Genomic DNA, 122342 nt, shown 5'->3' with positions numbered 1-122342 from the left:
ATGATAACCCTCCTTAGGAAACCTGAAGACCCTCAGCTGCCTCATTTCCAGGCTTTACTAGCATCGGTGAGGAAGACAATATGGTCCACACTGTCTTATGACAAATCCAAGAAGTTTGGAAGATCAGAGGGCTTCTTGCTATTTGAGGTTTTTCCTCCTCCTCCTGTTCCTCCTTGTCCTCTTCCTCCTCCTCCTCCTCCTTTTTTTAGAGATTCATCCTGCTTTCTTCATCTGTCTCTGGAGCATTCTGAGAAGTCTGAGAAGTTAGTATCTGTGGTGCTCATGGGGAGGGAGCTTCTATCTTCTGAAACACCTCACTCTAGAAGCTTTGTTTGCATAATGTCCTTTCAGCTCTGAATGCATAACTCCATCATTGCCCTGAGTTACACCATAAACACCACCTCTCTGTTTCTAATACACAACATATTTCAAAGCAGAAAGGACTTGATAGCACCACTGTTATTTTTCCATGTACAATTCCAGCTTGGAATGTCCAGCAGCACTCAAATTGCCTTTCCTGATAAAGACCAGATTCTGCCTGTGGGTTTCTGGGAAGGCTCAGTTGGTCTTTGGATGGAATCTGTGCTCTCCAGAGCCCTCCATGTCCCAGAGAGGGTCCCAGTTGCACAAATGCTTTTGTTCTGAGCACTCCAGAGATTTGAAACCAACCAAAAAAAATGGCAAAAAAAATAGGTCAAGCATCCTCAAACCAACCGAGGGTCAGAAGAGTGAGTTGAGGGTCATGGAGCCTGGTGAAGATAAACCCCATGGGATGCCAGCAGTCCCTGGAAGCACAAAACAAGGTCTACAATCCCTCATTACTTGTTCAGCCCATGGGGAGCCCCAGTTCCTTCAATGGGATAAAAATTAGTGATAGAATTCTTTATTTTTTCTTTTCACTATAAATCTGAAATACACTTGAGAGATCTGGAAAGAGTGATTGGAGAGATAGGTGCTGAGTCTACATCCCTCCCACTCCCTGCATTGGAGTTCCTTGGAGCCTCACCTGCAGGTCCAGTGTCATCTCCAAGCTGAGCCTAAGTTTGGAGGGCCTGTGCACTTACATCTAAACCAGCTGGGATTATAGACCCACAGCTGATCTGGTCCCCATTCCAAGTTACATTGACATGATTGAGTCCCAGCACGATAGGTGCTTGTAGGTCTGCTCAGTCCACAGTAGCCTTGGTTCTGTCCCTCCTCCATAGGGTGAACAACTAGATGCCATGTCTGTATTATCTAACCTCCACTTCTTTGGCTATAGGTGAAGGAATAAAGAATAGATATCTGACCCAAGCTTTTCTTTTTTAATTATGTTTCATATTCTGCAAGATATTTGGTTTCGTATACCTTGAAAAAGGAGCAAGATGTTACAAGTCCAATCTAGACTAGTTTCTTGGAAAGGGGGATTATCAATCCTGAAACCAGAGGGGATAATTTTCTCTGCATCACGTGGACTGTGGAAGCAAACAAAGTTAGAGAAAGGATGAAATCAAGGCTCAGGAAAACGAAAGGGCAACCGAGAGCACGATAGTTTTCTAGTTCCCAGCTCCAATCTCTTCCCAAAGCCAAGGTGATCTTCTTGCTCTTGGATTCCGTACAACGTTCTGTGTGCTTATCATAAGTTCCCACCTGTTGCTTAAACTTCACCAAGGGGGTGCTTCTGCAACTTGAAATCAGACTCTTTTCAGGTTTCTATACAAGTGTCTCTTCTGGAAATTAATTAAAATTTCAGCAAGGGCCGGCGCCACGGCTCACTTGGTTAATCCCCCGCCTGCGGCGCCAGCACCCCAGGTTCTAGTCCCAGTTGGGGCACTGGATTCTGTCCCGGTTGCTCCTCCTCTTCCAGTCCAGCTCTCTGCTGTGGCCCGGGAAGGCAGTGGAGGATGGTCCAAATGCTTGGGCCCCTGCACCCACATGGGAGACCAGGAGGAAGCACCTGGCTCCTGGCTTCGGATCAGTGCGGCGCAGCGCACCGGCCGTAGCAGCCATTTGGGGGATGAACCAACGGAAGGAAGACCTTTCTCTCTGTCTCTCTCTCTCTCTCTCACTGTCTAACTCTGCCTTTCAAAAAAAAAAAAACCAGCAATAATAGAAGGTAGGTGCCATTATGCCAATGATGACAGACAAAGAAACTAGTTGAGGCTCACTTTGGCTTTCCCAGTAACTTTTTGGCTACCTGTTGACTATTTACGTGCCTGGATTCATGGACACCACCTTCCTCTTGGGTTCTGTGTTCTGAGCACTATTCTTATACTAGTCAAGATCCAACCAGGAAAACAAACACCACACTAGATTTTTCATGAGAATTGATTTAATATAAAGCACTGGCCTCCCAGAGGTTAGGGACATGACTAAACAAAAATAACTACAGAAAACAGTTACCATCCTGACTTGGGGAAGCAGAAGAGGACGGGTTGAAGCAGTGAGAACTTGGGAGCTTGGAGGAGAGCTCAGAACTTTGAGGGAGCTCAGATGTGGTTTCTGCTGGTACCATGGAGGAGATGAGCTGAGGTTGGTTGTAGAAATGTGGAGAGAAGCTGGAAGCTAAAACAAGCTGCCACGGAGGTCTGAAATGCCACCCCTGGGGCACAGTGCCACATCTGGAGTAAGGATGCTGGGATCAAGAGACAGGAAATGGCTCTCCTCCCTTTCTCTTCTTTCAACCTCCATCTCCTCTCTCCTATTGGCAGAAGCTAAGAAAAGGGCTAATTTTACAAAAGACTCTCTAAGTCGAGTTCACAGATGCACAGCACAGCTCTGACATCACAGAACAGAGCATAGGAAGATGGGTTTGGAGTCGAGAGGCAATAGGCAAGTCACCTGTTCCACCAGGAGCAAGGAGAACCCAAGAAATTCATGGCAGTAGGAAAACGAAATCAGAATTACAGGTTCGTAGCCAGGAGAATTTAGGCAAGACTTCCCCAGAATTCTTAAAATCAGAAGAACAAGTTCCCTCCCCTGGGTCTGATAACTAAGAAAGAAGCCTTTCCACCTAACTTTTCTGTGTCTCCGTTTTCTCATCTATTAAACAGAGACGTTGTTTAACCTGTGGAAATGTTGAAAGGTATAAGTGACCTTGTATGCTTGGAAAGTTACAAACAGAATCACCACTGGCCTTATTACCATTATAATTGTTCTCAAATACAACTTGACTAACTCCCATAATGGTCTTCCTACTGTCTCCAGTCTTCCATCCACCATTTCTTTCCATCTTACCCAGACCTAAGTTAGTTGGCGTATCTTAAAACCCTCTCACCTGTTAGCTGCCCTCACCCAGAATTGATTACAGTTAATTTTCTAAATGATTGAAACATACCTCAAGTGCCTCTTCCAGAAATTCTCTTAAAGAAAAAAAAAGGGTTCTCAGTACAGTTGCAGACAGGGGTGACTGCTGGGATCCCAACAGCTGCTCCAGCGACCCCCCAGCAGGGATGCATTCACAGTGGTCCCACAGTGTCAGGACGCCTTTCTAATTTCTCCTCCTCCTCCCTCCTCCCCATGTTGAAGATGCAAACACAAGGACACTTCAAAAAGTTTGTGGAAAAATGAAATTAAAAGGTGAGTTTATTTGGTACAAAAATTTTTGAAATCCATGCAGAGTTTTTTCTTACCAGCTATTTTCCATGGAAGTTTGGAAGAGCCCTCATAGGTCTCTCCTCCACCACTCTCAAAACTTCTTTTCTGAAGTTTTCTTCTGTTTTTAATTGACACATGATAATTGTACATATTTAGGGGGTACAATGTGATGTTTCTGTGCATGTATACATTGTGTAATTATCAAATCAGGGTGATTGGCATATCCATGACCTCAAACGTTTATCATTTCTTTGTGGTGAAAACATTCAGAATCTCTCTTTTAGTTATTTTGAAATATAATCTACAATATCATGAACTATAATCATCCTACTGTGCTATAGAACAACAGAACCTCTTTCCTCTAACTGCAATTTTGTACCCATTGACCAATGTCTCCACATCATTCCTTCACCCTTACCCTCCCCAGCCTCTGGTAACCACTGTTCTACTCTGTTCTTCTTTGAGATCAGCTTTCTTTGTTTCCCACAAATGAGGGAGATCACGTGATATTTGTCTTTTTATGCTTGGTTTAACTTAACCCAACATCCTCCAGGTTCACCCAAGTTGCTGCAAATTACAGGATTTCATTGTTTTGTATGGCTGAGTAGTATTCCATGCATACATATACTAAAATTTCTTGGAAGTTGAAATTGCGCTTTATTCATTTTGTATAAACTGTATTACCTGCTCATAGTAGGACTTCAATCTATGCCAGAAAATTATAATGTAGAGCAGAAAATAGATGTTATCAAAGAGATGTGCATCATGTTATAGGATTTCAGAGGAAGAAGAGAGGGTTTCTTGTTAGATGGATAACAGAGCCTTCATGGATAAATTCACATTTTTTTTTTTTCAGATTTGGAGAACAAGTTCAACTTGGAATTCCAGGCAGAGAGAACCAAACAGCAAAGAGATCAAGGTCAAAAAGTGCAGATCCCCAATATAACAGCAAAATAGAGGATGATGAGGTCTTCAAAAGGTCAAACAAAAGGATGTGACTCTCAGAGAGATACTGAACCATGTGCTACAGTCCTGCGGAGGATGGGGGTGGCAGCCAGCTTGCAAGGTCGAGGGTGAGTATGTGGAGGAAAGGGTGAAAAATATTACATAGAATTTTACAGCAAAAGGCAATGAATAAAACACAATTGAAGGGGCCAGCGCTGTGGTGCAGTGGGTTTAAGCCTTGGCCTGAAGCGCCGGCATCCCATATAGGCGCTGGTTCTAGTCCTGGCTGCTCCACTTCCAATCCAGCTCTCTGCTATGGGTGGGAAAGCCATGGAAGATGGCTGAAGTCCTTGGGCCCCTACACACACATGGGAGACCCAGAAGAAGCTCCTGGCTCCTGGCTTTGGATCAGCACAGCTCCGGCCGTTGCAGCCATCTGAGGAGTAAACCAGTGGATGGACTCTCTCTCTCTCTGTCTCTACCTCTCTCTGCAACTCTTTCAAATAAATAAAATAAATCTTTTTAAAAAAAGACAATTGAAGCTATATTAAGGTGGAACAGAGGATTCTTACATAAAAAATAGTGCAGTGCAGTGGTTTAAGAACAGGACTCTAGCACCTGGCTGCTTGGGTTTGAATGTTATTTCATCTACTTGTTTCTGGCTGTACCTCATTTCCCTAATACACCACTGTCAGCAATTGTTGTAAAGATGAAGTGAGCTTGGTACCAGCATTGTGGCACAGCAGGTAAAGCTGCCACCTGCAAACAGTGGCACCAGTTCATGTCCCAGATGATCCACTTCCCGTCCAGCTCTCTGCTAATCATCTGGGAAAGCAACGGAAGATGGCCCAAGTGTTTGGGCCCCTTCCACCCATCTGGGAGACCCAGATGAAGCTCCTGGCTCCTGGAAGTTGTGACCATCTGTGGAGTGAACCAGTGGATGGAAGATTCTCTCTCTCTCTCTCTCTCTCTCGCTCTCGCTCTCTAACTCTGATTTTCAAGTAATAAATAAATCTTTTTGGCCGGCGCCGTGGCTCAACAGGCTAATCCTCCGCCTTGCGGCACCGGCACACCGGGTTCTAGTCCCGGTTGGGGCGCCGGATTCTGTCCTGGTTGCCACTCTTCCAGGTCAGCTCTCTGCTGTGGCCCAGGAGTGCAGTAGAGGATGGCCCAAGTGCTTGGGTCCTGCACCCCATGGGAGACCAGGAGAAGCACCTGGCTCCTGCCTTCGGAAGAGCACGGTGCGCCGGCTGCAGCGCGCCAGCCGCGGCGGCCATTAGAAGGTGAACCAATGTCAAAAGGAAGACCTTTCTTTCTGCCTCTCTCTCTCACTAGCCACTCTGCCTGTCAAAAAAAGGTAAAATAAATAAATAAATAAATAAATCTTTTTTTAAAAAGATTAAATGAACTTATAGATATAAAATAGTTACAATAGGATATGCCTCATACTAACCACTAAATAACTGCTAACCAGATAGAATATAGAAGAGAGACTACACACACACACACACACACATTTCAAAATGCTTATGGAAACTTAATGAATAGGTATATTTATTTTAGTGTAAATTTGTTTGAAATCCATGCATACAAGGGATCTTCAAAAAGTACACATAAATGTTTATTATGAAAAATCCATACATGGATTTCAAAATTTTTGCACCGAAATAAATTTATCTTTTAATTCCATTTTTCCATGAACCTTTTGAAATGTCATCATATATATATGTACATATATATTTAATATATATTTTATATGCAAACAACTCAGGAAATCAGGAAAATTCAAAAGCACTAGATAATTAAGGCTTATGCTGCATAACCAGAAAGATTTCTGCTTTGAGTTATGGAAAAATATAAAGAGCCTGAGGAGAGCTTGAAGTTCATTGAGTCTAAACCCCACACACACACTCATTCTCTCTCTCTCTCTCTTTCTCCTCCACACTATACAGACAAAAAGAGTAAGTGAGGGGTGGGCATTGCAGCCCAACGAGTTAAATGCTAGTTTGTGAATGACCACACACCATGCCTGAGATCAATTCCTGCCTCTGCTTCCTATCCAGCTTCCTGCTAATGTGCATTCTGGGAGGCTCCCGATCATTGCTCACATGCTGAGTACCTGCCACCCTTGTGGGAGACCTGGATGGAGCTCATGGCCCCTGGCCTTGGCCTGGTTCAGCTCTAGCTGTTGCAGCCATTTGGAAAGTGAACCAGCTGATGGACGATCTCTCCCTCTCTCTTTCTGTAACTCTACCTTGCAAAGAAATAAAAATAGATAAGTACTACAGCACACGCGTGTGCACACACACACAGACACACACCCCAGCAACTAACAGGTCTTAGGTTACTCTGGTTCACAGCTAAGAAGGCTAAGGACCCAGATCTCTTGATTACCAATCCATGTAGAGCAACCACTTCACAGGAAGCGTTGTAAATAGAACCCATCTCCATGATCAAACTCCGAAGCCATTCACCATGGGATTAAAAAAAATTAGAGAGAGAACCAGAGAAATTCAGGGGTCAAGTTTTCTGAGAACAACTGCATTGAGTAGGCGCCTATCTCTTCATCTCAATTTTCCAGATTTTTATTTTACTTTGGAATTCGTTTAAAATCAATGTGACTAGAAACAACCCACAAAGTATTCGGTTCTGAAACACAACATTATATAATCACAATCCTCTCCACAATGTAGATTTAAGAATAATGAAGAATTCTGTGTTTCCAAGAAAATGAAAAAAAATAAAGAGAGAGAGAAAGCAACCACACTAAAACTCTTCTGTGGGATGATAAAAATAAAATATTGGTTAAACTTTCAATTTTCCACTTATAAATTTCATCAAATGATGTAATTTTGGTGTGCCCTGTTTTATACTAAAAAGAAGTCTATTGTGTGCAGGAAACTATATGACAATGTTTCAGTAAAGATGAAGATATGTTATTCTCAGATATAATAAACAAAAGTTGGTTACCCAATAGATCAGGTTATGTTTCTGATTAAACAGCTTGCTGGTTAAATATAGGACTTAAACCAACAGCAGATTACCAGTGGTTTGCTATTGTTCACTTCTTCACAAAGGAGCAATTATTTGAAGAAACCAGGGATGGGGGGGAAGAAAGGAAGCCTGCTTTTTGGAATAAAAATAAAAGGATTTAATTTGCAGTTTGCAGAAGAAAACAGGAATCAAATTAAAATAAAATTGGTGTTCTGTGTTTGTGGACCTAAACAGGACGAATATAAAAAAAAAAAAAAAAAACAAGAAAGATGTAGATTAAAGAAATGTGAAACCATCATCACAACTTCAGTTGTACATTTGAAAAAAAAGAGAACTTGCATCTGGCCTGCCAGCTGAAAATTGATATTTTCATTATGCTTTCAGTCAAGAGTTGATTTGTAAATATTCAGTAGAGTTTTACTCTGTAAGTTAAACAACTTTTTCCTGTGCAGCATCTTCTGAAGAGTATGTGAAATGACAGACTATATTAGGATATTTTTGAAATGCAGCAGAGACTGGAGCACCGCTCTCATCTGTTGTACTCCATAAGGGTAGCAAAATTCGGTGTCCAATTTTGTCTCTCGTTAAATCCTTTCTGGTTCATCTACCTCAATCAAGTGGAATGGACAAAGGCTTAAAGAATCATGATTCTCATAACCACTGGCTATAAATTATTCTTGCCTGAACCATGAAATTTAATGCTTCAGTTTGTCCACCAATAAAAATAAAATGCTGTAGTGACAATATCTGCGTATGTTTAAGGAAATTTTCCAAGAAGAAAAATATTTTTAGTATCTTTTAAATGGCATCTTTTGCAAACAAGGCAATTAAGGTTCATAGCCATCCACTAGCTCTGGTTCCCCTCAGAAATCAAAGTCACATGGTCAGTCATAAGATGTGTTCTTTTTTAAGCTAAAACTCATGTTCACAAACCTTGAAACATGATTGTAAAATAATCTGTGTGAGATGTGTTATGGCCAGCATCTCACAAGAAGAAAAATTATATAGAAATCCATTTTCTAAAAATCAATTTACCTACTGCGAGATGATTTTTGCACATGTGTTTGCACTTCTTTCCACCTGAAATTGCATTCAAACATCAACAAAAGGAGGATCACTGACAGGTTGGTAGGGCAATCAGCACTTCTAAATACAACATAATACAATAGAAACACCAGAGAAATTGTCACAATCAACTTTTTCAGAACTCTGAAAGCTAACCAAAGGCTTGCAACAATGGGAGGAGCAGTTTGAAGAAAAACAACTGAAACTAGGTAAGAATAATTAGCTTTGTGAACTTTTAACCTTCTCTCTTCTCATCCCCTTCTCAGCTCTGCAGTTGCCTTTAACACGAACAGCTACAGGGAATGGGTCATCAACCTAGCAGTTAAGATGCTCATGTCCCACACTGGAGTAATTGGGTTTGCCTCCCAGCTCCGGCTCCTGACTCCAATTTCCTGCCAGTGCAGACCCAGGAAGGCAGCGGGGATGGCTTAAATGACCGAGTTCCTGCCACACTTCTGAGAGACCTGGATAGCATCCTCAGTCCCTGATGGCAGCTCCAACCCAGCCCCAGCCCTAGAGGACATTTGGGGAGTGAACCTATGTCTGTCTCTCTGCCTCTCAAAGAAACGTCTTAAAATTCTAGCAGCCTCAAAACCATGACAACTGTTACAAACAGTGGTCACAGTAGGGTTTGGAACTTAACAAAAAGCACTACCCCAGAAAATTGTCACTACTTTTTATTTGAACAGTAGCTCCCTGGAAGAGCTCTATTCTTGTGGTTGGTCGTTCTTTGATCTGACTCATACCTCACACAATTAGAAATCTTTTCCTCAGAATGTCTCTCAGAAACAGTCAATAGCAATGATTTAACATTGCAGTGGCCTAAGGTAGCAATACTAGCTAGAGAAAATAAGAGGCTGGCAAAGCCTTAAAAGTAAACACCAGATAATTATATATCTATAGGGATTCAGAAAAAAAAAAGGGGGGGGGGTATCTGTGAGAATCTCAAAAGTCACAAATATGTATGTTTGTAGGCATGGCCAAAAAGATCTGAAAAAGACCAATGTTCTTGGTTCTGGCTGACCTTTGAGCTCTGTGCAAGCCTGAAAAGAAGAATAAGTGGAAGTTGTAAACTTCTAGCCAATTCATTGAAGATGCACACCAACAAACACAGAGAACCCCTCAGCAAAGGGTGGAGAAGTTTTGATCCAAAGTATTTAAAAAGATCTCTGTCCAATCATTAGCTGACCCACTAAATTAACACAGAAGAGACTTCAGTAGCCATACATGAAAGGATCACAGACACCAAAATTATTAGAAAAATCACCAAACAGCAGCAACAATAAACCCTGAGGGCCAGTGCCATGGCTTAACAGGCTAATCCTCCGCCTTGTGGTGCCAGCACACCGGGTTCTAGTCCCGGTTGGGGCGCCGGATTCTATCCCGGTTGCCCCTCTTCCAGGCCAGCTCTCTGCTATGGCCCGGGAAGGCAGTGGAGGATGGCCCAAGTGCTTGGGCCCTGCACCCGCATGGGAGACCAGGAGAAGCACCTGGCTCCTGGCTTCGGATCAGCGAGATGCGCCGGCTGCAGCGGCCATTGGAGGGTGAACCAACGGCAAAAAGGAAGACCTTCCTATCTGCCTCTCTCTCACTATCCACTCTGCCTGTCATAATAAATAAATAAATAAACCCTGAGGAGAGATTAAATGTGATTTTTGCAGCTGCCATATTATATTATTTGAACTGTCCATCTTTTTAAATAAATATATATATATATACACAAATATATAGGAAAATTTGGCTCATTAAAGAAAAACTATACATGAGAAAGTCTCATAAGTCTAATAAGAGATGTTGGGCTTATTAATCAGAGGGCTCAAATAAGTTAGTATAAATATAAAGGAAACCAGGTACAAAGAATTTAAATGAAAGCATAATGACAATATCTCACCAAATAGATGACACAAATGAAGAGGCAGAAGTTGTAAAAAGGAACTAGATAGAAAGTCTGGAGTTGAAAAGTCCAATACCAAAATAAAAAATTCACTAAGGGCTGAAGATTAGGGCTGCAAAAAGTAAGATTCAATGGACTTAAGGGTACATAAGTTGTCAGCCAGTATGATAAATATAAATAAAAATAATAAAGAAACTGTGCCTCAGAGACTTGTGGAACACCATCAAGTATACCAACATATGTATAAAGGGAGCCCTGGAAGAAGAGGAAAGTGAAAAGGACAGAAGAAAATATATAAACAAATAATGCCCAAGAACATTCCACATTTGATGGAAAATATTAATCTACAGATTCAAGAAGCTCAATTAACTCCAAGTAGAATAATTTGTAAAGTTCTTCACACAGCAGTTAAACTACCACTTGGGATGACGGCATCCTATATTGGAGTGCCTACCTGGGTTGGAGTCCCAACTGTACTCCCAGTTCCAGCTTCCTGCTAATGTGCACCCTGAGAGACAGCAGATGATGACTCAAGTACTTGAGTCCCTGCCACTTATTTGGGAGACTCAGATCAAGTTCCAGTTTCCTGGCTTCAACCTAGCACTGCCCTGGCTATTGTGGGCATTTAGGGAGTTGAACCAGCGGATGGAAGATCTCTCCTATCTCTCTTTCTCTCTCTCTCATTCTCTCTTCTCTCTCTCTCTCTCCCCCTCCCTTTTTCTGTGTAACTCTATCTTTCAAATAAATAAATAAATCTTTTTTCAAAAAGAGATGTTTATGATTATAATACCTGGTGAGATTAATAGTTGGGGAAAAACAATGTCAAATTATTAGTGTAGTAGACAGAATATTAACCCCAAAAAAGATCAATGCCATAATCCCTGAAACCTATGGCTATATTTACCTTACATGGCAACAGGAACTTTTCAGTGTGATTAGGGGAAAGGCCTTGATGGAGGAATATCCTTAGTGATCATGGTGGGTCCATTACAATCACATGGGTCTTAAAAGTGAAGATTTTCGGCCGGCGCCGCGGCTCAATAGGCTAATTCTCCACCTGTGGCGCCGGCACACCTGGTTCTAGTCCTGGTCGGGGTGCTGGATTCTGTCCCGGTTGCCCCTCTTCCAAGCCAGCTCTCTGCTCTGGCCCGGGAGTGCAGTGAAGGATGGCCCAAGTCCTTGGGCCCTGCATCTGCATGGGAGACCAGGAGAAGCACCTGGCTCCTGGCTTCAGATCAGCACAGTGCTTCGGCCGCGGCGGCCATTGGAGGGTGAACCAACGGCAAAAGGAAGACCTGTCTCTCTGTCTCTCTCTCTCACTGTCCACTCTGCCTGTCAAAAAAGTAAATAAATAAAAATTGAAAAAAGTGAAGATTTTCCCAGCTTTGTCAGAGAGATACAGCAACTGAAGGTTGAAGAAGTCTGAAAATGGAAGCATTAGGATTCAACACCCCGTAGCTGATTCTCAGAAGTGAGGACCATGTGGAAAGACCAGAAAGAATCCTCTGGAGTTAAAGGCAGCCTCAAGTGAAAGCCAGCCAAGAAATAAGACCTCAGGGGCTGGTGTTGTGGGGCAGAGGGTGAAGCCCCCAACTGCAGTGCCAGATCCCGTTTCAGAGGGCTGGTTCGAGTCTCTGCTGTTCTGCTTCCAATCCAGTTTCCTGATAAAGTGCCTGGGGAAGCAGTGGATGATGGCTCAAGTGTTTGGGTCCCTGCCACCCAAGTGAGAGATCCGGATAGAGCTCCTGGCTCCTCACTTCAGCCTAGTCCAGTCTCAGCAGTTGCAGACTTTTGGGGGAGCGAACCAACGGAAACTCTCTCACTCTCTCTCCCTCTCTATCTGTGTGTGTGTGTGTGTGTGTCTTTCACTCTGTCATTCTGCTTTTCAAATAAATAAATCTTTAAAAAAGAAAAGAGGTGGGGACCTCTGTTGTACAACCACGTGGTGCTCAATCTCTACCACCTGAATGAGCAGGGATAGGGACTGCACCCTGGAACCTGCAGGAAGGAACACAGCCTTCCAGCAACCTGACTTCAGGCCAGCAAATTGCATCCAACTTCTGACCTACAACAGTATAACAATACATTTTTATGGGCCAGTAAAGCCACCGCCTGCAGTGCCAGCATCCCATATGGGTGCCGGTTCGAGTCCCGGCTGCTCTACTTCTGATCCAGCTCTTTGCCATGGCCTGGGAAAGCAGTGGAGGATGGCCCAAGTCCTTGGGCCCCTGCACCCACGTGGGAGACCCAGAAGAAGCTCCTGGCTCCTGCCTTTGGATCAGTGCAGCTCCAGCCGTTGCGGCCATTTGGGGAGTGAACCAGCGGATGGAAGACCTCTGTCTCTCTCTCTCTCTCTCTCTCTGCCTCTCATTCTCTCTCTGTGCAACTCTGACTCAAATAAATAAATAAAATTATTATTTATTATTATTTAAAATTTATAATTTAAGCCATCTGATGTGCGGTAATTTCTTATGATAGCAATAGAAAACTAGCATAATTGTTAAAAATAGAAATTAGTAAAATCTTCTAGAAAAGCAACATAAAAATATGTAATCAGAGCTGTAAGAATTAAGTTATTCTCATAGAAGTTGCGAGCCGGGCCAGCGCCACAGCTCACTAGGCTAATCCTCCACCTTGCGGTGCCGGCACACCGGGTTCTAGTCCCGGTCGGGGCACCGGATTCTGTCCCCGTTGCCCCTCTTCCAGGCCAGCTCTCTGCTGTGGCCCAGGAGTGCAGTGGAGGATGGCCCAAGTGCTTGGGCCCTGCACCCGCATGGGAGACCAGGAGAAACACCTGGCTCCTGCCATCGGATCAGCGCGGTGCGCCGTTCGCAGTGTGCCAGCCGCAGCGGCCATTGGAAGGTGAACCAACGGCAAAAAGGAAGACCTTTCTCTCTGTCTCTCTCTCTCTCTCACTATCCACTCTGCCTGTCAAAAAAAAAGAAAGTTGCGAGCCAATAGTGGTTTGCAGAGGGTGGGGAATGGAGGGATGGGAAAGGTTGATAAATGACCGTTTGGTTACAGTTAGAAGTGAGTTCTGCGTTATTGATAATGATAATGTTCTGCATATTTCAAGAAGCTGGAAGAAAGAATGTTGAATATCCACACCACAAAAATTGGTGTTTGAGGAGATAGATTTTCTTACACTGATCTGAACATTATATAATGCCTACTTGTATCAAAATATCATATGGTACCCCATAGAAATGTATAATTATAATATGTTGATTAGAAAATGAAAATAAGGATGCTTATACTCTGACCAAATAATTCTGTTTCTGGAAATCTGTACTCAGGAAATAATCATAAATATGGAAAACCTCTTGTTAAAAAATAGTTATCCTAAATTATTTATAGTAGCAAAAAGCTGAAGGAAAAATATGAATTCAAACCAGGAAAATGTTCAACTGACTGATACATTTGAAGAGAAATTTGTGAAACAAAATATAAATTTATGAATGTTGAATAATAATATGGGAAAATGTTTATGCTACAGTGTTAATTATCTATTTGTTAAAGTACATACAGCTGTGGCGCACTAGGTTAATCCTCTGCCTGCAGCACCAGCATCCCATATGGGCGCCAGGTTCTAGTCCCAGTTGCTCCTCTTCCAGGCCAGCTCTCTGCTGTGGCCAGGGAGTGCAGTGGAGGATGGCCCAAGTGCTTGGGCCCTGCACCCGCATGGGAGACCAGGAGAAGCACCTGGCTCCTGGCTTCGGATCAGCACAGCTCTGACCATTGCGGCCATTTGGAAAGTGAACCAACGGAAGGAAGACCCTTCTCTCTCTCTCTCTCTCTCTCTCTCTCTCTCTCTCTCTCTCTCTCTCATTGTCTATAACTCTACCTGTCAAATAAAAAATAAAAATCTTTAAATTAAAAAAAATACATACAAAAATGCCTATGAGAAAAATATACAAAGACATTAGTAGTAGCTGCCTTCAGGAAGAGAAGACTTTAAATATACTTTCTATTTCTCTACCTTTCAAAGTTTTTCCTTTTTGTTTACAATTTATTTATTTATTTAAAAGTCAAGAGAGAGAAGGAGAGACAGAGAGAGAGAGGTCTTCCATCCATAGTTCACTCCCCAATTGGCCATAACGGCCATAGCTGCACTGATCCAAAGCCAGGAGCCAGGAGCTTCTTCTGGTCTCCCTCGTGGGTGCAGGGATCCAAGGACTTGAGCCATCTTCCACTGCTTCCCCAGGCCACAGCAAACAGCTGGATTGGAAGTGGAACAGCCGGAAATAGAACTGGCGCAGCTGGTACTAGAACTGGAGTCCATATGGGATGCTGGCACTGCAGGCAGAGGCTTTACCTGCTATTTCACAGAGCTGGCCCCCTCCAAGTTTTTCTTAATGAGCCTGGATGCCTGTTATCTTCTGGGATGGCATGGAGGGGCACAAGTGTGGATGATGTCAGCCTCTCTCAAATAGCCTGGCAAGTGGACTTCTACTCAACCCTGTGTAATTTGGACCATGGGAGATGAACTAGGCAGCTCCTTCTATAGTGTAAACTTAGGAAAAGCCAGGAGGGCTTCTGGGTAGTTCACGAAACTAAGATAGGTAGGTAAGGCATCTTAGCTTAGCAAGTCCTAAGGAAATGGATCAACTTCTTTGATTCAGTTAAAACAGAGATCATTTGTATTTTCTTCTCCACTTTATTACCTTCGGTGAGCACAGTACACGGCACAGAGTGTGCTTCACGAACATTTGTTAGTGGTTACAGTACTATACTTTTTGCAGATGCCAACAGTAGAATGGCCCAAGGGTTTAGCTTTCCTTGGATGTCAATGTTTAAGGAGCACAGGAAGATCAAGACTTGTTCATGTGCACACTTTGAACCAATACAAAAATTTACTTTATGGATTTGAAACAATAGAATATGGGATAAAAAGATAGACAAACTACCTCACTACACATTACAGAAGTACTTCTTGGACGCAGGCATTGTGACATAGCAGGTTAAGCCTGCAGTGCCAGCATCCCATATGGGCACCACTTCAAGTCCTGGCTGCTCCATTTATGATCCAGCTCCCTGCTAATGCACCTAGGAAAGCAGTGGAGGATGGCCCAAATCCTTAAGTTCCTGCAGCATCTGGGATGAAGTTCCAGGCCCTTGACTTTGGTCTAGCCCAGTCCCAGCAGTTGCAGCCATTTGGGAAGTGAACCAGTGGATGGGAGATCGATATCTCTCTCTCTCTCTCTCTCTCTCTCTGCACTCTGCCTTTTAAATAAATTAAAAAAAAAAAACTTTAAAAAATAAAGATTCCTGGGGCAGGTGCTGTGGCACACTAGGTTAATCCTCCACCTGCAGCACTGGCATCCCATACGGGCGCCGGTTCTAGTCCCGGTTGCTCCTCTTCCAGTCCAGCTCTCTGCTGTGGCCTGGGAAGGCAGTGGAGGATGGCCCAAGTGCTTGGGCCCTACACCTGCATGGGAGACCAGGAGAAGCACCTGGCTCCTGGCTTCGGATCTGCGCAGCCCTGGCTGTTGCAGCCATTTGAGGAGTGAACCAATGGAAGGAAGATCTTTCTCTCTCTCTCTCTCTCTCTCTCTCTCTCTCTCTCTCACTGTCTGTAATTCTACCTGTCAATTAAATAAATAAAAATCTTTAAAAAAAATAAAGATTCCAGTTCTGAGCATTATGAGAGCTCTCTAGTTGATTCTGTGGCCCTTTGATCTTCTCCCACCTTTGTTGTGCACGTGTGTGTATGTGTGTGTGCACACACACTCTTCTACAACATACTCCACACTTATTCATATTTTTCCCATCTACAGAATCAGCTGCTTCTCCAAAGAACCTGAAAGAATGGTATTTAGAAAGCAAGATCAGGGCATTGGGTGTGCTTGTAGTTACTGTATCTATCATACTTGTATAAGATTCATATATCTACATTTTTTTTCATGATTTTTTTTAACTTTTATTTAATGAATATAAATTTCCAGTGCACAGCTTATGGATTACAATGGCTTCCCCATCCCATAACTTCCCTCCCACCCACAACCCTCCCCTCTCCCGCTCCCTCTCCCTTTCCATTCACATCAAGATTCATTTTCAATTCTCTTTATATACAGAAGATTTCAACAGTTTGCACCCACATAGAAACACAAAGTGAAACATACTGTTTGAGTACTAGTTATAGCATTAAATCAAAATGTACAGCACATTAAGGACAGAGATCCCACATGAGGAGCAAGTGCACAGTGGCTCTTGTTGTTGACCCAACAAACTGACACTCTAGTTTATGGCGCCAGTAACCACCCTAGGCTCTCATCATGAGTTGCCAAGGCTATGGAAGCCTTCCAAGTTTGCCGACTCTGATCATATTTAGACAAGGTCATAAAAGACAGAGTGAGGATAGTAACCAATGATCCTAAGAGTGGCATTTACCAGGTTTGAACAATTATACAGCATTAAGTGGGGAAGAGGACCATCAGTACACACAGGTTGGGAGTAGAGCCATTGGTGGTAGAGTAGAGGTTATGATTACAAAGGAATGAGGCCCAAGTACGCTAGACAGGGTCTAGAACAAAGGACAGAGTCATTATTAGATGTGCTAAGAAAGGTGCTGTCTAAGCTACAATTAAGTTTTCTGATTGAGAGGCAAATAGAACCTGATAGAAGGGGCTTGATAATAATCTGGTGGGCTTTAGGCCTTGTAAGTTAAGAGGCCCAGACCTATCTATCTCTTCACATGGGGTATATCCTAAGGGAGGTGTGAACCTCCTAGGGGAAGGCACTCTGTTGACTTTCATTACTTGGCTGGCCTGGGAGGAGAGCTGGCCAGGTGAAGGCAGGGGGCATCTCCAACAAGAAATTTACAGTTCTGCCTGCAATGTTGCTAACCCTACTTGACCATCCCCTCAGCTGCAGTGGTCACTTTGGAAGTTGGGCTGAGTGAAGGGCTTTTCAGCTTAGAGCCAATAAGATCTGTGGCTCTGACCTGGGCATCCTTCGACTCCAGGGCAGGTCCATTTCCAGTGATCCAACTCTTGGCAGAGCTGCCAGGGCTCTTCACAAGCTGACTTCTGCTGAAGCCCAGGCTTACCACATTGAAAGCCACTGCAGTGGACTGGCCTGTTGGGTCTCCTTGAGGGCAGATCACTGTACAGATCAGCCATTAATAGGCCTGCCACCCATTGCTTCTGATGCCTAGCTTTCTTTTCCTCCTGGTTTGTGTTAAAGCAGACCAGAGGATGCAAGTCAAGGGAGTGCCCATATCCCATCTCTAATCTTCAGTGGCCTGAACTACAAGTCTATAGTCACAGGCATGTTCTGTAGTAGTTTTTCTAAGGTAGACAATGCCCATGAGGAAAATTATATTCTCACTTTAAAACTTTCTTTCCCTTTGGTCTGAAAGGGAGGTTTTTTCTACTTACTGTATACTTCGCTGATGGCGAAGTGAATCTAGCTATGAGATTATTATTTAAGTTCTTATTTTGGCTATGCTATTACAGAAAAATGTTAGCCATCTCTTTTATAAGGTCTAAAGATTAAATTGTACGTCCTACAGATTCCTTCATAATAGAATTAGTTTCCTACCTTGAAGAGAATAGAGAAATGAAAGAATAAGTTGGGCTTAGAATAGAGAAATGAGGGAGCAAGTCCTAGATCGCTTGCTGACAATAGCAATATCACATGGCATGGAGAGGAAGAAAGGATTAGAAGGCATTTTCAGTGAGATACTAGCAGAAAATTTCCCAGGTTTGGAGAAGGACAGAGGCATCTTAGTACAGGAAGCTTATAGAACCCCTAATAAACATGACCAAAAGAGATCCTCACCACGACACATTGTAATCAAACTCACCACAGTGAAACATAAAGAAAAGATTCTAAAAGGTGCAAGAGAGAAACGTCAGATTACTCTCAGAGGATCTCCAATTAGACTCACAGCAGACTTCTCATCAGAAACCCTACAAGCTAGAAGGGAATGGCGAGACATAGCCCAGGTACTAAGAGAGAAAAACTGCCAGCCCAGAATACTATATCCTGCAAAGCTCTCATTTGTGAATGAAGGTGAAATTAAGACTTTTCATAGCAAACAGAAACTGAAAGAATTTGTTGCCACTCATCCTGCCCTGCAAAAGATGCTTAAAGATGTGTTACACACAGAAACACAGAAACATGGTCACCAATATGAAAGAAGGTAAAGGAAGGAAACCTCACAGCAAAAGATCACAGGAAGCTCAATTTCTCTTTGACATAGAATTAAACTCTGATGCTCTGTTAAAGCAATGTGTTAAAGTAATCTAAAAACAAAAAGCAATTCAAATCAATTGGCAATCTACAAAAAGAGTTAAAGATTTTAAAAGCTATTATTAAAATTGCTATATCGGTCTATTATGCTATGTTATATGTGTGTACATATTGTATGTCCACATAGGAAATTTTATTAAGAGTTTTATTTTAAATGGCTTATAGATAAGATTGTCCATAAATTTAAGCTGCTAAAATCAATCAAAGATACATTTTAATTTGTGTGACCTGAATCTGTGTATCATATGTTTTAAACGTGTTGGTAGAAAGAAACTAAAAACATTTTAGATGGTTGTGCTTAAGTTTACTGGCTAAACAAACTACACCATGTTAGATATTTAAGAAGTGTTTTCAAATACATGATTCTTAAAATTTATAGAAGGCATTGGACCTTCTGGTAAATGTTTTCTTAAGTTGTTATCTAATGGTTGAAACGGTTTGCTAAGTATTCATGTGATATTGCTATATCTACATTTTTTATACTTATAGAGAAACTTTGATCTTTGTCTAAATTTTGAGACTCTTATAGAGCAACTCTATTCTTTTTTAAATGAACTAATGGATTAATTTTATTTATTTAAGAGAGGGAGCATCCATCTGCTGGTTCATTCCTCAAATGCCAACAATGGCATGGGCTGGGCCAGGACAAAGCTGGGAATCAGAAACCAAGTAGAAGTCTCCAATGAGAGTGGAGGGACACAGACACTGGAGCCATCACCTGCTGCAGAAGTAGAATCAGGAGTGAATCACGCCTGGACATGAACCCAAGCACGTAGAACATGAGTATTACCAGGTCTCTTAACCACTGCACCAAACGCTTACTCAACCTCACTGTTTGCAGTTTCTATTCAGAAGGTATTTTCTTTTTCTTTTGAAGAGTTACAGAGAGAGAGAGAGAGAGAGAGAGAGAGAGAGAATCTTCTATTCTCTGGGTCACTCCCCAAATGGCTGCAATGGTGGAGCTGGGCCAGGCCAAAGTCAGGAGCTAGGAGCTTCTTCTGGGTCTCCCACATGGATGCAGGGGTCCAAGGACTTGGGCTGTCTTCTGCTACTTTCCCAAGAGCATTAGCAGGGAGCTGGATCAGAAGAGGAACAGCCTGAACTAGAACCAGTACAAATATGGGATGCTGGTGTCAGGTGGCTTTACCCACTGTGCCACAGTGCTGGCCCCAAGAAGGTATTTTCTTAATACTCCTGTTTTGCAGTGACTATAAACATTCCTAACTTTTTTCCAAATGTCATCACCGTTGTGCTGCCACTTTATATTTTTCTACAAAGTAATTTTGTTGTGTTTTGAATTTTTCTTCTTAAAAACTGATATTCCTTAGTTATAATTCATCTATTTTTTTTTTTTTTTGACAGGCAGAGTGGACAGTGAGAGAGAGAGAGACAGAGAGAAAGGTCTTCCTTTTCCATCAGTTCATCCTCCAATGGCCACTGCGGCTGGCATATCTCACTGATTCGAAGCCAGGAGCCAGGTGCTTTTCCAGGTCTCCCATGCGGGTGCAGGGCCCAAGCACTTGGGCTATCCTCCACTGCACTCCCAGGCCACAGCAGAGAGCTGGACAGGAAGAGGAGTGACTGGGACAGAATCCGGCGCCCCGACCAGGACTAGAACCCGGTATGCCAGCGCCGCAGGCAGAGGATTAGCCTAGTGAGCCGCGGCATCGGCCTATAATTCATCTCTAACATCTCTCTGAGTCAAACTGCCCTTACGCATTCATATGGCTTCTGGACAGGCTCTTCTTTTCTTCTGAACAATTAAAAGTCAGCAAAAAGAAAAGGTTTTTTTTGTCTTGTTTGCTTTAATGAAAATTTCCTTTGAGTCCCCTAACACATACCTCCTTCTAGCCCCCCTACACACATACACAAACAAGGAAAAATACTTTTAAAAATCCTCCCACTCTCTTCTAGCCTGCAGTGGTCCTGCTGAGAAGTCTGCTGCCTAATGGGCTTTCCTTTATACGTAACTTGACAGCCTTCACTCACTGTCTTTAGGATGCTTTCCTTGTCCTTAACCTTTGACAATTTCACTGTAATATACCTCAAACAAGGTCTTTCTTGGTTGAGTCTGGTGGGGGCCCTTTGAGCTTCCTGTATCCATACATCCACATCTCTTTAAAGACTTGGAAAGTCTTCAACTATTATTTTATTCAATAGAACCTCAATTCCTTGTTCTTCCTCTTCTCCTATGGATATCCCTGTAATACATTCAGTTAATATGTCACAGGCTTTCTTCATTCTTTTCACTTTGTCCAACAAGATTATTTCAGAAGTCTTCTTGGGGCTGGCATTGTGGCACAGGGAATTAAGCTACTGCCTATGATGCTGACGCTCCACGTTGGAGCACCAGTTTGAGTCTGGCCAATCTGCTTTACACCCAGTTCCCTGCTAAGGTGCCTGAGAAAGCATCAGCTGATAGTTCAGGTACTTGGGCTCCTGCTGCCTATGTGGGAGACCAGATGGAGTTCCAGGTTCCTGGCTTCAGCCTGGCTCAGCCCTGGCTGTTGCAGCTATCTGGGGAGTGAACTAGTGGATGGAAGATCTCTTTGTCTGTCTCTTCCTCTCTCTCTATTACCCTGTTTTTCAAATAAATGAAGCAAATCTTTGAATAAAGTCACCTCCTCAAGATGAGAAATTCCTTTTTTCTGTTTATTCTAGTCTGTTATTTGAAGTTCTCAGTTACATTTTTCATTTCATTGATTTTCATGTTATTTCCTTGATTTGGAAATTTTCATTTTGTTTCATTGATTTGGAAATTTTCAGTTCCAAACTTTCCAATTCATTATTTTTAATAATGTCTATCACTGTTTAATTTTTCATTTACATCATGTTTTATTTATCTCATTTCTTTGGATTGCCTGTTTTCTTGCATCCGTGTTTTCTTAGGATGATTATTTTGAATTCTTTTTTAAGCATTACTGGCTTTCCTTCAAATCAGGATCTATTTTTGGAGAATAGTCATGTTCTTTGGGAGGTGTCCTGCTTCCTGTCCCCTTCATGTTTTATGTTTCCCTTCATTGTGTCTGTGCATCTGGTGTAACAGTTCCTTCTTCTTTAATAGAGTAGTTTTCATTTGAAAAGGTTTCTCTGTTCAGATGAAGTGGTTGTCACTTGAGTAGCTGCTTTGGCTCTAGGTATAGGTGACCCCCAATATGGAAACTTCATCTATAACCAATGTCAGCATTGTCTATGAATGTCACAGTGTCTAGACTGCAGCAATTCATGGAAGTAGTAGAATGCCTTTGAATTGGATGTGAGTTTTCAAAGGTGTGTGTCTTCAGGCCCCTGAGGGTAGGCATTAATCACACTAACACTTTTGATAGCAGTTGTCAAATTCCTTGTGCTGTGGTGCTTTGAAACAGGAAACTGTCCCCCTGTCCCATCGGGCAAGCCTGAGTGAGGCTAGAGCTTGTGGCACCAAGAGCTGTGGCCCCTGGAATTGTGATGTGGATAGGACCTGTCCTGGGCCTTGCTGTGTGGGCGTGACTGATGATGGGGTGTACAGCACCAAAAGCACCAGGAGATGTTAAGCAGACCCTGCACAGGTCCCATGGGGTGCACACAGGTTACGCTGCTTGGCACTGTGCAATGGCAGGTGTGGGCCTGCAGAGTGAAATGGAGGTAGGACCTTTCGTAGGTCCTGCAGTATGGGTTCCAGTGAGTCTGAGGAATAGAGTACCAATAAACACAGTCCTGGGACAGCAGGACAGGAAAGGTATCTTGTCCAGGTCCCACAGGAAAAGCATAAGTTACGCTGGGGATTCTGTGCAGGCAACCAAGAACCAGCAGCAGTGTAATAGAGACAAAGCCTTCTTCAGGTTCCACGGGGCAAGTTCAGGTGTTCCCAGGACTTACAGAGTCCACAGTCACATTCCCAGAGCTCCAAGATGGAGTAGAGACCACACACGGGTCTCATGTTTCATGCGCAGTTTATGCTAGGATTGTGCATTGGCAGACAGGGTCTGGACCAGTGGAATACACATAGCTCTTCCCCAGGTGATTCTTTGGAATATAGCTTCCAATAGTCCCAGGCTCAGAGATGCTCTCTGTCTCTCCCTCTCACTGTCTATAACTCTACCTCTCAAATAAATAAATCAAATCTCTTTTAAAAAAATAGATAAAGTTCAGATTCTCAGAGGCAGGGAAAAGTGAAAGCTTATTGATTCTCCCTATATAAGCACTTAGGCCTAAAAAAAAATAGGGGCCAGCATTGTAGCACAGGGTGTTAAGCCACTGCTCATGACACAAGCATGTGATAACAGAGCACCCGTTCAATTCCCAGCCACTTTGCTTCCAATCCTGCTCCCTATTAATGGCCTGAGATGACAGAGGATAATGATCCAAGTGCTTGGGCCCCTGCCACCCACATGGGAGACCAGGATGGAGTTCTGGCTTAGGCCTGCCCCTGTAATGAAAACTGTGCCCATTTGGAGAGTGAACCAGTGAATGGAAGATCTCTCTCTCTCTCTCTCCCTCCCTCCCTCCCTCTCTCTCTCTCTCTCTCTCTCTCTCTGGGTCTAACAGACCCATGAAAAAATGCTCAGGATCACTAGCCATCAGGGCAATGCAAATCAAAACCACAATGTGGTTTCAGCTCAACCCTGTTAGAATGGCTTTCATACAGAAATCAACAAACAGCAAGTGCTGAAAAGGATATGGGAAAAAGGTACCTTAAAATCCGCTGTCGGTGGGAATGTAAACTGGTAAAGCCACTATGGAAGACAGAACGGAGATACCTCAGAAAGCTGAATATAGACCTACCATATGATCCAGCCATCCCACTTTGGGAATTTACCTAAGGGAAATGAAATCAGCATATGAAAGAGTTATCTGTGCCTCCATGTTTATTGGAGCTCAATTTAGAATAGCTAAGATATAGAATCAACCCAGATATCTGTTAACTAAATAAAGAAATTATGGGATATGTACACCATGGAATACTACACAGTGGTAAAATAAAATGAAACCCTGTCATTTGCAAAAAAAAAAAAAAAAGGATGCAACTGGAAAACGGTATACTTAGTGAAATAAGCCAGTCCCAAAAAGACAGATACCATATGTTCTCCCTGATCTGTGAGAACTAATAGAGCACCTGAAAGGTAATCTATAGAAGTGAAATTGACACTTTGAAATGCGATGAGTTTGAACAACCCTGTCTAGACTGTTGAGAAACAGGGTTTTTTTTATACTATTTATGTAGGGTTAATCTTATGCATATAAATTTAATTGATAATAGTAAAAAAATAAGGATGGGGATAGGAGAGGGAGGAGGAAAAAGAGTGGGAGTGCTGGCGGGAGGGAGGGTAGGGTGGGAAGAATCTCTGGGTTCCTAACTTCATGTATATGAAATGCATGAAGGTTGCATACCTGAAATAAAGGGTTTCTAGGTAGAAATAAAGAAATAAATATAGTTTTATTGAGATATCATTGACAGGATTCCATGAACTTTTAGAAGTGCCCTCATAGCTGGGGGAATTTTGAATGTTTCCAACACAAAGACATGATAAATGTTTGAAGTAAGGGATATGCAATTACCCTGACTTCATCATTAAACATCGTCTGAGGGAACTGCAAAAGACTCGTGGAGGCCGGCACCATGGCTTAACAGGCTAATCCTCCGCCTTGCGGCGCCGGCACACCGGGTTCTAGTCCCAGTTGGGGCACCAAATTCTATCCCGGTTGCCCCTCTTCCAGGCCAGCTCTCTGCTATGGCCCGGGAAGGCAGTGGAGGATGGCCCAAGTGCTTGGGCCCTGCACCCGCATGGGAGACCAGGAGAAGCACCTGGCTCCTGGCTTCGGATCAGCACGATGCACCAGCCGCAGCAGCCATTGGAAAGTGAACCAACAGCAAAAAGGAAGACCTTTCTCTCTGTCTCTCTCTCACTATCCACTCTGCCTGTCAAAAAAAAAAAAAGACTCGTGGAAAAATTGAACAAGAAGATAAATTGAGGTGGCCACTGCGGTGAAAGGGTTAAGAAGTTGTTTGTTGGGACTGGCGTTGTGGTGTAGTAGATTGAGCCACCACCTGCAACACCAGCATCCCATATGAACACTTATTCAAATTCTAGCTGCTCTGCTTTCATTCCAGCTGCCTACTAACATGCCTGGGAAAGCAGAGAAAAATGGCCCAAGAGCTTGGGGTACACTACCCATGTGAGAGACTTAGAGTAAACTCCTGGCTCCTGGCTTCAGCCTGGTCCAACTCTGGCCATTGTAGCCATCTGGGGAGTGGACAAGCAGATGAAAGATCTCTTTTCCTCTGTCTCTCCCTTTCTCCCTATAATGCTGCCTTTCAAATAAATAAATAAATCTTTTTAAAAAAAATAAGAAAAAAGCTGCTTGGTCATGGCTGCTTCAGACATCTGGAGAGTGAACCAGCAGATGGAAAGTTTCTGTCTCCATCCATCCATCCCATCCCCCCTTCTTCTTTTTTTTTTTTAAGATTTATTTTATTTATTTGAAAGACAGAGTTACAGAGAGAGGTCCACCCCCCTCTTCTTCTATCTCTCTCCCTCTGACACTCTGCCTTCCAAATAAATAAAAATTTATGAATAAAAATGTTAGTTTTATTTTGGTGCAAAAAATCTTGAAATGCATGCATAGTTTTCTTATCTATGCAATTTCTACAAACTTTCTGAAAGCTACTCCTTGAGTATGGATTTCAAAATTCATGCACAAAAATAAACTTAACTTTTAATTTCGTATTCCACAAACTTTTTTAAAAAAGATTTATTTATGTATTTGAAAAGCAGAGTTATAGAGAGACAGAGGCAGAGAGAGAGAGAAAGAGAGAGAGAGAGAGGTCTTCCATCTGCTGGTACACTCCCCTAAGGCCGCAATGGCCAGAGCTGGGTCAATCCAAAACCAGGAGCCAAGAGCTTCTTCCAGGTCTCCCATGTGAGTGCAAGGGCCCAAGGACTTAGGCCATCCTCTACTGCTTTCCCAGGCCATCAGCAGGGAGCTGGATCAGAAGTGGAGCAGCCAGGACTTGAACTGGCATCCATATGGGATGCCAGCACTATAGGTGGCAGCTTTACTCACTAAGCCACAGCACTGGCCCCCAAATATTGTGCTATGTGCACTTTAAGAGGCTATAAAGAGAATACAGGAAGACAATCTTTAAGAGAAGGCATAAGAAAACTAAACCCTCATCCACCATAACATAATAATGTCTAAAACTGGTAAGTTAATAAATCATAATATGTGCACATAGAAATTACAAATATATGAAAATATGGAAGTGGATACCAGAAGAAAAAGTTATAAGAATTTAAAGTGGTTGCTTTGTGGGGAGAGAACTTGATACTTTTTATTAGAAGCCTTTCACTAACAATTTTTTAAATATAACACTAGCAGTAACTGGAAAGTGTATATAGAGGCCGGCGCCATGGCTTAACAGGCTAATTCTCCGCCTTGCGGAGCCGGCACACCGGGTTCTAGTCCCAGTTGGGGCACCAGATTCTATCCCGGTTGCCCCTCTTCCAGGCCAGCTCTCTGCTATGGCCCGGGAAGGCAGTGGAGGATGGCCCAAGTCCTTGGGCCCTGCACCCGCATGGGAGACCAGGAGAAGCACCTGGCTCCTGGCTTCGAATCAGCGAGATACGCCAGCCACAGCAGCCATTGGAGGGTGAACCAACGGCAAAAGGAAGACCTTTCTCTCTGTCTCTCTCTCACTATCCACTCTGCCTGTCAAAAAAAAAAAAAAAAAGTGTATATAGAGAAAAAAACTTGTGCAATTTCTGTAGTCCATGCTGCTGCTGCTATTTCTGGAACTCAGTTCTGACCTTTGTTCTTCCTCTTCTGACTCCATCGTCCTTGCCATTCCACCCACACCTAGAGCATGAATCTCAGGAAACAGATGACTCCTGGTCACTGATCCCAGCTCTGATCTACCCTAACCTTTGTGGCTAAGTAGCAGTGCCACCTTGAGGGCATCCCTTCTTTTTGGCCGTCTTATCTGTAAAATGGAGTGCTCAGACTACATTCTTGGATCATCGGCAAACAAGAGGATGAGAACCATGGGAGCAATCCCCCTAAAATCTTGACCGGGGTGGGAAGTGGCCTCCCGGGGCATTCCTGCTGCCCTTTGGGGCTGAACGTGTCAATCGCCATCTCCTAGAGTCTCCAGCTCCCAGGTTCTCCTGAAGCTGAGGAGCTAATGCCTGAGCATTTGAAAATACTGCCCTCTGCTGCACAGAAATAACCCCATGCAGAAGGCTCCAAAGAACCCAGGAACCCTGGCCAGCCAGGACAAGGGCTCCAGGGGGCAGCTGACTCACAGGAAGCAGCCCAGGGTATGCTCAGAAGATAAATGAAAATTCAAGCCATGAAAACTCGCTGAAGCAAATACATTCTGAAGCCCCGCGGCTTCCGATATTAGCTCATTGTTACCCTCAAGCTTTGCTGACACCAGCCTCCCTGACAGGATGGGTCCAGCAATAGAGCCAAGGGCTGCTGCCTCACTCCCAAGGGCTGCAGATAGCTCTGGACACAAGCCCATTCACGTGGCCATGTTGGAAGGCCCACAAAACTTGGATGCAAAGATAAAAGGGTTAGACAAAAACAGGTCTTTATTGGGGTCTGCGTTACGGCACCATGAGTTGAACTGCTGCCCGCCATGCTGACATCCCATATGGGTGCCGATTTGAATTCCAGTTGTTCCAGTTCCAATCCAGCTGAAGCTCATGGGAAAAGCAGTGGAAGATGGCCCAAGTCCTTGGATTCCTGCACCCATGTGGGAGATCTGTAGGAAGCTCCTGGCTCCTAGCTTTGGCTTGGCCCAACCTGTGACAGAGGCCTCTCTCTGTCTTTTGATTAAACTTGTTTCTAACTGACATGATTAAGGTTGTGGTTAGAGGCCTTTCCAAGGTTAGAAGAAGAAAAAGGGAGGCATGTGTCCCGGAAATGAAATGTGCTTGTTATTTGCTTGCCTATGAATACTTCCACTGCAGTTCCTATGTGCTCACATGTAACCATTTGAGTTCTGCTTGGTATCACGGAGCAATGATGTTAACCCTTGCAGACAGCTTACAGCTCAGTATATGTGTAAAAAAAAATTTCAGCAACTATGTTCACATGGGCAGTATTGTATCAATCCTGTGGCTGCCATGTAACATCAGAATATCCAATCAAATGTGTGCAGGTAGCCATGGAGGGGAGACCCCATGAATAAGGGAAAACCTTCCTTTGTTCGGGACTCGGGATTTTGGATAAAAAATTCACCTGGGCCTTATGCCAGTATAATAAAAGACTACTTCCTGTTGAGAGGCCTTGGTGCCTTGTCTTGGTCCACAAATCCTGCTACAAACCCAAACTATTGTGGCCATCTGGGGAGTGGACCAGTGGATGAGAGGTCCCCCGCCCCCCTCTCCCTCCTCTCCCTCCCTTCCTCTCTGTGACTCTGCCTTTCAGATAAATAAAAATAAATCTTAAAAAAATACCTTTACTAGGGGGCCGGCGCTGTGGCACAGTGGGTTAACACCCTGGCCTGAAGCGCCAGCATCCCATATGGGCGCTGGTTCAAGACCCGGCTGCTCCACTTCCTGTCCAGGTCTCTGCTATGGCCCGGGATAGCAGTAGAAGATGGCCCAAGTCCTTGGGCCCCTGCACCCATGTGGGAGACCTGGAAGAAGCTCCTGGCTCCTGGCTTCGAATCGGTGCAGCTCCGGCCGTTGCCATCTGGAGAGTGAACCATCGGATGGAAGATATCTCTCTCTCTCTCTGCCTCTCCTCTCTCTGTGTAACTCTGACTTTCAAATAAATCAATAAATCTTTCAAAAAAATGCCTTTACTAATAAATGCAAAGGGTTGCTGTGGAACTTTAATTTAATCACTACTTGGATATTTTCCCTCTAGTTAAGAATAGACCAGGGGCCAGTGCTGTGGCATAGCCAGTAAAGCCGCCATCTATAGTGCCGGCATCCCACATGGGCTCTGGTTCAAGTCCCAGCTGCTCTACTTCCAATCCAGCTCTCTGCTATGGCCTGGGAAAGCAGTGGAAGATGGCCCAAGTCTTTGGGCCCCTGCACCCACGTGGGACTCAGAGGAAGCTCCTGGCTCCTGGCTTCAGATCGGCACAGCTCCGGCCGTTGTGGCCACCTGGGAAGTGAATCAGCGGAAGGAAGACCTCTCTTTCTCTCTCTCTCTCTGCCTCTTCTTCTCTCTGTGTGTAGTTCTTTCAAATATATATATATATATATATATATATATAGACCAACAAGCAATGCAGGTAGACTTACAACTTTGTTCTCTGCAGAGGTAGAGTTTTCAACCTCCACCTACAAACCAAAACATGGGTAGGTTTTTCCTTCTCACTAACTGCTTAGCAAATGGCCTTGAATAGAATTTCCTGTCCTGGGGCCCTTGTCTACTGAGACTGACCACTGCCAAATTCCATCTGCCAGAAGCGCTGCCTTCCAGTGTGGCTTTCCCAGGGGACATGAGCTGAGACAATGATAAAGGGAAGGGAAACAGTGAGAGAAAAGCTTTTGTAATGAAACAACCACACTCACCTAAGTAGAACTGGGTTCCACTCTCAAGTGTTCAGTTATTTTCAGAACTGGTCTTTGCTGGTCCTGCAACCACACGTGCATACGCACACAGACACTCTTATAAACAAAGAGGAAACATGGCCTAGGCCCAGGGGCAGTAATTGGCCTTGGGCTGGTGTCCTGTAACTTTGTTCTGATTCCCTTGTTTCACACTAACTTGAGCGGGGCCAGGTGACAGCCAGCTGGTCCTCTCTCTTTGTGCTTAAAGATCCTCCCTTCCTGGAGACTGCAGACTGAGCTATCTCCTACCAACTTGCCTTTCCCTTCAACTGCTAATGGCGTGCACTGAAAACAGGTGTTTTTTCTTTACTAACAGTTGTTTTCATTCCTCCTTGACTCTGTTTGCTTAAAGGTTATAAAGCAGGGGTAGGTGTTTGGCTCAGCTCTTCAGATGCCTGCATTCCATAACTGGGTACAGAGGCTGGATTCCCAGCACTGGCCCCTGACTCCAGCTACCTGCTAATATAGACCATGGTGGCAGCCTCATGGCTCAAGTATTTGGATTTGAGATTTGTGCCATCCACATGGGAGATCATTACATTCCTGCCTTCTGGCTCCTTGCTACAGCCTAGCCCTGGCCACTGCAGATGGGATCTCTCTCTCTCTCTCTCTCTCTCTGTCCCCATCTCTCTCTCACAAAGCACAACTATTTCATTCCTTTACTTTCAAAAGCTATAGGTGGTAAATACAGCATTTCATCATGTTGTTGGGATTAGCAGACAGTGTAGCAGTAAGTTATGTAGTAGAATAATTAAGGGGCCAGTGCTGTGATGCAGCCCTAGCCTGAAGCGCCAGCATCCCATATGGTCACCGGTTCTAGTCCTGGCTGCTCCTCTTTCGATCCAGCTCTCTGCTATGGCCTAGGATAGCAGTGGAAGATGGCCCAAGTCCTTGGTCACCTGGACCCACATGGGAAACCCAGAAGAAGCTCCTGGCTCCTGGCTTCAGGTCGACACAGCTCCAGCCATTTCGACCATCTGGGGAGTGAATCAACGGATGGAAGACCTCTCTCTCTCTCTGTGCCTCTCTCTGTAACTCTTTCAAATAAATAAAATAAATCTTTAAAAAAATAATAATTAAAAGCAGGGATTTCGGTGGAGTCAGACTTAGATTTTTTTTTAAAAGATTTATTTATTTTTACTTGAAAGAGTTACACAGAGAGAGAAGAAGAGGACAAGAGAGTCTTCCATCCACAGGTTCACTCCCTAATTGGTAGCAACGGCAAGAGCTGCGCCGATCCAAAGCCATGAACCAGGAGGTTCTTCTAGGTCTCCCACGCAGATACAGGGACCCAAGGACTCGGGCCATCTTCTACTGCTTTCCCAGGCCGTAGCAGAGAGCTGGATTGGAAGTGGAGCAACCAGGACTCGGACAAGCACCCATAAGGGATGCCGGCACTGAGGCAGTGGCTCTACTGGCTACGTCACAGCACTGGTCCTAAGATTTAGATTTTAATCCCAACTCTGCCTCTAACAGTTATGAAATCTTGACAAGTTATTTAGACTCTCTCTTTGATCAATGAATTATTTTTACATATGTTTCAAGACCTCAAAATGAAGGGTAGGAAATCTTTAGTCTTTTTAATTGAGATATAACATCAAAGAAGTTCAGTTTAATGAGCTTATATACAAATGTGTCTGTAACCACTGCTGGTCAAAACACAGGCTATTTCCAGCACTCAGCAGGCTTCCTTGTGCTCCTCACTCAACAGATTCGCCTTCCATAGGACTTTACTGTTCTTTTTCCACCACAGATTAGTTTTACCAATTCTTTTTTTTTTTTTTTTTTTTTTTGACAAGCAGAGTGGACAGTGAGAGAGAGAGACAGAGAGAAAGGTCTTCCTTTGCCGTTGGTTCACCCCCCAAATGGCCGCTGCAGCCAGCGCACCGCGCTGATCCAAAGCCAAGAGCCAGGTGCTTCTCCTGGTCTCCCATGCGGGTGCAGAGCCTAGACTTGGGCCATCCTCCACTGCACTCCCAGGCCATAGCAGAGAGCTGGACTGGAAAAGGAGCAACCGGGACAGAATCCAGCGCCCTGACCAGGACTAGAACCCAGGGTGCTGGCGCCGCAGGCGAAGGATTAGCCTAGTGAGCCACGGTGCCGGCCCACCAATTCTTGATTATTATATATACAAGATAATATAGTGTCTACCTCATTTTGTGTCTGATTCCTGTCTCCTAAGATGTTTGCTGGATGACATGCTAAGTTGATGCTTAACTTTAAAAAAACTCTCAGAGAGCTTTCCAACAGAGCCATACCCTACCAGATAGGCACCAAAAATCTATGAGAGTTCCATATCCTTGCCCAGGTTTGGTGAGGTCGCTCTTTTTAATCATCATGGTTTTCATTTCCACTTCCTTTAATGATGTTCATTATCTTTTCATTTATACATTTATTATCAATTTCTCCTTATTGAAGTAAGTATTCAAATTTTTTTCTTTGTTAAATTAGGTTATTTTTTCATTATTGAGCTTTGAAAATTCTTTACATATTCTAGATTCAAGTTCTTTATTAGATACATGGTTAGCAAATATTTTCTAAAAATCTAGATGTTTTGTTTTTCATTCTCTTAAATGTCTCTTCAAGAACAGAAGTTTTTAGTTTTGATAAAGTTCTTTTTTTTTTTCTGTTTTGAATTCAGCTTTTAGTGGCATGGCTAAGAAATTTTGGCCTATCCATGGGTCACAGATATTTTTCTCCTGTATTCTACTAGTAGTTTTAGGTTTTACATTTAGTGCTATGCTCAAATTCAAGTTAATTTTACATAAAGGGCAATGCTTGTATAAAACTCACTTTTTACATATGGACATATAATTATCCCAGCATGATTTGATTAAAAGACTATTTTTTACTCCACTGAAATGTCTTTACACCTTTGTTGAAAACCAGTTGGCGAGGGCAGCATTGTAGCACAGCAGGTTAAGCCACGGCTCACAACACCAGCATCCCATATCGGAGTGCTGCTTTGAGTTCTGCTTGCTCTGCTTTCAGTTCAGCTTCCTGCTGATAGGCCTGGGAAGGCAACAGATGACCCAAATACTTGGGCCCCTGCTGCCCCACGTGGGAAATGGGAAGGAATTCCTGGCTCCCAGCTTCAGCACAGCCCAGACCCGGCTGATGCTGCCATTTGGGGAGTGAACCAGCAAATAGAAGATGTATCCCTCCCTCACTCACTCTTGCTCTCTTTCTCTCTTCGTCTCCCTTTCAAATAAATAAACAAATTAGAAAACCAATTGGCCAAATGTGAGTATGTGAGAGTCTATATCTAGACTCTTTATCCTGTTCCACTAATAGTTTTCGATCTTGTCATCGCCATACTGTCTAGATTATTGCAGCTTTATAATAAGTCTTTAGATGAGGTATTATAAGCCCAAATTTGAAAAAGTCTCAGATACATAACTACAGTTTTCAAGAAACATGGGAAATAGTAGAACATTTTAAAAGAACATCATGGAAAGGCAATGCAAAATTTGCAAGCTTATTTTGAAAAAACAATTTTTTTTTTCAAAAAATCACTCTTAAAAAAAGGAGGGAGTCTCACAGATTTAAAAAACATTTAAGAGGGGCCAGCACTGTGGCGTAGCACGTAGAGCCGCTGCCTGCAGTGCCAGCATCCATATGGGCGTGGGTTCGAGTCCCTGCTGCTCCACGTCTGATCCAGCTCTCTGCTGTGGCCTGGGAAAGCAGTAGAAGATGGCCCAGGTCCTTGGGCCTCTGCACCCATGTGGGAGACCTGGAAGAAGCTCCTGGCTCCTGGCTTCAGATCGGCGCAGCTCTGGCCTTTGTGGCCATCTGGGGAGTGAACCAGCAATGCAATGGAAGACCTGTTCCTCTCCCTGCCTCTGCCTCTCTGTAACTCTGCCTTTCATATAAATAAATATTAAAAAAGACATTTAGGAGACATATTAGTCAAAGGTAATAAATAGGTTTGAACAGAATTCAAATAAACCAATATAAAAAATATTTGTATGAGGTCCAGCATTGTGGCACAGAGGGTCAAGCCACAGCTGTGATAGTGCTGGATTCCCATATCAGAGCGCCTGTTCGATGTTTTAATTGCTCTGCTCCCTATCCAACTCCTTGCTAATGTGCCTGGGGAAGAAGCAGATGATGGCCCAAGTGCTTGGGCCCCTGCCACCCATATAGGAGAGATCTAAATGGCATTTTGGGCTCCTAGCTTTGTCCTGGATCAGTTGTGGTCTTTGGGGAGCAAATCAGTAGATGGAAGTTCTCTCTCTCTCTCTCTCTCGGGACCACCCTGCTTTTCAAATAAATAAATAAATTTTTTTAAAGATTTATTTATTTATTTGCAAGTCAGAGTTACACAGAGAGAGGAGAGGCAGAGAGAGAGAGAGAGGTCCTACATTTGATGGTTCACTCCCTAATTGGCTGCAATGGCCGGAGCTGTGCCGATCCAAAGCCAGGAGCCAGGAGCTTCTTCTGGGTCTCCCACGCAGGTGCAGGGGCCTAAGGACTTGGGCCATCTTCTACTGCTTTCCCAGGCCATAGCAGAGAGCTGATTCTGAAGTGGAGCAGCTGAGACAAACCGGCGCTCAAATGGGATGCTGGCACTGCAGGCAGCCGTTTCACCCACTATGCCACAGCACCGGCCCCTGCCAAATTCTCTTACAGTGATGATTCTTAACTCCTAGTGCACATCAGAATCAGGGGTTATGAGACACAAATGTTTAGGTTCCATCCCCAAACACATAATAAGTAATCCTTAGAATTTATAGTCCCAACAAGTCTCCAGATGATGTTGATGTATGTGATCAGGAGACTATACTTAGGAAATCACCGGTAACAGGTTTTCTAACCTCATATCTTAGTGCTTGGAAATTTGATGCTGTTAAGTGACCCTTTCTCCACAGAGTAATTATCAGTCTCCGTGTAATGGTCCATTTCTGAATCACAATACATATTTGCATCTTAGGGAAATTAAATCTAATAAATCAGAATTAAAATGATGGAGTGCCTACTATAGGCAACATGGGTCTAATTACTAAAATCCTCATTGATTTTTCATAATACATTTTGAATTATTCAGGGGCATTTTATTGTCAGTACATAGACATCAGACCTCAATTTTTTTTTTTTTAAGATTTTACTTATTTATTTGAGAGGTAGAGTTACAGACAATGAGAAGGAGAGACAGAAAGGTCTTCCATCCTCTGGTTCACTCCCCAAATGGCTGTAATGGCCAGAGCTGCGCCAATCCGAAGCCAGGAGCCAGGTGCTTCTTCCCTATTTCTCCCACATGGGTGCAGGAGCCAAAGCACCTGGGCCATCCTGTACTGCTTTCCCAGGCCACAGCAGAGTGCTGGATTGGAAGAGGAGCAGCCAGGACTAGAATCAGCACCCATATGGAATGCCGGCACTGCAGGCGGAAGATTAACCTACTGTGCCACGGCACCAACCCCATCAGACCCCAATTTAAGAATTATGGTGGGAGTAATGGTTAATTTTATGTCAATTTGATTGTGCTAAAGGCAGCCCAGATAGCTGATTATTTCTGGGTGTGTCTGTGAGAGTGCTTCAGCAAAAACACATGCGTTTGAAGCAGTAGATCTACCAAGAACACAGCCATCCATCAATGTGGAAGGGCATCATCCAATCCATTGGGGGTCTGAACAGAAGAAAAAGGAAGGAGGTGGATGAATTTTCTCATCCTGTGCTGGGACATACATCTTTGGTCCTCAAACATAAGCACTTCATTCCCTGGCCTTCAGACTCGGACTAGAACTTAAACCACTGGGTCTCCTCGCTCTCCAGCCTTCTGCTTTCGACTGGAATTCAGCAATGCTTTTCCAGCTTACCAAAAGGTCATGGAACTTCCTGGCTTCCATAACCACATGAGCCAATCTCTGATAATCTCTCTCTATAAATCTGTATCTACAGATATAGATCCCATTGTTTCTTTCTTTAAGAGGCAGAGAAACAAGAGTTCCCATCCACTGGTTTATTCCCCAAATGTCCAAAATAGTCAAAGTTGAGCCACCGCTGGAGCCTGCCACCCAGGGTCTGCATTAGCAGGGAGCTGGAGTGACCAAACCGACGCACTCCAGTGTGGGACACAGCTAGACTAAATCACTGGTCCCTGCTTTGGGAAGTCTGCCACAAAACTCCACTTTATAAATGACCATCTTGTTTAACTCTTATTGAATTTAATTCCTTACATTTTAGTACTGAATTATCTTTTAATTGTGTAATATGTGTTAATCCTCTTTAAAAAATTTTTTTTAAATGTTATCTCTAACCAGATTGCCAACTTTGTAAGGAGTGGACTGTTATACATTTTGACCCCTGATAGTACTGGGCATGTGACCGGCATTCAGTCCAACTGGATGACTCATTCATTGATCACTTCCCAACCAGCTCTTTCTAAACTGGGGCCAAAGCGGGTCACAGACTGCATGAACATCAGTCTCAGCTAGTGGAAAAACAGATCTCCATGTCAGTAGTGCATGGACTGCATTGCAGACACTCTCCTAAGAGTATGCATGACGTCCCCTTGCCTCTTCCTACCTGGGTAACTGAGATTTGACACACCATGATGAATCATGATGAGACAATGCTGGAGACAGTAAGCTAGGGTTAGAAATACAATCAGACTCAAGAATCACTTCCAAAACTGAGAATAAAAAGGCATTTTTGGCTGATCTTCCAGTAGCTGTCACTGGACACATCTTCGGGGCTTATATATTCATTTGTGACTATCAGTACAGTAAACATGTAGCAGGTGTGGTTGGACCAGACATAAGGTGGCTAGTAACACGTTTCTTTTATCACACTATTACCAAATGATTCTAATTCATATTCTATAAACATTTTACCTAATTCTGCATTTTCTGAATAATTATTTAATGAGGACAACTAAAGATACTCAGTGCCATCATCCTACAATCTCATGGCTCAAAGGCTCTCGGGCTTTTTGCCCTTAGTCTCCAGCATTCCCCAATAATTGCTCCTCTCCAATAACACTACTACCACAATCCCATGCTTCCATTCCTCCCCTCCCTAGCACTAATGCTATGATCCTAAAGACGGGGAGAGGAAGTAGCAGGTGAATGTCTGGAGGAAGGAGATAATGCACACATTCAGGTGCTAAAAGTTCTGCATTCTGTCCTCACAGTCTATTTGGAGCTCATTGGCAAACTTCACACATCTTTCTGAAAAATAGAATGGAAAACAATAATAAAACTTAGACTGATAACTAAACTAAGAGAAAATATGATAGATGCAGTGTTCAGGCCTCAGTACAAAAACCACAGATAGATGCTGAGCAGACAGAATATGCCCTTTTCAAACAATGATCCCTAAACAAAAGACCCACCCATGAAATTGCATCTTGAGAGAAGACATTAGTGGAAAATAAAATTTATTAATCTCTCCTCTAGATGTAATTTTTAGAATCTTTCTCTTATCTTAATCTTATCTATCTCTTATCCTCATTTTAATTTTTTTGGTTAATTTGTAAGTGTTATGTACAATGCATTACAATGCTCAGTATTTTCACACAAACTGTGTTTTAGACACAAACTGCATTGTAGTCACTGCTATGACCAATGATCTATACCTCATATGCAAAGAACTACCTTTGTCTTTCTTCTTCTTTTAAGCATTCTAGCTAGAAAAAAAAACAGGAATGGTATTAATTTTTCTCAGCCAATCCATAAACTACATTTTTTTGAATTCCTAAATGCCATCAAATAGTTGCACAAAATGGTGTAAATGAATGATGTAAAACAGGGTCTCTCAACCTTGACACTTGACATTTGGGGCCAGATAATTCTTTGAGAAGGCAGTCCTATGCCCTATACATTGTTTAGCAACATCTCTGATCTCCACTCATTAGATGCCGGTCCTACCACCTTATCCTCCCAGTTGTGACAACTAAAACTGTCTCCAGACATTGCCAAATGTTCCTTGGTAAGCAAAAGCTTTAGCTGAGCGTTATTATAAACAGGAAGATAAAGCCAAAGTCAGAGGTTCATTGAAAAAAGTTCTGTGACTACAACCTCACAGAGCATCAATTTGTTTTCGTGCACGGCCCCGAAGTTTTTCCTGTTTCATCTTTTCCCAATGGAATATCTCTTCAAGATACAAATCACACTCCAGAGACAAGAAGATAATTTTATTTTACTGTCCAATTATTTTCTTATAAAAGTTCAATGTTTGATAAAATAAAACAAACTTTTAGTACCATAGAAACCCTGTAGCATGTACAACATAACATTACTATATACAACTTCAAAAATAAATGCTTCCAGCTCCAAGTAAAGTGATGCTGGACATCCTGACTATAGTTGTGGTGTAGGAAATTTCCTGGGTGACCAATGGTTTCCTTGGCTTGGAAAAAAATTATACAGCTGAAAATATAAATAAGACTTTCAGTGAGCTGAGAATCATAAAAATGCTATCTGAAGTCCAGTCATGGAAAGCTTGGGATGTTTGTGTTGTAAGATTTCAACAAGAAAAATGAAACTGTGTATATTGCAAATTCAGACTTCCAACAGACGTCCTGTAGGTTCACAGTTGGTCTATCAAAAATAAAAGGTTTTCCTCTTGTGATGGCACTTGGTGTCTGGTTCATATACCATTTTTCACCAGCTCATGGACTCCATTCTCATCGATGATTAAAGGTGCATGGAATTCTTTATCTGCCACATAACTTTCTAGTCCCTAAAAAAAAGATTGAAGCAAAACAGAGAAAAACTTGTGGGTGCTTGCCAAGCAATGCTAGACTTGCTGTAATTTGCTTACCAAAAGTTGGATTGAGATGAAGAATTTAAAAGTCAAGTCACTTACCATACTTTTTAAACTGAGCTTATTTATGGAAACAAAATACATAACATCACCAAAATGATTTTCATCATTATCTCCAAAGTTATTAAGATAATGTTCACTCTTCCTGTAATCAACACCCGGTAGAGTTAACAGCAAGATGGCTGTTTCTTATACAACAATTAAGCAGGATCAGCAAGAATTTCCAAGAAAATATATATATATAATTAGAATAGTAGAGAACCCTAAATCCAGGTTTTAAAAGTAAGCATACAGGCCGGTGTCGTGGCTCAACAGGCTAATCCTCCGCCTTGCGGCGCCAGCACACCGGGTTCTAGTCCTGGTTGGGGCGCCGGATTCTATCCCGGTTGCCCCCTCTCCAGGCCAGCTCTCTGCTATGGCCCGGGAAGGCAGTGGAGGATGGCCCAAGTGCTTGGGCCCTGCACCCGTACGGGAGAAGCACCTGGCTCCAAGCTTTGGATCAGCGCGATGCGCTGGCCGCAGCGGCCATTGGAGGGTGAACCAACGGCAAAAAGGAAGACCTTTCTCTCTGTCTCTCTCTCACTATCCACTCTGCCTGTCCAAAAAAAAAAAAAAAAAAAAAAAAGTACATGAAGAAACTAGACTCCTTGAAAGAAAAATCACATTGCTTTAAAAGGTGCCAGCTGATTTATCTAAAAAAATAGAACTGAATATGCATTTTTAAAGCCCATTGCATTTCAATGGATAGGTAAAACAGGTTAAACAGTATAGACTTCTGTTACAGGCAACTAACGCACTTATGGGATAGATGCAAAGTTGCAACAGGAATTCTCAAAGAGCAGAATTCAGGACAAGTGCAGCTTCTCAGCTCCTTCCCAAGAGGAGCTCCTCAGCGCATGGCCACTAGGAGACGCCACAGCTTCTTTAAGAGCAACTCGGCATAACAACAGAATCCTACTTTTAAAAGAAAAGGAGGGGAAAGCAAAGGAAACTTACTTCTCCAGCATAGGAGATGAGAGGAGAGATTTCACACTGGATTGGTACATCATTGGCATCCTTCAACCTAAGAAAAAAACCAGTAAGTGTTAAAGATCCAGCCTCCTATGTTACTGGCCAGAGTGAAAGCGCAGACAGACCACCTGAGAAGCTTGCGGATGACAAATTCTGCTAGTTAAACAAATGGGATAGATCCTGCCATAATGATCACTAAACTTTCCAAGTTAAAATGGAATTCTTATGGTCAGAAAGACACTATTTAGGACAAATGTCAATAATTGCTAGTAGCTCTGTACAGCATTTCACCAACAGTTACACACTATCCCTGTATGTATCTCTAATTTTTTTAGTATTTCCAAGTTCCAGTCTGATAAAGAAGGGACTCTGTGTTGAATATAAACTATTTGACAGGCCCACTGCTAGATGTTTTACATCTTTCATTTCTTCATTTTAACCCTCACCACAACCTTGTAAGCACTAACTTTGACAAACATTGTAAAGGCTGCACTTCAAAATATAGTAGCTATATGTGGCTACTTCAATCTGAATAATTTTTAAAAATTGATTAAAAATCAAAAACTCAGTTTCTCAATCATAAGGATTACATTTCAAGCATTCTCAGTAGCCACTAGTGGCTCTGACGATCAGTGCGGCTTGCACAGGTACAGAACATTGCCTTCACTGCAGAGTTCTCTCAGTACTGCTCTACAGAGCAGGGCAGGTATTTCCCAGTTCCTGGTTTTCCTGTTCAACTCAAGTCTCTTAGATTAGTCGAGTTGATTTATTCACTTCGCTTCAGAGAACTTCTCTGTTACATTTTTAAAGAGCTAAGGCAGAATGCAACCAAGCAAAGAAAGGGCACAGTCGCCAATCTGCTTCTTCAGGTCACAGTCTAACATTGATAGCCCTTGGCAATCCTGAATTTCTTGTGTATAGCCATTAGAAATCTGCATGATTTGCCACTTTAAAAATCTTAACAATAGGATATAGGACACACAAAAATTTCATCTCTTGTAACCTCAAACCAAGGCCCTTCTCTCCTTTCCCAAGTATGAAATCCCAAATTTTGGTGGAGTCAATAAAATCAGAGGGCTTCTACAACTGAGTACAAGCCAACCTTTCTCTAAACAGAACCACTGAGCTGGACTTCAAGGCACTCTTCTCTCTTACTCCAATTTACCCATCCTGCTACTTTTCCACTCAAACCAAGACAGCTGCACTCTTTGGATTATTCCACGTCAATTTCAACTATGGTCCTTTGATAAAAATCATATGCATCCTCCAAGATGCACCTCAAGCCCTAACTTTCTCTTGACCACTGCACCTCATAGCTATTGCTACCATTCATTTATATAAAAAATAAATTTTCTCCTAAAATAAATATTGTCTACACGACATATTTAGCACACAATCACAAACTATCTGAAAATGTCCTAAACTTTCATGTAAGCTCATCTTGCATCTCCCAGTAGTCTATAAGAAATGACTCATTTCTCTTGTATAAGATACTACAGCAACTAAGATACTAACAGCACTTGCAGGTCTGTGAGCAGTCCTATTTGTTGGATGAATAAACGAACCATGAGGGCAGATGGATGACAGATTAATGCAGAGAAAAGAGAAGGCTCAGACTGGGAACACATCTACCCAAACATGTACCAGATTCTATCACAACAGCTCAAGACATCCTGTCTAGACCTTCTGGGGCAACTCAAGAGCCACACAAAAAACAAAGTTTCACCCCACTGATAAGATGCAGATAGCCTGGTTCCACCTAAACCTGTAAAAGATTCAGTGTACCAAGTTCAGAAACAGTTCTGAGTCCAAGAAACATTCATACACTGCTGCCTGAATGTAACTTCCATTCTAGTACCACGAAAATCAACAAAATAACAAAGGTGGATGCTCTGAAGGAGGGACGACAATTTTAAAAACTCAAAATACAAAATTAGCCCAGTAACACTTCTGTCCCCTAAATCTTTGACAAGACATATGCCGGGTCACTAACACCACTCCATAAGCACTAAAGGTGAAAAATAAAAACGCATTTGTCCAAACTCAGCATTCTTGCTTTTTTTTTTTTTTTTTTTTTTTTTTTTTTTTTTTTTTTTTTTAGAATATCTCCAACCTACTTTTCCTCTTTCACAGAGAATACTGCCATCTCATCTCTCACTTTTAAAGAATCTTTTTCAACTCTCTGAGGGCATCCTTTGGTGCTAAGGATTTCAGCAGAACTATTTCTAAATCCACAATCTCATTTGGGGCCAACCTTTATTCAGTTTGATTATTCTATAAATGGCTAAAATGAAGTCAGGGGCGAGGAGCTGTAACTAAACAAAAAAATAAAATAAAATAAAAGTAAAATCATGTTTAAAAACATTTTGTATCTTAACTAAGATAGCTAGATGTTGTTTTCAGCAGTAAAATCAAGAAATTATTTCACTTTTTGGTTAGAAGTTATGGTTCCCTAAGAAGGAAATTTAGGCTCAATGTCTTACTTCCTAAATTATAAAGTCAGCTTGCTTCCACATATTAAAAATGACACATGGGGCCAGCACAGTAGCACAGCAGGTTAAAGCCCTGGCCTGAAGCACCATCATCCCATAGGGGTGCCAGTTCTAGTCTTGGCTGCTCCTCTTCCAGTCCAGCTCAATGCTGTGGCCTAGGAAAGCAGTAGAAGACGGCCCAACTCCTTGGGTCCCTGCACCCACATGGGAGACCCTAAAGAAGCTCCTGGATCCTGGATCCTGGCTTCGGATTGGCACAGCTCTGCCCATTGCAGCCATCTGGGGAATGAACCAGCAGATGGAAGTCTTCTTTGTCTCTGCCTCTCTCTGTAACTCTGTCTTTCAAATAAATAAAATAAATCTTAAAAAAAAAAAAAAATGATGCATGCAGCAGGAAATGGCAGAGGGCTCTGCACCCTCATCACTACGGCATGAGGGACAATAGTCATCTCTGGGCCCTGGAATAAACTACCCAGACCTTCAAGTCCATGCCCTTGTCTACAAGGCCACTCCCAGAAATACTGACCCTCACAGGCCTTGTCTCTGTGGGCAAAGATGAATGACATGGACTAGAAAAACGCATGGATGGAACTGATACCAATGCTGCTCTCTGAGATCACCTCCAGCTCCAGATCCTGCGCCCTGTACACACATCCCAGATTATCTTAAAAACTTAAAATTCAAACTAGACCTAATGACTTTTCAAATGTAGCAAGAACATCAAGCTAACTCTTTCACTATAAAGATTTAGAACTCTGTCAGTACCCAGATGAGAGAGGATATGTGCTACTTCTAGGTAAAAAGGACCTGCCCTTGAGACAAAAGGATACTTTCCTTAAAAACAAGATAATACTTATCCGAAATCAATACACAATGGCCAAAAATAAGAGCTAGCAGAGTGAGAAAAAGAAATAGAGAAAATTTTCTCCATATTACGAAAAATTGGGCCGGTGTTGCAGCATAACAGGTTAAGTCAACACCTGTGACACAGGCATCCCATATGAGCACTTGTTCAAGTCCCAGCTGCTCTACTTCCCTCCAGCTCCCTGCTAATGCACTCGGGAAAAGCAACTGATGGCCCAAGTCCCTAGGAGAGACCCGGATGAAGTTCCTGGCTCCTGACTTCAGCCCACCTAACCCTCTCCATTATGGTCATTTCGGGAGTGAACTGGCAGATGAAAGATCTCTCTCTCTTTCTTTCTTTCTCTCTCTCTCTCCCCCCTCCTCCCTCCCTCCCTCTCCTCTCTGTGCAACTCTGCCTTCCAAATGAATAAATAAATCTTTGGGAGGAAAAAAAAGAAAATACATAGAGGCTTCAAAAGGCTCAAGGAAAATCCTCACCATCCTGTAATTCTATTTTCCATCAATTTTTTAAAGGCTCTTTATATGCCAGGAGCAGTAGGCCTTTATTCTGAGAGCATATATCCCATTCAGTAAGACATGGCTGCAGAATGGTTTCTCTCTAGCTTATGTTCACACCAAAAAGCATAAGTTAGGAACCCAATTTGTTCTCCTGCCCAGCAGCCTGCTCAGGACCTTACCAATCACCTGTAAATTTGAACCTGTGGGTGCAGCCAACACCTATGGGATCTGATTCTTTAGTAAAGCTCGCTCCCCATTTCCAGCATGCACTGAGATCCGAGTTAGCGTCATCGAGACAAAGGCCTGCCACCAACGAAGCAGTGTACCCCCACCAAAGCTTCAACCATCCTCCCTCCAGACCCCCAGAAAGGCACAGCACTACACTACAATGCTGTTAGTAGGGAGGGAAGCACAGCCCCATCACCATGCACTGTTGACAGGCCGGTATATTTACTTGTGATGGACATCAGCTGTGATGGTCTCTGACCTTCCATTTGTAGCACTGCTATGTGGGAATAAATAAGCATTAATGGGAATGGAAACAAATCAAACAATAACAATGAAGCGGAGTTGCAAAATATACTTGAGTGAATGGTATGTATTTATGGTACTTATGGTAAATCATAAATGTGACACAAGAAACCTGAAGTGGTTAAAAAAAAAAAAAAATGGCCAAAGATGAAGAATGAGAACAATGTGGCATGCCACGGAGAAAGCTTATTGTAAGACAGAGCCTGAAAGTGGCCTTGGGCTGGGAGACAGGAGCTGCCACTGCTCCTGCTTGTAAAAACAGTGATAGAAAAGTAAATTCTGGCCGGCGCTGCAGCTCACTAGGCTAATCCTCCGCCTGCGGTGCCGGCACCCCGGGTTCTAGTCCCGATTGGGGTGCCGATTCTGTCCCAGTTGCTCCTCCACCAGTCCAGCTCTCTGCTGTGGCCTAGGAAGGCAGTGGAGGATGGTGCAGGGTCCTTGGGCCCTGCACCCACATGGGAGACCAGGAGGAAGCACCTGGCTCCTGGCTTTGGATTGGCGCAGTGCACCGGCTGTGGCGGCCATTTGAGGGGTGAACCAATGGAAGGAAGACCTTTCTATCTGTCTCTCTCTCTCTCTCTCTCACTGACTCTGCCTGTCAAAAAAAATTAAAAAGAAAAGAAAAGTAAATTCTAAGACCCAGAGTTCTGATATTTACTGAGGCACTCTGGTGCTCATGTGCATTTTCTCCCTTAGCTGTGTAAATTAGAGAGCAAAACGCTTTTCACTTACATGCAGAACCACCAAATGATTCAGAAGGGGAAATTCGAGAGGTCAATAAAGATTTTAAAATAAAATACAAGATTTAGCTTAAAAATGCTTTCTCTCAGCTTCAAGCATGCCCATTTGTAACTTCTTAAAACCCCAAAACAAGAACGGGAAAGGAAGAGGGAGGAGAAGAAAGGCGCGAGGGTAGGTGGGAGGGAGGTAGAGGGAAAGAATCATCATGTTCCCGAATCTGCATGAAGTTGTTAAAAAAAAAAAAAAAAAAGCCCAAAACATTTTTTTTTTTTTTGACAGGCAGAGTGGATAGAGAGAGAGAGAGAGAGAGAGAGACAGGTCTTCCTTTTTGCCGTTGGTTCACCCTCCAATGGCCGCCACGGCCGGTGCGCTGCGGCCAACACATCGCGCTGATCCGAAGGCAGGAGCCAGGTGCTTCTCCTGGTCTCCCATGGGGTGCAGGGCCCAAGCACTTGGGCCATCCTCCACTGCACTCCCCAGGCCATAGCAGAGAGCTGGACTGGAAGAGGGGCAACCGGGACAGAATCCGGCGCCCCGACCGGGACTAGAACCCGGTGTGTCACCGCCGCTAGGCGGAGGATTAGCCTGTTGAGCCACGGCGCCGGCCCAAAACATTTCTAACGCTTGAGTATCAGTGAATGCCAGTGTACTCACTTCCCTTGCGGGACCTGAAAGTACCCCGGTGAGAAGTGCCAGGGCCTTCATCTCCTGAGTAGCCTGCAGGTGGGAGGGGGGGGTTCTGATGCATCTCACAGATTTCACTTAGAGTGAGGCCACGGGTATACGGGCAGCAACAACCCCTGCTCTGTGGCTGAGGGTTGCCTTGTGCTACAGTGTGCTACTGATGGGCTTTAACCATGAGGCACAACAAAAGAATTACCTTCCGACCATTCTTTGGGAAGAGTCATTTACTGACATAGCGATGTTTCATAAAAAAAAAAACACAAGAGATTCAGAACAGACTCCTCTTTAAGAGAAAGTAAAGCCAAGTGGGCAAAAATTATTGTTAGTCCTCATCAGGAACTGCGCACATACCAACACAAACCTAGGAATATACCAGAGAGGAAAAGAAGTCCAGGAGGCAGGAAGCAAGAAAGCAGTCATACACAAAGAGAAGACAGCGGCTTACCGGGGAATCGCGGGCAGGCGGGAGCCGTTTTCGTCTATGAAGTGGCCCCCTGCGTTGAGGACCCAGCAGTGATGAAGGGACATCAAGGCGTGCCTTGCAGTGGTAGGGTTGTCCTTCCCGTTCTGACTGTCCGCATTCTTTAGCGGGGAAAACTCGTCTTCCCGTACAACTTCATACACAACAAACTTCCTAGAGTGGAAACACACAAAGACGTCTTTCTTAGGAAACAAAACTGTGTACACAGCTTTTGACTTCACTCCACACAGCCGAGGCTTGCTATTCAGTAACAGGCTTTCTTAAGCCAATCCCAAATGAAAGCTGTCTAAAATGATGCTCATCCCTGAGGCAAAGAAAGTTGGAATATTCTGTGCAAAATGAGAAATCATTTCCAGAAATGATTTCTAGAAATATGAATGCACACAGATCACACTGGTATTTGGTCTGGAGGGGAAAAGCAGGCAAAAATGTTGCATCAGAAATGTTCATGGGGAGATTACTCATATAGATCATTTTTCTCCAGCACTTTCATACTGAGCAATTCTGAGACGCGTATCTCAGTATCCAATGTGATCATTATAGAAAGCTATACTTATATAATCTAAAACATATTCACTGAAACGCTGATTCATAGGCCAGTAAGAATATATCCAACACAAAAAATGGGTCACTTCTTTGCCTCAATCTTGTCAGTCTCAGCCAAAATAAATTAATAACTTTGCAGGATAGTCAAATAATGGACTAGTTGATAAAAAAGAATGACCCTTAAGCTGCTCAAACATACCCTGGGTGGAGGTTTTATGCAAAATGCCATAGCTAAGATACTCGTATATACTATCAAATGTTTCCTAAAAATAGTTTCCTGACTAAAAGTAAAAAGCTGTCTTCCAAAACGTGTATTTAATCTTACTAGCGCTATTCAAAGCATACTTTGCAAACTGGAAGATGTCAAAGACAAATTTTTCCATCTTTATTCCATTTGGTTTGTCTGGCTTAATTAATTGCCCTTGGGAATCCACATATGGAATCTTCTTTTGAGCCACATGATGCTGCAACTGAGGTTCATAAACACTGAGAAATAGGAAAAAAAGATATGATTACTTTCCAGACTCAAAATGCCAGGAAATCTGATTACAGTCAGAAGCAAATGCATCAACAATCAGTACTAGGATTTTAAAAGAATATTTAAGCTCATATTTCAGTATTAAATAGATTTCCTCCACTCATGACCTTGTATTTTTAAAAGACAACTGATTTACACATTACAAAATACACACACAGAAGGTTCACACCAATGTCTCTCACAATTTCCACATCTTCTATAAAATGTTCTACACTTTACCCTAACCTCCCTAGCTGAGATCCTTCCAAGAGAGGAAGGAAATAATGAACATTAAAAGTTACTACTAGGTGGCCGGCGCCATGGCTCACTAGGCTAATCCTCCACCTGCTACACCGGTACCCTGGGTTCTAGTCCAGGTTGGGGCGCCGGTTCTGTCCCGACTGCTCCTCTTCCAGTTCAGCTCTCTGCTGTGGCCCAGGAAGGCAGTAGAGGATGGCCCAAGTCCTTGGGCCCTGTACCCGCATGGGAGACCAGGAGGAAGCACCTGGCTCCTGGCTTCAGATCGGCGCAGCAGGCTGGCCGTAGCGGCCATTTGTGGGGGTGAACCAACAGAAGGAAGACCTTTCTCTCTGTCTCTGTCTCTCTCACTAACTCTGCCTGTCAAAAAAAAAAAAAAAGTTACTACTAGGGGCTGGTGCTGTGGCATAGTGGACTGGGCCTCTGCCTGTGGTGCCAGCATCCCGTATGGACATTCATTGAGGTCCCAGCTACTCCACTTCTGATCCAGCTTTATGTTGTGACCTTGGAAGACAGTGAAAGATGGCCCAAGGGCTTGGGCCCCTACACCCACGTGGGAGACCAGGAGGAGGCTCCTGGCTTCTGGCTTCCGATTGGCTCAGCTCCAGCTGTTGCAGCCATTTAGGGAGTGAACCAGTGGATGGAAGACCTTTCTCTCTGTCTCCCTCTCTCTGTAACTCCACCTCTCAAAGAAATAAATAAAAATCCTTAAAAAACAAAAAGTTACTACCAATGTAAAGAACACAAGTACAAACACCACAATAGAATGGAAAACATCTTAGAACTGGAATTGAGGGGCCGGCACTGTGGCGCAGAGGGTTAACACCCTGGCCTGAAGCACCAGCATCCCATATGGGCGCTGGTTGAAGACCTGGCTGCTCCACTTCCAATCCAGCTCTCTGCTATGGCCTGGGAAAGCAGTAGAAGATGGCCCAAGTCCTTGGGTCCCTGCACCCACGTGGGAGACCTGGAGGAAGCTCCTGGCTCCTGGCTTTGGATCGGCAAAGCTCTGGCCATTGCGGCCAATTGGGGAGTAAACCATTGAATGGAAGACCTTTCTCTCTGCCTCTCCTCTCTGTGTAACTCTGACTTTCAAGTAAATAAATAAATCTTAAAAAAAAAAAAAAAAAGAACTGGAATTGATATTCTAAAGTAAAGCTTATCAACATTTAAAAAGGTAGTCATCTTGAATGTCTAAAGCTATCAACTGAATCAGATAGTGAGAATGTCCTTCATTTAAAAATCTGGTGAAATAAAACAGCTTTCATTTTATCCTTTGTGGCTGATTTTTTCATGCAAGTCTCGAGTTTTTCCTTTACTTTTTAACATATTACATCCTAAATGCTAGTTGGGAACCAGCTGAATTAAAATTGCTTGGGCAGTATTATAAAAATATAGATGTCCTGGGTCTTTCTGCAGAAATTCTGATTCAGTGGGTGGCAGGGACCCAGGTAGCTGACCCATCACCTGCTGTCTTCAAGGATATGCTCTAACAGGAAGCTGGATCAGATATAGGGGTGATAAATGAACCCAGGCACTTCGACGTCTGATATGGGCATTCTCGGTGGTGTTAAACTGCTACTCCTAATGCCCACTCCCATCTTAAAAACGTCCCAGTTATAGTAGAGTTTCACTTCTTACTCTTTGCTTCAACAGAACCTGGGATGCAGCTAGGGGGATGGAGGGTGAGAAGGAAAGGAAGAAATGCTTTGGATTCTTGTTAATGCACTGGGGAATGGCACCTACTAATTCCAACTCTATGATCTGGCTAAAGGCAATCACAATAGGAGTTAAAATTCCATCTGAAAAGTGATCCTGGGGTGAGAATTTGGCACAGCGGTTAAGACACCACTTGGACACTGCATCCCTGTCAGAATGCCTGGGCTTGAGACCCAGCTAGGCTTCCAATGCCAGCTTCCTGATAATGCACACCCTGGGAGCCAGCAGGTGACAGCCCAAATGCACGAGTCTCTGCCAACTTGTGGAAGACCCAAATTGAGCCCTGGGCTCTTTCTTTGGCTTAGGCCAACTCAGCCCCAGCTATTGCCAGCATTTTGAGGAGTGAACTAGTGAATAGAAGATCTCTCTCTCTCTCTCTCTGCCATCTCTGCCTCTAGGTTTTCAAATAAATACATAATTATCTTTTAAAAGAAAAGACGATAAATTCTGTGAGAGAAGGACTTATAGAGTGTCTGTCTAAGTTTCAAGTGGCCTAGTTTCTGATTAACAGTGAAAACAACTTCATAAGGCCCCCATCTTAGCCATACTTGACAACATCTTTCAGAAACGGTACAGTGAAGAAATGGTTGGCAATGTTCCCCGCATTGAAGAGCAGTCGTCCATCGGAGCTTCGTTTCTGAGCTGTTGCTAGGGAGATCTCACTATATTCCACGACCTGGTATACTCCATCCACTCGGCAAACCACTCCAACAGGTTCTGTAGGGTTCGTTTTCTCTACAACCTGCCACCGGAAAAAAAAAAAAAAAAAAAAGATAAAAGTAGAGGAAGAAATTTAACCAAATGCTTCTTTGCAGCACTGTCAAATGCCACATTTACGATTTTGCTTACAATGTCTTCAAGGTATTAAGGACAAAGCAGTTTTTAACTTTAGACAGCCAACTATCCATCTTCATATTCTTAGACAGACTACTTCCCTCCCTATTGATCACCTAACCAAACTGTAGGATAGGAATTCCATCATACACATGTAGCCCACAGGAATCACATTCCATTAGAACTAAGTGAAGTCCACATTCTCCAAATATTTTGTTATTTATCCTTAACTATATTCACCTTTTTGAGAATAAATGAAATAAAATTTCTCTGGAATTCATAAGACAAAAGCTGTCTTATTTTACACTGCCCAAATCAAGACTTCATTTGAAAACAGGATATCAAGGCCAGCGCTGTACTGTAGCAGACAAAGCCAACACCTGCAGTGCTGACATCCTATATGGGCACTGGTTTGAGTCCTGGCTGCTCCGCTTCTGATCTAGCTCTCTGCTGTGGTGGCCTGGGAAAGCAGCTGAAGATGGCCCAAGTCCTTGGGCCCCTGCATCCACATGGGAGACCCAGAAGAAGCTCCTGGTTCCTGGCTTCAGATTGGCCCAGCTCTGGCCATTGCGGCCATTTAGGGAGTGAACCATCAGATGGAAGTCCAATCTCTCTCTCTCTCTCTCATGGAAGTCCAATCTCTCTCTCTCTCTCTCTCTCTCTCTCTCTCTTCTCTGTCTCTGCTTCTATGTAACTCTGCCTTTCAAATAACAAATAAATAAATCTTTTTTTAAAAAAAAGAAAATTTGATTTCTTGAATTTTCATTCATAAACACACACTTTCCTGATTTTTCAAGAACCTTGATAAAAACAAAGGAGTTAAGGCAGGTCACTGGGCTCCTACTCCAACATCAGAGAGACTTGCTCATATTTATCTAACTTGCACACTAATTTTTTTTAAATATTTATGTACTTGAGAGACACACAGGTGGGGAGAGAAAGAGATCTTCTTCTTCTTTTTTTTTTTTTTTTTTTTTTTTTTTTTTTTTTTTTTGACAGGCAGAGTGGATAGTGAGAGAGAGACAGAGAGAAAGGTCTTCCTTTTTGCCGTTGGTTCACCCTCCAATGGCCGCCGCGGCCGGCGCATCACGCTGATCCGAAGCCAGGAGCCAGGTGCTTCTCCTGGTCTCCCATGCGGGTGCAGGGCCCAAGCACTTGGGCCATCCTCCACTGCCTTCCCGGGCCATAGCAGAGAGCTGGCCTGGAAGAGGGGCAACCAGGATAGAATCCGGCACCCCAACCGAGACTAGAACCCGGTGTGCCAGCGCCGCAAGGCAGAGGATTAGCCTGTTAAGCCACGGCGCCGGCCTAATTTTTTTTTTTTTAAATAAAAGATTTTATGCCTCAAAAAGTTTGAGAACTAGTGTTTATCAATGGCTCTGGGCTGGTGGGGGAGTTGAAAGAAATTAAAAAGAAAAAGAGTATGTAATTTAAAAAACTCTATTAGACTGACTATTAAGAAGAAAACTATTAAAGAACTGTATGCAATGCACTACTATAAAATCCAGGTTCAGATGAGATGAATATCCACCTAGACTAGACCCAGCCAATACAAATATTTGAAGATATTGGTTTGTTTGTCTTGCCTAAATCACAATCCAGAATGCTTCAGTGTATTTATAAAAATCTGTCCCCAATATCAAGTCTTTCCAAAGTACACATGAAATTTTACCAATAAAGTTAAAACTTGTTCAGCAACTGATTTCTTAAAATAAACACAGCCAGCAGTCTCTTCCAGACAACTAGAGCCACTACCGAGAACTTCATTTACACAGCAATTAGAGTTACAGGCATGGAGTCTAGCTCAGTGAGACAGGGCTACTGGATACATAAACTGCTGTGTAGTTTCACTGTTTGCCACCCTGAAAGGAGCACAGTATTCAATGAAAAGAAACTTTCTACCAAGGAAATGGATTAAACTAGAGGGAACCATTATACAGCAAAATGATTTAAACCAATCATAAGCTTATTTGCAATTCTTGTCTATCCACCCATCACCACCTCTCCACATGATCTAGGGTGGGTATCTGACTACGCAGGGGATTTTGGAATGTATTCCTCTAATTTGCATTTTTAAGGCACAGAAGGTTTACTTTCCAAGCACCTCTATATGCCCCTACTCACAACCAGCCATGAAAAGTAAAACTAACTAAATTCACATTTTATAGTTCCCAAGTGTTCATGCCAGCCAAAGGTTTACTTCCATGACAGCTGTTAACCTCCAAATATTACAAAAGTCAAAACTGCAGAAGAAAGCATTCACAAACTTGTAAAATTTAAAGCTACTTTATATCATATAGAAAAAGACATATAGTATAAAATTAAGAAATTTTCTGAATATTCCATAAGTTAAATTTAGACAGCAAGTCCAAAATATACCTTTCTTTCAAAGTTATTATAACTTCTTTACAAAATGATCTTCAATTTACAATGGCTCCTACCCTCTAAGCTATGTACTCTTGCAAATTACCCGGCTCTTCAACTCTCTTTTTTGTTTGTTTGTTTCATTTATTTTATTTGAAAGGTAGAGTTACAGACAGGCAGAGGCAAAGAGAGAGAGAGGTCTTCCTTCTGCTGGTTCACTCCCCAGATGGCTGCAATGGCCAGAGTTGCGCCGAAGCCAGGAATCAGGAGATTCTTCCGGGTCTCCCATGTGGGTGCAGGGGCCCAAGGCCATCTTCTACTGCTTTCCCAGGCCATAGCAGAGAGCTGGATCAGAAGTGGAGCAGCTGGGACTTGAACCGGCACCCATATAGGATGCTGGCACTGCAGGCAGTGCCGGCACCCATATAGGATGCTGGCACTGCAGGCAGTGGCTTTACCCACTACGCCACAGCACCGGCCCCTCTTCAACTTTCTCAAGGTCCCTACTCCATAAAAAATATTTAATGCATCCAGATAAGGGTTTGTCACAGGAGTACTGCAAAGAACGCTACTACATGGGGCCTGCACTATGACGCAGCAGGTTAAGCTGCTCTCTATCACACCAGCATCCCATATGGGCACCTGAGTCCCAGCTGTTCCAGTTCCGATCCAGCCCCCTACTAATATGTCTGGGAAAGCAGCAGAAGATGGCCCAAGTGCCCGGGCCCCTGCACCTGCATTGGAGAAGGTCCTGTCTCCTGGCTTCGGCCTGGCCCAGCACTGGTTGTGGCCATTTAGGGAGTGAATCAGCAGGTGGAAGATCTCTCTCTGTCTCCCTTGCTCACTGTAACTCTGACTTTCAAATCAATAAATTAAAAAAAAAAAAAATGCTACTACTACACTATGGGTCATTCCTTCATTAATGTGGTTTTTTGTTTTTATTTATTTATTTATTTATTTATTTATTTATTTATTGAGATGTATTTTTTATTTGAAAGGTAGAGTTACAGAGAGAGAGAGAAAGAAAGAAAGAGTCTTCTATCCACTTGTTCACTCCCAAAATAGCTGTGCCGGAGCTGCACTGATCCAGAGCCAGGAGCCAGGAGCTTCTTCCAGGTCTCCCATGTGGGTGCAGGGGCCCAAGGACTTGAGAATGTTTTTAAATATATATTTTAGTATTTTGGTTTTATTTTTAAAAGGGGGAGGGCAGAGATCTAAGATTTCTAAAACTTTTTGAAATATGCCAATCCAGTCATACTTTAGTTCCATCTGAGTATGTATTTATTCTTTCACTGGGTGGCTATTACAACACCACAACTGGTACACCAGACACAGGACTAACCAGTGAGTGTACAAGTTAGACTGACAAGTTAGACAGTCAGGATCTATCCTGGCCCATCTCAGGATGAGTGACTCACCAGCTTAAAACTTTTGAAATGCCAGCAAATGCATGACTGGTCTGAAGAGGATGATTCTATGATGTGATATACTTAGACCAGGAGTTGAGAAACATGAATTTTTTAAAAGATATATTTACTTATTTAAAAGAGTTATGGAGAGGGAGAGCCAGAGAGAGAAAGAGATCTTCCAATTCACTGGTTCACACCCCAAAATGGCTGAAACAGTAGGGGCTGGGCCAGGCCGAAACCAAAAGCCTGGAACTCCATCTGGGTCTCCCACATTAATGGAAGAGACCCAAGCACTTAGGCCATCCTTTGCTGTTTTCCCAGGTGCATTAGTAGGGAGTGGGATTGGAAGCGCAGCAGCCAGTACTTGAAGTGGCACTCATATGGGATGCTGGTGTCACGGCTAAATCCACTGTGCCATGTGCCAGCCCTGAAAAACATAAATTTTAATCCTGGCTCTGATTATGAGCCTTGAGCCTATGAGCCTTGAGCCTGGGACTTACAAACTATTGGAACCCAGGGTGCTAATTTCTGGGATCTTGGAGGTCCCTTCTAGGATCATAGAGTTAAAGCTGTTTCTGAAGTTTATAGCAGTAAAACTCAAAAAAAAAAAAAAAAAAAAAAAAAAAACCTTCCATCCAAACTTCAAAGTCCTATTTTAGAAGAGTGACACCAAGAGGAACAAAGTTAGAAATGCACTTTTTTGATTTTTCAAAACTTAGTACCTCCTTACAACCCAATACGCTTTTTTTAATACAATGTAGGAGCTATTTAAAATAGATTACAGTTACTCGAAGAGTACTGGAATAAAGATCTTAAATAAACAGAACTCTTATTTTCAGAATCAGGAGAAATTTTCTTAGGTCTATCAAATCAATCTCTCAAAACTTACACTGATACACTTAAGATTTCAGCTTCTGGACTTAACTTTGCATTACACTTAGAGATTAATTTTGAGAGAAGTGACATCTTCAACCAAGACCATAATGTCACTTAAGGCAGATCTTCTTTTAAAATCAAAGTATTTCAAATTTATATGAAGTCTAATTGTTTTTATCAAAAGCCTACATATTTTCTACTTCTGGCACAACAGATCTTCCTTTTGCATCAAAATTATAAAATTAAAGGGTGAGTATTGGACCTAGCAGTTAAGCTACTCGTTAGGATACTCTGTTCCACCTAAGATTACCTGGGCTCAACTCCTGGCTCCAGATCCAGCTCCCTGCCAGCGTGGGTCCTGGGAGGCAGCAGTGATGGGTTAAGCAGTGGAGTTCTCGCCACCCACATGGGAGACCTGGACTGAGTTCCCAGGTCCTGGAGGCTGTCCCCAACAACTCTTGTGGGCATTTGAGGACTGGATCAGAGAATGAAAATTCTATCTCTGTCTCTCAAATAAAATTTTAAAAACACATGTGTGTACAATTATTCAAAATCTTATAACATTCTCATGGCTTCGTTTTTTATATATTTTGTGATCCATTTAAAATTGATTTTGACATGAGCTTTGCGGGAGAGGGTCATTCTTGATTTTTAGCCACTTCCCTCACTTATTTTTTCCCCTATTTCAAATGTCATATTTTCGTAATGGTACATCCTTTTTTTCTTAAAGATTTATTTATTCATTTGAAAGAGTTCCAGAGAGGCAGAGGCACAGAGAGATCTTCCATTTGCTGATTTACTTCCCAAATGGCTGCAACTACTGGAGCTGGCCTGATCCAAAGCCAGGAGCCATGAGTTCTTCCCAATCTCCCACGTGGGTGCAGGGGCCCAAACACTTGGACCATCTCCTACTGCTTTCCCAGGCCATTAACAGAGAGTTGGATCAGAAGTGGAACAGCCGGTTATCAAACCAGCACCCATATGGGATGCCAGCACTGCAGGCGGCGGCTTTACACACTATGGCACAGTGCCGGCCCCTATATGGTACATTCTTACTATGCAAAGATTTGTTTCTGACTGCTCTGTGATTCTATTTCCACTAATCTGTGATTCTCTTCTGGTTCCAGTACCACACTCCTGTCACATTTTACTTATAATTCATTTTAATATCTAATCATCTCCAACCCCATTTTTTTATCATCATCCTTTATCATCTTCCTTTTTAAATATTTTCCTGGACATCCATGTTTATTCTAAATGTTACATTTTGTCAATACTCTGCAAAACAGTCTTTGCGATTTTGACATTTGATACAAATGGATACTTTTACAGACTTCTAGGAAAGTAATATTTATATCAATATTTTTAAGTATTACAAAATACTTTTAAGTTCTTGCAGGTTTCCTACTTTATTCTTAGCTATGGTATATATTTTGTTTGCTCCCAAAAAGGCATGCCTCCTAAACTGTTCAAAAGAACAGTGCCAAGGGTAGAGTCTTGAAAACCTCCATCAACTTAATACCCATATGTCTTTGGTCATTCCAGAAATTATTAATTTTCTTAATTGTCCTTATTGCCAACCTATATATTATCATCCATAAGGGCATCATTAGTTAGTTTGCCAGAGGCCACACAGAGGTCCAAATATTCTATTTCTACCATATTTCCCTTACCTAACACTATTAACTTTGTCATAGGAAAAAAAATGGGTTAATCTCATTGAACACAATTTGATACTAATGAATTCATCCCAGGCCTGCTGATAATCAAGCACTTTACCCGGAACTTACAAATCACCCTCACATATTACAAACGCTTCCTTGTGATTAAAAAGCATATATTATTTCTAGAATGAAGTGCAGCATGGGCTGTAATCCTCCGCCTGCGGCGCCGGCATCCCATATGGGCGCTGATTCTAGTCCCGGCTGCTCATCTTCCGATCCAGCTCTCTGCTGTGGCCTGGGAAAGCAGTAGAAGATGGCCCCCGCCCTCGGAACCCTGCACCCACGTGGGAGACCCAGAAGAATCTCCTGGCTCTGGCTTCAAATCGGCTTAGCTCCGGCCATTTGGAGAGTGAACCATTGGATGGAAGACCTTTCTCTCTCTCTCTCCCTCTCACTATCTGTAACTCTACTTCTCAAATAAATAAAATCTTTAAAAAAAAAAAATGAAGTGTTGCCAACCTAAGAAAAAAAGTGGGTGTGGGATAGTTTAGTTACTTCAGAGAGATGAATGGCCCTACAATACTCAAATCATCTTAATAAATCTAATTGACTGCTGGCACATACACACTAACAGAGAAAGACCTTTTAAGGCCTCACTACAACAGAGAAAGACATTACCTTTGCTCCACAGTCTGCTCCTTTCTGAATGCAAAACCCAATGAACCGTGGGTCAGCCACTTTTACTAGTATGTTGTCAACACAATAGACATGGATGCTCCAAATGCCTCTTTGCTCCATGTCTTCTACAATATTCTGGGCTGCAAGAGCCCGATAAAGACCACCATTCCCATCTGGAAAACAAAACAGCCCATTAGTAGCACACCAAAACCCATTACAATAGTGACCCAAAGATTGTTTAATGTTTCCAAACTAAGGTGAAAATCTCTGAAAAAGTTTCTTTTTACAGAACAACAACAAAAAATCCTAAATATCCATTAGAAAAGATTCAGGTGTCAAAAGAATATACTTGACTTTGAAGGTTATATAGCCAAATGCAATTACTAACGTAAGACAGGCAACACTAAAGATGACACTTCTTTTTAACTCAAACCTTTCGGGCCAGCGCTGCAGCTCACTAGGCTAATCCTCCGCCTGCGGTGCTGGCACACCGGGTTCTAGTCCCGGTCGGGGTGCCGGAATTCTGTCCCGGTTGCCCCTCTTCCAGGCCAGCTCTCTGCTGTGGCCTGGGAGTGCAGTGGAGGATGGCCCAAGTGCTTGGGCCCTGCACCCCATGGGAGACCAGGAGAAGCACCTGGCTCCTGCCATCGGATCAGCGCGGTGCGCTGGCCGCGGCGGCCATTGGAGGGTGAACCAACGGCAAAAAGGAAGATCTGTCTCACTGTCCACTCTGCCTATTAAAAAATAATTAACTCATACCTTTTGGATGCCATTGTAAAACATAAAATCCTTTATGCTTTATCAGGCAACAGTTATTTCAAAATGTTTCAAGTTTAGTAACACAGGCATGATTCAACTTAGTTCTTTATTTACAACCACCTCAAAATAATTTTACCCATCTCAAAAACAAAAATCCATGAGGATTTTAAAACAGATAATTTTTAAGAAACCAGGTTTATATGAAGACCTATGGTGATTTAGGCTAAATATAAGCAAAAACTTCTTCCTCATCTATTTTCAGCGCTGCTTTAATGTGTTTCTTCCATCAACAACCTTTGTGACACCTTAAATGATGATGAAAAATTAAACAAAAATGTTTCACAAAATACAGCTAAGAACAGTAAATTCTCCCACTAATTAAAGAGTTCAAAGAAAAACTAAAGAAATTAAGGTGAAATAAAAATCTATTCTCTAAACAGCATCATCGTGAATGTTGCTATTTATTTCTCCTCAGCCTTTCTTCTAAATACAGACACATAGACAGAATTATTTTTCAGTGAAAATCATATTTGGTAAAGAAAGATGTGCTTTTCTCTGAAGGGAGGAGAGAACTTCCATTTTACTTATGGTCTCGTCTAAATATTGATGGAGACTTTGGACTCAAAAGGCTTCCACAGCCTTGGCAGCTCATGTCAAGAGCCTCTGGTGATCACTGACGTCATACATAAGAGTGTTAACTGTTAAATTAACAACAGGACTCACTGTACACTTACTCCCCATGTAGGACCTCTGTCCTCAGTGTTTGTACTATGAGAATTAACTGTAAAATTTGTTCTCAGTTTTTATATTTGCTTATATGTGTGCAAATTGTTGAAATCTATTTATTATAGAGTTGGTCTTCTGTGTATAAAGTTAATTGAAAATAAATCTTAATGGAGAATGGGACTGGGACTGGGAATGGGAGAGGGAGGAGGAGGTAGGGTGGGTGTGGTGGTGAAAGGACGAGTATGGTGGGAAGAATCTATATTCTGAAAGTTGTACTTACGAAGTTTGTACTCATTAAATAAAAGGTTTCTTTGGGGAAAAATATATCATATTTGGTATCACCTTTTTAGACTACATGGATAGTGCACTAATTCTGGTTGTGTGTCTCCAATAAATAACAACCTGCATGGAATTAGGCAGAACAGTGGCTCTACTAGTCCTGTGTATGCAATTTTGTGTTTACATTCTCTTAACATATTGAAATTATTTCTCCTGGTCATTTAATGTTCCCAAATAATTATTTTAATAACATGTAACAACTAATGCTTTTATAAATAATTTAGCATTTCATTTATTAAACATATAGTTTCCAGTTTTTCACTACAATAAATAATACAGCCAAGATTTTATATATGTTTCTCTATATACAAAATACTGATTAAGGAGAATGAATATACTAAATGCTGCTCAAAGTACTCTGGAGAACAAAAAGTATTAAATATCCGCAGAAAGTATAAAATGTTATCCAGTCAACCAATGGGCATTTTCATCTTTTTAAATCATTGCTTGGGGTGAACAGTAAGGTGGTGTCATTGTGGTGCAGAAGGTTAAGCTTCCGCCTAGGATACCCCAATCCATTTCAGAGCGCCAGGTCAAGTCCCAGCTACGCTGCTTCTGATCCAGATTCCTGCTAATACATGCTGGGGAACAGCAGATAATGACTCAAGTGCTGGGGCCCCTGCCATCCAGCTGGGAGACCCAGATGGAGTTCCCAGCCCCTAGCTTCAGCCTGGCCTATATCTGGCTATTGCAGGCATTTAGGGAATGATGCAGTAGATGGAAGATCTAACTCTCTGTGTGTGTGCATGTGTGTGTGTGCATGACTTCACCTTTCAAACATATGAAAATAAATATTTTTAAAAAGCATTGTTAAATTGCAAATATACCTCTTTATACATTAATGTATTAATATACACTAATTTTTAATATGAAAATGACCATATTAAGAAGGTAATCAACATTTAATGATTTATGTTACAGCCATTTCTAGTCACATTAAACAAGGATATTACAAACCTGGAGCCATAGAAACTTTATTCTTCTCTTCTAAAATAACTTTCCCATCAAAACTCATAGCAGGCAGCATTCCCTGCTGGAAAAAGATTACATTCTCTTTTTTTAAACCAAAGTACTTATGTTTTGTGAAGAATTCTTTTGTAGATTCCATTGTTCTGCCACTGGTCATTATATACCTTACAAGAGAAAAGTAGATCTCTTAAGCAAGAGTGCTGTGCGAATTAGAGCAAAATATAGTTCTGTTTTCCAAAGTGAAGAAAATCGCTAAGGGCACTTGCTTCTTATTTTTCCTTCCTTCTTCTTTTTCCTGGATATGACACACTGATTAGCTGCTGTGCAACAAGAACTTCTTCCCACAATTTCATCAATCCTTGCATATAAAATAAATCTAACAACATTCAACATAGCTCCAACAACAGAAAACCCGTATCTGGCTTATTTACTTAGAACTCAGTGAAAGTACTTTATAAAATTAACACTCCCATTTTAAATAAATAGGAAGAAAAAAGGGATTGCAATGATCTCTCGTGGCTCTTTTCATCAGAATTCGAAATGGTAGCTGGGCTCTGCTCACCCTCCATTTAGAATCATAAGAGTATAATTATACTCTTCGTTGTCACAAAACTCCAACTCATACTAGTGTGGCAAAGGAGGGAAAAAGAAACAAACTATAACCACAGTTAGTAACTGTAGTAGTACACATAGGTAGGGGTTGGGTTTTTGTCTGCTTTGGTTACTAATTTGGCCCCAGCACCTAAAAATAGGCAATTAATATTTGTTGAATGAATAAATGATTGAAGAAAAGGGTATAATTGCCCATCACAGTCATAATTTGTCTAATAAATTTTCCTGGTTGTTTAGAACATTGAGTGCAAAAAGTATAGGCATGATTTAGAAGATTAGAAAACAGCCAGCTAAACTTCCCCGCATACAAAAAGAACAGAAATTCTGAGTTGTATAGAGATGAAAGGAAGAGAAAGAAGACATTCCAACATGATAGTAGGAGGCCAAAGCTGTGTAAGCAGAATGTTGGCTGCTTAGAACACAGATGTTCCTCAAAAATCCCACAGGAATCAAGATGAAAAAATAGCTCACAGCAGCAGGCTAGCACTGATGCTGAGAAGAGCTAGAAAAGCTGGGAAAACTACAAAAAGCATAGTTTTAAAGGCAGCAAAGTTGCAGAAGCTACATGGATTGCAATTAAAAATCCAGAGAGGAAAACCCAAAGGGAAATTAAGGACAGACAGCTGCCTTGTCCTGAGGGTATTTGCTGATTTGTGGGTACAGTTTAGTGGCTGAGTGAGCTCGGACCAGAGGCTGCCACAGGGGGACAGAGACACCAGCAGAACTTTTGTTGGCCACATGGGACTGAAATAATCAAACACACAATTAGTTTTCCCCCAAAGAATGTACGAACTTCCAAAACTGCTCTGGAGAAGATATTAAAGACTTAAAGTAAAACACTTCTAAAAGGCAGAGCACAACTCAGACTTAGGAGGCAAATACTGAGCAAGTAGTAGGCCCTGAAAATATGGCACACTGACACAGACAGAGAACACAAGTTTGGATCTTAGCAGAGAAATCAATGCAGCTCTTATGTGAAGTGTGCATGGAGGAGGGGAGAGTGTGGAGAGCTCCGATAACCTGGGACTTGAACCAGCACTCCCATATGGGATGCCAGTGTTGTGAGCAGCGGCTAAACAGCTCCACCACCATGTGGGCCCCCATATATTACTTCTAATGTAAGAGAGTATTTATTTCAAAAGTTTGTGGAAACTGGAATTAAAACCTAAGTTATCTGAAGTCAAGAAAAAAATCTGAGGCCAGCGCCATGGCTTAACAGGCTAATCCTCCGCCTTGCGGCGCCGGCACACCGGGTTCTAGTCCCGGTCGGGGCGCTGGATTCTGTCCCGGTTGCCCCTCTTCCAGGCCAGCTCTCTGCTATGGCCCGCGAAGGCAGTGGAGGATGGCCCAAGTGCTTGGGTCCTGCACCTACATGGGAGACCAGGAGAAGCACCTGGCTCCTGGCTTCTGATCAGCAGGATGTGCCGGCCGCAGTGGCCATTGGAGGGTGAACCAACAGCAAAAAGGAAGACCTTTCTCTCTATCTCTCTCTCTCACTGTCCACTCTGCCTGTCAAAAAAAAAAAAAAAAAAAAAAAAATCTGAACTCATATCTGGGAAGTCTCCAAAACGTTCACAGAAAAATGTCCATTATGAAAAAACAAACTTGTATTCAGAAAACATGGTACCAAAATAAATTTATCTTTTAATCCCACTTTTCTAAGAGCTTTTTAAAGTATCTTCACATATAATAAATTATACCTCTCATGAAAAATTAGTAGTACCAAGAAATATGTCTGCTTATATATTCTTAATATTATAGAATAACATCCGTTCAGACACACTCCCATAATGCGACCTATCTTACCATGGAATGATGCATTTGTTGCCATAACGTTTTTCAGCTAACTGTTGGAGCTTCAGAATACGCTCTGCTTGAATCTGAAAAAGTGTCTTGTGGGATGGCAAACCAACATCATACATGCCCTTGGGATATGCAACTCCAAGTCTTGTCCCCTGCCCACCAGCTAGAAGAAGGACTGCCACTTTGTTCTGAGAGATCTGGGAAAGTCCTAGAAAAGAAAACATTTGTGTCATAAAACATCTACAATAACACTTAAACATACATACATTAAACATACACAGGTAGCAACAAAGACCCAACATACCAGCATAAGGTATCGAGAGAAAGGACTCCATATAGAGTCATGGATGATACTCTTTCTTTAACAGAAGCATGTTTATCACTAAAACAGTTAAATTTATGTAACACAACCAAACACCAAACAATTAATGAAAGATACACTTTAAAGAGTTAATATAACATTTTATTTTCTGATAAGTTCGGGAGGCAAAGATGAAGAAATATTCTAAATGTTTTGCAAGAACTTGACTACTCACTAGATGAAGTTAAGTTCAAAAAAAGGATAAAAGAAAATACCAAGTTTCAGGATGAATGGCAATGCTATTAAATTACTTCCAGCCTATAAATATCAATCAGTAATAAATAATTAATCAATGAACATGAAAATATATGAAGCAAATTACTACCATGTAAATGTAAAGAAAAGAAACCTTTGGGGTCAGCATTGTGGAACAGCAGATTAAGCCACTGCCTGTGACACCCACATCCCATGTTGGAGCACTGGTTCATGTCCTAGCTGCTCTGCTTCCAATCCAGGTCCCTGTTAATGTGCCTGGGAAAAACAGCTGAGGATGGCCCAACTACCTGGGCCCCTGCTACTCAGATGGTATTCCAGGTTCCTGTGTTGGGCCTAGCCAGCACCAGCCTTTGCAGCCATGTGGGGAATAAACCAGTGGATGGAAGATCTATCTCTCTCTCTCTTCTCTTTGTCACTGTGCCTTTCAAATAAATAATCTTTAAAAAAAAAAAAAAAAGAAAAGAAACTTTCAATTAGGAAATCAGTATAGTATAATGGTTAAAAACCAGGCTCTGAAGTTAGAGTACCTGATTTGAAACCCACCTCAAATGAATGAATTTGGGGGATTATCCACAAAGCACAAAAACATTCTGTATCTTGATTGGGGCAGTAGTTATATGGGTGAATACCATGGTTAAAACAAAATTATGCATTTTATTGTATGTAATTATACTCTAATAAAATTTGTTAAGGTATCTTTTCAAAAAATGGGCCGTCTACAGTAGCTCAAAAAGAAATGAAACTAAGAGTCTTTTTATTACAGATTTATTTCTTCTGTCTGGAACCTGTCAGCTTTCACCAGTTGAATATTCATTATAAAGTAGTTATTAAGCATAATGCTTGAATAAAAATGTTATCCTCTGAACCAAAAAATTCAAGATGGATTGAAGATACAAATGTAAACAAAGTAAACTGTATAGTTAATGAAAAACAGAGAATTTAATGTGGATTAAAACAGAATTTCAATGTGGATTAAAAAGACAAACACCAAAATCTTGCCAGATTCCATTTCTGGGACTCAGCTCAGCACTGAGGTAGAGCAACTTGTGAGAAGAGGCTGCATGGAAATCTCTGGCAAGTTAGAAAAAAATGTAGAATATCAGATGACATTAAAGCAATGGTTGATGGGGCCCGCACTGTGGCGCAGTGGGTTAACGCTCTGCATCCCATATGGGCACGGGTTTGAGCTCCGGCTGTTCCACTTCCGATCCAGTTCTCTGCTATGGCCTGGGGAAGCAGCAGAAGATGGCCCAAGTCCTTAGGACGCTGTACCCATGTGGGAGACCCAGAAGAAGCTCCTGGTTCCTGCCTCCTGACTTCAGATCGGCACAGCTCTGGCCATTGCGGCCCTCTGGGGAGTGAACCAGCAGATGGAAGACCTCTCTCTCTCTCTCTGCCTCTCCTCTCTCTGTGTAACTATGACTTTCAAATAAATAAATCTTTAAAAAAAAAAAAAGCAATGGTTGACAGTGTGTGTACTTATTTCTTGAGTTTCATAGTTTCATTAAAACTCAGAAACTTTGTGAATGAACCTGGACATTGGCCATAACTATAAATAAGACTGAAGAGGCAGTGGTATCTACCATCAGTTACTATTATTTTAAAATCTTTATCTAATTTACAAACTTTGTGATTTATGTGATTTTGATATATTGGGTTTTCTTAATGCTAATATACTAGTTCATTATGAATAAAAAGAAAAATTAAATAAACCCCTTATAAAATCAGTACTGCCCTCAGTCTGAATTCTATAATTTTGCTTCATCAGTAAATAAATATAGTGAAAGGACATTATTCAACAACTATTCCAGCAACTATTTTTTCAATTAAAAAAGTTAAAAGCACATTGTCGGCCAGCGCCGCAGCTCACTAGGCTAATCCTCCGCCTGAGGTGCCGGCACTCTGGGTTCTAGTCCCGGTTGGGGCACCGGACTCTGTCCCGGTTGCCCCTCTTCCAGTCCAGCTCTCTGCTGTGGCCCAGGAGCGTAGTGGAGGATGGCCCAAGTGCATGGGCCCTGCACCCGCGTGGGAGACCAGGAGAAGCACCTGGCTCCTGGCTTCGGATCGGTGCAGCGCCGGCCGTAGCAGTCATTTGGGGGGTGAACCAACGGAAGGAAGACCTTTCTCTCTGTCTCTCTCTCTCACTCTCTCACTGTCTAACTCTGCCTGTCAAAAAAAAAAAAAAAAAAAAAAAGCACATTGTCTACTTCTATGATTTTCACCTTTGATATGAAACTGGCCTTAACTACTTCAGTTCTAATTTTCTCTCCTTCTTGCTTGCCTGGAAGGTGAATTGTCATTGTTATTACCTCCACAGAATATAAGTGTACCTTATCAGAGTTTAAAAATAAGAAAATAGGCCGGCGCCGTGGCTTAACAGGCTAATCCTCCGCCTTGCGGCACCGGCACACCGGGTTCTAGTCCCGGTTGGGGCGCCGGATTCTATCCCAGTTACCCCTCTTCCAGGCCAGCTCTCTGCTATGGCCCGGGAAGACAGTGGAGGATGGCCCAAGTCCTTGGGCCCTGCACCCGCATGGGAGACCAGGAGAAGCACCTGGCTCCTGCCTTCGGATCAGCGTGATGCGCCAGCCGCAGCGGCCATTGGAGGGTGAAGCAACGGCAAAAAGGAAGACCTTTCTCTCTGTCTCTCTCTCTCACTATCCACTCTGCCTGTCAAATAAATAAATAAATAAATAAAAGTTAAAAAACCACTGAAGAATTGATAAGCATTTAAAAAAAAAATAAAATAAAAATAAGAAAATAAAATTAGGGGTAACATTACAACCCAAAATAGTAACTATAATCTAAGAGGCAAGTCTAAAGATAACAGGTTCAGAGAAATTAAGAGTCCTACCCAAAGTCACAGAGGTAGTAAATGGAACAAGGATTACATTCTGACTCCAGGGCCTGTCTAGTCACACTCACTACACTGCCTCCAGCAGCTCTCACCACACCCAAGCGTTCAAGGGACATATTACAGCACCATGATTTTTAGGTGCATAAACTTCCTTCCTATTTCTTTGTTGCCCTTTCTTCTCTTTTCCACTGAATTCCCAAGGGTTTGTGGGTTTTTTTCTGTCTTATCCACCCTTTCACACAGAAAAGCTACTGAATAGGGAAGAGTCAACATTCACTTCCAGATTGCCAGCAACAACCAGGGTTAGGCCAGGCCAAGGAACTCTAGCTGCCTCTCCTATATGGGTGGTAGGAATTCAAGTACTGCCTCCCACACACATTAGCAGGAAGCTGGATCAGAAGTGCATAGTAGCCAGGACTTAAACCAAGCACTCCACTACAGGATACAAGCGTCTCAAGTCTTGCTTAACCCACTGGACAATGCCTACCCCTAAACTTATCTTTTAATCTCATTTTCTACAAGTTTTGAAGTACCCTCATATACAATGTTATATTATACACCTAGCATATCTGAAACACCGCTCTAGATCACATCAAGCAGGATAAATAAAATTTAAAAATAGTTTGTCCATTCAAGTAAGATTTTGCTATAAAGCAAGTTTGTGTGTTTTTTGTTTTTTTTTTTTTAAAAGATTTACGTATTTGAAAGGCAGAATTACAGAGAGGCAGAGGCAGAGAGAGAAAGGTCTTCCATCCACTGGTTCACTCCCCAGATGGCCACAATGGTCAAAGCTGTGCCAATCCAAAGCCAGGAGCCAGGAGCTTCTTCCCAGTCTCCCACGTGGGTGCAGGGGACAAAAGACTTGGGTCATCTTCTACTGCTTTCCCAGGCCATAGCAGAGAGCTATCAGAAGTGGAGCGGCCGGGACTCGAACCGGTGCCCATATGGGATGCTGGCACTGCAGGCAGCAGCTTTACCCACTACACCACAGTGCCAGCCCCTATAAAGCAAGTTTTGAATCATTTTAGAATTGCAGATAATAAACTATGAGCCTGGACACTTGCATTCCAACAAAAACTGTTAGAATCAGAAATATCTCTGGACGTCTTCAAAAAAGTTCTAGGTACATATGTCTTATTTTGAACACAAAAGTCTTTGTCCTTTTTGTACTATATATGTTCTTCATATGGCACATGTATTTTAGGTTGTTTTATTATTAATATGTCTCCAGACATTCTTTCTGAATCCTTACTTTTACTCTCAGTCCAAAGGTAAATCATTTCCCTCAGCTACCTTACCTGAAGAATGTAAAAGCCATGTTCCCAGAAGCCAGCTCCACGTCTCAGCTCCTGCTCACTGATGCCCCTCAATGCCATTCAGTGCTTCCAGTAGGTTCCAACCAGCTATCAAAATATCCCTGAATAAACTTATGTTTTCCTTCGATTGGTTCTCTAAACTATTGCTTCATTCTAATTTTCCATTTTTTTCAGTTTTAAAGGCTTGCTAACCAGCAGCTCATTGTGGCTCAATTCTTTATTCAAATAAAGAAGTACTGGCATGTGTTTGTTTCCTAAACCCCTTTTGCCAGACTTCCTTCGATTCTTCTTCCCCCCTGTGGACCTATCTTGGAGACCATTTCTGAAAAGGGGAATGAGATAACCCCTGCTATGTGTACATTTCCAGGTAAACATTTGTATCTCATCTCTATCTAACCACAACTATCATAATGAGTTATATAATGTAATCCATATATTTTTAAAAAGGTTTCTGCATAAGCTTCTTCCTGCCTCTCAGTTAAGAGTAGAGAGAGAAAAAAAAAAAAAAGAGTGGACAGAGAAAAACAAGAGGAAAGAAAGCAGTGTCTGGAGTATAAAGGCCAGTTGCAATTCAAAAACAAATGCAGCTACAGATGTTGTTCACGGTATTGAATTGTGTGTACACTGGTTAAAGCAGACATCCACTTCAGCTGTGTCACTGCACCAAGTTCCAAAGTTTATCAAAAGTATGTAACACATAAACTAGTATCCTTCTTATACTGACAGATAAAATACTGCTTGAAATTAAGTGGGCCAATATGATTCAGTAAACTTTTTAGTTACATGTCAATTACACATTACTTCAAACTGCATTTGTCATAACATAAATTTCATATGGGTAGCAGTGCACCAACACAAACAATGTTATTTGATTATAAACACACTGAGCCATGTGGCAATTAGAAACTTAGGAAATTCTCCTGTCCTAAAGCTACTTTTTCAGAAGAAAAAAGACAGCTAAAAGTGCATCACTATATCAACCTTTCCATCTCTCCACTGTAAAACACAGAGTTAATAACTCTCCTACAGAAGTGACTTCAATAGGCATCATATCAGAGGCTAAAAAGATTTATTTTTTTCAAGCTACACTGAGACATTGCAGGGGTACAGTGTATCTCTCTCCTTGATAATCATGTGTTTTGGATCTGAGAGAGTCTGAGCACTTTTCCTGATAATATTCACAACAAACAAGGCAAAGAGTTTACAGTGGCCTGTCAGAGGTCAAATGGTTCCTGGATAACTTCCTGCTTGAACTAGTTTCTCCCACACACTAACTTGGCCATAAGCCAGAATCAAGGAATGCAGTATAGGTGCTTTCGAAATAGAGCACCACCAGCGCTTTCATTTAAAACGCCAGCACTCTGAAACAAGTGGGACAGATAGGTTCTTCAACTTGTGGAAATAAAGCAGAGCTATCCAAGAGAGGTATTCAGAGGAGATATTTTAAGACTTTAATTTTTAATCATATCTTTCAGCTGCAACTGTTTCCCGAAATTGTTAAGCCCAAAAAGCAGACTAATCAGGAAAATTTCCATTTGAACCAGTTTTATATACAAGAGGATTGCTGTAAATTTCACTTAGCATAATAATGGCACTGTGATTAGGAAGATGCCACATATTTAGAGATACAGAGAACACATGAGGGTCAAAATGATGGTATTCAGGGCTTAGATTAAAATATTTCAGCAAAGAAAAAGAAAAATGAAGAAAATGTAGCAAAAATTTGAGGAACAAGGTGGCATGGGGGGGGGTTCACTAAACTCTGTCTCAAAATATGAGTATCTTGGAAGTCTTTCATAGCGACAAATTCTTGAGCAGGTAACAAGACTATACACAAACCGTAACCCCAATGTGTGCTTATATGTGTGTGCATGTGTGTGTGTATCTCTCTTTCTCTCTGCCTTTCAAATAAATAAGTAAATTTCTAAAAAGAATGGGGGTTTTTAATACGGAAACATATCTTTACTAAAATGACTTTCTCAGTAAAGTTCCCAGGTACTTCTCTGTCAAGACTGCAGCTCTGTACATGAATGGTCCTCCAGCTGTTCCCCTACATTTGTCTCTACACCTAACCAAAAAAACTTCAAGAAATAAATTAAAGCAAGCTTTTTCTCCAACAATAAGCATAGTGGTCACTTCTGTATTCATCCTTCAGAAATAAAGAATATTCCACCCTCAGTGTTAAAATGTAATTATCATCTCAATAACTACTAGATATTTTGAAATTACTATACAAAGCTTTCATTTTTCCTAACCTGAAAGAAAAAAAAAAAACTGTCCTTGATATAATTACCAGGATCTTCCTACTAGCTGAAAAATAAAGTCATAATCTTCAAAATGGGAATCTCTTCCCTTTGATAACTTACTGAGGAAACTTTGTTTTGTTGTGAATTTGCAAACACAGGGCAGTTACTGGCTAAGTAAAAAGGATGTAATGTCAGTTATAAAGTCTCCTCCACCCCTGCCACTTAAATCATAAATAAATATTGTTCTTTGACAGTAAGCCAAAAGGAAGTTTGCTTTGCTCCTTCTTATACTACACGTGGCATATAGCTCCAGATTATAGTTTAAATGAAATATCATAACTGTAGATTAGTTCCACAGATTCCAACAACAAGGTCAAAGAAGATTCAAAACGCAGAAATTAACCACTGAAATTCCCAAAGTCAAAGCTATGACTTCCCATAATAATTAATACTAAGTCTTCATCTCATGAAATCCCAACGTGAAATACGTGCAGGTAAGACACTAGAAGGCAACGAGAGCCCTATGTGGCTTTTGTTTCAGAGTGGCAGTCTTCTTGAAACTCAAAGAAGGAAGGAGGGGAGGTTTGATGAATCCAAAAATAGGAGTCACGGTATCACTAAACTCTATTTGAAAATTCTTCTGGAAGTCATTCTCTTACATCTCAATAGCAAAGGCCCATTCTAAGAAGCTCATGTAGCTACTAGTCAGCATTTCAAACGTGAAAGTCACCTCTCTGAAGAGCATCCAATCATTTTCAACCTGTTTTTCTTTTTTCTTTTTTTTTTTACTTCCAAACCCTTTTATATAAAACCTCATGTAACAATCGAATACACAAAACAGAAAAACAGTAGAGGCCGGTGCCGCGGCTCAATAGGCTAATCATCCGCCTGTGGCACCGACACACCAGGTTCTAGTCCTGGTTGGGGCACCGGATTCTGTCCCGGTTGCCCTTCTTCCAGGCCAGCTCTCTGCTATGGCCCGGGAGTGCAGTGGAGGATGGCCCAGGTCCTTGGGACCTGCACCCACATAGGAGACCAGGAGAAGCACCTGGCTCCTGCCTTTGGATCAGTGCGGTGCGCCGGCCGTGGTGGCCATTGGAGGGTGAACCAACGGCAAAGGAAGACCTTTCTCTCTGTCTCTCTCTCTCACTCTCCACTCTGCCTGTCAAAAAAAAAAAAAAAAAAAAAAAAAAAAAACACAGTAGAAACAGTAGCTCATATAGTAGAAAGATAAACAGGGTAGAAACCTACATGCTTAATATCTATGCCCTCCCATGTGATTTATTATGTATTTACCAAGGGCAGAGATAAAAAGAGAGTTCTCATCCACTGTTCCACTTCTCAAATGCCTGCAGCAGCCAGAGTTGGGAATGTAATCCAGGTCTCCCACATGAGTGGCAGGTACCCAATCAACTGAGTCATCACTTGCTGCCTCTCCGGCACATATCAGCAGGAAGTTGGAATGGGAGTAGAGCCAGGACTCGAGCCCACGCACTCCGATAAGGATCAGGGCATTCCAAGCAGCATCTTAATCACTATGCCAAGCGCCTGCCTCCAACCTCCACATATAAGACAACTTTCCTAGCAGTGAAACCATTAGGGCTCTTTAGAACAGTTTGAAAATCAGTAAATGTACAAGTCTAAATAAAGTTACTAAGAGGTATACAGATAGTTAATAATGGCAGTTATAATTTTTTGTCAAGGGTACCAAAGAATAGAAGACAAAAACCACTATGGTACAAATATAGACTACAAAACTATACATATAATATTACTGTGCATCTATTAAAGTAAATGTGTATACAACCAAATACCAAGTGGCAATATGAGCAAGTAAAAATGCAGGCTTTAGACCATAAGGTTATCAGCACTTGCTGTTATTTACATACTATTTTTTGCAACAAAGTGATTTCTTTTAAAAATGAAAGAAGGGGCCAACGCTGTGGTGCAGCAGGTTAAAGCCCCAACCTGAAGCACCAGCATCCCACATGGGCACCAGTTCAAGTCCTGGCTGCCCCACTTCCCACAGAGTTCCCTGCTAATCTACCTGGGAAAACAGGGGAAGAAGGCCCCAAGTCCTTGGGCCCTAGCAGCCATCTAAGAGACCTGGAAGAAGATCCTGACTCCTGGCTTCAGACTGGCTCAGCTCCAGCCATTGCAGCCATTTGGGGAGTGAACCAGCAGATAGAAGACCTCTCTATCTCTCTCTCTCTCTCTACCCCTCTCTGTAACATAAAATAAATCTCTGTACATAAAATAAATCTTAAAAAAAAAAAAAAAAGAAAATTGTTAGTCCAATCTGCTCCTTTATAGCTGAAGAAGTGAGGTTCAGATTTGACAAGGAACAAACACTCAATGGCCTCGGCTATAATATTTAGTCAACCTTTTACTTAGGAATAGATTATAAAAACCACAGCTCTCAGCTCCACCTAAAAGCTACAGTTGAGCTATTTTGCCATTCACACATTAGTACTACTTAAGGGAGCAGATTTTATAATATGTTTCAGGATAAAAAGCCCTGGAGAAATTCAACAAATACTTACTGACCAACTTATAGATGCAAAACTCTGTTCCAAGTGGCACACATATACAGATAACTAGCACACGGACTGCTCTTCAACAGCTTACAAGGTTATGAGCAAGACAGACATGTAGGCCGGAGCCGTGGCTCAACAGGCTAATCTTCCGCCTAGCGGAACCTAGCACACCAGGTTCTAGTCCCGGTCGGGGCGCCGGATTCTGTCCCGGTTGCCCCTCTTCCAGGCCAGCTCTCTGCTATGGCCCGGGAGTGCAGTGGAGGATGGCCCAAGTGCTTGGGCCCTGCACCCATGTGGGAGACCAGGATAAGCACCTGTCTCCTGCCTTTGGAACAGCGAGGTGCGCCGGCCGCAGCGCGCCAGCCACGGCGGCCATTGTAGAGTGAACCAATGTCAAAAGGAAGACCTTTCTCTCTGTCTCTCTCTCTCACTATCCACTCTGCCTGTCAAAAAAAAAAAAAAGACAGACATATACAACTTTTATAATAAGATAGACTGGAATAAAAGCATGAACAACTAATTCTAACTGGAGGCCCAGAAGAAAAGTTCATGGATCATTTTATGTGGTGAACCTTAAAGAATGAGTGTTCTCCACACTCCAAGTAGCAGAGCCACTGTACTGCACAATTCCAATATCTGACACTATAATCTGACCCAGTTAGGTAGAAAAAATGCAAAGGCAGACCAAGTTAAGGACAAACCTGAGCAAAGCCAGGAAAGGCATCATATAAAGGTCAGGGTAAAGTGAATTATTTGGTTGATAATGTGCAGCGGTCAGAAGTATTTACAAGAGTGAAGATTGGAAAGGCTAGGGCCAGGTCAGGAAAGGGTCAGATTAAGCCAGCTTCTACTTAAACACTTAATTTGTGCTTCAGGAATAAGAAATCTAGCAGAAATGTAGAAACTGAGGGAGAGACTATAGGCAAATTAAGGCTTGAAAGAGAGGCGGCTTGAATCCAGCGTGAGAAATAAAAGAGAATGCAGGGACCAGCAATGGGAGACATTGCAGAGGTCTTTGTAAAAAATTTGTCACTTTTGGTTGGTCATGTGGTTTACAGCAATATGAGAGTCAAGCCACCAGCTATGTGATTCAGCTACTGCAGTAATTTAGTACATCTCAGAACCAGCTTTAGAACAAACATGCACATGATAGGTACCTTCACTTTCCCAGACCTGCAGCTGATCTTGATCCCTCGTAGCACTGCCCAACACCTCTCGAGGGACAGGTTCCATGCGTGCATCCACTTTCTTTTGGTGAGAGGACTGGGTAAATCCTTCAATGGCCTTTTGGAAAAAGAAGTTCAGTTCCTCAAAGTTCATGGCCTGGAGCTCTGCATAAAGTTCTACCTGCTGGGCTTCTTCCAGCTCATCCCAGAACTGTAGCAGCTGTTCTTGCCCAGCTTTGGACAACCTGAGTCTGAGGTCGTTAACATTCATAATGCTCTAATGGCCAAGCTCTGTGAAAACAGTAATGTAATTTCTGCACTTGTAAACCTAAAAGAGAAAAGGAATTAACAGCAAGTCAGAGAGTTTCCTCCAAACCTGAGGGTTTTCTTCCTAAAAAAACAAGTTATGATCAACACTTTGGTCAATAACAGACCACATACACAATGGCAGTCCCATAAGATTATTTCCCCCATTGACATAGCCATCTTCATTTGTGTCAGTCTATTCTGTAATGTTTATACAACAGAACTGCTTAATGGCACATTTCTCAAAACACATTCCTTTCAGCAAATGACAAATCAATGAACATTTTTAAAATTTGGTGTTAAGAAAATTACACTCTGCCTTTCTATCCTTCAATATTTCTAAGAGATCAGAGTTATAAGAAAATAACAATTAGTATTGTAGACCAAGCACTACACAAAGTACTTCATCCATATAGTCTCATTTAATTTTCAACTGTATGGCATAGGTACATTACCACTACTTTACAGCCCAGGAGACTGAAGCATAGAGAAGCTAAACAACTCGGCAATTGGTGGAGCCAGAATGTGAAGCCAGCAGTCTCATTCCAGGGCTCACACCCCTTGCCTTGCTTAGTTACCACTGTATTATTCCTCTGACCACTAATCTATCATCTAAAAACACCTCTCCTTTTATTTCTCATGATAAAATAACTGTTGCTGTATTCAGAATACAACAACAGTCATGAAGATGGGACCACCGATAATCATGAAAAACACATTTCAACAGCAACTTCTGCTGTTAAATTATCTCTACTCACTATGAACTTGGATCCTAGTTAAGGAGGGAAAGACAAACAATTAAATACATTAAAAAAAATCAGTGGATAAGATAATGATTTTATTTACAGAGTATTCTATGATAATATATCAAAATTTCAGCCGTGAAAAGGAGAATGAGAAAATATTTACTCTATATGCCTAATACAAAGGAATACAAGAAGAGATAGGCATTGTCTAGAAAGAATTCACAAAAGCTTGATCTAGCTGTGCCTGGAGGGTTGATCAACTACATAGATTAGATTAGGGAATGAGCAGGATCTTCTGGCAATGAGGAGTGACAATGGAGAAGAGAAGGAAAGTGAACATTTTATGTAGAATGATAGGAAATAGCTTAGGGTATGGCTAGAACATGAACAGACTTGAAAACAAGTAAAGGAATGTAAAGCTAATAGGATAAACACCAGGAAGCCAACAGTAGTTTACTAAACAGGGTAGTATCACTGTGCCTTAGACAGATAAAAGGAGCAATGGCATAGAAGAGATTGTAAAGAGTGACAACTAGAAGCAGGAAAACAAGTTAAAAGAGAATTGCAGGTATAATAAACCAAAGGTCTGAACCAGGTTAGTGCAGAAGTAATAACCGTGAAAGTGATAAATTTGAAGGTTACTGCATTGCAACTGCTTAGATGTCATTGATGGAGGAAAAATAGATACCAAAGAAACAATCCACTTATCCTCTCCTCCCATAAGAATAGTGAAAGGTAAACATGGTATTAAGAGCACCATTCTAGACTTCAGCTGAATCACTTAACTTCTCCATGCCTCTGTTTCCTTACCTATAAAATAACTCTAATAACAGTACCTACCTCGCCAGGACCATTAAATATCAAGCATCATTTACAACCTCAGGTCAAGAAAACATGTATGTCTCCTGAGCGACATTTAGATGTTTACTTACCACCTACAGTGCAGCAGGAAAATTCTAATTGCTTTATAAACACCAGTTCATTTAATCCTCAAACAACTCTGAAGTACTGTTATTTATATTATTTTTACAAAGGAAGAAACTAAGCCACAGAAATAACTTGCTCAAAGGTCCCACACAAGTAAAGTGCTAAAGCTGGGATTCAAATTCAAACAAGCTGACTGCCAAATTCATAACCTTAACCAGTATGCTGCAGCGCCTCTCAGGAGTGAGAATTTCAGCATCTCCGTGGGGATGAGAGGATGGCCAGAGGAAGAGAGAGGGAAACACAGTATTTGTACTTGATTTATTCAGAAATATGAGACACAACTGACTATTTCTGACTCACTTTCTAGAAATGAGCTCACAAACCAATGGAAATGGAGGAAGCAAATGCACAGAACAGGTGGGGGAGGAACTTTCAGGATGAATACTTCCCTTGAAAAAGCATCTTTGCTTTCTGTTCTATATTGGGCATGTCAATCTGAATCAAAATTTCCTAGAAATAATCTTAACTAGTGTCCATTCAAAACCAAGTTGAGGAAAGATATTATTCTCCAAGAGAGGCACATAATCTCTATTTTTTTCTTTTAATTATATATCCAAGATTGAAGCAACAGACTGACTTCAAGACTCTTATAAAATCAATTCCAAACTACATCAGAACATAAGATTAGGTGTGTTACACTGCCAACTTTTATTTCTGGCCTGTCATTTGGATTTTCTTCAGAGATAGCATACCTCAAGTGTGAAATGATACTATCTATAAAATACCCTTTTACAAATTACCACTGATTCATACTCCAACCAGCCTTTCTATATCAAATGAAAATGAAATTTTATTATCAGTGGGAGACACAGTTCTGGTTGTTCATTACCTAAGACCCTCATCCCTACCTCCAAATACCCTTTCAGTCTTCTTTATCATCAGAAACCCACTCATCCTTCCAGACAGAAGTGAATCTTTACAGGTTTGGGAATCAAACAAAACTGCCTTTTATTATTGGCTCTATTGCTTCGACTAAGTCACAAATACTTTCAATTTTTATATCTTCATTCATAAAATGTGAAAAATAGAGTTTTCCTCACAAGGTTCAGAGGCCTAAATTAAACAATGCTTAGAACAATGAGAAAATGAGGTTCAAAGAAATTATTTGCCCAAGGCTATAAACATAATCAGTAGAAAAAGAGGAATTTTTGTCCCAGATCTACCTGACTCTAAAGTTTATTTTCATTCCATAATACATTATTCATAAAAGCAGAGGAAATGCAAAGAATCCAACCCAAGGTCTCATTTTAAAAGAAAGGCAGTACAGTGTGGTGGTAACCTGCACTGGGCTCTCGAAACTGGCTGGGTTCATACTCAGCTCCACCATATTCTATGCTTTTGAACTTGAGCAAGTTACTTAACCTTCTTGTACCTCAGTTTTTCTCATCTATTAAATGAGAATAAAAACGGCAGTTCTGGCCGGTGCCGTGGCTCACTAGGCTAATCCTCCACCTGTGGCGCCGGCACCCCCAGTTCTAGTCCCGGTTCAGGCACGAGGTACTAGTCCCGGTAGATCCTCTTCCAGTCCAGCTCTCTGCTATGGCCCAGGAGGGCAGTGGAGGATGGCCCAAGTGCTTGGGTCCCTGCACCTGCATGAGAGACCAGGAGGAAGCACCTGGCTCCAGGCTTCAGACCAGGAGGCAGCACCGGCCATAGCGGCCATTGGAGGAGCTAACCAACGGAAGGAAGACATTTCTCTCTGTCTCTCTCTCACCGTCTACAACTCTCTCTCTGTCACTCTCTCCTAACTGCCTGTCAAAAGATTTAAAAAAAAAAAAGGCAACAGTTCCTTCTATGGTTGAGAGGATTAATGCATCAGTATGATGAACAGCATTTAAAACAATGCCTGGGGGGCCAGTGTGGTAGCATAGTGGGTAAAGCCGCAGCCTACTGTGACACCGTCATACCATGTGGGCAACAATTCATGTCCTGACTACCTTACTTCCTATCCAGCTCCCTAGTAACGGCCTGGGAAATGCAGTGGAAGATGGCTCAAGTGTTTGGGCCTCTGCCACCCATGTCTAATGCCGGATAAAGCTCCTGGCTCCTGGCTGCTGGTTTCAGCCTGACCCAGCCCTGGCCGTTGCAACCATTTGGGGAATGAGCCAGTAGATGGAAGATATCTCTCTCTCTCTCTCTCTGTGTGTGTCTCTCTCTGTAACTCTGCCTTTCAAATAAATAAATAAATATTTTTTAAAAATCTCAAAAGAATAAAGTGTAGATGTGAGACAATGGTGTGTTAAAGTGGTAGTGAAGGTAGGCCGGCGCTGTGGCTCAACAAGCTAATCCTCCACCTAGCGGCGCCAGCACACCGGGTTCTAGTCCCGGCCGGGGCACCAGATTCTGTCCCGGTTGCCCCCCTTCCAGGCCAGCTCTCTGCTATGGCCCGGGAGTGCAGTGGAGGATGGCCCAAGTGCTTGGGCCCCTGCACCCGCATGGGAGACCAGGAGAAGCACCTGGCTCCTGCCTTCGGATCAGCGCGGTGCACCGGCCGCAGCACGCCAGCCGCAGCGGCCATTGGAGGTTGAACCAACGGCAAAGGAAGACCTTTCTAGCTCTGTCTCTCTCTCACTGCCCACTCTGCCTGTCAAAAATAGAAAAAATTAAATTTAAAAAAAAAAAAAGTGGTAGTGAAGGTGGATTGTAAAGTTGGCCTACAGGATCAGGTAATGGATTGAATGTGAACTGACAGAGAAAGACAGGAATTAAGCAAAGATGTTCCAAATAGTGTTGTCATATACTGAAGATGGGTAAACACTATGATGGAAGCAGGTTTAGGTACATGCGTAGGCAGTGGGGAGAATCCATACATCACTTTCGGTCATGTTAAATTTGACCAATTAAACAATGCTTATTAGACAATTAGAAATGCTGGTTACACTGCAAAACTTAGTAGTCTAGAGTTGAGGCAACACCAAAAAAAAGATAAACTTTTAATGTTGTTAGCATCCACAATACTAAGTTATAGACTGAATGAGATCACACAGGAAATGAAGATACAAAATCAAAAAAGTGTAGCAGATAAAGCCACCGCCTGAGGGGCCAACATCCCATATGGTTGCTGGTTCAAGTCCCAGCTGCTCCACTTCCAATACACCTCCCTGCTAATGCGCCTGGGGAAACAGAAGAAGATGGCCAATTACTTGGGTCCCTGAAGCCAATGTAGGAAACTGAAAGAAGCTCCAATCTCCTGCTTCAGTCTGGCTCAGCCCTAGTGGCCATCTGGGGAGTGAATCAGCAGATGGAATATCTCTTACTCACTCTCTCTCTCTCTCTCTCTCTCTCTTTCTGTAACTCAGACTTTCAAATAAATAAAATACATCTTTAAACAAAATCAAAGAAGTCAGAAGACAGCCTTGGACACTTACTAGTGCATTAAAAGGCATTTCTATTGATTTATATAAGTTTCAAGAGTTATGGTACCATTAATTTTTAAAAAGTTATAAACATGAGTTAAGAGGGATGGATTTATACTAAACTACTTTCCAAGGAATGGGGTCTCATTTACACTACTGCTTTTGTCCAGTGTAAGGAAGCATATTGCAATGGAAAGACCAGCAGCAAACCAAGTAAGCAAAGAACAGGAAATTCTAGTTTTTGAGCTCCCCATTATTTGCCCTGTGCAAGTCATTTCACTTCTCTGCTTACATTACTTTATGGAGCTAAGACAACCAACCTTTGTCATACATCCTCAACAGTCAAGAGGGTAGAGTACTGTCTACAGAAAGCAAATGCAGGGGCCAGTGCTCTGGTGCAGTGGGTTGATGCCCTGGCCTGAAGCGCCAGCATCCCATATGGGCACTGGTTCGAGTCCCAGCTGCTCCTCTTCCGATCCAGCTCTCTGCTATGGTCTGGGAAAGCAGTAGAAGATGACCCAAGTCCTTGGGCCCCTGCACCCACATGAGAGACCAGGAAGAAGCTTCTGGCTCCTGGCTTCCTATCAGCACAGCTCCAGCTGTGCAGCCAATTGGAGAGTGAACCAGCAGAAGGAAGACTACCCCCCACCCCAGCCTTTCCTTTCTTTGTGTAACTCTTTCAAATAAATAAATAAATCTTAAAAAAAAAAAAAAAGCAAATACAAATATAGTACAACATTTTAAGTTGCATATCAAACTTTTCCAAAAATGTTACTAGATACTCATCCACCTTCAGATGTCTGAGAAAATGGGCTCATGCAAATAAGACAAGTCATAAGTTAAACTTTGTTCTCTTGGCCCAAACCACGGCAGCTTGCAAAGGTTTACAGGGCCACATAAGCTCATTTACATGTTATGCAATGTTCTTAATGTTACAACCAAACTTGAGTTTTGGACCAGCATAATTTATTTCCAATGTTTACATGAAGCAGATACAACCATCTCCATGCCATAAAAATTGTACCATATTTCCCACTAGTGCCAGTAAGGGGCATGTGCATATTTAGGTAAGCAGCAATGAGTTTCAATTAAAAGACAATCAAAATCTGGAAAAGCTGCCAATCTTCTCTGGAATTATGATAAAACTAGGGTATTTGCCCACAGCCTAAAACATCTATGTCAAAGTTATAACAAATTTGGTAATTATCAGAGCCGGTACTGTGGCACAACATGTTAACGCCCTGGCCTGAAGCACCAGCATCCCATATGGGCACTGGTATGAGACCCGCCTGCTCCTCTTCCAATCCAGCACTCTGCTACGGCTTGGGAAAGCAATAGAAGATGGCCCAATTCCTTGGGCCCCTGCATCCGGGTGGGAGACCTGGAAGAAGCTCCTGGCTCCTGGCTTCAGATTGGCACAGTTCCGGCCGTTGAGGCCAGTTTGGGAGTGAACCAACGCATGAGGAGCTCTCTCTCTCTCTCTCTCTCTCTCTGCCTCTCCTCTCTCTGTTTAATTCTGACTTTCAAATAAATAAATCTTTTAAAAAAAAAAATTTTTTTTTTTTGACAGGCAGAGTGGATAGTGAGAGAGAGAGACAGAGAGAAAGGTCTTCCTTTTTGCCGTTGGTTCACCCTCCAATGGCCGCTGCGGACGGCGCATCTCGCTGATCCAAAGCCAGGAGCCAGGTGCTTTTCCTGGTCTCCCATGCGGGTGCAGGGCCCAAGGACCTGGGCCATCCTCCACTGCCTTCCCGGGCCATAGCAGAGAGCTGGCCTGGAAGAGGGGCAACCGGGATAGAATCCGGCGCCCCAACCGGGACTAGAACCCGGTGTGCCGGTGCCGCAAGGCGGAGGATTAGCCTGTTAAGCCACGGCGCCGGCCAAAAAAATTTGATAATTATCCACCAATATCAAATATACCTTTATGTGAATCTAAGTACCAGTATTAAAGAAATCCAGTATTTCCTTCCTTTTCTGGTCCACCCTCTGCCCTATCTCTACTGTAATAGGTACACCCGCATAAATCTCTTCAAAGTTTGGGAAAACAATATTGGTGTTGAGCCCTAAGCACTGAGTGAATCCTACAAACGTTTGGCAGCTCAGCCTGTGAGGGCTTCCTTGGTTCTGGCCAAGCGAGCCAGCTAACAGTGAGGAAACAGACAACTGCCTCCCCCGGGGCCCACACCCAGCCAATTTCACCTAAAAGTCCTCCAACTGCGTAAGGACATACACAGACTCGCGTAAGCAGTGCTACCTGGTTTCAGGTTTCAGAAACCCCGGGCACACACACACAGCACAGGGTCAAGTCAGCCTTGCTACGATCTTCGAGGAGACAGCTGTTCAGCACACGTGTGCTCTCAGTCCTCCAACCCCATCCTTCTGCTGGGCCGAACCTGGGGAGAGCCAGGGACCCCAATCCTCTCCCTTCCCCCTCTCCCAGGATTCCAACACAGTGGCGAGCAGGCTTTGTCTCACGGTCACCTCGCCCACAGGTATCCCCTAGCCTCGTGGGCGCTCTCACGCACACTCAAGACACCCCAAGCCTCTCCCACCTGACATTTCCAGCGGTCGCTTGTCCCCTCCGGAGGCCCGCCAACCTAGGCTTAACTGACCACAGAGCCCAGCTTTGGAACCCGACCCCCAATCCCCAGCCAGGTGAGGCCCGGCTCCCAGCCCCAACCGCATTCACAGAGCCCTCGGACCCCAGACACGGCCCCAGGACCTCCTCCTCCTCCCCCAACGACCGCGTCCACCCCGCGGCGCCCTCAGCCCATCCTCCGGCAGCCCAGCCCGCACACGCGCGGGCTGCGTCGCCGGGATGGGTGCAACTGCGGGACGCCGAGCAGGGCGCGCGTGTGCCGGCGGGCTCCTCGGCCAATGCCAGCAGCTGGCGCTGGGCGCGTCCGTGCGGCGCGCGCCCCGATCCGCGCGTGTGGCCGCGGGCTCGCGTGGGGGGCCGGACCCGGCCCTCCGCAGTCCTCGGTCTCGGGTCCCGTCGCCCCCTAGCTCGACTGGGAGCCCCCTCACCTCTCTCCGCAAGGCCACACTCCACCCAGCTCCTTCGGCGCTGCCACACATCGGCGTCCCGCGCCTGCTCGGAATATATACACTCATCCGCGGGGCCGGGGCGGGCCGCGAGCTGGGACCGAGGGGAGGGCCAGCTCCGGCCACCCCGCCCCTCCGATCGCGAGGAGTGGCCGCGGGTGTGGGGAGGAGCGGAAGCCAACGGCCCCGACACGTCAGCGCCAGAAGCGCAGGCGACCCGGCGGGAGCCGAGAGGGGGACTCTGGGTGGGGCCTCCGCGCGTCAGTCATTCTCCGGCCCAATGGGGACGACCCTGGAAGCCCATTCAGCAGACGGCCCCGCCTCCCCAGCGCGCCAGCTGGGCGGGGCAGGGAGGTGTCCGCGGCGTCCTCACGGAGGGGCCGGGCCGGCGACGCGAGCGCCTGGCGGGTTCTAGGGGCCCCGACGATCCCGAGTGGTTCCGCGAGGGGCGAGCCCCTGCTTTTTAGCGAGCCTCTTGGCCCAGCGGCGCAGGAGGCACTCCGTGTCCGGAACGAATAACGGAGCTGGATGAAGAGCTGCGTCTCGGGTTGGCGGCTTTCCGAGCGCCCACGTGGCTGATGTCTGAGGAGAACCCTCCAGGGCGGGCCCGGCGCGCCCTCTGACCTTGGGGCGGTCATTTCCGAGTCCAGGTCGCCGGACGCCGGGCAGGGCTCGGCCAGCCTGTCTAGTGGTATGTTGAGTCCCAAGTGTGCGAAGACAGGCCTGTTTCCTTGTCGCACAGACAGACGCAGAAGGAAAATGCAATGAAGATATTAGGTACCCTGAGACAGCGATGAGCGCGCCAGTGAGAGCCAGCCCGGGTCAGCTTTGCCTTGCTGGGGACTCAGCCCTCTCTGGGGTTCAGTGTTGCCAAGGTGGTGGCTGGACCGAATGGGCTCTACGGCCACTCCAGGCCAGTGTTTCGATCGTGTTATATAACCTCCTCGTATAGGTGAGCACACACAACTTACGTATTAACCACTATGGCCTTAGAAACTGTAATTGCATTTAAACTGTTGTACGTTGCACGGTGTTTCAAAAGTCCAACAGGATGAAAATACCGAAGGCACCCAGAATTCGGTGCCTCTCTTCTGCCTGCCTGAGTGCAAGGACCTTTTCATTTCCTTCACCAATTAATTTACAAAATTGTCCGCCACGGGCAAGTAACAACAGAAAAATTTAAACTCGGTGAGGAATGCTGGTAGAATTACATTCAGGAGATTGAAATAGTCTTCATGTTTTGTGATCCCAGAACTTTGATTCATTTATTTGAGTGATGTATAATGTAGAGATTGAAGAGAATGGGGCCTGATAGGATGTGGGCGTCTTTATTGCTTGGAAAGTTAATTAACTCTTACATCAGTTTTATCACCTATAAAATTCAGAGGGTGTGGGCATGTGGCATAGTGGTTAAATTGCAACTGGGTGGATGGAAGGCCTTTCTGTTTCTCCTCTCTCTCTGTGACTCTACCTCTCAAATAAATTAATTAAATCTTTTTTAAAAAATTGCCACTGGGAAGGACTGCATCCCACATCAGAGTGCCTGATTCCAGTGAGTCCCTGCTCCTTAGCTTTGGAACCAACTTGCTGCTAATGCGCACCCTGGGAGGCAGCTGTGCTGGCTCAGGTACCTGGGGTCCCTGCAGTCCGGGTGACCCTGAGACCCAGACTAGTTCCAGACACCTAGCTTTGTCCTACCCAAGCCCTGGCTCTTGCTGGCATTTGTGGTGTGGACCAATTGGATGGCAGCTCTGTGTCTCTGCCTTTCAAATAAAATGAAAATAAATAAATGTTTTAAAACATAAATAAAGAAAATGATAAAAATATCCGTAGTTGTTGCAAGAATCAAACCAACCAACACAAAGTGCATACAACACAAGTGAATAGAACAGAGTAAACACTAAACTTTAGTTATTGTTACTTATGAGTGCTTACTCTATGTCGGAAAATTTGAGCTAGCTGTGTGACATTGAGTAAGTTATTTAGCCTCTCTCAACTCCAATTTCTTGTTTATAAAATGAAGATTATGCCACCTTCAACTGAGCATAGTAAAAGTTAAATGAGAAAGAACTTAGAATAGTGCCTGAAATACTATACACATTCTATAAATCTTAGATGGATGAATTAATAAAGATCCAAAATCAGGGCCCGTGTTGTGGCATAGCAGGTAAAGCCACCACCTGCAGTGCCTGCATCCCATATGCACTCAGGTTCACGTCCCGGTTTGAACCTCCAATCCAGCTCTCTGCTGGCCTGGGATAGCAGTAGAAGATGGCCCAAGTCCTTGGGCCCTGCACCCAGAAAAACTGGAGTTTTCTGGAGACCCAGAAAAAACTCCTGGCTTCTGGCTTCAGATCGGCACAGCTCTGGTTGTTGCGACCATCTGGGGAGTGAACCAGCAGATAGAAGACCACTCTCTCTCTCTCTCTCTCACTCTCTCTGCCTCTCCTTCTTTCTCAGTGTAACTCTGACTTTCAAGTAAATAAATAAATCTTTAAAAAAATAAAGATCCAAAATCATTATTAGAAAACTATTCAAAGGAAAAATGGAGAACTGAGGTCCAGCACAAATGTGTTTATTGTAAAATCAAAATTCTACTCTTATCTTTTTTGTTGACATCTTTTTTTTCTGGTTACTAAGCATAAAAAAAGGCCTTAATCCCATTTCATCAGCTAAATAACCAGAAACTTCTCATCCTGAAGGGTCCCTGGTCCTTCAAAGTACTTCTAGAGCTAATGGAAGAAAAAAAAGGCAAACGTCTTCATTCTCCCTATGATTACTTAACATTACACAGAGCGTATCAGCTAATCCATCTAGACCAAAGGAATCCTAAGAACTTAAGGGGCTGGCACTGTGGTGCAGCGGGTTACAGCCCCAGCCTACAGCGCCAGCATCCCATATGGGTGCCTGTTCGTGTCCGGGCTACTCCACTTCCAATCCAGCCCCCTGATAATGCACCTGGGAAAGCAGTAGAAGATGGCCCAAGTCCTTGGGACCCTACACCCACATGGGAGACCTGGAAGAAGCTCCTGGCTCCTGTGTTCGAATCGGCTCCACTCCGGCCATTGTGGCCGTTTGGGGAGTGAATCTGTGGATGGAAGACCTCTCCGTCTCTACCTCTCTATGTAACACTGTCTTTCAAATAAATAAAATAAATCTTTAAAATTAAAAAAAGAGCTTAAGAATTAGGAAAAATGAAAAAAAAAAGAATTAGGAAAAATGAGAAAAACTGCTTAGATTTGCAAATGGCATGGGAGTATACTTGGAAAACTCTAGAGAATCAATGAGAAGCCTAGGATTTCAAGGAGGTAGAAAGCTGTAAAATAAACCCATAGAAATAGTTTTCATTTACACAAATTATAATCAATTAGAATATATGAGGGTAGAAAAAAAATCCCATTTGTAATAGCAACAAAGAAAAATAAGCAAAACCATATATAAATAAAACTAAAAATTCCTTAAGGCCACAAAAGGTAGTTAATCAAATGGAAAAATGCTTCATGTTAAATTATAAATGACACCCTTTGTTAAAATATAAACTAATAAATTATACAAATTGATTCTGAAGTCCTCATGAAAAAGCATGCATGAATAGCTGGGAAAACAGTTTTTAAAGCTACAATAGGAAATCTACCTACCAAATATTATAATATGCTATGAAGCCTCAATAATTAATACAATCTGGGGCTGACGCATGAATAATAACAGTGGAATAGACTAGAAAGTCCAAGAATCAGCCCAAGTACATATGGAAATTTACGGTATAATACAGCTGAACTCAACCATTGGAGAAAAAAATGAATACTAAATTAATGGACAACTGGGTAGCCACTTGTAAAAAATAAAAGCAAGGTCCATATTTCACAGTCACAAGAATAAACCCTAAGGGTAAAAGATGAAATCACAGAAGAAACCAGTACTATTCAACTGCCATAAAGAAAAAGAATGAAACCAATATGCGCTGATAAGACATGGCTCTCAGGATGTACAGTTACACTACAAAAATGCAGTGCAAGGGAGTATGCATAACTGAAAGAAGGATAAGTAAGGCAAATGGACACATTTATTTTTGCAAAAAATAAAAAGTGAAATGAGTTAGCTACAGGAAGGGGATAGAAACCCAGTGGAAAGAGATGTGCTGCTTCTCCACATATAACCTTTTATATAATTTTGACTTTTGAGACAACGATAATGCTTTACATATTCATAAAGTGAACTAAAATTAACAAAGGGTATCAGGTCAAACTCTGAAATAGAAAAAAATCAAAACATGTCACCCTACTGTATGTTCAGTAACATAATTCACTGAAGTGGAGGGGTGGGGGAACTAACTCAAGCAACTTTTGAATACAATATTTTTACAGATTTATTGAAGTTTTTTACTATAAATGAAAAATATTTATAGTATGTAATTTGATAATTTTTACATATTGATATATCCTTGAGCATAGTATTTTCATTTGTACCCTTAATCTAAAGACAAAAAGAAGTCTAGACAAATTTTAAACTCTAGGCAGCAACTTTCCTTTCCACAGTGGAATAACTTAGCAGTTCTGAAACTTTCATGGTTGTGAAAAAATGACTAAATATTTTGTGAATAATGAGAAACATTTCTTTTACTGTTGCAGAAGAAAATTATGAACAGAAAAAGGGAAAGAGACTAGAATTAATTCATTAATGCAAGGTTGGAATTGACGTTTTAAGTATGAATTCATGGCTTTTTTTAAAAGATTTATTTATTTTTTATTTGAAAGTCAGAGTTACAGCAAGACAAGGAGAGACAGAGAGAAAGAAATCTTCCATCTGCTGGTTCACTCCCCAGATGGCCACAATAGCCATGGCTAGACCAGGTAAAAGCCAGGAGCCAGGAGCTTCTTCTGGGTCTTCCACATGGGTACCAGGGGCACAAGCTCTTGGGCCATCCTCCACTGCTTTTCCCAGGCCAACCATCAGCAGGGAGCTGGGTAGGAATTGGAGCAGCCAGGACACAAAACGGTGCCCATTGAATCAGCCAGGACACAAACTGGCGCCCATACCAGCTAAGCCAAAGCACTGGTTCCTGGGCCCCAAATTCATGGCTTTTAATCTAGATATAAAAATATTTATAAAATATTTATGTATATATGGTAAAATATGCATATAAAATCTATACATAGACATATAAAGAGATGTATATGTACTTACATATTTCTCAGCTTGTTTTCCCTAAAAATCAGCACCCTTTGCAATCTCAGTGAGCATACCTATCACCCAATTTCTAAATTCCAATACCTTCCCAAAGGAAACAGGGCTACATGAGAAATGTCTGATTCCAGGCATAGACAAGAAAAGTACAGGTAAAGCTGGAACATGTTTTAGTGCAAGAAACACATTCAGAATAATGGAGATATGTAAAATTGACAGAAAACTCAGCCTGAATTCAATCTCAAAGAATCTGAGCATCAAAATAAAACATTCTAGAAATGGTCTACAACCATTGAATAAAATACATAAGCAAATGGGGGAAATTCCTAATAGTTAATGAATTTGGGTAAAGGGCATGTAGAACTTTTTTTTAAAAGATTTAATTTATTTATTTGACAGGTAGAGTTACAGACAGTGAGAGAGAAACAGAGAGAAAGGTCTTCCTACCTAAATGAAGGATCTCAGCAAGTGTGATCCCAGTGGAAAGAACGGGGCCATCAAGGTAGGAGGTACCTTTCTCTGAAGGGAGGAGAGAACTTCCACTTTGACTATGACCCTGTCGGAATAAGATCGAAGTCGGTGAACCCTAAATGCTTCCATAGCCTCGGCAACTCATGACTAGAGCCTAGGGAGATTACTGACGCCATAAACAAGAGTGTTAAATCATTAAATCAACATCAAGAGTCACTGTGTACTTACATCCCATGTGGGATCTGTCCTTAATGGGTTGTCCAATGTGGAGTAATGATATATCTAGTACTGAAACAGTATTTTTACACTTTGTGTTTATGTGTGGGTGCAAACTGGGAGGGAAGTTATGGGGGGGAGGGGAAGCCATTGTAATCCATAAGCTGTACTTTGGAAATTTATATTCATTAAATAAAAGATTAAAAAAAAAAAGAAAGGTCTTCCTTCCATTGGTTCACTCTCCAAATGGCTGCAACGGCCGGAGCTGTGCTGATCCCAAGCCAGGAGCCAGGAGCCAGGAGCTTCCTCCTGGTTTCCCATGTGGGTGCAGGGGCCCAGGGACCTGGGCCATCCTCCACTGCCATAGCAGAGATACTGGATGGGAAGAGGAGCAGCTGGGACTAGAACCAGCACCCATATGGGATGCCAGCACCTCAGGTGGAGGATTAACCCACTGTGCCACCGCACCGGCCCCAGGGCATGGGGAACTTCTTTTTAGAGTTCTGCAAGTTGTCTGTGACATTGAAATTATATGAAAATGTTAAAGTATAAAAAAAATTAAACCACAGCCAGTGGTGAAGTTCTTTGCTGCCAGTCCAAACACAAAAGGAAATCTTTCACCCACAGAGCATAGAGCTCTGGAGGAAAAGGATCTAGGAAGGATGTGAGCGTCAACATAGAGCTTTGCCTGTTACATGTCACATGCTCTCTGGCACCCAGTCAGAATGCCACATCACCTGAGAAGCTGTAAATGCCACCACCAGCAGTGCTGTGTATGGTAGCAGCTGTGCCTCTTTAGAATAGGATAATGATAGAGAAGTATCATAATTGCCAGTCTTCCAATTAAAAACAGTAAAGCTTAGATACAGAGTACAGGAACTTCTATTGAGTGGCAATGTCCTGGGATCCCTCCATGTTTAGAGGGATGTTTAGAGTTGAATGTCCCCAAGGTTGAACTGTATTATCTTTAGAGTAAACTGGCACATTTTCAGTGTCCAATAAAGAACAAGTTTACATGTGCTTAAAATGTTCTTATTGAGATACGCTACGTTAGGTCTTGTGATAGAAACATGGGAAAACAAAAGATACTGTGCTCTCAAGGAATTTATAGTGCAGGAACAGTTGTAGGAGAGAGAGCCCATAAGTGCCACAACGAATGTACAAATACAGGACTTCAGAGCTCAGAGGGGGGACAGAACAAAGCAATGAAGATGTTTTCTAAAAGGTGAGGCCAATGGGATTTGCGTAGAAGTTGGAGGTGAGAGACAGCCTTACTGTATTTAGGAGGCTGCCTTAGTAATGGAGAATTTCTCTATGTTTTCCTATCATTACCTTTTCTAACTCCTGCTGCTTCCTTAACAAAAATAAGACCAAGGGTTTTGTACCCAGATAAAGGACTTACAAAGTGAAATATTCATCTAGGAGTCACTATTAAATAAGCTGTGAAATTTGAAGCATTGAAAAGAGAGTATTTACTAAAAGGTATATGGTTTTTTGTAGTGCATTATGACCCCAGTTGGGCTTTTAAAGAAGGTAAACAGATAATACTTGTACTTTCTTGTTTTTCCCCCAGAAATCTTTTATTTAATGGATAAAAATATCATGTATTTCGGGGCCGGCACTGTGGTGCAGTGGGTTAAGACGCTGGCCTGAAGCGCCAGCATCGCATACAGGTGCCGGTTCTAGTCCCGGCTACTCCTATTCTGATCCAGCTCTCTGGTATGGCCTGGGATAGCAGTGGAAGATGGCCCAAGTCCTTGGGCCCCTGTACCCACGTGGGAGACCTGGAAGAAGCTCCTGGCTCCTGGCTTCGGATCAGAGCAGCTCCAGCCATTGTGGCCATCTGGAGAGTGAACCAGCAGATGGAAGACCTCTCTCTCTCTTTCTCTCTCTGGATCTACCTCTCTGTAACTCTGTATTTCAAATAAATAAAAATAAATCTTTAAAAAAATCATGCATTTCATAAGTACAAATTTAAAAACATCCCACCTTTCTTTCTCCTCCCTCTTCTATTCCGATTCTCATTTTTTACTAAGATCTAGTTTCAATTAATTTTATACACAGAAGATTAATTCAACACTAAGTAAAGAGTTCAATAAATAGTATGAAAAAACTATTCTTCAGCAGTAAAGACAAGGGCTATTTAAAATCATCACATATCAAAGTGTAAATTTCATTTCTATAGATTACCTTTTAAGTGTACTATTAGTTACCACAGATCAAAGAGAACATATGGTATTTGTCTTTTAGGGACTGGCTTATTTCACTAAGTGTGGTCTTTTCTGGTTTCATCAATTTTGTTGCAATTGACAGGATTTCATTTTTTTACCATCATGTAGTATTCCATGGTGAACATATCCCATAATTTCTTTATCCAACCTTCAGTTGACAGACATTTGTATTGATCCCATATCTTAGCTATTGTGAATTGAGCTGCAATAAACATGGGGATACAGATAACTCTTTCATATGCTGATTTCATTTCATTTGAGTAAATTCCCAGGAATGGGACAACTAGGTCATATGGTAGGTCTATATTCAAATTTCTGAGGTATCTCCATACTGTCTTCCATAGTAGCTGTACCAGTTTACATTCCTACCAACAGTGGAATAGGGTAACTTTTCCCCACATCCTTGCCAGCATTTGTTGTTTGTTGATTTTTGTATGAAAGCCATTCTAACTGGGGTGAAGTGAAACTTCATTGTGGTTTTGATTTGCATTTCCCTGATGGCTTAGTGATCCTAAGAATTTTTTCATGTGTCTGTTGGCCATTTGGATTTCCTTTTTTGAAAAACGCCTATTTAAGTACTTTGCCCATTTGTTAACTGGGTTGTTTGTTTTGTTATTGAATTTCTTGAGCTCTTTAAATATTCTGGATATTAATCCTTTATCAGGTGCATAGTTTGCAAATAATTTCTCCCATTCTGTCAGTTGCCTCTTCACTTTACTGAGTGTTTCATTTGCAGTGCAGAACTTTTGCAATTTGATGTAATCCCATTCGTCAGTTTTGGCTTTGATTACCTGTGCCTCTGGGGTCTTTTCCAAGAACTCTTTGCCTATGTCAATGTCTTGCAGGGTTTCCCCAGTGTTCTCTAATAACTTGATGGAATTGGGTCATAGATTTAGGTCTCTGATCCACTTTGAGTGGATTTTTATGTAAGGTATAAGGTAAGGATCTTACTTCATACTTCTTCTATGTGAAAATCCAGTTAACCCAGCACCATTCTTGCTCCAGGGATTGATTTTAGCTCCTTTGTCAAAGATAAGTTGGTTGTGGATGGGTGAGTTGATTTCTGGAGTTTCTTTTCTGTTCCATTGGTCTATCCATCTGTTTTTGTGCCAGTACCAGGCTAGTTTTTATTATAACTGCCCTGTAGTATGTCTTGAAATCTGGTATTGTGATGCCTCTGGCTTTTATTTTAAAAGATTTATTTATTTATTTTAAAGGTAAAGTCACAGAGAGGCAGAGGCAGAGAGAGAAAGAGAAGTCTTCCATCTGCTAGTTCACTCCCCAAGTGGCCTAAACAGATGGAGCTGCATTGATCCAAAGCTAGGAGTCAGGAGCTTCTTCCAGGTCTACCACATGGGTGCAGGGGCCCAAGGACTTGGACCACCTTCCACTGCTTTCCCAGGCCATAGCAGAAAGCTGGATCATAAGTAGAGCAGCCAGGACTCAAACTGGCGCTCATATGGGATGCTGGCACTGCAGGTAGTGGCTTTACTCGCTATGCCAGAGCACCGGCCCCTCTATTTCTTTCTTTAATGTTTTGTAATTCTCATTGTAGGGAAATTTGATGTCCTTGGTTAAATTTATTCCAAGGTATTTGATTCTTTTGTAGCTATTATGAATGGGATTGATCTTAAAAGTACTTTCTTGAGGGCCAGCACTGTGGCATAGCAGGTAAAGCCACTGGCTGCCATGCCGGCCTCCCATATAGGCACCAGTTCGAGTCCTGGCTGCCTCACTTCTGATTCAGCTCTCTGCTATGACCTGGGAAAGCAGTGGAAGATGGCCCAAGTCCTTGGGCCCCTGCATCCATATGGGAGACCAGGTAGAAGGTCCTGGCTCCTGGCTTCAGATCAGCATAGCTCCAGACATTGCGGCCAATCAGGGAGTGAACCAGCAGATGGAAGACCATCTCTCTCTCTCTCTCTCTCTCTCTCTCTTTCTGCCTCTCCTTCTCTCTGTGTAAGTCTGACTTTCAAATAAAACAACTAAATCTTAAAAAAAAAAAAAGAAGTACTTTCTCAGCCATGGCAATGTCTGTTCATACAAAGTCTATTGATTTTTGTGTGTTGATTTTATATCCTGCTTCATCTTCACATTCTATTATTGAAGTGTTGTATTCTTTTAGGTGTGTCATGTTTTCTTCCTTACTGTTTCTTCAGTTGCTGTGTTTACTTTTAGGCATTTGTGGAGATATTTGTTTTGTTATTTCCCCTGTGATGGCTTTTCTATTTGGACTACGTGGCTTAGTGGAGTGTCTGCTCTTTCAGTGAATACTGAGAGAGGCATGTGTTGAGTGTGGCTGTACAGTGCTCCAGGGGAGTGTCCAATGTGACACTCAAGTTGGACGTGGTAAATTGCCTCTTTTTTTTTTTTTTTTATCAGAGGGGAGGTTTGATTTGTTCTGTTGGCATAGTCTCTGGCTCACCTCCTCTCCTCCAAGGCGACCAATGCCTAGGCACTAGCTCCAGTGAGTACAATATTCATCCACACTGCCACAAGAACCACACAAAGGGTCTGTGCAGTCCTCACCAGGGAACTGGGGAGCCCCAAGCATGCAGAGCCACCCACAATGACTGCCCAAAAACCCAGCCACACCCTGTGCCCTCTGAAGCAGCCATAGTGTTCTCACGGTCCCAGCACACAAGGCTCCCACAGTCGTGAGCACCCAGCCCCCTGTCCATTCTCCCAGCCAGATTCAGGCGTCTCCTCTTGGCTGGCTGCTGGGCACATAGACAGAAGCTGGTGCAGTTGTTACATATGTTCAAAATGGAACTCACCCTCTCCTAATTATAAGATGCTGGTGGTGGGTGGTTGGTGAGAGAGAAAGGTACCCTCTTTTTTTCCCTCCATGTTGGCAGGTACACTGCCCTCCTCGAAGCTGCAAGCTGAACTCACGCCAGACTCTTCCTGCAGCTTTCTTGCCATTGGCTTGGGCTGCTGCAGTCTGGTCTCACCTCAGTCTCCAAAGCTGGTGCTAAGGCTCTCAATTGCTGGGGTCCTGAGTTGTGTGGGTCCACACCCTCTGAGTGGGTCCACACCCTCTACGTAGATCCACAGTGCCCCTCTAATTTGCATGCAATTTCCTCTGCAGTTTTCTCACTAACTCTTCCCTGAGATTGCACTCTCTCCAATTTTTTTAAAAACTCAATCAATCTTAAATAAAGAAAAATAAGGATGATAATATCTTGTTCATAGGCTCACTATGGGAATGAGATAAGGTCAGAGATATGAAGTTCACAACAGTGCCTGGCAGGTGGTTTATTGCTCAATAAATCTCAGCCTTCTTAACAATAAATTGCCCATCATTGAAGTCCTCTGTACTTTCATCTATTAGATAGAGAGAGGCTGTGAGCTATGGGGGTCAGGGAACCACCTAAATCCCCCCCCCCCATTGCTTTCCTCACCTCAAAATTAAGGTAGACTACAATGCATTTTATAGAATTGAAAAGAGAACTGAAAGAGTGTTAGTGAATAAATGAAAGAGATAAGGAAAGAGGAAAGGAAAATAAAGAAAATAAAGAAGGGAAATGATCTACTAAAAATACACAATCATGTTGGGAATAATGGGCCATTGTTACAAAGAAATTTTTAAAAATTCAGGATATGCAACAGTGGGAGGTATTTTCTAAATTCCCAAATGTGGAGATTATTTTATAATTTAGAGAAGTATGTTACCAAAGAAGTAAGAGAGCTGCTTGCTTGGTTATTTACCCTTGTTGTCGCATTAGACATGTGCCAATTTGTCTACACTTTTTGCTTATGTCAACTGATGATGAGCAACTCAAGAGTTTTCTAACAAGGGCTGGATTCATGATAGTACACCAGATGAGACTGCCCCTCCTTGTCCTGAATGCTGGTCCATCTAATTTCCAAGAAGGCCCAGCTGCAGTATATATGAGCCTCAACTCAAGACCGCCTTCAAGGCACACCCTGAGCATTCATGAAATCACTGTTTCTGAGAGGCTACACGCAAGTGGGCAGTGAAGGGATAGGGTGTTGACTTTCTTGTTGACTGATTCCTAGGACATGAGTACTTCACTATCCCAAGAGGTCATCTTGAGCTAGTGCACCACCCATCTCACACTCTAAATTTTCTGTAACTCAGGCTGTGTTTTGAAATACTATGAAGTGACAAATACACCCTGTTAAATGAAAATGTTTTTACTCAGTGTTTTCCACACCCTCCTAATATATATGCAGTCTTTCACAGAGTTTTGAGCCAGAAAGTTGAAGAGAGATCTTTGTGCATCTATGATGCATGCATGGGTTGCTAGGGGTGATACACAAAGATGAGCAAATGTGCAAGTCCTCAGCTCTGGGTAGAACCTAAGAAGTGCATACACAACAGAATGGGATGAACTGGAGAGAAAGTAGTTAAAGAGTGTTGGTGTTGCAATTATAGGAGATATACATCCTCAGGACTCCACACTGAGGTCTGGTTCTTATATGGAAGAGTGGACTTTAAACTCCATTCCAGTGCTTTTGGCTACAAATTATTTGATCCCTTTCCTTTAATCTGTAGATAAGGAAATAAATTTCTCAAAAGAGAAGTGGTTTATTTAAGGACAGCACAAGTAGCTAAGAAGCAGAAGTAAGATTCAACATGAATCTATTGCTCTATAACAGTATTTCTCTGGAGTCGAGCACAAAAATAATCTAATCATTAAGAACCTCAACTACCACAATAAATAATTTCAATATAGTTTCTTCTATTTTCATTCTTCTTGGGACAGTCTTATTCCCTACATGAATATTTTTTAAAACTTTTATTTATATAAAGGGAACAAATTTCACATTTTTCATATGCTATATATATACATATGTGTGTATATTTATATAGTTTTAAGACATAATGGTACTTCCTACCCTATCTCCCTCCCTCACTCCCAATCCTCTCTCTTCCTTCATTTGTTATTTTTCTTTTAAGTTTTGCAATGACAAACTTTCAATTTACTTTTTTTAGATTTTTATTTATTTATTTGAAAGGCAGAGTTACAGAGAGAGAGAGAGAGAGAGCTTCCATCCACTGGTTAACTCCCCAGATGGCCACAACAGCCAGGGCTGCCCCAAAACAAAGCCAGGAGCTTCTCCCAGATCTCCCATGCAGGTGCAGGGGCCCAAGGACTTGGCCCATCTTCCACTGCTTTCTCAGGCCATAGCAGAGAGCTGAATCAGAAGTGGAGCAGCTGTGAGTCAAACTGGCACCCATACGGGATGCCAGCACGGCAGGCAGCATCTGCTATGCCACAGCGCTGGCCCCTCAATTTACTTTATCATCACCAGCTTAACACTCCACTAAATAAAGAATTCAACAAGTAAGTAGAAAAACCACTGCTCAGTTTCTTCTCTTAAAGTTCCGTGGCTCATTATCATTATGAGACCTAGGTCAAATCCGTAATGCCTACCTTTAGGAACCCACTCGGCTGGGTCGGCTGCACGCAGGCAGCCAGGCAGTGGTGCTGCCTCCAGGGTAAACTCCTCGGGAACAGCATGGAATGGCATCTGATCTACTTGGAAACCAGAACGACAACATACTTTGTTCCAGACCTGCCTCCGTAACTCTCTGATGATGGTCCAGCCACTCACTTCTGCCCAGCTGGATAACGCTCTGTGATAGGATTTCTCAGATACGGATGCTGTCTCTAAGATGGTGTCTCATCTGCACTGTAAGTACAATGTGTTTAGATGCATTGTGCATTTTTCTCGCACACTTTTCAACTTTTTTTTTTTTTTTTAACAAAAAGAGTGGATAGTGAGAGAGACAGAGAGAAAGGTCTTCCTTTTTGCTGTTGGTTCACCCTCCAGTGGCCGCCGCAACCAGCGGATCTCGGTGATCCGAAGCCAGGAGCCAGGTGCTTCTCCTGGTCTCCCATGCGGGTGCAGGGCCCAAGCACTTGGGCCATCCTCCACTGCACTCCCGGGCCATAGCAGAGAGCTGGCCTGGAAGAGGGGCAACCGGGATAGAATCCAGCGCCCCAACCGGGACTAGAACCCGGTGTGCCGGCGCCGCAAGGTGGAGGATTAGCCTATTGAGCCACGGCGCCAGCCATACTTCTCAACTTAATATGAACAACATGCACAGGATACATCACAGGTTATTGTTGCTGGAGATTAGTTCCTTGTCACATGTTACTTCTTTATAAATCTAATTTTGCTTTATATATTTTCTAGCTAATGTCTTTAAGAAAAAAAAACAATAAAATGGGATGTCACCTCTAAGAAATCTCAGACACAGCAAGATCCTGAACATTTTTCATCTCAGGCTCCCTATCTCCCCTTTTCGTGTACTAATATTAATGGAATAAAAATCAGCGTTGCAATAAAAGTCTCTGGCTGTGCCATCTGGCTTGGGGTCAAAATTGAACTACAAAAGAGTGTTCTCCAAACTTACTTGAGTTCTCAGGGCTGCTGGGGAATTATTTCTTGTGTCCTTCAACAGCATTCATTTATTTATTTAGTTTGCTTTGGACTGATTCTATGGTTACCAGCTTAGTACCTTCAACAAGCTAATTGATACTGTTACTGGAGAAGGCAGGGTTCTTGTCTTTGCGCAAGAAAGAATTCAGGCGTGAGACAGAGAGTAGTGGAAAGCAAAATAGCAAGGTTTATTAGGGTAGGGACATCCATAAGAATCGACTGGCACCTCTCCAGACAGAACCTGAGAGAGAGAGTGCCCAGTCACTCAGACTGGGGGAGAGCGAGGTTACATGGTTGAATGGAGAGAATACACCTGGGCGGGCCAGGCAGGCGGCTCAGCAGAGAGGCAGAGGGCTGAGCGCGCAGTCTGGTTGAGGCCAGGGGTTTTTAAGGGGATGGGTCTTGCCTTCCCTTCCCCCTCTTCTTCTCCTCCTCCCAAACAAAGGACTTTTTGGATGTAAATATGAAAAATTCCTTTCTGAGTTTTCCCCCTGAAGTTATCAGACAGGGGGCAAGCCTGGCTGACATAGCCCCACCTTAGAGGAAGGATGGCTATCAGCTAGAAGGGGCAGGGCATTTGAAGTACAGATACTGGGCTGCACCTGTAAGGTTATTGGGATGACTTTGAGATGCAGATGTTGGACCTAGATGTCAACTCCTTAGGCCTTTGTCACACACACATAAACTCATTTCTGACTTCCTACCTAACAATACCTCTGTGCTTCATTTCCCCAGCAAAGATAACAGGTTCTACATATGAGGGTTGCTTTGAGAAGCAATACTTTTAAATTGCTTAGTGAAATTCCTGACACGGACTAGGAGTTCTGTAAGTTTCTGTTGAAAAAGTAATCTTTGCTAAGTTAATAAGATGTGGGATCAAGGGGGCCCTTTAAGAGGTGATTAGATTATGATGACTCTGCTCTCATGGACAGGTTGATCCATTCATGGATTTATGGATTAATAGGGTTAATGGTTTCTATTCAGAATTGGTCTGTTATAAAAGCCAATATGGGGGCTGGCACTGTGGCATAGCAGGCTAGGGCTCTGCCTGTAGTGCCAGAATCTCATATGGATGTCCCAGCTACTCCTCTTCCAATCCAGTTCTCTGCTATGGCCTGAGAAAGCAGTGGAAGATGGTCCAAGTCCTTGGGCCCCTGCACCCACATGGGAGACCTGGAGAAGCTCCTGGATCCTGGCTTCTGATCAGCCCAACTCTGGACATGTGGCCACTTGGGGAGTGAACCAGTGGATGGAAGCCCTTTCTTTCTCTCTCTCTCTGTCTCTGTCTCTCTCTCTCTCTGCCTGTAACTCTGCCTGTAACTCTGCCTCTCAAATAAATAAATCTTTAAAAAAAAATCCAATATGGTTCTGTCTCTCACATGTGTCCCTCACACCAGAGGGAGTCCCACCAGCAAGGACTCCACCAGTTGTAGCTCTTTGGTCTTGAACCTGTCAACCTCCAGGACTATGCACTAAATGACTCTATTTTTTTTTTTTTTCTTTTTTCACAAATAACCCAATGTATTCAGTTGTGGCAGTAGAGAGCAGACTAAGGCATCCACTCCTCTGAACACACCATGCTATAGTCGTGTGATAAAGGTGCTGGGATATACCTCCCAGACTGTTGTGTCATGTAAGCCCCTTCTTGCTAGTCACTTCTGCTGGCTTTGAAGAAGCAAGCGTCATGTTATGAATGGAGAGGACCACACAGCAGAGAACCACATGCACCATCTAAGGGCCAGCAAAAAAAAAAAAAAAAAAAAAAAAAAACAGAAACAAACAGTAACAAAACAACCAAAAAAGTAAAAATAAAATACGTTGAAGCTGGCAATCTTACAAAGGCAAGAAAACAGAAGAAGCCTGGAAATGAATTCTCCAATCAAGCCTCAGAGTAAGAGTGACAGAACCGACAGCTTGATTGCAGCCTTGTGTGAGACCCTGAACCAGAAGACTCAGGGAGATGAACAGACTGGAGAAAAGCAGAGACTGTGTTCACTGGTCTGACTTTCAAGTCATAACCACCACACAAACAGCATACGTTCTATTTCCCCTGGCCACAGCATTGGTTTAGGGCTCTGACAGTTGGAGTCAGGAGGCCGTGTTAAATCAAATCTTAGACATGGCCCAAGCTGAACATCTGAACTATGCTGCTCACATGTGTGTGGTGGCTGCCTATTGACCTTGGGACTGGGCCCACCTCAATTCACGAGCTTTATTAACCATTTATAAGACCTCCTTGCTTCTCCTAAGCTACCTAGAGATTGATACAGCCCCCAAATCCTCTTACAAGACAGCTTGATGTTTGTTAGTGCCAATCACAATTCCTGATAAACATGACATAACCACCCCTTCCTTGTGATTTTAAGCTTTAAATATAGCCACATTTAAACCTCAGAGCATATATTCCAGACTACTTGAATCTGGGTTGCAATCCTAATTACTTCTAATTTTCCTTGTTCTTGTCATAAGTTGATCTTATCCTTGGTTGACATGTCCTTTCTGTCTCAGACCTCCATCATCATCTCTCCCAAGCTCACTCTCACCAGAAAATTTTGCTTTTCCTTTCATTGAGAAAACAAAATCCATTAAAAGAGAATTCCCATAAACTCATCTCACATCCACTCTGTGTCCACGTTACTATCTTATTTTCTTTTATTTACTTATTTATTTATTTATTTATTATTTATTTTATTTATTTTTTATTTACTTATTTATTCATCTATTTATTTTTTATTTGGCAGAGTTAGACAGTGAGAGAGAGAGACAGAGAGAAAGGTCTTCCTTCCATTGGTTCACCCCACAAATGGCCACTATGGCCAGCGCTGCGCCAATCCGAAGCCAGGAGCCAGGTGCTTCCTCCTGATCTCCCATGCAGGTGCAGGGGCCCAAGCACTTGGGCCATCCTCCACTGCCTTCCCAGGCCACAGCAGAGAGCTGGACTGGAAGAGGAGCAACCGGGACTAGAACCCAGTGCCCACATGGGATGCTGGCGCCGCAGGCGGAGGATTAACCAAGTGAGCCAAGGTGCTGGCCCTTACTAGCTTATTTTCAAGTGCTTGGGATAAATTGTCCATGGTCCAATTCCCTCTACCCATCGTCTCATGCCTGCTCAAGGACTCCAGGACTTGAATTCTCAATCGATGTCTCAAAATTAACATGTCTTTAACTAAACTCCTGATTTATTCCTATACCTCTTCAAAAATGCTGTTTCTTTCGATCTTTCCTATCTCTATGATTTCTTAAGCCAAAAATCTTAGAGTCATCCTTGATTGCTTTTGCTCACCCCAGATTTAATCTGTAGGAAATCTCACTGGTTCTATCTTTAAAATGTAGCCAAAACTCTACCAGTTGTTTCATCATTGTCTAATCCATCATCATCATCTTTTACCTGATGACAGAAATAACCTCACAACCAGGCTTCTTGCTTGTATCCTTCCTTTCTTGATGCCATTCTTTTTTTTTTTTAATTAAGATTTATTTATTTGAAAGTTGTGGGGGGGAGGGAGAGAGAGTGAAAGAGAGGGTGGGAGAGAGACAGAGACTTCTAACCACTGGTTCATTTCTGGAGCCAGGAGCTTTTTTCAGGTCTCCCACATGGGTGTAGGGGCCCAAGTACTTGGACCATTTTCTGCTGCTTTCCCAGGCACATTAGCTGGGAGCTGGATGTAAAGTGGAGCAGCCAGTACGTGAACTGGCATCAATGCTATTCTATATAGAAGCCAGAATGATCTCTGGAATCATTTGGTTTCTCTGTTCGAAATCCTCTGATGGCTTTCTATCTCCCTGGAAGTAAAATGTAAAGTCATCAGATAAACTCATAAAGTCCTACAGACTCTATTCCCCTCCCCCGCCCCACCACCTCTGCCCATTCTTTACCCCTCTCTAAATTTTTCCCTTCTACGTTCTCCATATCATGCCTTGGTCCACCAGACTCCAGTTACTGTGGAGCTCAAAGTCCCTAGTTTTTTTGTTTTTTGTTTTTTATATATATAGATTTAGTTATTTACTTGAAAGTCAGTTACCCAGAGAGAGAAGGAGAGGCACAGAGAGAAAGAGAGAAAGAGATCTTCCATCTGCTGGCTCACTCCCCAGATGACCGCAACAGCCAGAGCTGGGCCGATCTGAAGCCAGGAGGCATGAGCTTCTTCCAGGTCTCCCATGCAGGTGCAGGGGCCAAGCACTTGGGCCATCTTCTACTGCTTTCCCAGGCCATAGCAGAGAGCTGGGTCAGAAGTGGAGTAGCCAGGACTTGAACTGGCACTCATATGGGATGCTGACACTGCAGGCGATGGCTTTACCTGCTAAGCCACCATGCAGGCCCCCCAGTGGGCTTTTTATAAGTCATCCTTCTGTCTTTCCTGCCTATCAACTGGACAAAAGACAGTTACATCACAGACCCAACACTATCAGCCAGCCCCTTCCAATATAAAATTGTGATGGGCCTTGCTCACTCAGCAAGGGCACAAAGGATCCTTTTGGATCCCAGTTGTTACTTGAGATTCCTTTCTGATTTTCCTTTCTGTAATGAAAGAAAGATTGAGGCCGGCGCCGCGGCTCAATAGGCTAATCCTCCGCCTGCGGTGTCGGCACCCTGAGTTCTAGTCCCGGTCAGGGCGCCAGATTCTGTCCTGGTTGCTCCTCTTCCAGTCCAGCTCTCTGCTGTGGCCTGGGAGTGCAGTGGAGGATGGCCCAAGTGCTTGGGTCCTGCACCCCATGGGAGACCAGGAGAAGCACCTGGCTCCTGGCTTCAGATCAGCGTGGTGCCCTGGCCACATTGGCCATTGGAGGTTGAACCAACGGCAAAAGGAAGACCTTTCTCTCTGTCTCTCTCTCTCTCACTGTCCACTGTGCCTGTCAAAAAAAAAAATAATAATAATAATAAAAAAGATTGAAAGCAAAGAATTCAGACCAAAATCCAAAAGAGTCAGTGAATTTTAAAATAAAAAAGTTATATTCTTAAGTTTTAAAATTTTACAGGTACACTAAACATCAAAATTTACATGTACAAAAATTGGAAGGAAGGAGGGAAGGAGGAAGGGAGGGAGAGAAGAAGGGAGGGAGGGAGGGTGGCAGGAAACCTCATGAGCCTATGATGTCAAACAATTCCTGCTACCACTTGAGTTGTTCCCTTACAGACTGGAACGTCGCAGTACTTTGAGCACTTTTGCTATCATTTGCAGCATTCCTCCTCTCCTGCACCCTCCTCAGGAGAGCCACATGAGCAGACTTCCTGATAATCCTCCCATGACTTCACAGCCACACCTTGTCCTAGATGAGCTCATTTGTCATCAACAAGTTTTAGAAAAGACACCCTGGGGTTTGCTTATGCACCCATGACCTTTCCAGCATTTCGATGAAGTCACTTCTGACTAGGTTTGTCTTGGCTGTGAGGCTATTTTAAAAGATAATCAAATGTGACTTGCAAATATTATCTCCCTTTCTTTAGGTAACCTTTTCATTCTGTTGATTATTTCTTTTTATTGTATAGAAGCTTTTTTTTTTTTTTTTTTGACAGGCAGAGTGGACAGTGAGAGAGAGAGACAGAGAGAAAGGTCTTCCTTTTTGCCGTTGGTTCACCCTCCAATGGCCGCCGCGGTACGCGCGCTGCGGCCAGCGCACCGCGCCGATCCGATGGCAGGAGCCTGGTGCTTATCCTGGTCTCCCTTGGGGTGCAGGGCCCAAGGGCCTGGGCCATCCTCCACTGCACTCCCTGGCCACAGCAGAGAGCTGGCCTGGAAGAGGGGCAACCGGGACAGGATCGGTGCCCCGACCGGGACTAGAACCCGGTGTGCCGGCGCCGCAAGGCGGAGGATTAGCCTAGTGAGCCGCGGCGCCGGCCTAGAAGCTTTTTAATTTGATGTAATCCCACTTCTATTTTTGTTTATTTATTTTTGCCTGTACTAGTTTTGAAGCATTTTATTTTATGAATATATCTTCATCTAGTCATTTCTAACCTCCTCAGATCTAGACAGAGTACCTGGAATATGCCAGTCTTTGTGGTGTAGGTGTTTTTAATGTTTTAGTTTTACATTTCTGTTTGGAAAGATACATTTTAATAGATACATTGTGTGTATCAATTTTTACACACTTAAATGAGGAATATTTAATCTAATTTTGAGATTAGTACATACAGACACTAATGCTTTAAGGCTGTTGTATCCCAGTAATATATAATTTTTTATTTTTTAACTTTTATTTAATGAATATAAATTTCCAAAGTACAACTTTTGGATTATAGTGGCTTTTTCCCTCCATAACCTCTCTCCCACCTGCAACCGTCCCATCTCCCACTCCCTCTCCCATCCCATTCACATCAAGATTCATTTTCAATACAGAAGATCAATTCAGTATATACTAAGTAAAGATTTCAACAGATTGCACCCACACAGAAACACAAAGTATAAAGTACTTTTTGAGTTATGCCATTAATTCACATAATACAACATATTAAGGACAGAGATCCTACATGGAGAGTAAGTGTACAGTGACTCCTGTTGTTGATGATTTAACAACTGACACTCTTATTTACGACGTCAGTAATCACCCGAGGCTCTTGTCATGAGCTGCCAAGGCTATGGAAGCCTCTGAGTTCACCAACTCCGATCTTATTTAGATAAGGCCATAGTCAAAGTGGAAGTTCTCTCCTCCCTTCAAAGAAAGGTACCTCCTTCTTTGATGGCCCGTTCTTTCTGCTGGGATCTCACTCACAGAGATCTTTCATTTAGGGTTTTTTTTTGTTTTTTGTTTTTGCCACAGTGTCTTGGCTTTCCATGCCTGAAATACTCTCATGGGCTTTAGCCAGATCGAATGCCTTAAGGGCTGATTCTGAGGTGAGAGTGCTGTTTAGGACATCTGCCATTCTATGAGTCTGCTGCATATCCTGCTTCCCATGTTGGATCATTTGCTCCTTTTTAATTCTTTTTTTTTTTTTTTGACAGGCACAGTGGACAGTGAGAGAGAGAGAGACAGAGAGACAGAGAGAAAGGTCTTCCTTTTTGCCATTGGTTCACCCTCCAATGGCCACCTCGGCCAGCGCACCGTGCTGATCCGAAGCCAGGAGCCAGGTGCCTCTCCTGGTCTCCCATTCGGGTGCAGGGCCCAAGGACTTAGGCCATCCTCCACTGCACTCCCGGGCCATAGCAGAGAGCTGGCCTGGAAGAGGGGCAACCGGGACAGAATCTGGCGCCCCAACCAGGACTAGAACCCGGTGTGCCGGCGCCGCAGGCGGAGGCACCGGCCTCTCCTTTTTAATTCTATCAGTTAGTATTAGCATACACTAGTCTTGTTTATGTGATCACTTTGACACTTAATCCTGTCATTATGATCAATTATGAACTGAAACTGATCACTTTGACTAGTGAGATGGCATTGGTACATGCCACCTTGATGGGATTGAATTGGAATCCCCTGGCATGTTTCTAACTCTACCATTAGGGGTAAGTCCAATTGAGCATGTGCCATACTGTACATTTCTCCCTCTCTTATTCCCACTCTTATATTTAACGGGGATCACTTTTCAGTTAAATTTAAACACCTAAGAATAATTGTGTGTTGATTAAAGAGTTCAACCAATGATATTAAGTAGAACAAAAAAAAAATACTAAAAGGAATAAAGTAGTAAGTTGTTCCTCAACAATCAGGACAAAGGCTGATCAAGTCATAATTTCCCATAGTGTCCATTTCACTTTAACAGGTTTCCTTTTAGATGCTCAGTTAGTTGTCACCAATCAGGGAGAACATAATGATATTTGTCCCTTTGGGACTGGCTTTTTTCACTCAGCATGATGTTTTCCAGTAATATATTTTTAAACAGAATGCAATGCTTTTCATATAAATGGTGTAATTATGCCTAAGTATACTATTAAATGTATTTTGAAATCTTAGAAACAGATAATTCAGATTCTTTTCTTGAAAGAAAAATTAAAAATTTAGTTTCACTGTATTCCCAGACACTATAATGAATGGATGATAAAATAGAAACAAGACAACCAAGAAGAGAATAAATTCCTTTGATTGAGAAGAGCATGTAACTTTTTTCTTCCCACCACCAGAACCCCTCATTAAATTACATCATGGTGGAATTCTGATATCTGTTTGTTTTTTTAAACAGTGGCATGACCTTTAATTGGTTTACTTAACACTGAATACTGTTCTTTTTTTTGGGGGGGGGGCCATCCTCCACTGCACTCCCAGGCCACAGCAGAGAGCTGGCCTGGAAGAGAGGCAACCAGGACAGAATCCAGCGCCCTGACCGGGACTAGAACCTGGTGTGCCAGCGCCGCAGGCGGAGGATTAGCCTATTGAGCCACAGCACCAGCCTATGAATACTGTTCTGTTTAGTATTCAGTGTCATCGGATTCTGCTGCAATCAATAAAAAAAAGTTGTAATATTTTGTTTGGAGTTGGTCCTTTATGTATTGGCCATTAAAAAACTCAGCTTTAAGTCATGATACAGTTCCGAGAAACAGTAATTATCCAAAAAGTAACTTAGAAATACAAAAATATAAATGGAAGTTTGCAAATGGCAGTTGATGACTCTTTGATACAGCATTCAAGTAAGCTAGTTCAGATGAGAAGGCATATATTGAATTAGCAATGTAAAATGTCTCCAGTTATGTGCTTGTAAGTTTTCTGACAACAAAAACTAAGATCATTTTCTAATAATTATTTTGGTCATTTTATGTCACCCCATCTCTTCACAATTGAGTAAAATTATCAATTACATAATTGAGTAAAAGTATCAAGGAACTATGTCCTAAATATGATTTGCTGTTATAATATTGTCAGAGTTCCATTTTCAATTATATGGAGTTGCCATTTTTTTTTATTTTTTATTACAAAAACCATGGACATTGAATTATCACACTGTACCCCCTAAATATGTACAAGTATTATGAGTCAATTGAAGGGAAAAAATAATCATAGGAAGCATGGACATTTCTAGATCACTGAGCTCATCTGTCTAGTCTGAGTTGGGTGCTATAATATCAACAATAGACACTTTCACAGTTGTAGAGCCTGGAAGTGGGAGGCTCACATGGTGTTCTGGATGTCTACATGGTCGGTTCTGGATTGCCAATAGCTTCCTTCTTGCTGGAGCTTCTCATGGCAGAGAGAGAAAGCAGGCTCCTGGTCTGTCCTTAGAAGGGCAACTAATCTCAGGAGTATCCCCACCCTTGGGGTTTTTTCTAAACATTGTTACTTCCCAAAGGCTCTATCTCCAAATATCAGCACATTAGGGATTAGAGATTCAACTTATGAACTTTGGGGGGACATAATTCAGTCCGTAACCCCTAGAATATATGTCCTTCTTGCATACAAACACATACATTACATTCCAATAGCTCCAGAAGCCTTAACTCATTCCAGCATCAACTTGGAAGCCAAATGTCTAAAATCTTATGTAACTATCATCTACATCAGATGCAAGTGAGAAATGAAATAAAATTCATCCTGAGGCAAAACTCCTCTCCAGCTGGGAACCTGTGATACCAGACAAGTTATATGCTTCTAAAATATAATGGTGAGACAAGATGAAATAGATGTTTCCATTCTGAAAGGAAGAAACAGGAAAGAAGGAGGGATGATGCAAGTCTAAAAGCTAAAGACACAAATGCCGTAAGATATTAAGGTTTGGGAATCATCTTCTGTGGTTAGATGCTGTACTTTCCAGGCCCCCTGAGGTGGAAACATCACTCCCACAGCTCGGGGAAGCATCACCCACAGTGATGCTCTTTGTAGTGGCCCCTGAGTGGCCTTGCCACTAATGAGGAGCATCCCAAGAGGTGGCCCTACCCTCTAAGAACCAAGAGGAGCTAGCCTTGGCTTCTAGGTCTGTGGTGGGAATGGCAGAGTCAATGATCCCTGGATTGTCTTGGGGTGGTAGTGTGGGAATCATTTTTACCTCTCCTTAGGATTAATATATGTTCTCAATCATAACTAAAAATGTACTGAATAACTTTTATTTAATTTTACATACTTTTTTGTTATCTTCTCATTTCATCTTTTAATACTATATTTAATACTGTATTAGATAAATTCTGATATTATTTTCACCTTCTATCTTAACAAACTAAGACTGAGAAATGTTGAGTAATTATTTCAAGGTCTCAACCAGTGGTAGACTTTGAATTTGAACACATATTTGACTACAGATTTCACACTCTGAACCACTGTTTTACCGAATCTATATACTTAATCATTCAATTCAATACTTAATCATTCAATTACTAAATTTGAATAGTATACTGTCTCAGACAATAATGAAGACAAATTATTATCTAACGAATAAGCCAACATGCAAAGTTAGTAACATAATGTAACAAGTTATATTTTAGGAGTGGGCTTTTAGCCTACTTATTAAGATGACTGAGTTCTACATTAAGAGTACCTGGATTCAATTCCTGGATCCAACTTCCAGTTTCAGTTTCCTGCCAATGCAGACCCTGGTATCTACTCAGTAACTGGGTTCCTACCACTCATGTGGGAGATCTGAATTGCATTCTTGGCTTCTGGCTTCAGCTGGCCCAGCACCAACCAAGGGCAATTTGAGCGTCTGGGGAGTGAATCAGCAGATAGGGGCGCTCTGTCACTTTCTCTGTCTCTCAAATAAATAGTTTAATTCAGAAAATAAGTTGTATTTTACCTTGTAAAAACACTCAATGACACAGTTTCATGAACTCTTTTTTTGTCATCTACCTGAGCCCAGGTGTTTGTATTAAGTACAGGGAAAACAAATGTGTTTCTGACTTCTGTAGTATCTCTAAAAGCATTCAAGACAAAAATAACTGATTTATAAGAGAAACAGGAAATGTATTTATTGATACTGATGATGTAGTGTATAATCAGTAGCAACTATTAGAACTTGCACATATCATTTAGTTTAAGTAACTCATTAAGTATGCATTTTTAAAGAGCAGAATCACTCTGGAAGGAATTTAACAGATTATCATATTCTTCCTGCCAACCACTACATAAAGCATTTCTTCAGCACCTCTGATTAGCTTTTGAGTTACCTAATGTCAAACAGTTACAATTGTTAACTCTTTGTTCTGCAGCTTGATGTACAGTTTTGCATAGCTACTGTAACAAATACTACAAATGTAGTGCCTGCTAACAGCAAAAAAGTTATTTTATTGCAGTTTCTTTGGTCAGAAGGCTGGGTGGGCCTATCTGGATCCTTAGTCTCTCAAAAGCCTAACATCAAGGTGTCAGTAGGGCTGTGCTTCTTGCTGGAGGCTGAAGAATCTGCTTCGGAACTCATTCAAGTTGTTGGCTACATTCGGTTCCTTCTGCTTGTAAGACGAAGGGCCCTTTTCCTTGCTATCAGCCACCGCAAGACTTTGTTGCTAGAGGCTGCCCACATTTCTCCTCATGGGTTTCATGTGGCCCCTTCCAGCAATGATGAGTAGAGTTCTTCTCATGCCTTGATTGTCTCTGATTTTCCTTCTGCCACATCTGTGACTCCAGCTGGAGACAGTTTCTCTGTTTTAAGGGTTCCTGTGATTAGATGACCCCCGTATCTTGAGACTTAATGGTAAATGGTATTGTGAGACTTAGTAATAAAACTTGTTCTCAAGAATCACTTCCATTTAGTGTATTAAATGGAGAATAATACTGTCTCATAAGTTAAAATTATGTCTAAGAGTTCACAAGAGATGTACCATTCTCGGGCTCTTCTTTAAAGACAATTAAGTTTCTAAAAGGAAAGAAAAGGGGAAGATGGAGGGGAAAAGAGGAAGAAAAAAGAAGCAAAATCACTTCTGAGAAGCAATAACATAGAACAGCCCTTGTCTACACTGTTGAGAATCAGTTCTCTTAGTTTTTTTTTTTTTATTCCATTTTTTTTTCTTTCTGTTTCTTTTTCTTTCTCAGACTAAACAGGAGAGGGAGGAGGAAGGTGGAGGGAGTAGGTGGGAGGTTGGGTACAGTGGGAAGAATTACTATGTTCCTAATGTTGTATTTATGAGATACGTACAAATAAAAAAAAAAAGAAATCCCAGGGGCAGGCACTGTGGTGTAGCAGGTTAAGACCCTGCCTTCCGTGCTGGCATTACATGAGATGCAGGTTCCAGTCCCAGCTGCTCCACTTCTGATCCAGTCCCCTGCTAATGCGCCCACGAAAGCAGTGGAGGATGGCCCAGGCACTTGGGCCCCTGCACCCAGAGGGGAGACCCAGATGAAACACCTGGCTTTGACCTGGCCCAACTCTGGCCATTGCAGCCACTTGGGACATGAATTCTGCCTCTTACTGTCTCTCTGTAACTCTGCCTTTCAAATAAATAAATAAACAAATAAATCTTTAAAAAGAAAAATGAAATCCCTGCACATATTTTGAAAACAGGCATCATGCTAGGGAGATTACTGACGCCATAAACAAGAATGTCAAATTGTTAAATCAACAACAGGAGTCACTGTGTACTTACGTCTCATGTGGGATCTGTCCTTAATGTGTTGTCCAATGTGAAGTGATGCTATAACTAGTACTGAAACAGTATTTTTACACCTTGTGTTTCTGTGTGGGTGCAAACTGATGAAATCTTTACTTAGTATATACTGAATCGATCTTCTGTATATAAAGATAATTGAAAATGAAAAAAAAAACTTGGTGTTAAATTGGAAATTCCATAGAAAATTAATCAATTTAAAAAAAAAATCATGTAGGATCTCTGTCCTTAATGTGCTGTACATTGTGACTTAATGCTATAACTAGTACTCCAATAGTATTTTTCACTTTGTGTTTCTGTGTGGGTGCAAACTGTTGAAATCTTTACTTAATATATACTAAACTGATCTTCTGTATATAAAGAGAATTGAAAATGAATCTTGATGTGAATGGAAGGGGAGAGGGAGCAGGAAAGGGGAGGGTTGCGGGTGGAAGGGAAGTTATGGGGGGGAAGCCATTGTAATCCATAAGCTGTACTTTGGAAATTTATATTCATTAAATAAAAGTTAAAAAAAAGAAAAGAAAAGAAAAGAGGCATCACGGTCCTGAAGTATTTTCTTCAGATGTTTTTTGTCTTCATATGATGTAAATCAATCAATATAGTGTAAGGAATGTGTGTGTATAAAGCATGTGTGTGTGTGTATAAAGCATGTTTGTGGGTATCTTTTATTAACTATTGGCTTCATTAGATGTCAGTTAATAAGGCAGTATACTTTGAACTTCTTGTCTCTTCCTAGTAGCAAATGTGTTGAAGGAATTTAGGGAGATAAAATTTACCAGTGAAATTATCGTGTAGAGTGAGAAGGAAAGAAAATTCATTAAAATGTAAAGAGTGTTAGCATATGAACTACATTTGTAAAAAACTGTTGTCAAATTTCCCTTTAATAGTTTCTCCTTTCAATTATATTACTGCTCTAAGTCCCCTCACTTTGTTAGAATTTCAAGATTAAAAATCCATCTTTTTGAGGCCAGCACTGTGGCACAGTAGGCTAAGCCTCTGCCTATGGTGTCGGTATCCCATATTGATGTTGGTTCTAGTCCTGGCTGCTCCTCTTCCAATCCAGCTCTTTGCTAATGCCCCGGGAAAGCAGTGGAAGATGGCCCAAGTCCTTGGGACCCTACACCCACATGGGAGACCCAGAAGAAGCTCCTGGCTCCTGGCTTCGGATCCATGCAGCTCTGGCCATTGTGGACATTTGGGGAGTGAACCAGCAGATGGAGGACCTTTCTCTCTGTATCTCCCTCTCTGTCTGTAACTCTACCTCTCAAGTAAATATATAAAATCTTTTAAAAACATGTATCTTTTCATTCTAAGAAAGTTGAAAATAATTGTACATCAGAAAGTTAAAAACAAACTGGGTATTTATCCAAAAGACATGAAATCCCTATATCAAAGAGATACCTGATCCATCAGGTTCATCATAAAGTGGTTCACAATAACAGAGAGATAGGATCAAACAAGGTATCCATCAGGTGAATGGATAAACAGAATGCTATATATGCATATACACAATGGAATATTATTCAGCAATCAAAAATGAAGTCTTGTAATTTGCTACAAAATGGATGGACCTAGAGGACATGATGTTACATGAAATAAGAAAGACAAATACCACATGTTCTCCCTCATATACAGGGTCTAACAAACAAAAAAACCTCAATGTGAACACAGAACACTGATTACTAGAGTCTGGGAGGGGTTGAAGAAGCAGAGGGTGTTTGGATAACAGGTACCAAATCAGAGTCAGACCCAAGGAATAAGCTTCTACCGTTATTCAGTATACTGAAGAGACTATAGTCCACAATAGGCTACTAGTTCCTGGATGAATTAGATACTGGATGGAGAGAAACTCCACGCCACTACTCATAAAGTAATTTCAAAGAAGGGGAAATGTTGATTACCAGGATTTTATCAGTAGATTTTTTTTTTGACAGGCAGAGTTAAGACAGTGAGATTGGTTCACCCCCCAAATGGCCACTACAGCCAGTGCTGCGCCGATCTGAAGACAGGAGCCAGGTGCTTCCTCCTGGTCTCCCATGCAGGTGCAGGGCCCAAGCACTTGGGCCATCCTCCACTGCACTCCTGGGCCACAGCAGAGAGCTGGACTGGAAGAAGAGCAACTGGGACAGAATCCGGCGCCCCAACCGGGACTAGAACCTGGGTGCCAGTGCCACAGGTGGAGGATTAGCCTAGTGAGCCGTGGCGCCGGCCTATCAGTAGATATTATACACTTGTACTGAAACATCACACAATAGCCCATAAATATGTATAATTATTGTTAACTTAAAAGTAAAAAAAAAAAAAAGTTACAACTGGCTAGAGAAAACCGAAAAGGCTACACAAGGGCATCCCCCTTTTGCAACTTGAACTGTCACAGTGTTGAACAACAGTGATGGCAGAGATGTGAAATCCTGAAGCAGAGGACCCCACAGGTGAATGATTTGTCAACACCAGATTTCTACATTCTTGTCTGAGTTTATTTCTCTGTATTAAAGGGAACTAAGGAAATATTCTGAAATATTTAATTAGTAAACACATGTCCTAACTATCCAGATACTGCGGCATATGAACAGTTATCTGGGAAAATGATCTGTGACATTGAACATGCTGCCATTGTCCACTTTCTTTTTTAACTGGCTGCAGAATTTGCAGTTACAAACTTGGAACATGGAATCTTGTACACACGGCTGAATAAAGAGAGATCTAGTCTCATTTGGTACGGACTGAAACAACACGAATTCTTGCGCAGACTTACTTATCAACTCTAAACAGCCTTCAGGAGTCAACTCAAGTGCAGCGTGAACTTCACAACATCATGAAAGGAGCCAGTTTGCGTTATGTAACAACCGGGTCGTGCTTGTCTCTTCTCGTGCTTCACCTCATTCAAATGCGATGCAGATATTTCTTTTCCCGAGGCAGCCTTGGGCTAATTTTAGTTTTTGTCTCCTTTCATTCAGCACATCTGAATATGAGGCAACCTGACTTACGTATACATTACTGGTTAATCTGACCAAATAAGGAAGCTCTCACTGTGCCAAACTCAAAGATGAAGATGAAGAACATGATACAGGTCTTTCCAACACTAGAGGCCACCAAGTGCTTTGCATTAAAGAATTATGCACATTTTAAAACAACCTTATGGAGGTATAAAGTATGTTCTTTAATATATTCACTTGGTAAGTGTGTAATAAAATGAGGTTTCATAAATTAAAAACTGTGTGCCCATCACTGCAATCCTGTTTTAGAATGTTTCCATCACCCCAAGATTCTCCTTGGTTTACAGTCAATGCTCACCCCCATCAGGCTGCTTTCTGTAGATGTGAATTCTCTGGAAATTTCAGATAAATGGAAATATACAAGATGCAGTTTTTGCAGTCTTTTTATTTTTTCATTCAGTTGAATTTTTAAAAATATTTATTTATTTGAAAGGCAGAATTACAGAGAGGCAGAAAGAGAGACAGAGAGAGAGAGAGAGAGAGAATCTTCCATCTGCTGGTTTACTCCCCAGATGGCCACAACAGCTGGAGCTGTGCTGATCCGAAGCCAGGAGCCAGGAACTTATTCTGGGTCCCACATGGGTGCTGGAGCCCAAGGACTTTGGCCGTATTTTTTTTTTTTTAATTTATTATTTCCCCACAAAGAAACCTTTTATTTAAGGAATACAGATTTCATATATTTCATAAGTACAAATTTAGGAATATAGTGATTCTTTCCCACCATTCTGGCTCTTCCACTCTCCCACCCTTTCTCCTCTCCCACCCCTCCTCCTCCTGCCTCTCTCATTCCCAATCCCATTCTCCATTAAGATCCATTTTTGATTAATTTTATACACAGAAGAAAACTCTATACTAAGTAAAGAGTTCAACAATTTGCATGGTTAAAAAAAATATCAAAAGAAGCCGGCGCCGTGGCTTAACAGGCTAATCCTCCGCCTTGTAGCGCCGGCACACCGGGTTCTAGTCCCGGTCAGGGCACCGATCCTGTCCCGGTTGCCCCTCTTCCAGGCCAGCTCTCTGCTGTGGCCAGGGAGTGCAGTGGAGGATGGCCCAAGTTCTTGGGCCCTGCACCCCATGGGAGACCAGGAGAAGCACCTGGCTCCTGCCATCGGAACGGTGCGGTGCGCCGGCCGCAGCGCGCCTACCGCGGCAGCCATTGGAGGGTGAACCAATGGCAAAAAGGAAGACCTTTCTCTCTATCTCCCTCTACTGTCCACTCTGCCTGTCAAAAATATATATATATATATATATCAAAAGAAAAACTGTTCCTCAATCGTCAAGACAAAGGCTGTTCAAAGTCATTGCATCTTGAAGTTAATTTCACTTCTTTTTTTTTTTTTCCAAAAATTTAATTAACTTTAAAGAAGTACCCAAGAATGATACATCTTTTGGGAGCACTTAGACATAGTTAAAATACAACTCTTTGAGGACAGAGGTCCTACATGGGAAGTTCGTGCACAATGAACACTCTTATGTATGACATCAGTGATCACCAGAGGCTTTTGATGTGAGCTGCCTAGGCTATGGAAGCCTTTTGAATCCACAAACTCCATCAGGATTTACACAAGGCCATAAGGAAAGTGGAATTCTCTCCTCTCTTCAGAGAAAAGTACCTCTTTCTTTGATGACCACTTCTTTCCACTGGGGTCTCACCCACCAAGATCCTTCATGATGGACATTTTTTGCCTCAGTGTCTTGGCTTCCCATGCCTGAAATGCTCTCATGGGCTGTTCAGCCAGACCAGAATGCCTTAAGGGCTGATTCTGAAGTCAGAGTACTATTTAAAGCGATTGTCATTCTGAGTCTGCTATCTGGATTGCTTCCCATGTAGGAGCATACACTACTTTTTAATTCTACTGCTTTCCCAGGCCATAGCAGAGAGCTGGATCAAAAGTGGAGCAGCTGGGACTTGAACCAGTGCCCACATGGGATGCTGGCACTATAGGTGGCAGCTTTACCTGCTATCCCACAGTGCCGGCCCCCAGTTGAATGTTTTTAAGGTTCATCCATGTTGTAGCATGTACCAGTAATCTGTTTCTTTCTTTCTTTTCTTTATTTTTTTTTAACTAAACACTAATTCATTACATGGCTATATTATATTTTGTTTATTCATTCATCAGATGATGGACATCTGAATTGCTGTCGGTTTAGGGGTATCATGAATATGAGTAACTTGCTATGAATACTCACGTACAAGTATTCATGTGAACACGTGTTCAATTATTTTTAGTAGATATTTGAAAGTAGAATTGCTAAATTGCAAGCTAAGTTCTGTTTAACATTTTAAGAAACTGCAAACTGTTTTTCCAAAGCAGCTGCACCATTTTGCAATCCCACCTGCAATGTGTGACAGTTCCAGTGTTGGCACCTTCTTATCCTCCCTTGGTGATCTGTACGACCCTGGCCATTATAGTGGGTTTGTACTGGTGTCTCATTGTAATTTAATTCTCACTTTCCTAATGACAAAGGACATTACTCATCTTTTCATGTGCTTATAAGCCATATTCAAATCTTCTGCTATGTTTAATTGGGTTGTCTTCTTATGTATTGAATTATGTTTCAAAAAATAGGAAAAAAAGGAAGACAACATTACCTCATTGTAAAACTAATTGTAAGTATGTGGTAAGTGATGACATTTTGAGTTTGGTATAAGAATATACATATGGGGTGGTACTGTGGTGCAGTAGGTTAAACCATTGCCTACAGCACTTGCATCCCATATGGGTGTCAGTTCAAGTCCCAACTCCTCTGCTTCTGGTCAAGCTCCCTGCTAATGCACCTGGGAAAGTAGTGGAAGATGGCCTAAGTTCTTGGGCCCCGTAGCCATGTGGGAGACCCAGATGGAGCTCTTGGCTCCTGGCTTCTGCCCAACCCATCCCTAGCTGTGTGATCATTTAGTGAGTGAACCAGTGGATGGAAGATTCTCTCTCTCTCTGTCTCTACCTTTCTGTCTCTGAAACTTTGCCTTTCAAATAAATAAATAAATCTTTAGAAAAACGAATACACATACAGAAAAGAAACAGGCCAGAATACAAAACCCAGAAAAAAATTCTTACTTTTATGGCCAACTGATTTTTGACTGAGGTGATAAGGCAAAATAAGGAAGTAGAGGAGCCAGACTAGAACCACACACTCCAATATGGGATGCTAGGATCCCATGGTGTGGCTCACCCCTCTTGCTGTACCACAGGACTTGCCTCTATAAATATAACCATAATTTTTAAACATCATTATCTTGTGGTTACTTTAGGGAAAACAATATTCCCATAAGTTATCACAATCTACTTTTGGCTAATAAAGACTTAATCCTGGGAAAATATCGCAACCTTGCTCCAATATACTTCATTTCCTTGTGTAATTACAGATTTGTGTGTTATAAACTCAACAGTGAAGTGTTACAATTATCTTGGGTCTTGTAAACAAATTTAGGAGCTGGTGTTTTGTTCAGTGGTTAAGACACTAATTGGGACACCCGCATCTCATATCAGAGTCCCTGACTTTGAGTCCCAGCTCTGCCTCCAATTCCTGCTTCCTGCAGGTGCGCACTTTGGGAGGCAGAGGATGATGGCTCAACTACTTGGGTCTCTGATATCCACATGGGAGACCCACACTAAGTCTTGTCCCTCATTTTAGCCTAATCCAGCCTTAGCTATTGAGGGAATTTGGGGAGTAAACTAGCAGATAGAAGCTCTCTTTCTCTGTTTCTCTACCTCTCAAATAAAAATTAAATTTAAAAAAGAAATTAAGATATTTTAAAAAATACAAAGAAGCTTCAAAAAGCTTGTGGAAAAGGCACATTTTCTTTTAATTCCAGTTTTCCCCGAAACTACTTGAAACCCACTACTAGTAATTCAGTCATACATTTTCACACATATTTACAATTCATTTCTTCCTGCGGATTCAAATTGCCATCAGATGTTGCCTCCTTTCAGCCTACACTATTTTCCTTAGTGTTTCTTAAAGGCAGGCCAGTAAGCAAAGAATTCTGAGGGAAAAAAAATATATATATATATATATTCACAGAATATACTGTGAATCCATTTATTTCTGATAAAATTTTCTATTTTGGCTGAAATGAGGGCTTCTCACTTTCTACCAGAATCAAGCCAGCCCCCTCCAGCAGTGAAGCTTCTGGCATTCCTAGCCAGTCCCACCTTGGTAGCAGTACCAAGCTATGGGAGCACAGGAGGTACGTAGGTCCCAAGTCCCCTGGCAAGAAACTACAGCCTCCCAGTGCTTATTCAGAAGCACCATAGATTCTAAGGGTCAAACGCTTCATAATTTGTTGATAGATTTTGGTCTTTTCTTGAAGTCCTTAAATGATTATTATTTAAGTTTTTGTCTAGTTGTGTTGTTGTTTTGTTGGGGACCGGATTCGCTGCCTGAAGGTGCTTAGATAGATAGATAGATAGATAGACAGACAATTTAGATATCTAACTCTTACAACAGCCATTGATTTGAGAACCCTTTACAGGGGCCAGCACTGTGGCACAGTGGGTAAAGCTGCTGCCTGCAGTGCCAGCATCCCATTTGGGTACCAGTTCGATTCCTGGCTGCTCTACTTCCATTCCTGCTCCCTGCACCCATGTGAGAGACCCGGAAGAAGCTACCAGCTTCTGGCTTCGGTCTGGCACAGCGCTGGTGGTTAGAAATAAATCCACCTCCTTTCTCTCAAGATCATAGCCCTATTCCAAGATTTAAAGTTTGTAAAAAGCTTTCTGGTTATACCAACTTCTGTTCTCCAACTTCTGTCTTGGGTGTGGAGAAATCCACACATCTTTGAGTCTGAACACAAACATATGCATGGCCACTTTGGTTATACAAAGATAAGGTGAGTGGGGCCAACATAATGGCATAGAGAGTTTGCCACCACTTGCTACTCTGGCATCCCACGTAAGAGTGCTAGTTCAAGTCCAAGCTACTCTGCTTCTGGTCCAACTCCTTATTAATATTACTGGGAAAGCAGCAGATAATGGCTCAAATGCTTGGGACCATGCCACCCATGTGGGAGACCAGGATGGAGTTCCTGGTTCCTGGCTTCCCCCTGGCCCATCCTAGGCCACTGGGACCACTGGAGGGCAAACCAGCAAAAGTAATATCTTTCTCCCTCTCTGTCTTTTCTCTCTCTCTCTCTCTCTCTCTCTCTCTCTTTCCTTCCCTCTCTCTCTCTCTCTCTCTCTCTAAGATTTATTTATTTGAAAGACAGGGTTTCAGAGAAGAGGAGAAAGAGAGAGATCTCTCATCTGCTAGTTTGCTCCCTCAAATGGCTGCAATGGCTGGGGCTGGGCCAGACTGAAGCCAGGATTCAGGAGCTTCATCTGGGTTTCCCATATGGGTGCACAGGCCCAAGGACTTGGGCTATCTTCCTCTGCTTTTCAAAGTGCAATAGCAGGGAGATGGATCAGATGTGGAGCAGCTGGGCCTTGAACTGGCAACCATATGGGATGCAGGCATTGTAGGCGGCAGCTTAACCTGTTAAGCCACAATTCCAGGCCCCAGTAAACAAATCTTTTTCAAAAAAGATTAAAGCAAAGACTTCATACTTTAAGAAGAAACCAGGTACTCTTATTGGCAGCACATATACTAAAATTGGAAAGAAACATGATATTTAGCTTCAAAAATTGTATTGTTTTTTACGTGTAAAATTTGTCTTCCCTGTGGGTACATATCATATCTTCTGTGAAATTCTTAAATATAAATACAAATTGAGACTGTTTTCCTCTTTAAAATTGTTGCTGACAGTAGGGCAGGCTTCCCTTGGAGAAAATTTGCAATAGAGAAGAAAAGAATTTTAATTAGAGGTGTTGCTTCCCATTCTTTAAAGGAAATAAAAAGTAATTTACAGCCAAGGCATAATATAAGACAGGCCCAGGAAAGAACAAATGCATCAATAACCAGGATGTGCTGTTTGAAAGGAGCAAACAAACCAAAGCAATACTGAATGCTTTGCTTTTGAAGTTTAGATGTAATATTCCTGATGGGAAGAAAAATGAATGCTATCCATAGTGAGTTTGAGCTGTTCTCATTTTTTTAAGATGAAGTCAACAGGGAATCTCTGGCTGCTCTCACTGGTTGGGAAACAGAATTGGAAATGAAGCACCACCTCCACCCACATGTGATCTCTTTTACTCCAGGAAGGACAGCTCATTCCTCCCCCACCATGAGCTGATACAGATTTCAGTGGTGGTGAGCAACCACTAGCATCCGGGCAACGCCTCAAGCATTCCACTCGAATGTCTATGCGGCATCTGGAAGACAAATTTGGCTACCCAAAATTCTCCAAGGGAACAGTGGCCACGTGGGGTCACTCACTTGAAAGATTTCGAAGGCAGGAGCAGCAAGAGAGCAAAGAACTGAGTGAAAGGGAGACTGTGGATGAAAAGGCCAATCCATCTTTTACTCTGGACTCTGAAAATCCACTTGATAACCACAGTGAAGATCTGCTCTCGACTCTGTGCCTGGGGAAATGATGGGGCTAAGCTGCATGTGGGTAGCGCGCCAGAGGTCAAACTATTGCAGATAAATCTAATATGGAACCCAGTGTTCTGAGGTGTTTCTTCTGGAGCCTCCTGAGATCATATTCTTACTATCCAAATACCCATTTCATGCCTCTGGGCTCCCCATAAGAATGAAAATCAAGCAATTTCTTGACAGCGTCTGCGCCCAAGGAGTAGAACCTTTGATATGCAGTCAATTTGGCTCCTTATTATTTCCACATACTGGATTGTGATTACTGTCTCTATGTATCCCAAAGGCCCACTGAATTGCTTCCCCAAACAAAAGATGAACTCTCTGTGGAGCTATAAAATGTAGCTTATAAAACTGGAAAATTTTTGCAATCTGCAATTGTCACCCAAAAACTATTTTAAAATGATTGAGTTTTTCCTGTTTATGCGTTCAGAGTTTATATGCAAGATCTTGATTATTCACATTTATAATATTTTCCTTTGAAATGGGGTACAGCTTTTTTAAAAAAATTAAAAATTCCTTAGATAAGAAAAATAATCTTCATATATAATAAAATTCCCTGGACTAGAAAGAAAGGGGTTACGTCATCCTGTAGGCTCAGCCTGGACTTTTAATCCTGCTGCTAACTCAGTGTGGTCAGGCAAACCTGCCCTGTCCTATGGATGGACTATGAGCAATTGTTGGGTTGTTCTAACAGATTACAGGTTATACTTAACCCTCGATTGAAAGTTGTATTTTTCCATAAAGAGGGAGTTGTTTAAGTTGGTAAAGAACTTGCAGAAGGGTTTCATATTCAGTGGTGCAAGAGTGAGGGAGGAACTCTGAACTCAGGCAACAGGAAGATTGAGATCTGCCAGAGTCAGACACAATTCAGACACAATTCATATCCTCTGAGGACAGTCATTATTAGCCTCTGTGTGTGTTTTTGTTTTCCCTTGCAACTATAAAATTAATCTTTGATCATGTTCCTGGAACTCAAAGAAATGTCATGAGCTGAGTCAAGTGGGAATTGTATCCAAGAAATGTCAACCACCTACACAGAAATATGTATGTGGGTCATGTATACAAAGTTCTGCAGTCTTGTTGGAACCAACTGTGAAATGCATAATTAAAAAGAGATTAAAACTTGAAATTCTGGCTACACTGGGTATAGACTGTATAAATTTGACCACAATACTTTATTTCTGATACAGTAAGCAAAGAAGTTAAGAAATAATTGACCTACATAGGCCCACGCCTACATTAACAATAAAATATTCTTTGTGTGTTAATCATTAACCAACTTACTCAGTTTTTCATCCAAGTAATAATCCCCTCTCATCTATTCACACAGCTATATGCCATAAGCAAAATGGAGGGCTTAACTATGGAAAGAAAACACTGCAAATATCTCAAAACCAAAACCTCCCTTCCATCTTCATTTAGACCAGATAGCACTGGAGGTTAACTTTAATATATAATTTTATATGAAATAAAAATATTGATCAGAGGAGCATTAATTTTCCTGACAACATCAAAGGATAGAGAATAAAGTTTATATTTAATCAATCATTGACAGGCTTAAGAACCTAATGAAAAGAGTAGTGACAGTAATAATAGGGAGCAAACCACATGAATAACTGTGTTTCTGGATCTACCATGGATGATACATTTTCCAGGGTTGTAGACAAAACTGAGTTCCCAAGTCCAAAAGAATCTGCTACTAGGAACATTTCCTACATCAAAAATGGTTCAGATGAACTGTGTAATGCACCAACATGGTCAGAAAAATGGAGATAATACAGAAGAGAAAAAGTTTTGAAAAGCACAACTTCTGGCTTCACATGAGAAGAGTAATCAGGATGATGATAATAACAAAGCAATAGAAGGGGGAAAAAATCTCCCTGCAGTGTATCATGTGAATTAGCTCATCTAGTCACCACATTTTATGATATAATTGTTACCTCTAAGTTACCAAGGATAAAAACAAGTCTTACAGAGTTTAAGCAAGTTGCTATGGTCATGTAGTTAATGTGTGATCAAGTCTACCCAACTTCTAAACTGTCCCTTTGACAAGTCCTTTTGTCAATCCAAACTTACCCATCTACCTCCATTTCCAAACAAGCTTTGTGGTCTGGTTCTCAAATCCCTAATTTGCTCTTCTCTTTCTCTCTGCTTGGATCTCAAATCTCCAATATTCATTCTCTCTCATTCTCCAGCTTCTGATAATCTCTTTTACCCTAGTAAAACTTGGGACTTTGTAGCTGCAAGTGGCCCTGATACAAAAGGCATTAGGGAAATATGGCATTAAAAAAACAAACCTTCTGTTTTTTAATCCATGACTATGTTCACTTGTGATGACAACCAATGTTGTAATATCTTCAGCCCTTGCCAGATTGTCCCATGTGCTTAAAGGTTATCCAGTTAGCTGATTTCCCTGCCTCCTTATTGGAAAAAGAAGAAGAAAACAATTTTGTTGTGCATGAGAACTGACACAAAAATAATTAGCTGCACAATACTGTGAGTGGTAGAATCCCAGTTTGTCAAATTTGGGAATAGGTGCTGGGCATGGGTAATGTATTAGGGTACTGCAGAGAGGATCAATAGGATCTCTCTCACACGCGCGTGCTCGCTCTCTCTCTCACTCTAGCTCTCACTCTCTAGGGATTGATTTACAAGGCAAATTGGTTCACAAGATTAAGGAAGCTAAGAAGTCCCACAATAGGCTATCTGCAAGCTGGGGAACCAGGGAAGTTCATTGCATGGCTCAGTCCAAGTCCCAAATCTTCAGAACCTGCTGGAGTCAGGAGCTGCTGAAAGGCATTGGACACAGACCTCGATACTAGGACACAGGCTCTCAATCAGTGACGTAACCACGAGGCCAAACGCCCATCACCTTCTAGGTAATTTTTTGATCAGGGAAGTTTGGGAGACATTGCCTAAACTTAGAGAGCCATCAAAGCTTTAAGAAGTGGAGGGGTTTGATCAGAACAAAAATTTTTAATTTTGTCGGCAGAATTGAGAATGACAGCAGGGAAATTACTCTAATAGCTTAAGCAAGAAATTATTATGGCCCAGAATATGAGTATCCTGCTGCCAATAGGTATGAACTTCAGGGACTAAATTTAAGAGATAAGTAGAATTTAGAATGGAAATGACTTACTGATAGCATGTTAACTGTGAAAGAGGAGAACAAAGTGGCTCCTGTGTTTCTATCCAGGTCTGGGGAGATGGATTATTACCAAGAAAGAGAACACAGTCAAGATAAGGTTTGATATTTCCACTCTAATGAGCAATGCCCTCTTCTAAAAGAACTGCCCTCTCTCAAAAGGAAGCTTCACAACAGACTTTGTACTATGTGGGTCAGTAGGTGGATTCAACCTATTGGCCCAAGGCGGACACTAAACAGTGTGATGATTCAATATTCTCTCCTGGGAGTTTGTAATTGGGCCTCAAGAAAGTCAGTTTTTAAAAATGTTTGGAATTTTGGGGCTGGCATTGTGGTGTAGCAAGAAACCCGCACTGGTTCATGTCCTGGCTTCTGATCCAGCTCCCAGCTAATGGCCTGGGAAAAGCAAGGGAAGATGGTCTAGGTGTTTGGAATCCTGACATCCATGTGGGAAACCTGGATAAAGAACCTGGCTTCAGCCTTGCCCAGAACTGGCTGTTGCAGCCACCTGGGAGGTGAGCCAGTGAATGGAAGATCAATCTCTTTCTCTCTCTCTCTCTCTCTCTCTCTCTCTAACTCCAGCTTTCAAAATAAAATACACATCTTTAAAAAAATTTGTTTTGGGCCGGCGCCGCGGCTAACTAGGCTAATCCTCCACCTGCGGCGCCAGCACACCAGGTTCTAGTTCTGGTTGGGGGCAAGATTCTGTCCCAGTTGCTCCTCTTCCAGTCCAGCTCTCTGCTGTGGCCCGGGAGGGCAGTGGAGGATGGCCCAGGTCCTTGGGCCGCATGGCAGACCAGGAGTAAGCACCTGGCTCCTGGCTTCAGATCGGCGCAGCGTGTCAGCTGTAGTGGCCACTTGCGGGGTGAACCAACGGAAAAAGGAAGACCTTTCTGTCTCTCTCTCACTTTCTAACTTTGCCTGTCAAAAAAATTAAAAAAAAAATAAAAATAAAAAAATGGCTTACATTTTAATTGTATCCCATCCATGAATAGGGAAGTAGGAAATAGCAATGGGGGAGAGGGGAAGAGAAGGAGGGAGAGGGAGAAAAAGAGAGAGAGACTATAGGTAGGGGAGGAAGGGGGAGAGATTGAGAAATAAAGCACAAAGCAGGCATACAACAAAGCAGAGACAAAATGACCAAGAGAAGAACAGGGAGACTTCTGGCAGCTTCCCAGTTTCTGGTTCCTCTCCCTGTGTGAGACCTTGCTACACTGCTATATTTAATATTCCATAAACTCAACTATTTCCCAATCTTTTGTGCTCTGGTCTATTCATTTCTGCTACCACTACCTTGTGTTATTTGTACTACAAGCACAAAGATAACAAATGGTGTTTGGGATATATGGAGGTCTGAGGTATTCACAGACAGCCAAGCAGAAATACCTTATAGGCTCTTTGATAGAAGGGTGTAGCATACAAAAAAGAATGGGGAAAGGATGGAATGAAATAAATACTTGTCTGTGTTTGGCAGGTAGGTGGAAAGTGAGTGAGAATGGATGCCACTAAGATCACAAGGAAAGGAGATAAGAAATATAGGCTAACTAGATATTAAAATAGCTCTAGAGGAAAGTTTAAGGCTTGTTATTTCCAAGGGAGTAGAAATTATTTTTTGGATGTTTTGCATAAAGGTTTTCCCTGGCTCTTAGAATGATAAGTATGGGGCCAGTGCTGTGGCACAGCGGGTTAACGCCCTGGCCTGAAGCGCCAGCATCCCATGTGGGCACCGGTTCTAGTCCCGGCTGCTCCACTTCCGATCCCGCTCTCTGCTATGGCCTGGGAAAGCAGTGGAAGATGGCCCGAGTCCCTGGGCTCCTGCACCCGTGTGGGAGACCCGGAAGAGTCTCCAGGCTCCAGGCTTCAGATCAGTGCAGTTCTGGCTGTTGCGGCCAATTAGGGAAGGAACCATCGGATGGAAGACCTCTCTCTCTCTCTCTCTCCCTCTGCCTCTCCTCTCTCTGTGTAACTCTTGACTCTCAAGTAAAAAATAAATAAATACTTTTTTTAAAAAAAAAGAATGATAAGTATGACTAAGGTCTGTATTATCAATCTAATAATATTATAAGTAATGACTGACAGATGTTAGTAAAGAGATAAACTTCTCATGCAAAACAGGCATAGTAATATTTATTCCAAATGAGTGAAAATATTCAAGCTCAGTTTCTTCCATTTTCTCTGGAAAAATCCATGGCCAACTTTGAG

At 42.4% G+C, this 122342-nt stretch overlaps 1 protein-coding gene and 1 long non-coding RNA gene across 4 annotated transcripts; one reads left to right on the top strand and one right to left on the bottom strand.

The window, feature by feature from the left end:
• Window positions 1-37402: 37402 nt before the first annotated feature.
• On the bottom strand, window positions 37403-80676 carry UAP1 (UDP-N-acetylglucosamine pyrophosphorylase 1). Of its 3 annotated transcripts, none has more exons than XM_062192636.1 (11): window positions 80546-80676; window positions 72115-72451; window positions 61428-61632; window positions 58998-59173; window positions 56217-56389; window positions 48940-49133; window positions 46243-46383; window positions 45316-45504; window positions 43369-43419; window positions 39046-39112; window positions 37403-37965 (listed from the first exon to the last, which is right to left on the bottom strand). In XM_062192636.1, exons 2-11 carry the CDS (start codon window positions 72392-72394, stop codon window positions 37873-37875), a joined length of 1569 nt encoding a protein of 522 aa, XP_062048620.1. In that variant the 5' UTR covers window positions 72395-72451; window positions 80546-80676; the 3' UTR covers window positions 37403-37872. The 3 variants fall into 3 exon arrangements, with proteins under 3 accessions (XP_062048620.1, XP_062048621.1, XP_062048622.1); XM_062192637.1 differs by having other exon boundaries at window positions 43369-43416; XM_062192638.1 differs by lacking the exon at window positions 43369-43419.
• A 287-nt stretch (window positions 80677-80963) lies between these two features.
• Window positions 80964-118124, top strand: LOC133761089 (uncharacterized). The gene is made up of 3 exons (XR_009866028.1): window positions 80964-81515; window positions 110486-110672; window positions 116560-118124. It is a non-coding gene; the product is annotated as an uncharacterized LOC133761089 (long non-coding RNA).
• The last annotated feature ends 4218 nt before the right edge of the window (window positions 118125-122342 follow it).

This window comes from Lepus europaeus, chromosome 5, assembly GCF_033115175.1.
Source record: "Lepus europaeus isolate LE1 chromosome 5, mLepTim1.pri, whole genome shotgun sequence".
Classification (NCBI taxonomy): domain Eukaryota; kingdom Metazoa; phylum Chordata; class Mammalia; order Lagomorpha; family Leporidae; genus Lepus; species Lepus europaeus.
This window is presented reverse-complemented; position numbering and strand designations above follow the sequence as displayed.

What these genes read in the sequence shown, in the direction of transcription:
- UAP1 (XM_062192636.1), bottom strand. Translation starts at nt 72,394, where the DNA reads ATGAATGTTAACGACCTCAGACTCAGGTTGTCCAAAGCTGGGCAAGAA. An exon ending in GACATCTTCCAGTTTGCAAA is followed by an intron (nt 45,505 to 46,242) that starts GTATGCTTTGAA and finishes TTTCCACTCTAG; the next exon opens with GAAGTTTGTTGTGTATGAAG. An exon ending in CGCCTGCCCGCGATTCCCCG is followed by an intron (nt 43,420 to 45,315) that starts GTAAGCCGCTGT and finishes ATTCCCACATAG; the next exon opens with CAGTGCTACAAATGGAAGGT.